This window comes from Hypanus sabinus, chromosome 4, assembly GCF_030144855.1.
Source record: "Hypanus sabinus isolate sHypSab1 chromosome 4, sHypSab1.hap1, whole genome shotgun sequence".
Lineage (NCBI taxonomy): Eukaryota > Metazoa > Chordata > Chondrichthyes > Myliobatiformes > Dasyatidae > Hypanus > Hypanus sabinus.
Genome location: NC_082709.1, coordinates 118,348,593 through 118,470,488, shown reverse-complemented (window position 1 = coordinate 118,470,488; position 121,896 = coordinate 118,348,593). Strand labels below are relative to the sequence as shown.

Below are 121,896 nucleotides of genomic sequence, written 5' to 3'. Positions count from 1 at the left end.
AACCAAATTTGCCAGAAAGTCCGAGGAATGGAAAAGGAAATTAACTGAGAAGATGTTGGGACGTGAAGATGCATTTTCTACTGACAAGTCTGATGTTGCCACACTATTAGAGCGACCAAGGACATCCCTTTCTGAGAGAGGTCTCACCGGTTAGCACCAGTGGAGGGTGAAGATGTTCAGCAGGGTCTGCTTAAACTGATGGAAACTCAGTTCAGTCATGAAGCAGAGGGACCTGAGCCATCGGAAGACAGGATTGATAGATGGGGGAGGGGCCCTCTGATGGATTGAAAGTGTCACAAGGGGTGGTTGAAGCTGGAGGAGATGAAGATGTGATAAGGAGGTCTCAAAGAGTCAGGACAACCCCTGATAAACTGGCCAATGATGTACCGGGGGAACAGAGTGTTGTGTCTATCCCCCTAGTAAGATACGTCTCTACCATTTACAAATGGATGGGAGGTATTGGCATTGCACAATTCCTTTAAAAACTGTTATTAATGATGAGTTGACAAGTTTCAAAGTCATAAAGACGCAACTATTTTTGGTGGAGGGGAGAGTGTAACGTGATGGTTAAGATTTTTACTTCTGTGCTGTGGGTATTTCTTTTTAGCAGTTCTGTAAGAGTAGTCCGTTCGGCTTTTAGCATGTTTGGGTTTGATTTGTTAGCCCCATGAATGGGAAGATTTGGTGACGGTTACCGGTCTGGTTCAAGGTCTTTTTGACGGGAGCTGGGGGGCGACAACAGGGAAGATGGCTGAGGATGCCATCCCTGTTGCTTAGTGCAGGTGAAGAGCTTCAAGGAGGAAAGACCAATAGTCCCATAGGGGAACCCATTTGTTCAACATGGATTTCAAGTGACATTTGAAACGTGGTGTGTGCTTTCACGCAGAATATGTGTAAGCATGTGAATTAAAGACAACGTCATGATGAGCTCCAATTCGTATGTACATTTGGACACAGTTAACTGTAAGGGGCCCTTTTTATTTTTGTTAATTTTTTTTCTAGTAACTTTTTGAAAAAACTGCAATTTATAAATATACTTCTCTTATAATTGTTTGCAGTATACGATCTGTTATTTCTTGCCGACGGCTAACCGCATGGGGCCAGTATTTACACAGTATTCACACAGATCGGTGTTCATCTGGTTGAGACATCCCAACTTCTCAGTTTTGATGGGACCCAAGTTATACCAACCATAGCTGTATGGAGTTTGACCAAGGTGATTATCTCACCTCTGAGTCCGGTGGCTATAAGCGAGGGGCTAATGAGCCACATCTCCAGAGACACCCAGTAAAAAAGGGGTTTCATTTATAAGACACAGAAGACCTCTCAGAAATTGTCAAGGATCATTGGCATAGAGTGAATGAGCAGCTCAGAGAAATTAACAAAGGCAAAAAGGTTTTAGACAAAATAAGGTGATAAATTCTCAGAAGCTGATGAACTGTGCCCTTGGGTTTTGAAAAATGTCACTAAAGAGATTATGGATGTCTGATTATCATGCTCAAAAACGTCACAGATTCCAGAGCAGTCCTGACAAACTGTAAGGTATTGAATGTAAGCATACTATTTAAAAAAAGAGGGAGAAAGAAAACAGAGGCCTACTGACCAATTTGCATGATGTCAGCAGTAAGGAAAATGCTGTAATCTATTATTAAGGAAGTGATTACAGGCCACTTAGAAAATAATGATAAGATTGAACAAAGTCAACAAAAGGAAATTATGTCCAGTAAATTTAACAGAGTAGGCTAGAGTGAACTTGTAGATGTGCTGTATTTTCACTTCAAAGGACCATCATTAAGGTGCCATGCAAGAAAGAAGAACACATGTATTTGGGATGGTATGTTTGCATGGATTGAGGGATGTTTATAGATTCAGAGAGGCATAGCATGGAATCAAAACCCTTCAGCCCAACTTGTCTATACCAACCAAAATGCTTATATAGCTAGTCCCATATGCCCACATCTGATTGAGATGTCTGGTTAATCACAATTGGTTCAATACATGGAATTATGATATCGTAGCGATTAGTTAGAATTGGTTGAAGGAGGAACAGGACTGGCAGCTCAGTATTCCGGGGTTCCGTTGGTTTAGGCGTGACAGAGCAGGAGGGATTAAAGGGGAAGGGGTGACATTATCATGCAAGGAAAATGTCACAACAGTTCTCAGTCAGGACTGGCTGGAAGACTCATCTAGTGAGGCATAATGGGAGGAACTGAGGACTAGGAAAGAAATGATCACATTCATGGGGCTATGTTACAAACCACTCAACAGTCCACATATTGACTGGGACTCCCATAATGTAAAAGGACCAGATGGGATAGAGTTTGTCAAGTGTCTTCAGGAAAATTTCCTTAATCCAAACGTAGAAGTCCCAACGAGTGTGTGATACTTGATCTGCTATTGGGAAATGAAACAAGGCAGGTGACAGAAGTTTGTGTAGGGGAAAACTTTGCATATACTGATCAAAATGGCATTTGCTTCAAAGTAAATATGGAGAAAAAGATAAGTCTGGTTCACTGGATGAGATTCTAAATTGGAGAAAAGCCAATTTCAATGATATCAGAAACGATCTGGCAAGTGTGGATTGGAACAGGCTATTTTCTGGCAAAGGTGTGCCTGGTAAGTTGGTGGCCCTCAAATGTGAAATTTTGAGAGGACAAAGCTCGTGTGTGCCTCAGAATAAAGGGTAAAGATAACAGCTTTAGGGAACCTTGGTTTTCAAGAGATATTGAGGCACAGGTTAGGAAAAGGAGGGGCATGGTAGATATAGGTAGGTAGGAACAAATGAGGTACTTGAGGTGTACAAGAAATGCAAGAGAACACTTAAGAAAGAAATCAGAAGGGCTAAAAGAAGCCATCAGGTCACCCTAACAGACAAGGTGAAGGAAAACCCCAAGGGATTCTACAGATATGTTAATACCAAAAGGATTGCAAGGGGCTAACTGGACCTCTGGGAAGACCAGAATGGTAAACCATGTGTGAAACCAAAAGAAATGGAGGAGATCTTAAATGGATTTTTTGCAACTGCATTTTCTCAGGAGATGGACACAGTGACTATAGAAGTGAGGCAAAGCAGTATCGGTTTCATGCACCTTACACTGATTACAAAGGAGAAGGTGTTTACCGTCCTGAGGCAAATTAGGATGGATAATCTCCAGATCCTGACAAGGTGTTCCCTCAGGCCCTATGGGAGGCAAGTGCAGAAATTGCAGGGGACCTACAGGAAATGTTTAAACCACCCTTAGCATCAGGTGAAGTACCAGAGGGTTGGAGGATATCTAATGTTATCAGGCTGTGCAAGAAAGGTCTAAAAATAAACCAGGAAATTATCGGCTAGTTAGTCTGACATCAGAAGAGGGAAAGTTATTGGAATGTTTTCTAAGCAACTGGATATATGAGTATTTGGATCAGCATGACTTTGTGCATGGTAGGTCTTGTTTAACCAATCTTATAGAGTTTTTCTTTTTTTTTGTAATTTGTTTTTTTATTGAAGTTCATCATCAAACAAACATTTCCATAAGATGTATTTCAGACATTGTACATACGTCATATAATCATATATGTCACAAATCTCCACAAAGTATTTATCTGAGGTATACACTCATAGAAAAGAGTGGAGAGAAAAAACAAGCAAAAGGAAAAAATTATGTACAAGTAGGGAGTGATTTTTTTTACAACATATTCATTGATTTGTGAGAATAAAATCAGACCTATGAGGCATTATGTAGTTAAACCATTTTTCCCAGTATGAATCAAATTGTTCCAGCTTATGATTAACAGATACTCTTATCTTCTCCATTTTGTAAATGTTCATTGTAATTTCGATCCATGCATTTCAAGTTCGGCTCGATAGTAACCTCCCTGTTTGCTGGAGAAATTGTGGAAATCAAAATGCAAATCATTATCATATTTTTTGGGACTGCCCTGTTATCAAAGACTATTGGAGGGGGATACACAATGCCCTACAAGACATCTTTAAATGTGATATACCCTTAGAGAGTAAGACCATATATTTTGGAAATATACCTCAAGAATGGTTGAAAAGATAAATATTTAATGAATATACTGTTGGTGGCTGGTAAAAAGACTCTTACTCATAGAGTTTTTCAAAGATGTTACCAGGAAAGTTGATGAAGGAAAGGCATTGGTGTCTACATGGCCAAGCATTTGACAAGGCCCTGTATGGGTGGTTGCTTAAGAAGGTTCAGTTTCTTGGCATCCAGGATGAGGTAGACATTGGTTTTGTGAGAGAGGTCAGAAGGCAGTAGTAGATGGTTGCCTTTCTAAATGGAGACCTATAACAAGAGGAGTGCCACAGGGATCAGTGCTAGGTCCGCTGTTGTTTGTCATCTATATCAATGATCAGCAGATTTGTAGATGACACCAAGACTGGGTATGGAATGAACATAGAGAAAGACCATCAGAGCTTCCAGTAGAATCTGGACAAACTGGAAAAATGGGCTGGAAAATGGCAGATGAAATTTAATACAGAAAAGTGTGAGGTGTTGCACTTCAGTAGGTGCACCCAAGGTAGGTCTAACACAGTGAACAATAGAACATTGAGGAGCTGTAGAAGAAATGGATCTGGGAATACAGGTCCATAATTCATTGAAAGTGACATCACTGGTAGATAAAGGTCATAAATAGAGCTTTTGGCGCATTGGCCTTCATAAATCAAAGTACTGAGTACAGGAGATGTTATGTTGAAGTTGTATAAGATATTGGTGAGACCTAATTTGAAGTTTTGTGTGCAGTTTTGGTCTGGAAAGATGTAAATAAATCTGAAAGAATACGGAGAAGATTTACAAGGATGTTATTGGGACTGGAGGACCTGAGTTAATAAGGAAAGGTTGAATAGGTTAGGACTTTACTCCTTGACTGTGCAAGATTGAGGGGAGTTTTGACAGACATATACAAAATTATAAGGGGCATAGATAGGGTAAATACAAGTAGGTTTTTTTCGCTAAAGTTGGGTGGGTCTACAACTAGAGGTCATAGGTGAAGGGTAAAAGTTGAAAAGTTAAGGAGAACATGAGGGGAAACTTCAGAGAATTGTGAAAGTGTGGAATGAACTACCAGCACAAATGGTACATGTGAGCTCAATTTCAACATTTAAGCAAAGTTTGGCTGTGTACATGGACGGTAAGGGTATGGAGAGCTCTGGTCCCGCTACAGGTCAATGGTAGTTGGCAGTTCAAGTGGTTTGGCACAGACTACATGGGCTGAGTGACCCGTTTCTGTGCTGTACATTTCTATGACTGTGACTCTAAAGGATAAAAATATAGTGAGTAGGGATAAATGGGCCATTTATGAATGAGGGGTCATAACAGGTTGAATCCCTGTGCAGGTTTTCAGTCTATATCAACAATTTAGATGAGTGGATCAGGTATAATGCATCCAAGCTAGCTGATATTACAAAATGGCAAGATAATTTGGGCTGTGAGAAGTAAGCAATGATACCTTAGGGAGGCATTTTGGTTGGAAAGGTACTAACATACTCAGAGTCAGCCATCTGGAGCTCTGCACTTGTCATTCAGAAAAGTTATGAGAAGAGATTTCTTGACCCAGTGAATGGTGAATCTTTGAGATTCTTTACTCAAGAAGACTGTGTATGCCCAGTCCCTGAGCATATTCAAGACATAATGATAGATTTTAGTATTTTTGTAGAAGTACATTGTGATGGACTGAGGTTAAAGGTCAGCTGTGACCCTGTTGAATGGCAGAGAAGGCATAGAGGGGTCAATGGCCTATACTTGCTTATATTTTGAAGCTACTCCTGAAGGACCTGCAAGAGCATTCCTGTTTGACCAATACCTGCATCTACCTCCCGTAGTCATGCAAATTATTTCCATTCAGATATCTAGCATTCAATTCAACTACAATGTAAGTTAATTTGTGATTATATTGGACAACAAAGGTTTTGCTTCCTGAATATTTTTGGGTGTATTATATGGATTTGGGCTGCTGATCATGAAAATTACCATGAAATTTCCCTATCATGCAGGACATTGTGGTCATGGAGAAACTGGACCAGAGCAACTGGAATCCATCAATGCTGGCTGATTATTGTTGAACGCACAAGCAAGAAGCCTCAGACACTGAGTACAAGTGAAAACCATCAACAAAACATCTTTAGCTTAGTTGAACTATTGCAAAGAATCAGCACCGTGATGCAATTAAACACATTATATTCGATGAAAGTTAATTTCTTGTTTCTTCAAATCCCTAAATCATACAACTAGTAGAAACATAGAAACATAGAAAACCTACAGCACAACACAGGCCCTTTGGCCCACAAAGTAGGGAACATTTCCCTACCTTAGAAAGTACTAGGGTTACCCATAGCCCTCTATTTTTCTAAGCTCCATTTACCTATCCAAAAGTCTCTTAAAAGACCCTATCGTATCCACCTCCACCACTGTTGCCAGCAGCCCATTTCACGCACTCATCACTATCTGTGTAAAAAACTTACCCCTGACATCTCCTCTGTACCTACTCCCCAGCACCTTAAAACTGTGCCCTCCTGTGGCAGCCATTTCAGCCCTGGGAAAAAGCCTCTGACTATCCACATGATCAATGCCTCTCATCATCTTAAACACCTCTATCAGGTCACCTCTCATCCTCCGTTGCTCCAAGGAGAAAAGGCTCAGTTCACTAAATCTGTTTTCATAAAGCATGCTCCCAATCCAGGCAACACACTTGGAAACCTCCTCTGCACCCTTCTATGGCTTCCACATCCTTCCTGTAGTGAGGCAATCAGAAATGAGCACAGTACTCAAAGTGGGGTCTGACCAGGGTCCTATATAGCTGCAACATTACCTCTCGGCTCCTAAATTCAATTCCACGATTGATGAAGGCCAATACACCGTATGCCTTCTAAACCATAGGGTCAACTTGCTCAGCTGCTTTGAGCGTCCTATGGAATCAGACACCAAGATCCCTCTGATCCTTCACACTGCCAAGTGTCTTGCCGTTAATACTATATTCTGCCATCATATTTGACCTACCAAAATGAACCACTTCACACTTATCTGGGTTGAACTCCACCTGCCACTTCTCAGCCCAGTTTTGCATCCTATCAATGTCCCGCTGTAACCTCTGACAACCCTCCAGACTATCCACAACACCCCCAACCTTTCTGTCATCAGCATATTTACTAACCCACCCCTCCACTTCCTCATCCAGGTCATTTATAAAAATCACGGAGTAGGGGTCCCGGAACAGATCTCTAAGGCACACCACTGGTCACTGACCTCCATGCAGAATATGACCCATCTACAACCACTCTTTGCCTACTGTGGGCAAGCCAGTTCTGGATCCACAAAGAAATGTCCCTTGGATCCCATGCCTCCTTACTTTCTCAATAAGCCTTACATGGGGTACCTTATCAAAAGCCTTGCTGAAATCCATATACACTACATCTACTGCTCTTCCTTCATCAATGTGTTCCATCACATCCCAAATGCTCATAAATCCTGCTTCTCAGGATCTTCTCCATCAACTTCCCAACCACTGAAGTAACTGGTCTATAATTTCCTGTGCTATCTCTACTCCCTTCCTTGAATAAGGGACCAACATCCGCAACCTTCCATTCCTCCAGAACCTCTCCAGTCCCCATTGATGATGCAAAGATCATTGCCAGAAGCTCAGCAATCTCCTCCCTCACCTCACACAGTAGTCTAGGGTACATTTTATCCTCCGCAGTGACTTATCCAACTTAATGCTTTCCAAAAGATCCAGCACATCCTCTTTCTTAATATCTACATGCTCTATCTTTTCAGTCTGCTGAAAGTCATCACTACAATCACCAAGATCCTTTTCCATAGTGAATTCTGAAGTAAAGTATTCATTAAGTACTTCTGCTATTTCTTCCGGTTCCATACACACTTTCCCACTGTCACACTTGATAGGTCCTATTCTTTCATGTCTTATCCTCTTGCTCTTCACGTACTTGTAGAAGGCCTTGGGGTTTTCCTTAATCCTGTCTGCCAAGCCCTTCAGATAGCCCCTTCTGACTCTCATAATTTCCTTCTTAAGCTCCTTCCCATTAGCCTTATAGTCTTCTAGATCCCTAACATTACCTAGCTCTGTGAAACTTTTATAAGCTTTTCTTTTCTTCTTGACTAGATTTACTACAGCCTTGGTACACCATGGTTCCTGTACCATAACTTCCCTGTCTCATTGTAACGTACCTATGCAGAACTCCACACAAATATCCCCTGAACCTTTGTCACATTTCTTCCGTACCTTTCCCTGAGAACATCTGTTCCCAATTTAAGCTTCCAAGTTCCTGCCTGATATCCTCATAATTCCCCTTACTCCAATGAAACACTTTTCTAACTTGTCTGTTCCCATCTCTCTCCAATGCTAGTGTAAAGGAGATAGAATTATGATAACTATCTCCAAAATGCGCTCTCACTGAGAGACCTGACACCTGACCAGGTTCATTTCCCAATACCAAATCAGGTACAGTCTCTCCTCTTGTAGGCTTACCTACATATTGCGCCAAGAAACCTTTCTGAACACACCTAACAAACTGCACCCCATCTAAACCCCTTGCTCTAGGGAGATGCTAATCCATATTTGGGAAATTAAAATCTCCCACCACGACGATTCTGTTATTATTTCACCTTTCCAGGTTCTGTTTCCCTGTCTGCTCCTTGATATCCCTGTTACTATTGGGCGGCCTATAAAAAAACACCTAGTAAAGTTATTGACCCCTTCCTGTTCCTAAGCTTCACCCAGAGACGTCTGTGTGACGTCCACCTTTTCTGCAGCCGTGACAGTATCTCTGATCAACAGTGTTGTGTCCCCACCTCTTTCGCCTACCTCCCTATCCTTTCTGAAACATCTAAAACTCAGCACTTGAAGTAACCATTCCTGTCCCTGAGCCATCCAAGTCTCTGTGATGGCCACAACATCATATCTCCAAGTACTGATCCATGCTCTAAGCTCATCCACTTAGTTCACAATACTCCTTTCATTAAAATAGACACATCTCAAACCGTCGGTCAGAGTACGTCCCTTCTCTATCACCTGTCAAACCTCCTTCACGTTCTGTCTCCAAGCTTCCTCTATTTGTGAGCCTACCGCCTCTTCCCCAGTCTCTTCAGTTTCGTTCCCATCCCCCAACAATTCTAGTTTATACTCTCCTTAGTAGCCTTAGCAAAGCTCCCCACCAGGACATTGGTCCCCTTGGGATGCAAGTGCAGCCTGTCCTTTTTGTACAGGTCACACCTGCCCCAAAAGAGGTCCCAATGTTACAAAAATCTGAATCCATCAGCCATGCATTTATCCTCCACCTCATTCTATTCCTATACTCTCTGTCACATCCCAAGATTACTACCTTTTCGGTATTGCTTCTCAACTTCCTTCCTGACTCCCTGTAGTCTTTTTTCAGGACCTCTTCCCTTTTCCTGCCTATGTCATTGCTACCACAACTTCTGCTTGTTCTCCCCCCCCCCCCCACCCCACTGCAGGATATCATGGACATGATCAGAAACATCCCGGGCCCTGGCACCTGGGAGGCAAACTACCATCCGAGTTTTTTTCCTGCGTCCACAGAATCGCCTGTTTGACCCCCTAACTATAGAGTCCCCTATCACTACTGCCTTCCTCTTCCCTTCCCTAACCTTCTGAGTCACAGGGCCAGACTCAGTGCCAGAGGCACGGCCACTGTTGCTTCCCCCAGACAGGCCATCCCCCCCCCCCAACAGTACTCAAACAGGAGTACTTATTGTTCATGGGGACAGCCACAAGGGTACTCTCTAGTACCTGACTCCTCCCCTTCCCTCTCTTGACTGTTACCCACTTGTCTGACTCTTGTGGTCCCAGTGTGACCACCTGGCCAATAACTACTTTCTATCACCTCCTCACTCTCCCTGACCAGATGAAGGTCTTTGTGCTGCAACTCCAGATCCGTAACACATTCCCTTAGGAGCTGCAGCTCAACACACCGAATGCAGATATGGCCGTCTGGGAGGCTGGGAGACTCCAAGACCTCCCACATCTGACACTGAGCACAGAACACTAGCTTCACACACATACTTCCTTTCTGCAACTAACACAGGTAAACCTACCTCAACTCATTACCGCCTAAGCCCGTTGAGCCAAAGCCCTCTCATTCTACTATCCTCTCACTCTGCCACCTCTCAATCCACTACCCCAGGGGTCAGCAACGTTTACCACTGAAAGAGCCACTTGGACCCGTTTCCCACAGAAAAGAAAACACTGGGAGCCGCAAAACCCGTTTGACATTTAAAATGAAATAACACTGCATACAACGTTTTGTTTTGCCTTTATGCTATGTATAAACAAACTATAATGTGTTGAATTTATGAAATTGATGAACTCCTGCAGAGAAAACGAAATTACATTTCTGCATGCAACAAAAACATTTTGAACTCCGAAAAAAAGACGTTGGGTTGAAGGTTACTTTGAAGTAAAATACTCAACGTCTATTTGAGTCCTTCTTGTATTTATGAAAAACGCCAAACTTAAATTTGCCGCCAGCAGCAAACCAAAAATATCGTCAGCCAGCTGTCAACCTGAAAAATAAAAGGACTATTTCACTGAACAATGAAAACATATGAATATACGTAAAATAATAGGCAATTAAAATATTTATCATACTTGTTCAGGTTGACTCACACCTGACAATGCAGTCGTATTCAGTAGGGATGGATCGATGCTTAGGGGAGTGACCGGGAAGGATAATGTGTTTTTTTCCTCTCTGAACTCACAGAAGCGTTTCCCAAACGATGTTTGCATTGCGATGATTGCAGAATGTAAATACTCCGAATTTATCATGTCGTGACCTTGTTTGAACTCTCTCAAATTGGGGAAGTGAGACAATGTGCCTTTCTGTAAATCTCTGGCAAACACTGTCAACTTGCGCTCGAATGCCAAAACATCCTCCAACATGTGCAGGGCTGTACGTCCTTTCCCCTGAAGAGCTGTGTTCAGCGTGTTCAGGTGCGCTGTCATGTCTACCATGAAGTGTAGCTTTTCCAGCCACTCTGGCTGTTCCAGCTCAGGAAAGTTGAGCCCTTTGCTGCCCAGGAAAGTTTTCACTTCTTCCAGACACGCGACAAAACGTTTCAGCACCTCCCCTCTGGACAGCCAGTGATAAAAACACGTTGTAGCGGTTGCTACACGCAGTCAGTAAACTGCAGTCAAAGACAGCTTTATTCGAACTAAACAGCCTTGCTTTTAAGCCTCCCTCAACCCGCCCCCCATGGGCGCGGATGCTGCAAAAGACACGTACTCACAAACCCCTGTAGACTATCTCCCTTAGCCTGAACGCTGGCTAATTGTGAGCCGGTTCGGATGTGTCAGGAAATGGGTCGCCACAACGTCTTATTTAGATTGTACAAGATCACCATAATCTTCAAATTTAGATTTACATTTCAAAAACTAACAAACTAACATAAAATACATTTTAATTAAATACTGACCATGTAGCGGTGTGCTACACGCAGCGCTAAAATTACGACACGGAGTCGGTAACTGCAGTCGAAGGAAAAAACTTTATTCGAAATCTTCAGCCTCACTTTTAAGCCTCCCTCAACCTGCCCCCCCCCCCCCCCCATGGCGCAGAGGCTCCAAAGCTCTGTGCTCGCAAACCCCCGTAGGCTATCTAATTGTGAGTCGGTTCGGATGTGCCAGGAAAAGGGTCGCCACAACCAATTATTTCCCAAAGCAACAGGGAGCCGCAGCACAGATGTAAAAGAGCCACATGTGGCTCCGGAGCCGCGGGTTGCCGACCCCCGCACTACCCTCTCATCAGCTGCCCACTGGATGTGGCGATTTTCTTTTTAAACTTTTCCTGCTCTTCTGGCTGATGTCATGCACCTGCGCCATCTTGCCTCTCTTTATCCCAAGTGGTAAAATGGTAAAATGCCTTCACTCCGGAAATCCTTAGCCATTCCACTCACAGCCTTCTTGCTTCAAATCTGAAAGTGTGTTTGTGTTCAGCTTCAAGTAATCTATTGTAAACTTAAAAAAATTCTGAGGAAGCAACGATTACGAAAAAAATTGTTGTCCAGTGTCATTAAACTTGATATAGTTTCTCAATTTCTTGATATATCAGTTTTTCTAAGCTGACACATTCATCTGGAGAGTCATAGAGTATTACATCAGGGAGACAGGCCTTTCAACCCACTGAGTTCTAACTAACCATGAAAACATCATCTGCACTAACCCTGCACTGCATTCTGCACTGTATTTCATACACCAAGAATACTTACATACCTCACTATTATTTTGATTTTCATACTCTTCTCATCAGATTCCAACAGTATTCATCCTTCAAAGCTCCCAGGGCCAGGATTTTCTTCAAGCACAGAATATACCTGCAATAATCCCTGCAGTAATCTTTCCATCACTTTCAGCAATTGGTTACATGCGAAACAGCCCTTGTGCAGATGGTAGAAAGCCGAAACTGAAAGGCTTAAAATACCCAGCGGGTTAGGCAGAATTCTGGCAAGAAAAAACCGAGCTAATGTTGGAACAGTACAGTGGATTATCTAGCAGAGTCACTGCCCGACGACTCCAGCAACCTGGATTCAATCCCAATTTACATTGCTTCTTCACACATTTGCCCTGAGACTATTTTGGATTCATTCGGGTGCTGCAGTTCCCTCTCACAATGCAAAAAGTGGGCAAGCTGCTAGGTTCATTGCCACCGTAATTTGCCCATAATGTGTAGGAGTGTGGTAGACTTTGGAGTTAATTGATAGGAATATGGAGAGAATAAAAAGAATGAGAGTAAGATTGGTGTATTATGGCGTGCTTGATGGTTAGCACAGTGGTTCAAAGGCTTGCTTTTGTGCTGTATTACTTTAGGTCTCTATCTTTCAGTCCTGCCCTTCTGGCAATGAGTCTCAGATCTGAAACATGAACTCTATTTTGTTTTCACCAGAGGCTCTCTGAAGCATTAGGAATTCCATTATTTTCTGCATAGGAGCCACGTATCTGTTCTCTATTTGCTTTGTATTCTGTGCTGCATGTTTACTACAGTAACTAGTTATGAGTAGGACATGGTAAAAGCGGAGGGAATAAGTAACATATTTACGTTTATTTCATGGCAGTTTCTAGCTCGAGGCCGACAGAGGTCTAATCTTTGCAGTCCACTTAATAGAGCTGAATAATGCTTAGCGTACACTTGGGTATGCTTAAGTTCATTGCTTCAAGATTATGTTTGTGATTTGCTGATAAAAGGTCAAAATAAAGTATTTAACTATGGAACTATCACTTCATTGGAGCTGAGGGAGTGACAAGGAAGTATAAAAATCACTATCCTCGTTTAATTTTTAAAGAACTCTTCATACAGCAACAACCTGATCAATTTCGCTTAGAGCTCGCTAAAGCACCTGTGAAGGACTATTGGGAATTCGCTAAAATGGCTGATAGTCTGAGGGAATGTTAAGGAGTAGCTCCATTAAGCTGGATTCAATTCACAGATGGTGTTGGAGGTCAGTCCATGATGCTTTTGATTGTCAACATCCACAAAGGCTTAATATAAACAGAATGTAGTGGCAATACTAATCCAAACTCAAAACCAAGCAAATACCCCTAGACTGTGACCACCACTGTCCTCACATTTGTTAAGGTCCAGCTCATTGATCAATATTGAAGCAAAGTATTCATTTAGGACAGCCCCTACCTCCTCTGTCTACAGGCATGTTTCCTCTTTTCTGATCAGTCATACTTTTACACTAGACATCCTCCTGTTCTTCATGCACATGTAGAATGCCTTGGGGATTTCCTTATCCTATTCACCAAAGCCTTCTCATGTCCTCTTCTAGCTCCCGTTGGTCCTTTCTTAAGCTACTTCCTGGATACCTTGTAACTATCTAGAGTGCTGTCTGATCATTGCTTTCACAACCTTAAGTATGCTTCCTTCTTTCTGTTGATTAGATGTTCCCTTTCTCTTGTCACCCTTGGTTCCTTTCCCTGCCACAATGGGACAAAGTTATCTAGAACCCCATGCAAGTCCTCCCTAAACCACTACACATTTCCATTGTGCATTTCCCTAGGTACATCTGTTTCTAATTTAAGCTCCTCAGTTCCTACCTAATATCCTCATAATTCACCCTCCTCCAATTAAATACTTTTCTATACCATCTGCTCCTATCCTAGCTGCTCTAAGGCTATGGTAAAGGCCAGGGAGTTGATGCCATGTCTCCAAAATGCTCACCCACAGGGAACTCTGACATTTGACCTGGTTGATAGTTTATTACCCCTCTAGTTGGTCTGTCCACATATCGTATCAGGAATCTTTCCTTGACATACCTAACACATTCTGCCTCATCTAAACCTTTAGCACTAAGAAGGTGCCAATCAATATTATGGAAGTTGAAGTCACCCATGACAAGAACCCTCATAGGGTAACGAAATTGGTGGAAATGTATGTAATTCACAAGCACTGACAGGTGAGTCCTCTAGAAACCCAACTGAACATGATAAATATCGACATCTGAAAACTCACCTTTTACAGACTTTGGGACAATTGGAGTCTGAGCACACCAAATCATTGCTCTCCTTGCCCAGCCTCAGCGATGATAAGTGATCGAGACTAATAGACTACATGCTGTCTCACCTGGGAAATCATTGTCCTTGTTTTAATTTTAAAGAACTCTTCATACAGCAACTGTTGGAGCAAGTTCGCTTAGAGCTCACTAAAGCACCCATGAAGGACTATAGAGAACTTGCTAAAATGGCTGATAGTCTGCACTTGACCAGACAGGTGCATAGTTCCTCTCTTTTCCCTCCTCAACAAGCCTGATCAGCAAGGCCACCAACTTAAGGATACCCGTGGCTGAGAAACAGACAACGCCGGCTTGTGTTTTTACCATGCTTGTTTTGGCATGAATGGTAGGAAGGGCTGACTGCTTTGCAACTTCAATAGTGGCAATGCATCAGATCATTAGAGGTCTGTAAACACTGTGGACTGAGCTGCCCGAGTCATCTACTGTTCATCCCGGACACCCTTTCAGGGCAACACTTCTTATGTGACATGGGTGCTCAAGTGAGTGTGGTGCCAGCATCGTCTATTGACGAGAAGGCAAAGAGCAACGAAACCGCACTGGAGGCTGCCAATGGAAGCAGGATCCAGATTTACGGGACATGACGGGCAACACTGTGCTTCAGAGAGCGATGTTACACATGGGATTTCGTCCTAGGTAAAGTGGCTAGACCTCTGCTTGGTGCAGATTTCTTGGATTATTAGCTGATCGTCAGAACTGCCAGTTTGTGGCTGTTAAGGACTTTGGGTTGTTACCCTGCTTCCCCAGTAAGTTCCCACAAGGACTCTGTTGAGCATATGCACCACTGCATGTGAGTTTACTCGACTGCTGGGAGAATTCCCGGGTGCAGTTTATTGTCCGAAGGTGTCCGCCGAAAAAACACTGCACCCACTCAACAGTGCTGTCAGCGGAGCTGCCACTGAGGTGAAATTCCCAATGAATTTTCTGTGAAAGTTGGAAAATCCCAGGAATCATTGGACTCATTTCATACTGGATGGTTGTGGCCAGTCTCTGACTGCCTGTGACCTAGTAGGATCCATCCTGAGATTGTCATTAGAGTTGATAAAACCCAAAAATGAAATGGTTGTTACGTGAAATACATATTTTTCCAGATTGACATAAAGTCCATGATCGAAAAGCCTCTTTAAGACATCTCTGCCGTGAATGACACACTCCTCCATCGAATTCAAGAAGATTAGGATATCATCCAAGTAGACAAAGTGTACTTATGGAGAGCATCTGGAGCACAAAGCTGATAAAGTCCTGGAAATTTGCTGGTGTGTTCATGAGGCCAAAGAACAGGACCAGGCACTCATAGTGCCCTGTCAGTGTGTTGAATACAGTCTTCCACTCGTCACTCTCCTTTATGCAGACCAGGTTGTATGCATTCCACGTCTAGCTTTAAAAATACTCTTGCCCCTTGGAAAATCTCAAAGTCAGTGTTCATGAGTGGAAAGTGGTAATGATTTCATGATTGGAAAGAGGCAATTCAGCTCTCTATGATCAATGCATGGCTACAAGCACCCAGCCGTTTTCTGTACAAAGAAATCTATGCCAGCTGGTGAGGTGGAGGGCTAAATGAATCCCATGGCAGGAGCCTCCTTTATGTACATCAAGCAGTAGTAAATCAAGGCAACTGGGCTTGCTGTGTTGTCTAGAAGACGTTTCACCATCATCCGAGAGGCTTATCACTTCTGATCCATTGTGGGTAGTTTTCGGCTTATAAACTCTGTGACACACACACACAAAATGCTGGAGTAGCTGAGCAGGCCAGGCAGCAACTATGGAAAAGAATACTCTCCTTCATCAATCCTCATCCTCTTTTCCCTCTGTTGCCTGACCATCACTTCCTTCTGGACCTCCTCCCCCTTTCCTTTCTTCAATGGCCTTCTGTCCTCTCCTATTAGATTCACCCTTCTTCAGCCCTGAATCTCTTTCACCAATCAAACTCCCAACTCTTTACTTCACCCCTCTCCCTCCCGGTTTCACCTATTACCTTGTGTTTCTCCCTCCTCTCCCCCTACCTTTTAACTCTACTTTTATTCTCCAATCCTGCTGAAGGATTTCAGCCTGAAACGTCGGCTGTACTCTTTTCCATAGATGCTGCCTGGCCTGCTGAGTTCCTCCAGCATTTTGTGTGTCTTGCTTGGACTTCCAACATCTGCAGATTTTCTCTTGTTTATAAACTCTGTGAGTTGTAAAAAGGCATAACAATTACATAAAGGTTGTTCAGAGTCGTAAAGGGGTCGGTCATCTTATCTTTGCATGAATGGAGGTGTGAACTGTTGTGGAGATGCCAGGGGAGAGATGTTAAGACCGTACTGTAAGTGGCTGATAGATGATGTCACACCTCAACCTCTCTGTTCAGGAAACAGTTTTCCAGTTTGACCAAGATACTTTCTTTAACCCCTCTTTCAAACCACCGGTCTTCCCTGTCCAAAATGTTCTCATTGTTATCAACAAATAGTGTCCTTTGCCCTTTAGGTGTAGATATACAGCTGAGTCTTGACCTGAGCAGTTAAACCTCCTATGTTAGGCCATCCGTTTGTGAAGTAGTTGTTTTGTCTTGCCAATATACAGATATCTTACTGAAAAACACCAAATCCCTGTATTTTACAAACCTACAAACACACTCAGAATGAAACTTGTCCACCTCTAAGATCCTACACCCAAACACAAACAGAGCACCTGAACTGAAGTTCGGTGCTCAGCTGTCAGCTTAACTTTGGATTCTTGTCTCGCTTCTAGTTGAGAACCTTGTCTACTGGTAGCGGGGATGATAAGGCAAACCTCAGGGTCTCCTTCATAGGTTCACTAGATTCTTTAGCTGAAATGGAGATCAAATTGGCATCTAAATCCTCACCCATATCCTCAGACAATGGCAACAAGGGACGACAAATAGTCTTTGTGATCCTGGGTCTATATCCAGGAACCGTCCCTTCAGACGGGCCCTGGAGACTGCATCCCTTAGGCTTGGCTGCTAGAGCTCCAGACTGCTTGAGTTGTTCCTGAACTAGAGACCCCCTCTCTCTAGTTCCAGCATACCCCTGACTAGACAGGGTTTGGACTGGCATGGTTCTGTTGGCTGGAGCTGGCTTGTCTACCTTTGGAGCCACGACTGGGTCTCCCAAAGGTTCCAGGTTACCCCAAACAAAAATCTTCTTTCTCTCCGGCCACTGGTCTTGGGAGAGTCTGGGGGTCAGAACACCAAGCCAAAAACGTACCCTTTTGCAATGACTGGGCTTTGCAATGATCTCTCCTTCCTTCTAGTTCATGGAAGAATTATGCTGCAACAGCCAAGGGTGCCTAGGGATCAGGAGTATGTGGGGAGAATGGTTGATATTGAAGCAAATGTCATCCGCATGTTTCTCTATCCTCATCTGCAAAACTGATCCCTGCTGCAGCATCTGCCTGGAATCAACAGGGCAGCTGTTCAGGGCTATTGCGGTCATGGGCTGTCTCAACTCCAGCAGAGATATGTTGAGCCAGTAGGCAGTCTCCAAGTCCAGAAAATTCCATCTGCCCCAGAGTCCAGAAAGGCATTTACCTCTCAATGGTTCTTACCCCAGGAGATCTCCACCTTCAGAATCTGCAAAAACAAAAGTGTTTTACTTAACCGTTTTGGACCTCCCTGAGGTCGCAGCTGGTTTTGTTGGTTAGAACAACCCTGGCACATGTCCCAGTAAGTAGGATGCTGAGATTGCCTCAGGAAACTCTGTGACTGATGGGACCAGAAGGGCATGTATTAATGACTGAAACAGACGCCTCTACCAATCCCAATTAAAATTGCCACGGGATAGCATTATTGAGGTGTAGTTTAGTAAATAGACTGCTTTCACTTCCCTTTAGCTCTATGTAATTATTAATTTATTTATTTATAGATACAGCGTAGAACAGCTCATTCCAGCTCAGTGAGCCACTCCGCCCATCTATTTAACCTTAGCTTAATTGCAGGACAACTTACAATGACTGAACAACTCGAATAACCAGTCCATCTTTGGACTGTGGGGAATAAAAAACAGAGCACCCAGTGGAAACCCACAAACTCACAGGAAGCACGGACAAATGTGCTTTCAGACGGCGCCATAGTTAAACTCCGAACTCCAGCACCCTAAGCTGTAGAGGTATCATGCTAACCGTTGCACCACAGTGGTGCCATAGCTACCTGCTCCAGTTTCCCCTGAGCAGGTGAAGTTAAAACACTTGCTGAAGTGTTGTGAATCTTTCTGTACTCATGAAGTGTTTTTAATCCTGGTAACTCATTTCAGGTTTTGCACATTACAATTTTTCTTCAGTGCTGAGATTGCAGAGTATAATAAAGATTAAGCAGGATTTAAAAGGGCTCTCTTGAGGGATTTGAATAAAAAAGAGGAAACAGTTTCCATCTGGGAGCCTACAAGTGGCCATGAATTTACAATAATTTACTGAAAATTGAAGGGGAGATTTTATTATTAGTGCTCTTAAAGTCATAGAATAATACAGCCGGGAAACAGGCCTTTCAGCCCATTTCATCCGTGCCGTCCAAGGCACTCACTTACACTAGTCCCATTTAGTAATTGAATGGCAGAGCAGGCTCGACAGGCCAGATTCCCTACACCTGCTCCTATTTCTTATGTTTTCACTTTGACACGAGAGAATCTTTTTCTGTTGATCAGTGTCCAAAAAAGCCAAATTAAATCCACTGTGATTCAATGGTGTAAGACATGAAAACTTCCGGGGGGTGGGGGGGTGTGAATACTTTTTATAGGCACAATATACCACCGGAATAGACATGCCCAGGCATCAAACCTGAGGAAGATGGCAGAGTTTGTTATCGAAACATTGGTTAAAATCAACACCTGTTTCTATCTGGAAGCCCAAGAGAGTTTATTGGTCAAAGACCATGTATTTATGTCATGATTTTGTGTTTCTCTACATGGTCACCTCCAACGTCTCCTTAGCCACAAGAGCTGGATCTTAGGGCTTGCTTGTGAATTTCACTTAACAGAATGAGGCAAGTTTGCTCATTGTTACATAGCTGATAAGGTAATTAACAACAGCCAATAAAAAATGTAGGGTCACACTGAATGATCATTGTGAAAATGGACCATTATAGAAGTAGGAAGCTGAGACTTCAGGAGGCTTCTGCTTGAAAAGGCTGAGTAAATGGCCCAGGCAATGGTAGTGAAAGCAGATCTTCAAAAAGGGGGCTTTGATGGGCAGACACAGGAAGAACAAGTAAAGATTTTATTTTATTGTTAGTCCTTAGTACTTGATTCACTGTAGACAGGATTGCAGTTTAGGCAGTGGAATGTTCCTTCTGCAAGATGTGGGAAGTCAAGGTATCTGTCAGTCTCTGACTACACCCTGGTGCAGGTCAAAGAACTGAACCTGGAGCTGAATGTACTCAGGATCATCTCAGAAGCTGAGGTCTTCCTTGATGAAGATCTCTACAGATGCGGTCACACCCAAGCTATTGGCTTCAAGTAGATGGGTAACGGTTAGGAAAGGTAAAGGGCGTAGCAGTTGTAACACGCTGTAAGGTTTCACTGCTAATATAATGGCTTCTCTGTAATGTTCCTCTGCTGAGGTAATGGTTTCTCTGTCACAGCAGTTTGGGTTATGACTAGAGATAACGGGGCATGTTAGCCAATGAGTGGAATGTTCTTTCTTGTGTATCTGGGAGCTAGGAATTTGAGGTCTTTTGCCGGGGAGAGATGAGGAAAAAAGATGCGAATGAAGAGAGTTGGTAGATCGTCGGACAGAGTGGACTTGGAGCGAGGGTCCAAAGGTCAGCGATGATTGGAGGAGGTTGATTGTAGATGAACGGCCTTATCAGTGAGCTCCAATGTTGCGCATTAGACTCTTTCATGAGAATGGACCTTTTTCTTTCTTTTGTTTTCTTTACTAACCATATAGTCAAATTAAGAATTATAAAGCTCAATCGTTTGATCTCAGAAGTTTGGCTGGGCTGGGGGACTAACATCCCCTATATTACACCGCTAGCTGAAGCAAGAGTTCCACAGTCAACACGGGATTTCCTTCCCCCACCCCCACTGACTATTCCCGTCACTCTTTGGATACTGTTGAACAGCTTTCTGAGTGATTGCATTACATTGTGTATAGAGCTTCCAATGCACAAGATTACGAGAGACTGCAGAGGGTTGTTGACATGAAAAGGTCCTCCCTACCATAGAAAATATCTTCAAAAGGCGATGCCTCAAGGATTGTGCAGTCTTCATTAAAAGCCCTCATCATCTAGAACATACTTCATTCACTTCACTACCACTGGGGAGGAGGTACGGGAGTTTGAAAGCCCAAACTTAATGTTTTAAGGACATTCAATGTTCAATCCTGTTCAATCCCAAACTTCAATCCTGTCTACAGTGAATCAGGTACCAAGGACTTCACCTCTGCCATCAGATTTCTGAATGGTCCATGAATGCCAACTCACTATTTGCCTTTTGCACTAGTTGTTTAATTTTGTAACTTGTAGTAATTTTGATGTCAAACACCGTGTTGCTGCTGCAAAACAACAGATTTCATGACTTGTGCCAGTACCAATAAACCATATTTTGCCCAGTAGCCCAGTGACAGTCAGGGAGCAAAAGAGGATGGTGGTAGAAAGTGGAGGGTAACAGCTGAAGACAGTTTCTTGGAATAGAAACCTGTGACTAGTGGTGAGACTCTTCATATTTATATACAGTAAGTGATTTGGATGTGAATGCACAGGGCTTGATTGAGAGTTTACAGGTGACACAAAATTAGGAGGTGTTGATACTGAAGAAGGTTATTCTGGACACAAGCTGGGGTCTGATCAGCCCCAGCTGGGTCACTTGGAGGAGGATGTATGATGTTGAAAGACCCAAAACACCCGATGATTCCAGGAACATCACTGATGATGTGTCCAGAAGCATCAGTAGATGTATGCACACAGCACGGATTAAGAGGAATATTTAGGGAAGTGAGCCAAAGAGTGGCAAACAGATTTCTATATAGATGCGTGGTGATGCATTTTTCCACATCAACTACCATAACTACTTACACTATGAGTGTTAGGGTACCATGGTGTGCAATGGAACAGAGGGACCTCTGAGTACAAGAACATAGTTCATTGAGACCAGCCTCACAGAGAAACAGGATAGTGAAAATGGCATTTAACAGTCATGATGTTGAGTGTGGGAGTTGGGACATTATGATACAATTGTATAAGTCATTGGTGAGGCCTACATGGAGTATTGTGTACAGTTCTGATCACCCTGTTACTGTAAAGATGTGGTTAAACGAGAAAGAGTGCTGATAGAATTTGAGGAAGTTGACAAGACTAGAGAATCTGAGTTATAAGGAGTGGATGGCTGGGGTTGGTCTCTATTCCTTGAAGTGTAGAAGAATGAGGGGTGACTTTGTAGAGCTATACAAAATCATGAGAGACACAGATGAAATGGATGGTAACAGCCCTTTTCTCCAAATTAGGGGAGTCCAGAACTAGGGGGCATAGATCTAGGTTGAGAGGGGATTTAACAGGGACCTGAGGGGCAGTTTTTTTTTTCATCCAGAGAGTGCTAAACATATAGAATGAGCTGCCAAAGTAGTTAAGGCAAGTACAATAATATCATTTAAGAAGCCCCTGGACAGGGTACATCCTGGAGCAGAACTTGGAGGAATATGGGTTGTTCATGGAAATCAGGACTAAATGAATGGGTACTATGCTCAATATGGGATCATTGGGTCAAAAGGATTGTATCTGTGGCAGTCATGCTCTACCACTCTGACCCTGAATAAAGCTCTCATCCGCCCAGCCTCTCCCTGTAACTCAGGCCCTCAGGTCCTGTCACCATTTTCATAAAGCAGCACCCACAAAACGCTGGAGGGCTGTCCTGATGAAGGGTCTTGGCCCGAAAGGTCGACTGTTTACTCTTTACCACAGATGCTGCCTGGCCTGCTGAGTTCCTCCAGCATGTTATGTGTGTTGCTTTGGATTTCCTGCATCTGCAGATTTTCTAGTGATGAGTTTTCTCATAAATCTTCTTTGCACTCTTTCTAGTTTAATAATGTATTTCTTATAACAGGGTGACTAAAACTGTATACAATAACAAGTACAATTGATTACAACAATCTTTAATGCACTGTGGTGATGACAGATTTTTTGCAGCTAGGGGCTAGAGAATGGCACTAATTGTATGCAATACTTAATTTTCCAACAAATCTCAGTGATGAACTCTCTTCCCTCTATGCTAGCAAATGCTGGTGAAGGAATGGGAAGAGTACAGGCAGTGCAGAGCACACAAAATTATAGCAAGTTCCTCAGAAAGGGTTCCATTAGCTATAAATGATGCAAAACTGGGCCAGTGGCAGAAAGCAGAAAATAATAGTAGCTGGGCTTGTTCTGATTGTAACATTGTTTCCATTGAGGTTGGACTGAGATCTGCACTCAGTTTGTTTTTGTTTTGGTAGTAGCTAGCAATGATTTGAGACTCAAAAGCAAGAGCCATAGGTAATACATTTACAGATTGTAAAATAAAAAGGACCTGTGTATGATCATGAGGAAAACTTCAGGAAGCTTTCAATCGACTGGTCAAGCAAGGAGTAACATGGTCAAAGAAATTTAATATGCGGAAGTGAGACTGAATCTGGTGAGAAAAAGGATGAGAATTAAACAGGAGGATACTGAGAAGTGCTTTTGAAAACCTTCAGACAGTTGATTCACAATTCTGTGAAGTTAGCAAGACAGCTGACGCACGTAACAAGACAAAGTATGCTTTCACTTATTAGTGATGTAATAGAAGATCTGAGAAAGGGCTTAGAACTGTAGAAAACACTAACTAGAGCAGTGAGTACAGTCCTACTCACTGTATTATAGAAACAGTGAGGAACAAGTGAGAAATCTCTGGAGAGAGATTTTAATTATAAATGAAAGCTGTTTGAATGGTTTTCTTTACAAAGTTGAATTTGTGGGCTGATCTGATTGAAGTGTACAGAATTATGAAGTGCCTAATTCAGAATAATCTGTTTCACTTAATGAAAAGTGATGAACCATAGGGCCAGGTGTCTCATAATTGATTTTACTCTTACATAGTCAAGTAGATAGAAGTAGCATGTATGAATTCATGGAGGAACAACGGGAACATAGAGTGGAGACAGGACATGTTTAAATGAAGAGGGCTGGAAATGAAAGGAAAGGCCATTTGAAACTTTGTGCCTGTTCCATCATTCAGCAGGGTCGTGGCCGATCAATATGACTCTTCTGCACCAACCCTTTATCTCTTTATTCCCTTAATAAATAAAAAAATGAATCAAACTCTGTCTCAGTGATTCAGCCTCCACAGAGAAGAGAATTCAAATGCTTGTCAGTGTTGGTGAGGAAATTTTTTCTTGTGTTAGTCCAGAATGATTGATGCATGTGGCCGTTGCCAACAATAATAAAATTTGGATGCAAAGGAAAGCATTATCTATTGCAGATAAAGTAATATCAAAGGGATCTTGCGGATAAGAACCCTGGGCAGCAATTAATTGAGATCCATGAAGTAATTGGGTACAAGAACAAGTCAACTAAGGCTAAAAGCTTGATTCATTTTCGAGGGGGATAAAGGAAATAGAAATGTCCCAAACATGTAAAAGTAAAAATTGCAATCTTTTGCATGCTTGGAAAAATATATTTGAAAACTAAAGAAATATATTAATGCTGGAAAATAAATCCCCACAAATAGGCAAATTCAACCAAAATATACATTGTAACATTCTTCAAAAGAGAAATTCAACTAAGTATTCTCTAAATCCAAATCAAAATATTAATGTAAAATACACTGTCTTTCATCAAAGTTATATTTTTAAGATTGGTCAGAAAGATCACCACATAGTCTGAACTGTTATGAACCCCGTAACTGGGTGTCTTACCAGCAAAGATAGAAGTGTCCGTTGGATTCTGGTGATAATATTTTCAACAGTATTTATTAGTAAAAATACACAAAAATAATATCAATGCAAATGTACAGATAATATACATCATCAATACTAAACCTAAAAGTACAGGTAGAATAATAATCAATAAGAAATAAGCTCTATTGTTGTCTAGGGGATAATGAATTGTCTGATGGAAATATAAAGTTCAGTTCAGTTCATGCAGGCTGCGGTAGTTGTTGGTCGCGGTGTTTCAATTGTTGGAGAGAGAGAGAGAACAGTAACAGCTATTGACTTGCCAACTTTCCTTTACGATCTTGATCTGTCGATGTGTTGTTGCTGTGGCCATTCACATATGACCCCTCCGTCCTTCAGCTAGACCGTTCTTCCGTGGTCGACTCATCACCCAGGCAAGGGTGGACACACACACAAGCCCCCACCGGTCTCGTAGCGTCTCTCCTGGTGCGTCTGAGGGATGTTCCCCAGACCTCACTTTTATCCTCACTCACGGGGTCTCAGGTGTCAATCAGGTTGGGGTGATGCAACCCATCAAACCAGCCCACTCTGGTTGCCCCCTCAGGGGTTTCAATGAATAGAACAGTACTCAATAAAAAATCCTTCTCCAAGAGACAATAACAGTAATCAATGGTTCCGTCCCTTGTTTGTTAGGAGGAGACGTTCCACCTTAGCTGTGCCTCTCTCTCATTAATTTTCATGAGCTGTTATCAATAACAACTGCCCTGGCAGAGTCCTGTGTCTCTCTCACTTCCTTGATAACAGCATCGGAATAGTAGTAATTTGCGATTCTCCAAAAGGGGGGGGGGGGCATTGGCGATTTTGTACCCTTCTGCCCATCAGAGTTGTTCATACTTTGTAACAGAACAAAATCACTTCATTGTGAAGATGGAGACATAAGATCCTGCAGATGCTGGAATCTGGAGCCAAACATGGAGCAGCTGGTGGAATTCATTAAGTGGGGCAGCATCTGTGGAGAAAGAAGTATAGTTGATGTTTCAGGTTGAAGACCTTCATCTGGACAAGTCTTCCAATCAGTGTTCCTCGAGCAGCTTTTACTTTTACACTGGGAAAGTAACAGGGCAACAACCTACTGGGGCAGATCTTTTCTGGACCCTCAAAACAATTTTGAGTGGTATACCCCTTTGGATACTACTGGATGGGGACGGGATGATCTATCAGGGCACAGCAGCAGCATCCAGGCCAGTGGCACTGTGCCTAGCTCTGAGGATCAGCCGGGAAGGGTAAGGTTCGGCAGAGTGATAATGATTGAAGACTCAGTAGTTCGAGGGATGGACAGGAGAGTCTGTGTCCAAGAAAAAGACACCAAGATAGTGTACTGCCTCCCAGGTGCGAGGGTCCAGGATATCTCAGAGTGGCTGCAGAGTATTCTCAAGGGAGAGATTGAGTAGTCAGAGGTCATGCTGTATATTGGCACCAATAAAATAGGTAGAAAGGAAAGGAGGTCAAATGCAGAGAATATAGAGGGTTAGAAAAGAGGCTGATGAGTAGGACTTCCAATGTAGTAATCTCCAGATTAATCCCAGTGACACATGCTAGTCAGGGCAGGAATAGGATGATAGAACAGATGAATAAGTGGTTGAGGACAGGTGCAGGGGTCAGGGTTTCAGGTACCTGGATCTTTGGAACCTCTTCTGAGGTGTGGGTGACCTGTACAAGAGGGAAGGTCTGCACTGAAACCGGAGGGAAACAAATATCATGGTTGGTTCGTTAGTGCTACTTGGGAAGGTTTAAAATCATTTGGCAAAGGAACGGTAACCAGAGCACATGTCAGAAAGTGGAGGGATACCAAAAAAGGTAGATGTCAGGGCCAGTAAAACCAGGCAGGAATGAATTAATAGATATGATAGGATGGATAGTTTGAGGTGTGTGCATTTTTATGCCAGGAGTATTATGAGTAAAGGTGACGAACTTAAGAGCATGGATCAGTACATGGAACTATGATGCCGTGGCTTTTACAAAGACCTGGTTATGAGAGGGATAGCAATGGGTGCTTAATGTCCCAGGGTTTTGACATTGTAAAAAAGATAGAGAGGGAGGTAAAAAGGAGGGGGTGGACTTGCACTACTAATCAGGGACAATATCACAGCTGCACTAAAAGGGGACAAAATGGAAGTCTTGCTAATACTGAATCTATATGAGTAGAACTCAAAAATAGGAAGGGTGCAAATGCTCTAATGGGGTTGTACTACAGATCCCCCAATAGCCACCGAGACATTGAGGGACAGAGATGCAGGCAGATTAGGGAAAGGTGTAAAATAATAATAGGGCTATTCTCATGAGGGACCTCATACTTCCCTAATATAAACTGGGATCTTCTTAGTTCAAGTGGATTAGATGGGGCAGAATTTGTTAGGTGCATCCAAGAGGTTTCTTAAATCAATATGTAGATAGCCCAACAAGAGGAGGGACTATAGTGGATCTGATACTTGGTCACGAGCCTAGCCAGTGACTGAATTTTCAGTGAGTGAGCGATTAGGAAACAGTGGCCACAACTCTTTAAGTTCTAACATAGCTTTAGATAAGGATATATATAGACCTTTTCAGGAGAATATTACTAGAAAAGGGCTAATTATGAGAGCATTAGGCAGGAACTAGGGAGAGTGAATTGAGAACGGCTTTTTTGGGCAAGTCAACGTCTAACATGTGGAGGGAGTTTAAAGACCAACTGAGCAGAGCACAGGGCAGGTATGTTCCGGTCAGAAGGAAGAACAGGGATGGCAGGTAAGAGAACCTTGGATGTCGAGGGAGTGAAGAATTCAGTCAAGAAGAAAAAGCAAAAGTTCATAAAGCTTAGGAAGCTAGAATCAAACAGCCCCCTCAGGATTACAAAGCCATAAAAAAAAACTCAAAAAGGGAATTAAGAAAGCCAGAAGAGGCCATGAAATCTTTGACAAGTAGAACTAAAAAGAATCCCAAGTCATTCTAGATATACACCAGGAGCAAAAGGATAACTAGGAACCATTTGATGATAAACAGGGAAATATTTGCTTGAATGTGAAGGATATGGTGAGGTCTTTAATGAGAACTTTACATCAGTATTTATCGAGGAGAAAGACATGAAGGACAGGGAAATCAGCGCAGAATGTATTGCTATGCTATTTTGACAGAAAGGAGGAGATAGTGTTGGGTCTCTTAAAGAGCATTAAAGTGAGATAAGTATCCAGGGCCTGACAGGATATGCCCAGGTTATTGGGAGAGGCAAAAGAAGAGATTGCTGAGGCCTTGACCAATATTTTGTATCCTCTCTAACCACAGGTGAAGTCTCCGAGGAATGGCAAGTAGCTAATATTGTTCCATTGTTTAAGGGAACCAGAGACAATCATGGAAGCTATAGATCGCTGAGTCTCATGTCAGTGGTAGGGAAGTTACTGAAGAGAATTCATAGGGGTAGGATTTATGAGCATTTGGAAGACCATAGCCAAATTATGGAGAGCCTGCATGGCTTTGTACAGGGCAAGCTGTATCATATTAACTTGATAGAGTTTTTTGAATAGGTATCGAGGGTGACGGGCGAAGGTAGAGCTGTGGACATTGTCTACATTGATTTTAGTAAGGTATTTGGCAAGAGCCCTCATGGGAAGCTCATCCAGAAGATTAAGACCCATGGAATCCATGATGAATTGGCCATTTGGAATTAGAATTGGCTTGCCCACAGAAGTCCGAGGATAGTGGTCAAAGGGAGGTCTGTGATTATCGGTGTTCCACAGGGATCTGTACTGGCACCTCTGCTGTTCACGAAATACTGTATACCAGTGACCTGATAGTAAACTTCCCGTGCCTCCTCTCTTATGGTAGTAATAAAAAAAAGAGTTGAGTGATAGGGGTCCTTAATGGTGGATGTCTTTTGAAGATGTTCTCGATGCTGGGGAAGCTAGTGCCCATGATGGAGCTGACCAAGTTTGCAACCCTCAGCAACCTCTTCTGATCCAGTGCAGTCGCCACTCCATATCATGTGCTTACGCAGCCAGCTGGAGTACTCTTTACAGTGCATCTGTAGAAATTTGTCGGAGTCTTTGGCGACATACCAAATCTCTTCAAACTCCTAATGAAATATAGCTGCTCGCATTCCACTGCTAACACCTCAAGGAGAACAGGTGAGTGTTCCTTTCATTTCCCCTTCCTGGACTCCACAATAATTTCCAAAGTCTTACTGATGTTGAGTGCAATGTTGCTGTTGTAACACCACTCAACCAGCTGATCTGTCTCACTCCTGTATGCCTCCTCATCACCATTTGAGATTCTGCCAACAGTTACATCAACAGCAAAGTTTTAGATGGTGTTTGTGCTGTGCCTAGCCACATGGTAGTGGGTGTAGAGAGAATAGAGCAGCAGTTTAAGCTCACATCCTTGAGGTACACCAGTGTTGATTGTCAGTGAGGAGGAGATGTCATTTCTGATCCATGCTGACTGTAGTCTCCCGACAAGGCAGCCAAAATCCAGTTGCAAAGAGTGGTATGGAGACCTAGGTTTTGAGCTTGTTGGTTAGTACAGAGGGTATGATGAAGTTGAATGAAGAGCTGTAATCAATAAACAGCAGCCTGTTATAGGTATTGCTGTTATCCAGGAGGTCCAAGTCCAAGTGGACAGCCTGTGAGGTTTCATCTGCTGTGGACCTATTGTGGTGGTAGGCAAATTGCAGTGGGTCCAGATCCTTGCATAGCTAGGAGTTAATTCTAGCCATGACCGACCTCTCCAAGCACTTCATCACAGGAGATGTGAGTGCAACTGGGAAACACCCATTGGGACCTCTCACCTTGTGCTTCTTGGACACTAGTATGATTGATGCCCTTTTGAAGCTCCGACTTCAGCAGTGAGCACTTGAAGATGACTGAAGATTGCAGAATCTGTGCTGACAGTGTCAGAGGTCAGGATAGAAACCAGCTCAATAGAACTGTCAGGCAGCTGCTTTACTAACTGTGCCTTTGGTAAGTTAAAGATTTACTGGATGTCTATTAGTTTAACAACATATGGCTTACAACAATGGAGACTCTATTCCATTTTTGAAAAACCATGATTACATCTAAAGTAAACAACACTTAAAGAGGTGGCTGTCACTTCAAAGCAGTATTGTTCCAATATCAAGCAACACACACAAAATGCTGGTGGAACACAGCAGGCCAGGTAGCATCTATAGGAAGAAGCACTGTCGATGTTTCGGGCTGAGACCCTTCGTCAGGGCTAACTGAAAGAAAAGGTAGTAAGAGATTTGAAAGCAGGAGGGGGAGGGGGATGGATGAAGCCAAGAGCTGGAAAGGTGATTGGCAAAAGGGATACAGAGCTGGAGAAAAGAAAGGATCATGGGACAAGAAGGTGAAGGGGAGCACCAGAGAGATGGAGAACAGACAAAGAGTGATTGTGAGAGGGGCAGAGAGAGAAAAAAAAGAGGGAAAAAAGGGCCGAATAAATAAATAAAGAAAGAAAGGGGGGGAATGCGGTAAGAAGGGGAGGAGGAGCATTAACAGAAGTTAGAGAAATCGATGTCCATGCCATCAGGTTGGAGGCTACCCAACCGGTATATAAGGTGTTGTTCCTCTAACCTGAGTGTGGCTTCATCTTGACAGTAGAGGAGGCCATGGATAGACATATCAGAATGGGAATGGGACGTGGAATTAAAATGTGTGGCCACTGGGAGATCCTGCTTTTTCTGGTGGACCGAACGTAGGTGTTCCGCGAAACGGTCTCCCAGTCTGCGTCGGGTCTCACCAATATATAAAAGGCCACACCGGGAGCACTGGACGCAGTATACCACACCAGCCGACTCACAGGTGAAGTGTCGCCTCACCTGGAAGGACTGTCTGGGGCCCTGAATGGTGGTGAGGGAGGAAGTGTAAGGGCAGGTGTAGCACTTGTTCTGCTTACAGGATAAGTGCCAGGAGGGAGATCGGTGGGAAGGGACGGGGGGGATGAATGGACAAGGGAGTCACGTAGGGAGCGATCCCTGCGGAAAGCAGATGGGAGGAGAGGGAAAGATCCAGCACCATCAATGCGGATGAATTCACTTTTGTTCCAATATCAACTATTCAGCAAATACCTTTTCTCTTTTTGCTTGTCACTAGTTCTAAAGAAATATTATCAACCACAAGTGCATTCTTCCATCACTCTGTGGAATATATCATGGAAAAATGTCAGGTCATCTACTTTGGTAGATGAATCACACAGCATAGTGTTATTTTAATGGAGAGAGATTCAAACGTGTTTTTGTCAGAGAAATCTGGGTGTCTCTGTCCACCAGTCACTGAGGGTCAGTGTGTAGGTTAATCAAGCAATTACAAAGACTGACTGTACATTGTCCTTTGTGAGTGCAAGGAAAGGGAGATCTTGCTCCACTATGTGAATTCATTTGGAGATCAACTGCATAGATGCAGAGTGAGTATTTCCCCCTACAGAGGCACGTACAAATGGATTGTTTTTTCCAAAGAGTGTTAGAGTGATTCAGTCATCTCATTGCAAAGTTTAACAAATGTCAGATATTAAATGAATTAAAATCTTGTCTTAAATTTGTGTTCCTTAGCTACTGCCCATTCTGTCCTTTTATAAAAACGTATCACATTTTTGCACATGCCTACTTAATTAAAGTACTCCACTCTGGCTCCTCTGAATATCCTCAGAGTCACATAATAATATACTATTATTGATAATATTATTGATACCCTGATAACATACTATTACGTTTCCTCTGTTTGACCTCAAAGACCCTTTTAACTGGTAGCGGTGCAGAAATGGATACGATAACACATGCAAAAAATTACCAATGAAAAATCATACAAATCCAAAACAAAACACACACAAAATGTTGGAGGAGCTCAGCAGGCCAGCCAGCATCTGTGGCTGAGAGTAAAAGGTTGACACTTCAGGCTAAGACCCTTCATCGGGACTGGAAAGAGAGATGAGACATCAGAGTAAGATGGTGGGAGGAGGGGAGGAAGGAGTACAGGGTGGTGGGTGATCGGTGAAACTGGGAGAGGGGGAGGGGTGAAGTAAAGAGCTGTGAAACTGATTAGTGAGAGAGATAAAGGGCTGGGGAAGGGGGAATCTGATAGGAGAAGATAGGAGACCATGGAAGAAAGGTAAGGAAGAGATGAAGTGACAGAGGGAAACAGGAATGGGAAATGGTGAAGGAGAGGGGAGGGGCAATTACCAAAAATTTGAGAAATCGATATTCATGCCATCAGGTTGGAGACTACTCAGATTGATTAGAAAGTGTTGCTCCTCCAACCTGAATGTGGCCTCATCTTGGCAGTAGACGAGGCAATGGACTCACATGTTGGAGTGGAAAGTAGAATTGATAGGGGCAGTTAGTGGGAGATCCCACTTTTTCTGACAGATGGAGCATAGGTGCTCGGTGAAGCAGCCTCCCAATCTATGTCCAGTCTCACTGACATACACGAGACCATATACCCACTCACTATACAGGAGGCAGACAAACCCAGTCAACTCCACCTCTTCTCGCATGCTGGTCCCGCCACCCCAGAGATCAAGCTGATTAACCTTTGTTGCATTACTTCCAAAAGAATGAGCCAATTGCTTCTCTTGTATCTCCCAATTATAGTCCCAAAGCCGGCAAGAAGGTAACATGCACATTCCAAAAACCTTACAAAGCAGGTGTCATCTGCACATTGGTAAATGCTTTGTGATGTGTTCAAATTGTCAGCAAGCAGAATACAGTGCATTATATAATTTCTGTAATTATTCCTCAAAATATATATTAAATAATGCCAAAAATCCTAGAAGAATGAGAGGTCTTATAAAAACATAGAATTCTGAAAGGGATAGATAAGGAAGAGGCAGGGAAGTTATTTCCATTGGTAGGTGAGACTAGAACTAGGGGACGTAGCCCCAAGATCCGGGGGAGTAGATTTAGGACAGAGATGAGAAGGAACTGCTTTTCTCAGAGAGTGGTAAATCTGTGGAATTCTCTGCCCAGTGAAGCAGTGAAGGCTACATCAGTAAACATATTTAAGACAAGATTGGATAGAGTTTTGCATAGTAGGGGAATTAAGGGTTATGGGGAAAAGGCAGGTAGGTGGAGATGAGTCCATGGCCAGATCAGCCGTGATCTTATTGAAAGGTGGAGCAGTCTCAATGGGCCAGATGGCCGGCTTCTGCTCCTATTTCTTACGTTCTCATGAACCCCTTGGTTTCCTTGGCTGTGTAAGTTTGGGGAAATCACTCTCCAGTCCCGCCAAACTCGGATGGCCCTCCCACCCCAAACCCTGGTTTGTGTGGATGCTGTGCAATTTTCTACCCTGTTTCAAATTAGTACCATGAAATAACAGACAGTACACTGCATACGATTAAAGGAATTATACGTATGAATCTTAAGTTAACTAAAGGGTTAATAAGAAAACCGAAAAGAAAAGGGTCCATTTTAATTAAACAGTCATTGGATCTCACCTTGAACTTCTCTGTCACTCATGCACTGTGCCCTCGGTCTACGTGAAAGCTCACACCACCTTTCGAATCAACAAATGGGTCTCCCACTGGATCATGTGCTACAATCGGTTCTCCCCAGTGTCTTCTCTCTCCATCTCCCGCCAAGCAAAAACCCAAGACCAACCTTATATTGTCCCTCACCAAGTAAACCTCCCCCTAATTGGATGACACACATTCCACATCATCCTTTATCTCCAAGCAGGCTGATTGCAGAACAGACTGCTCTTACAGAGCTGCTAAATGAAATACCTACAGCGTAACAGTAAAGATGTGAACCTGGACATTACACTTACGTAAGACAAGATGCTGCAGATGCTGGAAAATTGGAATAAAAAAGAAGTGGCCATGCTGGCATTTTGTGTTTCATTGGGCCAGATTGCACTGATCCCAGGTTACACGTCATGGATGGCAGCCATGTTAATTCCATGCCTGAGGCTCAATGCGCCAGGACAACAAGGCCTCAGGTGGTGGAAATTTAAACCTTGCTCATAGTCCAACCAGACAATCTCCCAGAATCTCACGCCGATAACCGAAAATTTTTGAAGACTGCTGAAAATGGAGGGCAGATCTTAGGGTGATGGCGCCTAACGGCAACTCCCTTGCTCACATCTTCAGAAACAGCTCTATTTCTATCTTTAAAATCTCTTTTTTGCCTTTTCAGGCATCCTTTGAAGACACTGGCCTGGACTTACACGCGGACTTCAGTTTTTGTTGCAATGGGACACGCTCTCAAGGTCTCATGACCAGCCATTTTTTGATATTCTAAGGATGTGGACTAGAAGACTAGTGTGCCTTCAGGGTGCCAAATGTTTGTGGCTCTGGAGAAAGGTGGATTTGAGGTTGGTGCCAGTGCAGAAAACTGATGTGTCATGGGAGCACACAGAAGATCAAAGGCTGCTGGCTGTGTGCCCAGAGACCCAAGATCTTTGGACACAGAGCTTGGAAAAGGCAGCACAACAGACACCATAAATTGGCAAGTTGTTTTGTTATGTCTCCCCCCCCCTCGTTGTGAAATGGGGGCACCTCTTTTTACTTTATTAGGGGGAGAGAGGGAGCCTGTAGTATGGCGAATTACTGGGTGAAGGAGTAGTCTTTGGGGTACTGCAAGTCCGTGTCTTTATTGATGCATTCCTGCATGCTTGAGTGCTCGGTGGGGGAGGGGGGTTGTCGCTTTGCTTTTGCTTATGTGTGGGAAGGTGGAACTGAGGGGGATTTTGGGGTTCTAACATTTAACTGTCATTTATTCTTTGGGGCACTCCCCTGTTTTCATGAATGTTTGCGAAGAAAAAGAATTTCAGGATGTATATTGTACACATTTCTCTGGCACTGAATTGAAACTATTGAATATTTTAAGAAAGTTAATAACTATTACAAGTTTATATTTTAAAATGTATGAAACCGTAAGCAATGAATTAAAGCATAAGTGAATGCTACAATAAGGAAAAATAAACCAATAGTTACCCAAGTTTACCTTGTAAATGAAGGTCATAATTCCATTCAAAAGATAGCACACTTCTAGATTTAATATGATGAGCAAAAGAATGAAAGAGAGGAAAAGAAATCAGCACTGTGCTCATGTGATATAAGATGCAGTGCCTGAAAGAGTTGTGAAAACAGATACAATAGAAATAACTTTCAAAAGGAAATTGAATAAATATTTAATCAGTTGAGTGGATATTATTCAATGGTTTTTGTAAATGCAGGAAAAATGTTGCCATATAAAGCACCTGTAGTCAGCTGAAGCCCTGTGTGTGAATAATGGCATGAAAATAAGGGTTACACTGTCAGTACTCACAATTATTAAACAGCAAATCAAACAGCATTATCGTGCATTCACACCAAAATTTGCTGAGTTCCTATTTGTCCACAAGTAACTCATTTGGCATTCATATATATGCAATTTTATGGAAATTAGCCTCCTTACTAATTAGATAGCCAAGAAACTGATGCGAATAAAATTCAGGTTTGTCCATTCAGCTATAAAAGAATTTTTCATGGTGCGCTAAATTCTTAATTACTATGAATCCACCTCATAAGCTCTGAAAATAACTATTTCAAGGGAGTGTTTTGGTCTTCTTATTTTTAATTTTTGGTGGAATTTCTTAAAGGTAGTCATCAATTCTTTATTAATATCGCTATTTAAATATAGGTGTATATACTAAAAGGTGCCGAGCTGCAAGCATAATTTAGTATTTCATGGGTTTACAATCTGTTGATTGTCTAGCTAGGCGCTATTATTTTAGTTGTTATCCTCAACAAATGAATACAACCATACAATCATGACTTATATTATGTACTCTACTTTCAAACAATAAATCAAATTACATTTCCAGGTCCGTAAACACGTTCTTTTAATGATTTACTTAAATTGTTATTAATTGCTCTTTTTATTTACCACAAAAGCTTTATGGTATTAACAATCCTTTAAAATAATTTTCACTTGTCACTTTCTGTTATTCAAATGATGTAAATATATCAAATGCATTGCAGTCCCTCTCAAGACTTGTTCCATAATGCTTCCATAACTTATCTGGATACAGGGTTACTGATGCACCATCAATAACTCACTCTGAGCCGTAAAGGCGAGATATCGGCTTTTATTGACTGGAAGAAGGAACAAGCAGTGGTTGACCACCATACTACATCCTGGAGACAGAGAGGCCGGACTCAGGCCTCAATTGCCTTTATACAGGGGTCTGTGGGAGGAGCCACAGGAGCAGTCAGCAGGGGGCGTGTCCAGACAGGTATATGTAGTTCACCACAGTTACACCATTCGCTCAATCATCATTCCATGAGTTCTTGATTTATTAAGTTACTCCAGTATCTGAGAACTGGGATTGAGATTTCACTTGAATTTATAATTTCATTTTATAACATGTTATTGATGTTTTAATCTGGAAGTACATTCAGTTCTTGAGAACTTGAAACCACCACTTGATTGAAGGAAGTATTAATAAGCAACAAACAGACATGATTCATTGTTCAATGAGTCATGTTCCAATAATCCTTAATGAGCAGGGCCTTCTTAAGAATATATCACAAAAGTGTGTGATAGGAAAAGAATAAAGAAGAAGGATCAGTATAAAACTTTCTGCGTGTTCAATTCAAGCTAAAAATATCATTCAACCAGCATTACATAATTGCGTCTCACATTTCTTCTTGATTTCAGTGGAACCTTTCAGAATTTTGACAATAACATAATATTTATAAAAATGAGCTTTGGAGTTTTGCAATGGAATGGGAAGCGAACACTGAAAACTTATTGTTCAAGAAATAATGCATCATTTAAGGTAAGAAAATAAGACTTAGAATTATTCATTGAAAATAGCACTTGCACAGCTTTCTTGCTGCTTAGACCCTCGGGGTTCTATCTTTAAACTTGTGCTGGCCATGTATTTCTCAAGCCCATCTATGTCCTTAAGAAGGCCTCTCATCTTCTCAGCAGAGTTCGCTGCTAAGTTCAGAGCTGCAAATGAAGAGTGTAAAATGGCATTGCTCTATTACTTGAATGAAAATGATGCTTTTATAAGAGAGCTGCATTGAAAATTTAATATTTTTTGCATGTTCCGATATTCATTTAAGGTTGGTCCATGCAGTTCAGTTTTTAATCACTGCCCTGTTCATCCTTATAACAAAATAGACCTCAGCTGTGGGAAGATAATTACTGTGCCAAAACACTATAGCTTTCTCATCCAATGAACTTTAAATTCTCTACACATTAATCATTATGTCTGATGTCGAATTCAAGCAAAGCGACAGACAAATCACAATTTTGAAATCATTTTCCACCAGTTCATCTAAAACTTGGAAATTAGTTTTGAGTCAAAATGTACATCTGCCATCCCAAGCATACTGAGTGAAAATAGCAATTATTTTAATATTCACAGGAGCTTGTTAGTTTTGAAATATGATGATTTACGACTAATACATTTAGGTATAGAGAATATCTTTTCAATATTATTCTTCAGCGGACTTAGCAGAGGTCCTGAGGCTATTGATTCAATGAAAAATAATGGCAAAAAAAAGAAAAAGATATATCAACTGAATTAGGAGGAGAGGTAGGCCATGTGACTCCTCAAGACTGCTACAGCATTTGTTCTCTCTGGGTAATTGTTGAGCAGCTACCTGCTTAACAATTACATAATTATGTTCTGGATGCAGAACATAATATCTGTTGATACAGAACTCCAGATGAACCAAAGTAGACTAGATTAATTCCAGTACAAAAGTATTATTTAAAAGAAAAAACAATGAACCAGGTTGTTCCTGTGCTCTCTGAAGTTTAGTAGATCAAGAGGTGATTTTACAGAAAGTATTAGATCCTGGAGGGTTTGAACAAGGTAGGTGTTGAGAAAATGTTTTCCCTGATAGAGGAATCTAGAACTACAGGCTTAGTGTCTGTAGGAGAAGTTTTTAAATTATGAAGAAAAATATCTTCACTCTAAAACTTGAGACTCTTCTCAATTTCTACCCTATGGAAGCATGGGGACAGGAGGGTAATTAAATATGTTCAAAGCTGAGACATATTTTTATGCTTCACAGAATACTATTGTTATGGGGAGTGAACAGAAAGGAGGAGCCATGTTGTTGTTGAATAGTAGCAGGCTCGAGGGGGGGAATGGACTACTTGTGTTCCAATTCCTGATAACATTAAACGTATGATCTTGTAGCCAAAAGAGTAAGTGCTACCACAAGGTACTTCTCTATCATTCAGTAAAAATAATCGCTCATTGAATAGTGAAGTCTGTTTTACTATCTTCTTTCTCCAAAGGTAAGCAAGCATAAATCAACTCAGAGAAAACATTGTTCAAAGCTATGGTCAATATATATTCTATTGACTAAACACTCCTTTGACCAAGTTAAATATTTTAATCCTGTTGATATAAGTAAATTTTGCTATGCTTGACAGGAGTTTGAATGGACTGACAAGCAAGACAAAGCAGAGAGAGTGACTTTTCTACTTCCGGTAAATGCAATGTGCTCATTAGGATGCTTAGTGGGTATAACCTGAAATGATTTAACTAAATGTCAGCAGAAAACAGATCTGCTTGACGTGCGTCACTATGCTTACCAATCTTTTCAATAAACATATGTTGAATTAATGTCACTACTTAGTCTCAGGCAGATGGAGAAAGTCTGAAAGCATTTAATCATAAGGTACACAGACTGCTAGAGCACCCCATTACTTCATAAACACCACTGCATTCCAAGCAGATCTAGTCATTTTCTTCAATGCTATCTCATCTAACAGCACAGGCACAGCATCCTTAGCAATTGTCATAATCCTGCATGCATATGATATCAAAAAATGAACACGTGAAAAATATCTCTCAGAACAGAATCCTGCAAGCTCTATTTAACATGATACCACGGCTAGTATCCATTCTTAATCCATGCTATTCTTTCAGCATGAGCATCGTCCCTGAGGGGTTGAGGCGGGGTGATAGTGAAGGTCATAGAAACAGAGAGAGACACAGCATTGAAACAGGCCCTTCTGCCCACTGAGTCTGCACACGCTATTCAGAGGAAAACTGCCAAGAGATGGGACAAAAATAGGATCATACTACTTGGAAATTTCAATTTCCCGAATGTTTACTGCAGTTGCCTTAAATTACACTAAACGTACAATTTTGTAGTCAAAGAAGTGGGTGCTACCACAAGGTATTTCTCTATCATTCATTAAAAATAATTGCTCATTGAATAGTGAAGTCTGTTTCACTATCTTCTTTCTCCACAGGTAAACAAGCATAAATCAACTCACAGAAAACGTTGTTCAAAGCTATGGTCAATATATATTCCATTGACTAAACACTCCTTTGACCAAGTTAAATATTTTAATCCTCTTAATATAAATAAATTTTGCTATGCTTGACAGGAGTTTGAATGGATTGGGAATGGGGGATTGTTGGTGCAATTTTTGAGGTGTATCCAGGAAAGCTTATTGACACTGTATACAGATAGAGCAACAATGGAAGGAGCATTACTGCACCTCACCCTGGGGAATGTAGCTGATCCAGTGGAGGGACTGGCAGTAAACTTGTCAAGTGGAATGAGTGCCGGTGCTTCCATCTTCTACCCAGATACTTACCCAGCTGTGCATAAGTCTCTTTGCACTGATAGAGAAGTTATCAATAAACAGTAAGAATGAATAAACACATACACATTCAGCCAACTATCCAATGGTTATAAATGCTTTATGAGCTCTCCTGCTGGGATTTCTCGTTGTGCTCCATTGTAATATCTTTTACTGGATCTAAGTTGGTGGGGATGTTTTATATGAAGCCTATGCTCCGAATCTTGCTTCATAAAATTATGGACTTCTAACAACAGGGGGCACTATGATAGCATGATGCCATTACAGCCTGGGATGCTGGAGTTCGGAGTTCAGTTCCGACAGTGTCTGTAAGAAGTTTGTCCGTTCTTCCAGTGAGCATGTGGGTTTCCTCCAGATGCTCCAGTTCCCTCCCACAATCCAAAGATGTACTGCTCAGTAGATTAATTGGTCATTGTATATTGTACTTTGATTAGGCAGTTATAAAGGTGAGTTGCCAGGCAACGTGGCTCATTGAGCCAGAAGGGTCATTTCTGTACTGTATCTCTAAATAAAGAGTGATAACTTGAAATCTCTGCACTATGTAAGGGCTACAAAGAGTTGTGGACACAAGTGAGTCCATCACACGCACAATCTGTCAAGAGGGGCTCCGGAATGGATCAAAACCCGGAACGCGGGCACAATCGTTCTTAAGGAGGTTCTATCTCAAGAAGGTGGAATCAATCACCAAGGATCTCCAGTGTCAGGTGATACACTCTTCTCATCAGGCAGGAGTCATAGAGCCTGAAGTCTCACACCTTCAGGAATGGCTACTTCCCTACAACCATCAGATTCTTGAAGTGACCTACAGAAACCTCACCCCACTTCAGCAATGGAACACTACCGACCTTCTCTTGAACTACCTTGGACTTCTGTCTTATTGTAGTTTTGTTGGTTGCACTTCGGTCTTGTATTTACACACTCTTTTACTCTCCCTTTTCACTGTTTCATATAACTTATTTATATTCTGTATGTTGTCTGTATCTATCTGCTTATGAGGCTGCTGCAAGCAAGCTTTTCATTGCATATAAGTGCCTGTGATAATAAACAACCTGCCTAGACTTGACTTGCACATCAAACTTCTGCCCATGCAGTTCACATTGCCTAGACTGGAAAATTGCAGCTAATGGGAAAGATAGGATTTTTAATGTTTTTTTATCAAATAAAGGGAGCCAAGGAGACGCTTGCCTGGATGAAATTACAAGAAGTCTGGATAGAATAGACACAAGGAACAGATTCGTTCAGCAGCAGCATCAAAAATCAAGGGCAAGTATTTCTTTGTCCTCTCAGGGGAAACTTAACAATTTGGGTCTGCACTCTTTGGTATTTAGAAGAATGAGTGGTGATCTTATTGAAGCATTTAAGATTCTAAGAGGAATGAGGAATGGCTGGGTAGATGTCAAAATGCTTTCACTACTGGGAAAATCTTGAACAAGAGAGCAAGGCTTTTAAATAAAAGACATTTCAAACCAGGGTATTTAGAAACATTTCCTCACATAGAGGGTGGGGAATCTCTGGAATTCTCTGTCCTAGACAACTCTCTCCCCTTCCTTGATCTCTTGACACTTGACATCTTGACACATCTTGGACAAGTCCACTGACTTCCACAGTTACCTTGACTACACTTCTTCTTGCCCTGTCCTGTTCAGTGCTTCCAGTAAGATGACGGCATGCACAGTTGTAGCAGCTCCTCTGAGCCCAAACAAAGGAATGGTTGTTCATCCTTTGTGCCTTTTGTGCGATCGCAAGACATGGCAGGATATTGAGAACATCATTGGCGGGTTGCTCAACGGCAGTGAAGTTGGACTTGTTCCACATCGTATTGCCGGCAGCTACAGCCACCCTGAGAGGAAGGTGTCAGAGGCAACACATGTAGCCAGGGCACACTCTAACAAACGGTGCAAACTATTATCTTGGAATTTTTTATTGTGATCGCAAGACTTTGTTGGACATTGTTAATGTAGGATACTGCAAGTTCGCTTCACTGGGACATTGAAAAGACCGATAACAGGGAGCTGCATGGCCTCACTTCTTGCACGGACCAGTCCCTTGTGTTGCAGGGTCACCGGATGACACTGCTCAGGGAATGTGATAACTGAGCTGGTATGGGAAAGAGCTGGAGTTTGTTCCTGGTTGGGTACTGCACTGCAGTGTTCACTCAGTGGAAGATGAGTTGGATTGTATTTTTCAGCAGGTGCATGAGCACGTAATGAGGACTGATGCACCATCAGTCTTCAGGCAATGACACTCAGAGACCTGGGCTATATATGAGAGGTGATTGATAAGTTTGTGGCCTAAGGGAGAAGGGGTCAACTTTAGAAAACCTAGCACATTTATTTTTTAACTTAGTTCCCTCCTACCTTTACACACTTAGTCTAACAGTCATGGAGCATATGGATCTTGGACCTCCAATGTCCACAGATGAGTGATTGATAAGTTCATGGCCTAAGGTAGAAGGAGGTGAGTTATACTTTTTGAGTGATTATGCAGAAAGTTTGAAGTTAATAACTCATCTCCTTAGGCCACAAACTTATCAGTCACCCCTCGTATGTATCTGTGTATATCTTCTCTGCCTGTGTGTTTACGGCCATCGTAACTACAGTACCTGCACAAGTATTCAGACCCTCAACACTTTGTTCACATAAATGAGTATTACAACCAGGGAGTTTGATCAATTTAACTGAGAATTTTTATTTATGAATCACATACTCCATTTTTTCGTAAAAACAAGGAAAATTGCAAAGCATGAAAAACCAAAAATTCAAAAACTTAAGTATCAGCAGTTCAAAAGTATTAGTTTCCCTTTGCTCAGAACTTAGTTCCACTCCTTGCATTTTTTTTTGGATATGTCTCTATTAGCTTTGCACAAAGTGATGGAATAATATTTGCCTATTCCTCTTTGCAAAATTGCTCAAGCATTACCAGGTAAGTTGGCAAGTGGTGGTGGACAGCAATCTTGAGGTCTTGCCAGAGATGTTCGATGGGGTTAAGGTCAGGGCCCTGACTGGCCACTCAGGGATATCAATTCTCTTCATTTGAAGCCACCCCATGGTTGCTCTGGCAGTGTGCTTTGGGTCAGTGTCTGGCTGAAAGACAAACTTTCTGGCAGAGGCTAATAGGTTTTTATCCAGGATCTCTCTGTATGTAGCAGCATTCATCCACCTATCAATCCTGATCACAAATCCAGTCCCTGCTGTTGAAAAGCATCCCCATAGCATAGTGCTACCTCCTCCATACTTTACAGTGGGGATGGTGTTACCTGGCTGATGCACAGTATTAGATTTACACCACACATACTGCTTAGTGTTAAGGCCAAAATATTCCACTTCAGTCTCATCAGACCACAAGATTTTCTTCCAAATCTTTACAGTATCTTCTGAGATACTGCAATGTTTTTATGGGCAAGGATATTCTTTTTTTTTTAGCCAGTGCTTCTTCCTTGACACTCTTCTAAAATACCTGTTTTGTACAAGGCCTTACAGCCATGGACTCCATTTCCAATTACAGACACTGACTTCTGCTGCTCACTCAGTGTGACTGTTGGTGTCACAGTAGCCTCTCTTACAAGTGTCATTCTTCTCTGTTGACTAAGTTTAGAGGGGTGGCTTGACCCAGGCAGTGTGGCTGTGGTTTCATATTTTTTCTACTTTTTCACAATGGACCTGAGCTCCAGGTTATGTTCAGTGCCTTTGAGGTGGTCCTGTCCACTTGGGCTTCTCCCCTGACTTGTCTTGAATGCTTTTTCGTCTTCATTTTAGTTTGATCTGTTGAAAATCAACCATACTATTGGACCTTACTGAAAGAGGGTTATTTATTCTTATGAATTCATTAAAAACTGGTGATCCTCCGTTTTTCTACATCAACAAATTGGGTAAGTTGGTTAGGTAATATTGCAGCTGAAGAAAGTTAGCATAGTAATTACAAAGAGGACAAATATTTGTCAACTTCACAATTTTGTTTTTAATTTTTATAAATTGTTGACAGGGTTTGGAATTTTTATTTTGATTTGACATGATACAAAATGTTTTGTAGATTAGCCCTACTTTAATATATATTAAATTTAGAAAAAGTGACTGTAAAATGTGAAAATAGTTGTGGAAGCTGAATACTTTTTGAAGGCCTTGTACTTGTGCTGCGAGTGAGTGTTGGCACTACGTTTTCCACATTGGCCCCGGAGGAACATTATTTCATTTGGCTGTATTCATGTGTATGGTTGATTGACAATTAAACTAGAACTTGAATATTTAAGGATACAACACGCACAAAATGCTGAAGGAAATCAGCAGGGCAGGCAGTATCTATGGAAAAGAGTACATTTGACGCTTCCAGCCAAAACCCTTCAGAATGACTTGGCCTGAAACATTAACTATACTCTTTTCTATACATGCTACCAGGCCTGCTGAGTTTCTCCAGCATTTTGTGTGTGTTGCTTGAATTTCCAGCATCTGCAAACTCTCTCTTGGATGCAATTTATTTCACTCAGTTTCTCTGTCTCTGCCACATATGCTATCCTATAGAGGCATTCCATTCCAAGATAGTCCCTTTTTTTCAGGAAGTTAAGATCCCCCAATCACTCCAACTGTGCTACCGAAACAGATCTCCTTTATTTCTCTCACTCCATTTCTGCCCCAGACAGGAGTAGAGTTCCCTCATCCTCCTCACCTGTGATGCAACAAGCCTACACATCCAGCATATCAGGTTTTGGAACTTTCACCATCTTCAATAGGATATCACCAGTAGGCTTATCTTCCACCTTACTTTCTGTGGGGTTCACTCTCTCCACTCCCTAATCCACTCCTTTCTCTGTGCTTATTGCACTCCAGGCACTTATCCCTGCGACCACACCAAGTGCTACACTTGCCCCTATAGCTCCTTCCTCTCCCCCACTCCTTTCAGCTGAGGTAGCACTTCACATGCAGATCCATCAGTTTAATTTGTTGCAAAGAAAGTTTCTGGCGTGGCCTCTTCTGTCTCTGAGAGACCTGAGGAATCACTTCATTGAGCTCTTTCATTCTGTCCACTGTGCAGATGGGAATTCCCTGTGGCTATCCATTTTAACTCTGCTTCCCATTCCCACATTGACACGTCTGTGCACAGTCTCCTCTACTGCCAAATAGAGTCTCGAAACAGATAGAGGAGATTAGATTTCTGCCTTGGTAGTCTCTAGCCCAATGGCATAAATATTGACCTTTAACTTCTGGTAACCAGTCCCCTCTTTTCCGTTTTTTTTCACCCCTTTCTTTTCCCTTCCCCATCACTCCCCTCTGTCATCACCCACACGTTCTCCCTCCAGTTCCCTTCTCACCTCCTTCCCTTTATTCCATAGTCCCATATCCTCTCCTATTAGATGCCATCTTCTTCAGCCCTTTAAACCATAAACCCATTAGATCATAAACCATGTTTCCACCAATCATATCCCAGCTCCCTATTTCATTCCCACTCTCACCTTCCTTACCTCTCTAGCATCTCCCTCCTCCTGGATCATCTATCACCCAAAAGCTCTTGGTCCATCCCCTTCCCACTACCTGTTTATAGTGGCCAGTTTCTTTCCAGTCCAGATTAGGGACCCTGATCTAAAATATCTATTTCTATCAATAGATGCTGCCTGATCTGCTGAGTTCCTCCAGCATTTTGTATGTGTTGCTCAAGAGTACTGACACCATTGTGCATTACTCCAATTAACTGAATGTAAGAGGTCATGTATTTATTTGTTTGTTTACAGTATTTATTTAGCACATGCAAAATACCAAGTGATTTCTCCCAGTGTACCATCTTTAAGGTCACACACCCAACTAGCAGCCAGTCTGCAAGCACCATAACAGGGCTGCTGGATCATAACAAGGAATGGTGTTCAAATCAAACGCTAGTAATACCCCAGATCTCCATCTGGTGTGAGGCAGCCGCATTGCAGCAATTGGATCATTTTGCCAAATGGACTTAATGAGGCCATAATCAGAAATAGATTTAGATTTATTATCATTGCCATATATCCATATGACCTTAAGACACAGGGGAGAATTAGGCCATTTGGCTCATTGAGTCTGTTCTGCCATTCCATCACGGCTGATTATTATCTCTCTCTATCCTGTTCTTGCCATAATGTTTGATGACCTTACTAATCAAGAACCTATCAACCTCCACTCAATAACTTGGCCTCCACAGCTGTCTGTGGAAATGAGTTCCACAGGTTCACCACCTGGCTAAAGAAATTCCTCTTCACCTCGGTTCTAAAGGGCCATCCTTCTGTTCTGAGGTTGGTCCCAGACTCTCCCATTATAGGAAGTATCTTCTTCATATTCACTCTATTTAGGCTTTTCGATATTTGATAGGTTTCAATGAGATCCCTCCTTATTCTTCTAAACTCCAGTGAGGACAGGCCCAGAGCCATCAAATACTCCTCATACATTAACCCTTTTATTTCTGAGATCATTCTTGTGAACCTTCTCTGGACCTTCTCCAATGCCAGCACATCTTTTCTTAGAAAAGAGGCCCAAAACTGCACACAATTCTCCAAGTATGATCTGACTAATGCCTATGAAGCCTCAGTATTGCAGTACATTCTTGCTTTTGGACTGGAAGATTGCAAATGTCACTCCTCTATTTAACAAGGGGGCAAGGAAGCAAAAAGAAAATTATAGACCTGTTAGCTTGACATCGGTGGTTGGGAAGTTGTTGGAGTTGATTGTCAAGGATGAGGTTACGGAGTACCTGAACACATATGACAAGATAGGCAGAACTCAGCATGGTTTCCTTAAAGGAAAATCCTGCCTGACAAACCTATCGCAATTTTTTGAGGAAATTACATGTAGGCTAGACAAGGGAGATGCAGTGGATGTTGTGTATTTGGATTTTCAGAAAGCCTTTGACAAGGTGCCGCACAAGAGGCTGCTAAACAAGATAAGAGCCCATGGAGTTATGGGAAAGTTACATATGTGGATAGAGTGTTGGTTGATTGGCAGGAAACAGAGAGTGGGAATAAAGGGATCCCATTCTGGTTGGCTGCCGGTTACCAGTGGTGTTCCACAGGGGTCTGTTTTGGGGCCGCTTCTTTTTACGTTGTATATCAACGATTTGGATTATGGAATAGATGGCTTTGTGGCTAAGTTTGCTGATGATACAAAGATAGTTGGAGGGGCCGGTAGTGCTGAAGAAACAGAGAGCCTGCAGAGAGACTTGGATAGATTGTGTTATGGGCAAAGAAGTGGCAAATTAATTACAATGTCAGAAAGTGTACAGTCATGCACTTTGGTAGACAAAATAAATGGGCAGACTATTATTTAAATGAGGAGAGAATTCAAAGTTCTGAGATGCAACGGGACTTGGGAGTCCTCGTGCAATATACCCTTAAGGTTAACCTCCAAGTTGAGTTGGTGGTGAAGAAGGCGAATGCAATATTGCCATTCATTTCTAGAGGAATAGTGTGATGTTGAGGCTCTATAAGGCACTGGTAAGACCTCACTTGGAATACTGTGTGCAGTTTTGAGCTCCTTATTTAAGAAAGGATGAGCTGACATTGGAGAGGGTTCAGAGAAGATTCACTAGAATGATTCCGGGAATGAGAGGGTTAACATATGAAGAACGTTTGACCACTCTTGGACTGTACTCCTTGGAGTTTAGAAGAATGAGGGGGGACCTCATAGAAACATTTCGAATGTTGAAAGGCATGGACAGAGTGGATGTGGCAAAGCTGTTTCCCATGGTGGGGGAGTCTAGTACGAGAGGACATGACTTGAGGATTGCAGGGCGCCCATTCAGAACAGAGATGCGAAAAAAAATTTTCAGTCAGAGGGTAGTTAATCTATGGAATTTGATGCCACGGACGGCAGTGGAGGCCAAGTCATTGGGTGTATTTAAGGGAGAGATTGATAGGTATCTGCGTAGTCAGGGCATCAAAGTTTATGGTGAGAAGGTGGGGGAGTGGGATTAAAGGGGAGATTGGATCAGCTCATTTTAAAATGGCAGAGCAGACTCAATGGGCTGAATGGCTGACTTCTGCGCCTTTGTCTTATGGTGTTATGGTCTTTTCTTTGATATTCTAATCCTCTTGAAAAGAATGCTAACATTGCATTTGTCTTCCTCACCGCTGACTCAATCTGCAAGTTAACTTTTAGGGACTCCTACACAAGGACTTCCAAGTCCCATTGCATATCTGATTTAATGAATTTTTTTCCCTGTTTAGAAAATAAACTATGCCTTTATTCTTTCTTCTAAAGTGCATAACCATACACTTCCCTACCCTAATTTTCATCTGCTACTTCTTTGCTCATTCTCCCAATCTGTCCAAATCCTTCTGCAGACTCCCTGCTTCCTCAATACTACATGCACCTGCACCCATCTTTGTACCGTCTACAAACTTGGCCACAAAACCATCAATTCCATCATCCAAATATTGGTCATATAACATGAAAAATAGCAACCCTAACATTGACCTCTGTGGAACACCCACTAGTCACTGGTAGCCAACCAGAAAGGCCTAATGCCCTTATTCCCACTCTTTGCTCCTGCAAAGGGACTCATAAAATTTCTTGTTTCGTGACAGCAATAGTGTGCAATATACAGAATATTACTATAAGTTACAATAAGAAATATAACAACAAAGAGTGCAAAAGGAGAGCAAAGTAATGTTCATGGGTTCATGGACCATTCAGAAATCCAATGATGAAGGAGCAGAAGCAGTTCCTAAAACACAGAGTGTGTATCCTTGGCTCCTATCCCTTCTCCCAGACGGTACTATCGAGAAGAGGACATGTTCTGGGTACTGATGGTCCTTCATGATAGATACCACCTTCTTGAGGCACTGCCTGTTGAAGTGCCCTGTCCTCAATGGTAGGAAGGTGAGTTACCCTGATCACCAACTGCACTGTCTATTGTTTGATGTCATTCGTGGCTTGGCTTCGCGAACAAAGATTTAGGAAGGGGGCTGCCCACGTCTGCTGCAGGCTCGCTGGTGGCTGACGAGGCTAATACGGGACAGGCAGACCTGGCCGCAGTGACTGCAAGGAAAAATCTGTTCTAGGTTCGGTGCTGCAGTGTCATGGTTCCTCCTCCTTCTCCTTTTGTCCTCAAGGCCAGCCCTGCGAGTGTTCTCGAATGAGGAGACAGACTGATGAATGGTGTGTCTCCAGATCTCATGATCGGAGGCTAGAGTAGACCACTGGCGATGGTCAATGTGACAGGCACTAAGGGACTTCCTCAGAGAGTCCTTGTACCTTTTCTTCGGTGTCCCCCCGTTACGGTGGCCATACCGCACAATCTTGGGCAGGTGATGATCCTCCATCCTGGAGACGTGCTCTGCCCAGCACAACTGTGTCTTCAACAACCTGGCCTCGATGCTGGTGACCTCCGCCTGCTCGAGGACTTCAGTGTTGGTGATGAAGTCACTCCAGTGGATGTTAAGGATGGTGCGGAGGCAGTGATGGTGAAAACGCTCGAGGAGTCGTTGGTGGTGACGGTAGGTGACCCATGACTCGGAGCCATACAGGAGGGTGGTCAGTACAACCACTCTGTACATTCTGATCTTTGTGCCTTTCTTCAGATGCTTGTTGTTCCAGACTCTCTTGTACAGCCTGCTGAATGCGCTGTTTGCCTTTGCCAGTCTGTTGTCAATCTCTTTGACGAGATGGTGCACCCCAGGTAGCTGAACTAGCAGAAGAGCACCTCCCAGAGAGCCAGTGTGGCTTCAGAGCCAACAGGAGCACCACCGACATGGTATTTGTTCTCAGGTAGCTCCAGAAGAAAAGTAGGAAACAGAACAAGAGTCTGTACGTGACGTTTGTCGACCTTACCAAAGCGTTCAACACCGTGAGCAGGGAAGGTCTGTGGCAAATCATGGAACGACTGGGATGCCCCCCAAAGTTCCTCAACATGGTCATCCAGCTACATGAAGATCAGCGTGGCCAAGTCAGACACAACGACGACCTCTCAGAGCCCTTCCCAATAGGCAATGGTGTAAAGCAAGGCTATGTCCTCGTGCCGACTCTCTTCACCATCTTCTTCAGCAAGTTTGATGTATGCCTTTGTAAAATAGGTTATGTCTGGAAAGTCAACTCTTCCCTCTCTCACACGCTGCTTCTCAAGATCAACCTCGCCCTTGAATTTTCCCAGTACATTGCTAGCCAGAGCAAAGTTAGGCTTTCCAGTCTGCTGGCATGAATTGGACACAGCATGTCAGGGTGTTAGTTTGAGGATAGCAGTTTGCCTGCTCTATCGAGTAAGATTTTCAGTGCCTTGAAAGACTACTGGCTATCTTACAAGAGTAAAACACAAGAAATCAGGAGCAGGAGTAGGTTACATGATCTTGGCTGAACGAAGCGAGCCTAATCTCTTCATCTGTGCAGGTTTCCTGTAGCCTGGAGTCTCCAGATCTATCAAACATTTATCTGTCCTCTCTTTAAATACTAGCCTCTTCAATTCTTAGCAAAGAATTCCGCAGATTCACCACCCTGAGTGAGAAGAATGTCTCTGCACCTTGGTTTTAACTGACAGGTCTCTTACTTTGAAACCAACACCTTTCATTCAAGATTATCCCTGATGTGTTGAGCAGCAGGAATGGCATTAGATAAATAAAATCAAGAATAGATAAAAGCAATATAATAGCTATCTTTTTAAATATATTATTGCAACCTGTGTTTGATCCTGACTACTGGTATTGCCTGTATGGAGTTTGCATGTTCTTCCAATCACTGAATAGGTTCCTTCTGGATATTCCAATTACTTCTCAGCATGCTGGTGTTCAGGTTAATTGGATGTTGTAAGTTACCCCTCATATTGCTGTATGAATCAAGATTGATGTAATGGATTATGAGAGAGAATAGTTATTGGAAAAGTAGTGGGGAATTGGATTGATGAGATTTAACTGAAGACTAGTATTAACTCAAATATTCTTAATCAGGAAAAAATAAAAGATATGAGAACTTGTCATATAGACAATGCTCACATGTCTGCTCAAAACCCAAAAAGAAAATGAAAAGTGAATTAACAAGTTAGATTGAAATACTTTAAAGCTGATTTTTCTGTGCTCATTGTTAAAATATCCTCTGGAGAAAAAGGAAATTTCTTGCTCCAACTTGGCACTTGAACATCTTCCATAATTTTCCAATCTGTGAGAGTTCTGTACTGACGACTGTCACAGATCACTGCACTCAAACTTCTATTCAAGAATAAGCAGGTGGAAGTATAAAACGATTTGGTAAATGATGTGCAGGTACCCCGAGGTTCACCTGCTCTTTGGAGTACAGTCGAACTTTACACCTTCTGTGGGAGGAAGTGATTGGTTTACCTTCCTCTCTTCCTTTTTGAAACATGGGCTACTTGGAGATGGGGGAGGAAAAGGAAGTAAAAGACACAACGAATGTGCAGTTGGGGGAGCTCAATAAATTGAGCAACATCTGTGGGAGAAAATGAATTTTTGAGTAAAAGCTTGCATTAACATTGACAATTCCTTTCCTCCTACAGATGCTCCTTGACAGATTGTTTGGTGCTTTAGGTTCTAGCATCAGCAGTCTCCTGTGTCTTTGGACAACCCATACACCTTTTTCACTTTGGTTTTTCTTCCTGAATGTAGAAAAGTAATATGTAATGCAAGAGAAACACATTTGCAATGAAAACACATCTTGTTATTATTAGACCTCTCATAAGACATCTTGAGGCCCCGTTGAAATCTACCTGTATTTCCCTTTTGCTTTATTTTCTCCACACAGTGCAAGAGTCCCTTTCCTGTTCGTATAACTATCCCATGCCTGATTAAGATGTGAGATACCAACACGCAAGATAGCACAGTGTTCTCGAGCTTCCCTCCAAAAGTCATCTGTTAGATTGACATCTATCTCATCACTTATTTTATGAAGGTGAATCAGGCACACAGTTATCTCATTCACTATTATTAGATTCAAACAGTTTGCCAGAGGTTTGTGCAGCACTCAAAATTGCTAAGAATTCCGGAGAATTGGGCTCTAAATGATTTACTCAGTCACAAAAGATTCATTCCACACCAACACCACTGGCCAAGTGAATGGGAAATACAACTCTGAGAGTGGAATTTGAATCATTCTTTTTTTTTTATCACCATGAGGCACAAATTTTGACTTTATCCAAAGGAAACTTCATGGAAGACCATTACTGGATGAATTGCACCAAATGCATCTCTCTATGCCATTGCCACATTCTGGCAAAGAGCAAAACACTCCCATTATACAAAAAATATCATTTTCTGTCGAAGCCAAGAAAACTTGCAGCAGAAAGTTTGAAAAATAGCTGTTGTGTAATACTCGATCCAATTTAGGCTCTGCATGATTCCTTCAGTGGTAAACATTCATCCCACAACACTCGCAGAAGAACCAAGTTCAAGTTTAGTGTCATTCAACCATACATATGTATATAACTAACCAAAATATAATTCCTCTGGGGCCAAGATGAAAAACACTGTACATGCAGTATAGTCACACACAGCAGATCTAATTACAACCCAGTGCATACAGAGGTGAATCTGTGGAATTCTTAGCCCCAGGCAGCTGAGGAGGAGTCCAAGACTTTAGGTATATTTAAGGCAGAGTGTGATAGATTCTTGATTGGTCAGGGGATGAAGGGATATAGGGAGATTGGGATGGAGAGGGAAAATGTATCAGCCATGATTAAATTACAGAACAGACTTGATGGGCCAAATGGCCTCATTCTGCTATATTTTATATTAGCACAAGTCCCTGAGTGGCATAGCCTGAAGATTGACAGATTAACATAACATGTGAGGTACATATTTATGTAAGACAATATGATATTACCAACACTATTATAAGCAAGCAATTGCTTGTATAAATAAGTGAAACAGCAGCAATAAAGGATGGAAAGTGACCAGTCTAGGATGAGAGTGTGTCTGTGAGTTGAAATGGGAGAGGGGGTGAGTACCGCATATGTTTGTGTTCTGGGAGGCAGCAAGGTGTTAAGGAGTCTAACAGTCTGCGGGCAAAAGCTGCTTCCCAGTCTGCGGCTCCTTCTGCCTGATGGCAGGAGCTCACAAAGGTTGTGGGAAGGATGGGAGGTGTCAGTGGCAATACTGGAGGCGCCACATATGCAGCACTTGACAGGTGGGGGGGAGAGGTTTTCAGCAGTCCCCAATATCTGTTGCAGAATCCTTTGATCAGATGCATTGCAATTCCCAAACCTGCTGGTGATGCAGCGGGCCAGGGCGCCCTGCTAGACTGTGGTAAGAATAGGGGGTAAAGCCTTGTTTGCTTCAGTCTCCTTGGGAAGTGGAGATGCTGCTACACTCTCTTGGCTAAACAACTAAAGTTGAGGAACCAGGTGAGATTGTCAGTAGTACGCACTGTAAGAGCCTTGGTATGTCTGACTCTCCATGGAGAAGCCAATGATATGCAGTCAGGGGTGGACATCCTGCACCTCGTTGAAGTCCACAACCATCTCTGTAGTCTTGTCCACATTGAGACTCAGTTTGTTGTGTTCACACCAGACCACAGCCCGCCCTATCTCCTCCCTGTATGCTAATTTGTTGTTGTTGCTGATGGGACCAACCACTGTTGTGTCATCAGCAAACTTAATGATATGGTTAGAACTGGATTTGGCGGTACAGTTGTGTGTTAACAGTGTAAACACCAGCGAGCTAAGCACAGAGCCCTGGGAATAGGGTGGAGCTCATCGTGATGGAGCTAGAGATGTTTCTGCCAATACAGACTGACTGTGGTCTTTTTGTCAAGTCCAAGATCCAGTTATAGAGAGAGGTGTTGAGAACCGACATGGACCCCAAGCCAGCAACGTATTGCAATAGTCCTGATGAAGGGTCTCGGCCCGAAATGCTGACAGTGCTTCTCCTTATAGATGCTGCCTGGTCTGCTGTGTTCCACCAGCATTTTGTGTGTGTTATTGCAATAGTTTGTTCCTTTGTTTGCTTACGTGCAGGATCACTTGCTGAAATCAAGAGATATGACTAGGCACGACTAACAAGGAGGGTTATCCTCAGTGGTTACCTGTTGCAAACACACTCAGGTAATGGGTGAAAGTCAAAGTTGAATTTATCTTCGTATGTAAAAGGAGATGTGTGCACAAAAGCAATGAAAAGCAGCATCACAGGCACCCAGCAACAGAGATACAACATTTACAAGAAAATCAGAAACTAAACAAAGCTTCAAAGTACATTTATTATTGAAGTATGTAAGCAGTATACAACTCTGAGATTCATCTTTCTACAGACAAGTATGAAACTAAGAAACAGCATGGAACCCATTCGAAGGAAACATCAAACATGCAACACGCAAAAAACAAGAACAAATCACACAAATGGCAAAAAAGAGAGAAAAACAGAATATAAAACATGAATTATACAAAATTATACAAGAAGGATCACATTTAGAATAAAAATGTCTATTGTAGTGCAAAGTGGTCACAGTGCTGCTTTACTGAGTAGTGATGAGGGTTGTGCAGGTTGGTTCAAGAATCAAATGGCTGACGGGATGAGGTTGGTGGTGCCAATGAATTTATTTCCAGATTGAATCAGTAACCAGAGGGAACAAGGCCAAAACATGACCATCAGCAAAGAAATACCAAAATAAATCTACACAAGCCAGTATATAAAAATGCACCAAGTTATACCTGAATACTGAGGGCCATGGGGTAAAGTTCTGAGAGTCGTGTTAGAAAATTGAAACAAAGGAATATCTCTACTCCGAACTGAGGAGAGAAGGCAGGTGGGGTGAGCTCAGAACCACCAACACTGAATGCTTCAACTGAATAAATAACGATCTGCTCCATTTTCATGATTCACCACAACATATCTTCTCTTTTTCTGATGAGTGATGCATCATATAGATAATTCAGATCTCAACAAGATGTTATTCTCTGTGTGGATATGCACTCTACAGATCATCCAGATGTGTCTTACAAAGACATCAGATTTCCTTCAACATTGCTCCATTTTGATGGGGATTCTCATTCTTGGAAGTAATAATAGCAGCCGCTTCCTCTTGGGCTTAACTTGGATTGATAAGTCTTCAGGCCATTAAAACACCCCCCTCTCCAATGCTGGGGATGAAGTGTGGCAAGTTCAGGAGGAAAATTAGGCAGAGCTTAAAGAGGAGGTGAGGTGTAACTTAGAAAGGAGGTAAGGCACAGTTAAAGGAAAAGGGATGCTGTCATTTATGCAAGTGGTGAGGTTGTCATAGAGTGAACAGTTGGTGCACAGTAGAGTGGAGATGAGCCGCAATAGTAAGATTTAAAGCATAACATTGTGAGGAATCAGAATGAAGATTCAATTTTGAGTTGAAATTTATTGTCATTCAACCATATTACATATATACTGCCAAACAAAGCAACGTTCCTCTGGACCAAGGTGCAGAACACAATACATATAACACACACACAACAGAAAAAGTAATATTAACACAAATAACTTAACAAATAGTAAGGTGTACTTATGGCACAAATTACAAAGTAAACGGTATAACTTCTTCGGTTGTCCATCAAAATCCGATGATGACATCCACTCCTTTAACTGTGAGATCTTTGATGACTATACAGTCCTATCCTGGACCCACAAGCTCTATTGCAGGTGGGACATGTATATGTGGTAGTGATGGCAACCATGGCTGCATTTCTCCTGGCTCTCTTCTGCTGTCTTCTGGTTGTTCTTTCCATCTCCAGAATACGAACCCCGTCTCCAAGTGATACAGTCGCCAAGTGATACGGTCAGCAGCGACATCCTCCAGGTCCTCAGGTCTGATCTTGCACTTCCTTAAAGCATTCTCTTAATTAAGGAAATGGTATAACACTACTGGTGTGTCATATATGATGAGACCTGAGCGGTGGCAAGGAGTCTGGTAATCTCACAGCCTGGGGGACAAAGCTGTTTCCCATCCTAAAAGCCTTTTTTCTAATGCTGCGGTACCTCTTGCCTGATGGTAGGGGAGCAAAGGGATTGTTGGATGGACGAGAGGGGTCATTGACTAAGGGCCTTTCTGTTTAGGTTTAGGAGACATTGTGTGGAGCAAAAAATGAGGGAACTGCAGATGAAAGGTCTTGGCCCAAAACATCAAGCATCCATTTTCCTTCACAGATGCTGGCTGACCTGCAGAATCCCTCCAGCAGCTTGTTTCTGACTTCAGAGGAATCGAGGCATGTTGAAGGGACAGGGTAGGCGTGTCATAGTGAGAAAGTCAGCTATCACGCCAGGAAGAAGTGGAACACATTGTGGATGTGAGTTACAGCAGAGGGCACAAAGTGATAGGTCACAAAGTAGGGAGGTGGAGAGGCTTGACACAGGGATCATGTGGGGCAACTGGAAGAAAAGTTTGTGAAATCCCTTGGTTATGATGGTAAGGGGATGGTGGGGGTCAGTGCAGGGAGCTGTGCATCTTACCATGGGGAGAAAGTACATTTCACTGAAAGTCACATAGGGAGCTGGTGAGAATCACACTCATCAAGGGAGAAGTTATAAGACTTTAAGATATTGAAGCAGAATGAGGCCATTTGGCCCATCGAGTCTGCTCCACCATTTCATCATGGCTGATCCATTTTTCCTCTCAGCCCCAATCTCCTGCCTTCTCCCCATATCCCTTCACGTCTGACCAATGAAGAATCTATCAACCTGGGCTTCATGTGTATATACATAAAGACCTGGCCTCCACAGCTGCCTGTGGCAACGAATTCCACAGATTCAACACTCCCTGGCTAAGAAAAAACCTCCTCATCTCCATTCGAAAATGATGCCCCTCTATTCTAAGGCTGTGTCCTCTACACCATTGGAAACATTCTCTCCACATCCACTTTATCAAGGCCTTTCACCATTCGATAGGTTTCAATGAGGTCACCCTTCATTCTTCTAAATTTGAGTGAATACAGGCCCAGAGCCATCAAACCCTCTTCATATGACAAGCCATTTAATCCTGGAATCATTTTAGTGAATTTCCATTGAAACTTCTCCAGTTTCAGCACATCCTGAGTCCCAAAGCTGCCCACAATACTCCGTGTGAAATTTCACCAGTGCTTTTATATTCTAGTCCTCTTGAAATGAATGCTAACATCGCATTTGCTTTCCTCACCACAGACTCAACCTGCAAATTAACCTTTAGGGAATCCTGCACAAGGACTGTCAAGCACCTTTGCGCCATAGTTTTTTTGTATTTTTTTCCCCACTTAGAAAATAGTCAACCCTTTCATTTCTTCTATCAAAGTGCATGACCATACATTTCCCCATTTTGTATTCTATCTGCTATTTCTTTACACTTTCTCCTAATCTGTCCAAGTCCTTCTGTGGCCTCTCTACTTCTTCAAAACTACCTGTCCCTCCACCTATCTTCGCTTTGTCTGCAAACTTTGTAACAAAGCCATCAATTCTATCATCCAAATCATTGAGATATGATGTAAAAAGAAGTAGTCCCAAAACTGACCGCTGTGAAACACCACTAGTTACTGGCAGTCAATAAAGGCTCCCCTTATTCCCACTCTGCCTCCTGCCAATCAGCCATTGCTTTATCCATGCTAGAATCTTTCCTGCAATACCATCGGGCTCCTAACCTGTTAAAGTAACTTGTTATGTTAAAGAGAGGGATCAGTAAGCACTGTGGTAATAGAAGAAGATTATTGCCATCAATAATATACAAAAAGAAGTGAATTATAGATGGTTACACCATTTTACAACTCATGGTTCACAGAGAATACATTGCAACAGTACAATAGTAGTGTGTGAACAGGGATGCAGGAATTATGTATGTCAGTTTTCTCATCGATCTTATGTGAAAGAATGGAATTCTTTTGATAAGAACTCTTGACAATTTTTTTTAACTTTAGTTTCATAAAGTTTGCTGTATGCCATAAAGTACAATTTGGTGATGGTTGATGAAGAAGTGTAGAAATTTCAATTACTTTATGTTGTGTCAGTTTTAAAGTTAGCCTGCAAATCTGTAGGAATTGAACAACTTTGATAAGAGTGGCTGTCTGTAGTTAGGCTATACAAACTGCAGACTAACCAGTGAAATACACATTGTGGCCAGCACTCTGTCATCATTTGCCAGCATTGTTCTTGGGATATTTATTAAAGTACAAAAAGGTGCAAATGGTGTATATATATATATATATAAAATCATTGCAGGAAACGCTGGAAATATCCAGCAAGTTAGGCAGCATTTTTGGAGAGAGTCTAACTTGATGTTTCATGTTTCAGGGTGATCATGTTTTGTAAGAATTGGGTAACGTTAACTTTTCTCAAATGTCGCCCAGTTCTTGTGTAAGGTCATAGATCTGAAACGTTATCTCCTTTTCATCACCATTATCACCTAACATAAGTATTTTCTGCTTTTATTCCTGCATTTTATGTTAGTCACTGTTTATGTTCATTTGGCCACAGTCAACACTTAATCTCCTCCTATTGTATAGAAGCTGCTTTCTTTTTCAACTTCAGTCCTAGCAAGAGATTGATAAAGAGCCCAAAGAAAATCAAGACAAAGGCCTGGATGCAGAGACTCAAGGAAACAGCCTGACTAATGTGGGGGGCAGTTATAAAAAACACAGGAACTGTCAAGAAGCAAATTCCTAACAAAAGACTGGAATCTAAGGTTGGTTATTAAATTAAATACAGGTTGATGCAGAACATGAACTTATCTGATTTAATAGCCTAATGAAAAGAGGCACTAGTTGGGCATCTAAAGGCAACATAATAAATGAAGCAGTCTTTTGCTGGTACAATAAGTGTTCATACAAATTATACCTTAAGAAGTACTTCATTGCATTTGTCAAATATCCTACGGCTATTTCTGAGATGCACGTTATTGTGGTTAATATCATGAGAGATTAGTAATATAGGTCACTGAACAGTAAACTGCATCTTTGTTAAAATTTGATTTAACTATTTCCTTTGCAACAGCGTATCAGCTCAGGTCATAAAAGATACTTGCAGAAGTACAGTGCAAGAATTATTAAGCGATATGGGCCAAATACAGACATAAGTAACCAGCTTGCTGTATATAGCAATTTTGGTTAGTATGGACTAGTTGGGCCAAAAGGCCTTTATCCAGGCTCTATGAATTTATAACTCTACATCTCAAAATTGAAATGGAAATATTATACATTGGTGATAAATTAACAAGAGATAATGAAGGAGAAGTGCTACGACTGCAGGAGAGTGCATCTTTTATTCTGTCTTTTACAGCACTCTGAATAATTTAGGATTCCATGAAGGTTAATTATTACAATGTTATTATGACCAGAAATATATTATCTGAGAGAATGGTGGAGTGGATCCAACTGTACTTTGGAAAAGGAACTGGACTTAAAGAAGCAAAATTGCAGGTTATGGGGGAAGGTAGAAAATGGAAGTAATTGAAAAGCTCTTTCAAAGACAAGAAAGTCTAAATGGTTTCCTTCTGTTCTGTATTATTTTATGAATTTGTGACAGCCTCTTAACTCACAATTTTGAGTTGGATAAGAATAAATTCGGCTAAAGCAGCACATTCACCAGGATGGTGCATTTACTGGGTTCATATTCCCAAACCATTCACAATGCGCTGTATCTGTCAGCAATAGGTAAATGAGAAATCTTTCCAAGCCTGTTATAATTTTGACCTCTGAAACCTTGTACAGAGATCTCCAGAGCAAAAAAAATTCAGACTTTTCTGACGGACATAATATAAAGATCATGGATTTAAATGACTCATTGAGGAGAAAAGATTTCTCTTGCAAATGCAGAGGGAATATCTATCATTATTATATTGCAGCATTCTGGGTTCATTATCGAACACAGAGAGTGAGAAAATCCCACAGACTGCATTATGTACAAACTTTGTCACCCTCAGCAGGAGAATGCATTCCTCTCCAGGGACTGGGGCCTTTCTGCTGATATTTGGAAAAGATTCAGGATCTTATTCTTAGAGAACCAAACTGTTCAAAAAAAATAAGAGCTTATGGACAAGGAGGAACTTTAAATTTGTCTTGTGCAATGATTGGATTATTCAATTGAAATACAAAACATATATTGGGTTAAATATGCAGTCCTAGGAAGGGAAGGATTTGATGGATGACAATGAACGAGAATCAGGTTTTTTATTATTATTATTATTATTATATAATTTTTTGAAGATGTAACTGGTAGAGTGGATAGGGGAGAGCCAGTGGATGTGGTATATTTAGATTTTCAAAAGGCTTTTGACAAGGTCCCACACAGGAGATTAGTGTGCAAACTTAAAGCATACAGTATTGGGGGTATGGTATTGATGTGGATAGGGAATTGGTTGGCAGACAGGAAGCAAAGAGTGTGATTAAACGGGACCTTTTCAGAATGGCAGGCAGTCACTAGTGGGGTACCGCAAGGCTCAGTGCTGGGACCCCAGTTGTTTACAATATATATTAATGATGTGGACGAGGGTATTAAATGCAGCATCTCCAAGTTTGCGGATGACACGAAGCTGGGCAGTGGTGTTAGCTGTGAGGAGGATGCTAAGAGGATGCAGGGTGACTTGGATAGGTTAGGGGAGTGGGCAAATTCATGGCAGATACAATTTAATGTGGATAAGTGTGATGTTATCCACTTTGGTTGCAAGAACAGGAAAACAGATTATTATCTGAACGGTGGCCGATTAGGAAAAGGGGAGATGCAGCGAGACCTGGGGTGTCATTGTACACCAGTCATTGAAGGTGGGCATGCAGGTACAGCAGGTGGTGAAAAAGGTAAATGGTATGTTGGCATTCATAGCAAAAGGATTTGAGTACAGGAGCAGGGAGGTTCTACTGCAGTTGTACAAGGCCTTGGTGAGATTGCACCTAGAATATTGTGTGCAGTTTTGGTCCCCTAATCTGAGGAAAGACATTCTTGCCACAGAGGGAGTACAGAGAAATTTCACCAGATTGATTCCTGGGATGGCAGGACTTTCATATGAAGAAAGACTGGATCGACTAGGCTTATACTCACAGGAATTTAGAAGATTGAGGGGGGATCTTATTGAAACATATAAAATTCTAAAGGGATTGGACAGGCTAGATGCAGGAAGATTGTTTCTGATGTTGGGGAAGTCCAGAACGAGGGGTCACAGTTTAAGGATAAAGGGGAAGCCTTTTAGGACCAAGATGAGGAAAAACTTCTTCACAGAGAGTGGTGAATCTGTGGAATTCTCTGCCACAGGAAACAGTTGAGGCCGGTTCATTGGCTATATTTAAGAGGAAGTAAGATATGTCCCTTGTGGCTAAAGGGATCGGGGGTATGGAGAGAAAGCAGGTACAGGGTTCTGAGTTATACTGAATGGCGGTGCAGGCTCGAAGGGCCGAATGGCCTACTCCTGCACCTATTTTCTATGTTTCTATTACCAGTAAGTGTCATGAAATTTAACTTAACTGCAACAGTTCAAAGTAATGCATAATATAGAAGAAAAATAAATGAATCACTTACAGTATATGTATATTGAAAAAATTAAAGATTGTGCATAAACAGAAATAATATATATTTAAAATGAGAGGTAGTGTTCACGGGTTCAATATCCATTTAAGAATTGGATGGCAGAAGGGAAGAAGTTGTTCCTGAATTGCTGAGTCTATGTCTTCAGGCTTCTACGCCTCCTACACCTCCTACATGATGGTAGCAGTGAGAAAAGGGCCTGTGAATCTAACATTGGTAAACCAAAAATTGCGGTAATAGGATGAGGTTGTAAATCAATATTCAAAACCGCAGATATAATATCAAAAATATCTTTCCAATATTTCTCCAAAAATGAACACGACCAAAACATGTGAGTTAAAGACGCAATTTCAGAATGACATCTATCACAAATAGGACTTATATGAGAGTAAAAATGAGCTAATTTATCCTTGGACATATGGGCCCTATGTACAACCTTAAATTGTATTAGTGAATGTTTGGCACATAACGATGATGTATTAACTAATTGAAGAATTCTATCCCAATTCTCACTAGAAATACTAAAACTAAGCTCTCTTTCCCAATCCTGTTTAGTCTTATAAAGGGGCTCTGAACGTATCTTCATAATTATATTATAAAGTTTTGAAATAAGCCCTTTTTGAAAAGGGTCTAATTCAAATAAACTCTCCAAAGTATCTGAAGGCACAAAATTTGGAAACGTAGAGAGTACAGAACTTAAAAAATGTCTAATCTGTAAATATCTAAAAAAATGAAATCTCGGCAAGTTATATCTGTTGGATAATTGTTCAAAAGACATGAAACAATTATCTAAAAATAAATCAGAAAATCTTAGTAATCCCTTAGTTTTCCAAGCTGAATAAGCTTGATCTATAATGGAAGGGTGAAAAAAACAATTCAGCCCGTCGAATGATTGCATTTCTAACTTTGATGGCTAGAAGATCTATATTGTTGAATTGGAAAGAAATTGATCCTCCCACTGTATTTAATTGGTTCTCTCAAACTATGTTATGTTTAAATTTAGAAAAAATTAGAAGTGGTACTTTTGAGACTTCTATTAAATTTGAAAAGTTATGGAGACCATTTATTCAACATTTTCATATGATGTAATATGACCCTTTGCCAAGTACATTTGATTTCCCAGCTTTTAGCTTATGGATTTTGAGAGGACCGGAAGTGACGGCATTGATGAATACTTATTTTTGTGAGATATTATAAACAGCCCACTTTTTTTTTCCTTCTCTTTTGTTTGTTTTTTTTTTCTTTTATATTACTTATTAGCTATAGTTATTAGATTAGATTAGTTAGTTCTGCATTATATAAATTTTTTTTTGTTTTTTTTTCTTTCTTTTTTCTGTTTTTTTTATATTATACATTATGAAATATTTAGATTTACTATGTCCATACATATATCTTATGGCTTATGTCTTGGTAAACTCATTTATATTGTAACTATTATGTATGTTTTTTTTTCATATGTAATGGAATGTGTATGTTGGTAATTTCTTTATCAATATATCATCTGTATTTTGTCCATATTATTAATATTAATAAAAAGATTTAGAAAGAAAGAGAAAAGGGCCTGGGTGCTGGGGGGGTCATTACTAACGGACACTGGACAATGAGTTCAAACAGTTAAAAAAAGATTGTAAACACACATCATGTCCTGCTACACAATTTGAGGACTAATCTCCTGGGTTTATATGGGTCACTATAATCAGAAATTGTTGAACTACCCATTTACTCAGCTTTGACATAGTGACAAAACAATAAAAGTATTCTGACAGTGACTCTCCTCATTGTGTCCAACTTCAAAATCCCCAGGCACAAATTTCCAAAGCGGCTCCCCGGTCCTGATGACAGAGACCTGGATTTATCCCTCAATTGTTCCATAACCCTTCCCTCAGACCAAGGCAGCTGACCTCAGATATACAGTAAATCACATTGGAAATATTCAGCTGGTGATGCACCATCAATAACTCACACTGAGACGTAAGGCGAGATATCGGCTTTTATTGACTGGAAGAAGGAACCAGGAGTGAGTGTCCATCATACCACGTCCTGGAGACTGAGGCCGAGCGTCAGGCCTCAGATCGCCTTTATACAGGGGCCTGTGGGAGGAGCCATAGGAGCAGTCAGCAGGGGGCGTGTCCAGACAGGCACACGTAGTTCACCACAGCTGGTCAAGCAAGATTGGTGCAAAGAAAACAGAGTTAGTGTTCCAGGTTAAAGACCCTGCAGACTTCTTTGTTTTTACTTCAGATTTCCTGCATTTGCAGTTTTAATTTGATTTTCCAATAGATTATTTTGTTAGCTTTGGGTAAATCTGAGCATTTGAGAAAAGGCAATAAAATATTAAAGTAAGTAATTTAGAGCAGGCTTCATCAAGCAACCTTTCAAAGTGAATGAATGGCCACTTATTTCAGAAATTTTTATTTCATTTGCCATTCTGCTAGCTGTAAAATGCTGATGACTAGATGAGTTCAGTGAAGCCAATTTTAATAATGCTACAACTTCTTCCTCCTGGGGTAGAAATTGTGCATTCTTTATACACAATTTAATGAAAAAGAATTGTTTGTCTGCTGCTTTTATTAACTGGGATTAAACGTATAAAACAATTCTTCTTTACAATTGCCTATCACAACACGGTCATTTTCTGTTGAAAGCCTCACATTAGCGTGGAAGGTGCACCGATTCAAAACACTCTCAATTATGTATGCTGCCAGAAGATAAGTAAAAAAAGCATTTTTTTCTTGAAAGCAAACTAAATGAAAATGTTGAAGGTATTCTGCACCCCTGGTGAGGGAAACAACATTAACGCTTCAGATTCAACAATCTGCTGGAGGAGCTCCATGGTAGAGCAGTGTCTGTGGATGGGAAGAAGTTATTGATGTTTCGAGTCAAGACCCTGCATCAGGGCTGGGAGATTGTTTCAGATTGATGACCTCTCCTCAGAACTCTAAAAGGTAAAAATCAATGTGGTCTTATCTTAAGTTAAGGAGAAAGGGGTGGGATTTGTATCTGTGATTAGATGGAGACCAAGAGACACTATATGATACATATAGTGGTGATGAGATGATACATTTAGGCTGTGAACTTGCTTTAATCCACACGTCATTACTGTCCACTCTCTTTTACCATTTTGTTTTTATCTAACTCTTATTCTTGCTCCAGATGTAGATCTGCTCTTTAATAAATCCATCTAATCTCAGCACCACCCATCCCAGGTTGGAGTCACGTCATTCATTAACCTTCTATACAATTAGTCCAGAAGATTAACAAATACTAAAACAAGGTTGGTCTGGCTCTGAAGCCACTGGTGGGCCAGTAGTTATTTAATTACTATCATAATGACTACTCCTGACAATGTTCCCACATCGTGTGGTTGCTACAGAGCTGTATCAGTGCTTCTAGTGTTGGATAGAAGGGTTGTCACTATCTGGCTTAGTGAAATTCTGTCCACCCACCCCCACATTAACTCTCCCCACACTTTATTGTTAGTCTTGAGTTCCCGAAATGAGATAATACACAAATAAATGAAACTAGTTTTTAAATTGAGACCTTTCTTAATTGTCGTACCATCAAATATACCAGACCATTTATTCCATCTGTTATTGGTCTGAGGGTGATAATTTCTTTCACAGAAAAGATTGGTTTCTGCTGGGTAAAGCAAAAGATGCTCATAGTATTTCTTCACATTTCATCTGCTTGTCAGTTTCCAGTTGCTATCATGTAGTTTCACGGACATTTTATAGCAAGTCTATGCATTCAATGCTACAGGAGATGATTGATCACATTTGAATTGTTTTGCAGATATCTGCAAAAGATTCCTTCTATGAAAAGGAATGAAATAAAAATGCCACCATCAGGCTTACAATTGCAAAGGAACAAAAAACAAAATATTTCAAACAATATTAATCTAAAACAAAAACCGAAAATAGCAGAATCACCTGGCCGGTCAGATCAGGCAGTTTCTATAGAGACAATACCTACTATTTATCACATTCATCATCTTCGATCAACATGTCTCAAAATTCCATGAGCCCATAAGCCATAGGAGCAAAATTAGACCATTTAGCCCATCGAGTCTGCTCTGCAATTCCATCATGGCCGATTTACTAACCCTCTCACTCTCTCAACCCCATTCTCTTACTTTCTCTCCTTAATCTTTGATACCCTTAATTAGCTAGAGAATTGTAAATCTGTGGAATTCGTTGCCATAGTCAGCTGTGGAGGCCAAGAGTTTATGTATATTTAAGGCAGAGGCTGATGAATTCTTGATTGGTCAGGGCATGAAGGGATACGAGGAGAAGGCAGGAGATTGGGACTGAGAGGAAAAATGGATCAGTCATGATGAAATGGTAGAACAGACTTGATGGGACAAATGGCCTAATTCTGCTCCGATAGTTTATAGTCATATGGTCTTATGGTCTTACTAATCAAGAATCAATCAACCTTCATTTTAAATATACCCAATGATTTGTCCTCCAGAGCTGTCTGCAGCAATGAATTCCAGAGACTTACTACCCTCTGACGAAAGAAATGTCTTCTTTCTGTTCTAAAGGGACTGTCAATGATACACATATAACAGATTCATTCAAATGCAACCATATTTGTGGAGATGCATAGAACTGACAGCGGATATTCCTCATGCACTTATTGTTTACAACAGAGGACAAAGTAAACACAAAGTACACTGCAGATGCTGTGGTCAAAGCAACACGTAGAACAAGCTGGATGAACTCAACAGGTCGGGCAGCATCCATGGAAACGAGCAGTCAACGTTTCGGGCCGAGACCCTTCGTCAGGACTGAAGAAGGAGGGGGCAGGGGCCTATAAAGAAGGTAGGGGGAGGGTGGGAAGGAGAAGGCTGGTAGGTGCCAGGTGAAAAACCAATCAGAGGAAAGATCAAGGGGTGGGGGAGGGGAGGCAGGGAGGGGATAGGCAGGAAAGGTGAAGAAGGAATGTAAGGGGAAAACACTGTGTAGTAGAAGGCAGAATCATGAGAGAGGTGATAAGCAGCTGGAGGGGGCAGAGTGAAACTGAGATGGGGGAAGGGAGAGGGAGGGAATTACCAGAAGTTGGAGAATTCGATGTTCATGCCAAGGGGCTGGAGACTATCCAGACGGTATGTGTGTTGCTCCTCCAACCTGAGTTTGGCCTCATCATGGCAGTAGAGGAGGCCATGTATTGACATATCCGAAAGAGAATGCATTCGTGGCCTCCTCCTCTGCCATGATGAGGCCAAGCTCAGGTTGGAGGAACAACACCTCATATACTGTCTAGGTAGTCTCCAGCCCCTTGGCATGAACATTGAATTCTCCTACTTCTGGTAATTCCCTCCCTCTGTCGGCCTCCTCTTCCAGTTGCCTATCACCGCTCTCATGATTCTGCCTTCTTCTACTGCATAGTGTTTTCCCCTTACAATCCTTCTTCACCTCTCCGGCCTATCTCCTCCCTGCCTCCCATCCCCCACCCCTTGATCTTTCCTCTGATTGGTTTTTCACCTGGCACCTTCCCTCCTCCCCCCACCTTCTTTATAGGGCCCGACCCCTCCCTCTTCAGTCCTGACGAAGGGTCTCAGCCCAAAACATTGACTGCTCATTTCCACAGATGCTGTCTGACCTGCTGAGTTCATCCAGCTTCTTGTACGTGTTGCAGAGGACCAAACATCCCGCTTCCTGTCTGAGCTCTCACAGATATTGTAGGGCTCTCTGAGCAGCTCCTTTGCAAATGGAAACATGCTTTTTTCAAGCTTATTAAAGAAATTGCTCATTACGATCAATATAGTGTAGGAACAATCAGAACAGAGGCATAATTAAGTGAGAAATGTTCTATAAAAATATTTTAATTGCTCATCATAGGAATTTGTTTTCCATTTATGATTGATAGCTTCTGATATTTGTATGAATCTTAAGTTGCTTAACACCCAAACAGCTAACTGGAATTGACAATTACATGCTAAACCTTCATATAGTGAGGTTTGACCTTTTCCCTCAGCGTCACTTTCTTTCTTACTATTGTGCCTTGTTTGTTTGAACCATTATGTGTATTTCTCTTGATTAATGACCTATTGGTAGTCCTGATCATCCCATCATCTTGTGTCCTCTGTTTCTGAAGCACTGATAGTCATCACATTGTTAATGACAATCGATACTCCAACTGCTTTCAGGCTCAAGTCCTCTGGAACATACTGTGTAGAGGACCCTAATTCCAGTTTTTGTAGAAAATGAATACTATTTAATTTCTGTAATGTAACCAAGTCTTATCCAGTTTCATCACCTGATGATTAATCACTAATTTACTGCACTGTCGTTAGGATTGTTAGTAGGACTTGTATCTCTAACCTTCTTGAATGTGTGTCATCCTCCCATTTCCCATTCATGACATAACTATACCATTGCTCAGCTCTCCTGCTCTTTAACTTCATGAAAGGCTGAAAACAACTCTAAAATTTCATTTCTCAACACGTCTTTCCATTTCTCTCCATGCAGCATTTATTTCATTACCTGTTCCACAATGTTAAAAGTACATTCTTTGCAATTCTTTGCTTCCCTCTCTTTTGTTTTCCTGTATAACCCAATAGTGGTTGTGATTTAGCTTCTCAGGCCTGTGGTAAAACTGACTCTGAGCATAAGACTATGGGCTCCCACTATAGGGATGTGAGCCCGAAGTTTAAGCTGATGCCCGAGTGCTGCTCTCATCCTCAGAGCAGGTGCTGCTCTCATCCTCAGGTGCTGAATTGAGCTCCCTTTTGATCGCTTGGCTGAAAGTAAGATCCACAGACTCTTATTTCAGTGCAAAGGAAAAGTGGTTTCTCATGTGAGCAGGAAAATCTTAGTGGATTTGGCCCAGCATTATCACAGGTAAGCCCTCCCGACAACTGAGCACATCTACATGAAATGCTGTCATAGGAAAACTGCACCCATCATCAAAGATCCTCGCCACCCAGGCCAGGCTCTCTTCTCACTGCTGCCATCAGGTAGAAGGTACAAGAGCCTCAGGACTGACACCAGCATGTTCAGTAACAGTTACTACCCCTCAAGAATCATGCTCTTGAATGAAGAGGATAATTACACTCACTTGCCCATCCTTTGAGATGTTCCTACAACCAATAATTGCACTTTATGGAGTCTTTATCTTGTTATTTCATGTTCTCGTTGTTTATTTATACTTACATCTACACAGTTTGTTGTCTTCTGCACTTTAGCTGATCTTTCACTGATCCTGTTGTAGTTACTGTTCTTTGGTTGGATAAATGACTAAATAGAATTTTGTGTATTTCTTTCCAGGTAAGTGATCTTGAGACGGCTAAGGAGGAACAAATTACATTTTATGTTGCAATCTCATCAATGCCAATGCCTTGAGCACTGAAATACCTTAACTTTAGTTCCCAGATCTCCAAGGCTGCAGCTTTCAGCCCTAGATGTTTTAAAAGATCAAGGAGGTTTTCTTAAATGAAGATGTGTGAATCAGCATCAGAATCTGATATATTATCACTGACATATGGTGGAAGAGAAGAAGCTGTTCCTAAAGTATTGAGTGTGCATCTTTAGGCTCCTGTACCTCCTTCCTGACAGTAGCAATAAGATGAGGGCATGTCCCAGATGGCGAGGGTCCTTAATGATGGATGGCACCTTCTTGGGGCACCACATTTTGAAGATGTCTTTGCTAGTGGAGAGGGTTGTGCCCATGCTGGAGATGGCTGAGTCTACAACCCTCTGCAGCCTCCAGTGATCCTACGCATTGGAGGCTCCATACCAGGGAGTGATGCAGCCAGTCAGAATGTTCTCCACGGCAAGTCTGTAAGAATTTGCTCGAGCCTTTGGTGACATTCCAAATCTCATCAAGCCTCTAATAAAGCAGAGCTGCTATTCTGCCTTTTTTGTGATTGCATCAATATGTTGTAACCAGGACAAGTCCAGGAGCTTGAAGCATCTCACCCTCTCCACCACTGATCCTTTGATAGGACTGATGTGTGTTCTCCTGACATTCTGTTCCTGAAGTCCACAGTAACTTCCTTAGTCTTGCTGACACTGAGGGCGAGGTTTGTTGTTCCAACACCATTCAGTCAGCTGATCTATCTCACTCCTGTGTGCTTCCTCGTCCCCACTGTCAGAAACGTGGGGGCAAGGCTGCTGGGGGAGGACCCAAATGCAGGACACAAAACACTGTTTTGTGGGGTTAACTAAACAGAGTTTATTACCAGTTACAAGAAGAACTGTGATGCAAGGATAGGACAGAGAGAAATCAAGGAGAGCAAAGTGGAAATGGGAATAAGCATAATTGACAAGGAGTCAGGCCCTGGACTAAGCCGGGACTCAGGGTCTGGGCTAGGACTTGGAGCTTGGGGATCGGAGCCAGGATTCGGAGCTCAAGGATCGGAGCCTGGACTCAGAACAAGGACCTCGGAGTCAGGACTCGGAACACAGACCTCAGAGCCAGAACTTGATACTTGAACACCAGACTTGATACTGGAACCTCGGGGCCAGGACTTGATACTCCAACACAGGACATGGAACACTGAGCTGGGACTCCTCCTTTAACACAGGGCATGGAGCCAGGACTCTTCTTATTCATTGGACAGACTCAGACACAGGACATAAAACACTGAGCCAGGAATCCTCCTTAGACACAGGATGGTCTAGAGTTAGGACTCTTCTTGACACAGGATCGGGACCCTTCTAGGGTACAGGGCCGGGACCCCTTTTAAACACAGGACATGGATACGGAGACCACACAATGATAGACGGCACTATAACTGGGCACAAGTTTGCTCCAAGCAGCGGTGAGCTCCTGACTCACCCTGGCAGGTTACCCTTGCCGGACCCGCTCTGGCAAGGGAATGAGGCTTGCTGGCACTTGCTTCAGGAGGAGACTTGGCTTGCTCCGGCAAGAAGCTAAGCTGGCTCCGGCTAGATGACTTTGGCTCGCAGTAGCTTTGGTGACTCCGTTAACGCTCTCGCCCCGAACAGCTGAAGCCAGAGACTTATAAACTGCCGGTTTGGTCGAGAGTAAATTGCCTTTAATCTCCAAGCCCAAGGGACACAGGAAAACAGGGAATTAAAGGGAAACAAGGAGTCCACGGTCAAGGTAAATTTAAAGGGAACCGGATTCTGCCAAAAATAATGTCATTGGTCAATTCATAGATGGCATCGTGTGTGCCTAGTTACACAGCTATGTGTGCAGAGAGAGCAGAGCAGTTGGCTAAGCACACATTCTTTAGGTGCACCAGTATTAATTGTCAGTGATCACTGATCGCACTGACTTTGGTCTCCTAAAGAATCTTGTTGCCAAGTGAGGTACAAAGACCCAGGCTTTGAAGTTTGTTGAGTGGCATTGATTAACACAGAGGGGATGATGGTGCTTAATGCTGAGTTGTAATCAGTAAATTGGTATATGTACTTCTGTTGTCTTGGTGCTGCAAAGCCAAGTGGAAAGCCAGTGAGATTGTGTCCACTGTAGACTCGTTGCGGCAGTAAACAAATTGCAGTGGGTCCAGGTCATTACTGAGGCAGGAGTGACCTCAGCCCTGACTAACTTCTCAAAGCATTTCATCGCAGTATATGTGAGAAGTGAAATCTGGCAAGGTGAAATGATAAAAAGGATGTATAGTATAATCAGGTACTTGATGGTTGGCATAGACTTTGCAGGTTGCATGACACTATGACTTAGTGACCTAAAGCTGTTGAAAGCCAATGAAACTCAGTCATGTTGATCTCTCCTACGTTACTGCTACAGTACTGAGAATTCAACATTGGTTCCATCCTTATGCCTGTCCTACATAAACCGAGAAGTCTCAGAGTCATTCCATTGAATAAACAGAAAATGGTGAGAAATGATCAATCCTATTTCTTTCTCCTCTTCCATGGAGAGAGAGATGGGACCAATATGCTTCTGTTCCATCGGATGCTGTCATCCTTCATACACAATCCTGTTTCACCTCGAGCCTTCCCCCATGGCTCGGCACAACAGTGAAGGCTTGTTTCCAGCTTCATCTGAGGTAGATAGAATGGATACATGACCCATGACCCACTCCCACCAACCCAACCACGTCATAGCAACACAAGCATAACTGCAAGACGCAAATGCCAATTTGTAGCCATTACTCACATCACTAAATCTGGGTCATCAGAAGGTGCAGGACTATTGCTGTCAGAGGTTTAATCAATGTGAGTGGAACGAAATTATAGAACACATTGTTTAAGTGAGCTGAAGCTTCTCTTCCAACTGCTTGGCAGCACCTCTGGTCTTCTTTGCAGAGGGGTGTACCACCCAACAAAGCTGGCTGCTCAGTTTGATTATATAACCTAATATTTGTTGTGTTTGTAGTGTACTGTGCTGCTGCTGCTGCATAAAGCTAATTTTCATGGCAATTATGCCCTGTGTGTGTATGCCTATGACAAAACCTTGAAATTGAATTTGCAGAATAACTACAATTAGGTTATGTTAAAAGTTCAAAGAAAATTTATTATCTATGTCACCATGTAAAACCCTGTGATTCATTTTCTTGCAGATATGCTCAATAAATCGAGCATGGAATGAAAACCATAATAGCATCAGTGAAATACTGAACCAGCTCAGGTGTTCACCCACTACGCAAATACGAAAAGAATGAAATAATAAATAAATAAATAAATAAAATTATGAATGAATGAATGAGTAAATAAATAGATAGATAGATAGATAGATAGATAGATAGATAAATGAGCAATAAATACAAGAACACAAGATGAAGATTCATTGAAAGTGAGTCCATAGGTTGCGGGAACAGTTTAGTGATAGGATGAGTGAAGTTATCCTCTCTGGTTCAAGAGCCTGATGGTTGAGTGCTGATAACTGTTCTTGAACCTGACGGTGTGGGTCTAGAGGCTGCTATACCTTCTTCCTGATGGCAAAGACAGCATGGTCTGGATGGTGGGGGTCCCTTTTGATGGATGTTGCCTTCCTGCAACAATACTCTATGTAGGTGTGCTCAGTCGCAGGGTGGGCTTTAAAAGTGAAGGACTGGGCCATATTCACTACATTTTGCAGGGTTTTCCATTCAAGGGCATTGGTGTTGCAGCCAGTCAATATACTCTCCACCACACATCTGTAGAAGCCGGTCAAAGTTTTAGACATCATGCCGAGTCTTTGCAAACTCCTAAGGAAATAGAGGTGCTGCCATGCTTTCTTGATAATTGCACTTATGTGCTGGGCTCAAGACAGGTCCGCTGAAATGATAACACTAAGGTTCAGCAGAACCACCACTTTCTTAGAGTTGCTAGATTTTCCAGTATCTTCCCATGGCTACATGTTTCATGCCTGTTCTGGAAGTAATGGAGCTTAGAATTCTTTGCTGTAGTTCTACTAAATCCTTGCACAATGTTAATACTTCAGCATCTTATTCAAAATGGGGTTTGTACTGTTTTAAACATGGATCAGTGGGTGCGAATTGGATGTGGTCTAATAAGGAGTTCCGGTGAATGCTGACACTGTTCTGACTATTTAGAAGGTAGGAATCAGAGTATCAACTATGAAGATGTTGGCAGCACACACAGTGCTGGAGGAACTCAGCTGGTCAGACAGCATCTCTGGAAAAGAGGACAGACAACATTTCGGGCTAAGACCCTTCAGCCGAATTCAGCTCGAAACACTAACTGTACTCTTTTCCATAAATGCTGAGCTCCTCCAGCATTTTGTGTGTGTTACTTGGATTTCCAGCATCTGCAGATTTTCTCTTGTTTGTGATGAAGATATTGGTTCTGTTTGTTTGTCAGCTGAGTTACTTGACATCAGAACAAAAATACATCTAAGGCTGAGAGTAGTGTCAAAACTTATTAACGTTCAACATGGAGAAAAATTATAAAATAATAGTGTCTGAAGGTGCTAATTGAGTTGTTGAGCCATACAGCATGGAAACAGGCCATTCCGCTTACTATATCTACCCTGAGCAGTGGGCACGTATGCCTATTAACCCACATTCCAACACTTGGCCCATAGCCTTATTGGGCTGTACTCACATCTGTTCACCAGGTACAGATGTGAATGAATTCAACCTGACACAACTTCAGCAGTGAATGGGCCTCAATACAGTCCAGGAATCCCTGAATGCCTTTGGTAGGGAGCAAGTTTCTGGGTGGACCTTTTTCTCTATCAAAGTTGTCAATGCCTTGTTTTAAATGTTCCTGATATTAAAAGCTATTGATGGGTTTAAATGATCTTGTAATAAATTATTAAATCATTACAATAAGATTCATTAAAACATAAGTAAACATTTTCCAATTAATTCCCACATCAGGAAGCTCTGTTCCGACTGAGCAATAGGTCACAGGAAGATTTCCATACAGAAAGCCTCACAATCCCAACATGATTATGTTCCACTGTCAGTCTGCAGGGCACCGGATGTACTGGGTCTTCTCACCGTGTTTTGATGACATTTGTTCAAGTAATTTATGGAAATGCAATTGTCCTTAGGACACTGAACACAAAAATTGCAAAGTCTTGGTTGCATCGTTCATCTTTTTATTGATAACCCAAAATGGAGACATAGATTGTCTTATAACCTATCTAATTCAATTTTTTAAAAAGTCAGAATTGAATATCTAAATGAAAAACTGCCTCTTTTTGATAAAGATGCTTTCGCAAGTCAATCAATAACAATACCAAGATTTATGTCACTACTTGATTTTATAAAATTAACTCAATTAATCCACTGCATTTCATAAATGTGCTGTTCAATGTCCAACCCTACGTCCCTGTCATAAGACCTAGAAACTGGTAAGGATGGCCAACAGAGCTCTGGTGAAGCTGAATAGGACATCCCCCTGTCCAGTGGATACAATGGATTACAGAAACATTGATAACTCCAACCATACTAGTGAGCTGGTGAGAAGAGACTCATCATGGAGTGAATGCATGGTAAGTCATCAGGATCCTGCACAGCAGACAACTCTTTTGCCACTGAAGTCCAGATCTACTTTGGGTACCTGGAACTTGAGCTTCCATCAACCAGAGGCTAAGAAGGATCCTAAACATTGGACAAAGTAACCAACCAGGCGCTGCGGGAAAGCACCAACCTGGAATCAACCAAGTACAAATTCGAAGTCAGAATGGAGGTGGGTTGGCCACATCTTGAAGAAGCCAACCAACAACATCACCAGACAGATGTTAAAATGGAATCCCTGAGGAAAGAGGGAAAAGGGATGTTCATAGGGAAGAGAGACATCAAGGCCAAGATTAGAATATGGGGAACCTCCTGGTCCACCCTCGGGAAGCAATCTCAGAACAAAGGACAATGGATTTGGGAGGTCATCAATGGCCTGTGCTCTACTGGGTACCAAGGGATCAAGAAGAATTCTATAAATGTATTTATTCTGCACAGTTCTGTCTTAGAGGCAGATAGCACTCAGGAACCATCTCTAGGTGTGATCAGGTCTCTCCTATAAAATGCCATGTCATTTTTTTAAGACTGAAAGTAACTATGGAGCTATTTTTGGCAAATAATAATTCCTATCTAAAAATGGCCAGTCTCAAAGACTGAAAAGGAAACCGAAAGTTATTTAACTTGTTTCAACTTAGTGTAAAAGCATGCCAAGTTATAAAAATATTAGGAGAACAAAATGGAATTGTATGCTTTCTCAAATCTAAGTCCAGATATTTCATTGTAAGGAGCTTATTGGAAGGGGGGGGGTGATATTGCAGGAAGAAATGATGAGGAGTGGGGTTGGAAAATCTTCTACACCCAGTTTACACAGAGACCAGATGTGTGGAACCCATTGGTTAGGACTATCTCCTGCATGTCATTATGTGGCAGGTGTAGAATGGAGATAAACTGAGTGCAGCCAGATTTGAAGAGGATACTGCCTTGTTTCTTCCATATAAGGCTATAATGAGGTTAATGAAGCTCTCTGCAGTGGTTGATGGTGCGCTCTGTATTTTGTTTAAGAGTTGTTAAACAGCGAAGTTCATGACTATTGCTTCTCCATAATTCTGCATGGTACTTAAGGATGCTATTCTGCCCATTAAGTTCATTCCAGCCTGCAGTACAATCCCACACAGCCACCAGCCTTTCCCTGTAACTTGTTATCCCCACATTTCCATCAACTGTCCTCAGATTCTGTTACTTACTTACAGTGGCCAACTAACCAGTCAAGCTGCACATCTTTGGAATGTGAGAGGAAACCGATGTAGCTGTAGGAGACCCACATGGTCACAGGGAGAATAGGCTAACTCCACACAGCACCAGAGGTCAGGATGAAACACTAGTTGATGGCAGTGGAAGGCAGCAGGGCAGCCCATCTCTTGATTTTCTGTGGGAAGACAAAAGGGAAACCTTTCTGTGATTTACCCATCGGAGGATTTGCCTTCTTTCCCTAAAGAATGTCCCAAAGGATGCAGCCATGCCCTCCTCTTCTCAGATGTTGGAGACAAGTGGGAAAATTCCTGTCAGAAATTCTCCCCTGCAAAGATCTGAAACTTCAGGGATTCTAACTGCTCTAATGACACTACTGCCTTGCCTATTGTAGGACCAAGGTAGTGAGATTGGACAGGATAGTGTGTTGAGGATGGAGCGAAAAGCAATCAAGTCAAAGATTGAGGTTTCCCACAGAATTCCTCCCACTTTTACATTATTGGTATTGGTTTACTATTGTCAAGTACCAAGATGCACTGAAAAGTTTATCTTGTGTACTGTTCATACAGACCAAATCATTACACAGTGCACTGAGCTAGAACAAAGTAAAACAATAACAATGCAGTACAAGCATAAAAGCTACAGACCAAGTGCAGAGCACGTGCAAGCAATAAATTGCAAGAACATAACAAGGTAGACTGTGAGGTCAAGGGTCCATCTTATCATACGAGAGTCTGATAGCAGTGGGACAGAAGCTGTCCTTGAGCCTGGTTGAATGTGCTTTCAGGCTTTTGTATCTTCTGCCCGGTGAAGGAGGAAAGGAGGGAGAACCTCTTCATTCCATTTCCCCTCATGTCTTTAACAAGCTGCCTTACTGGTATCTAAGCATTTCTTCTCATCCACTCCCTGGGTCACATTCTAATCATTCTGAGTAAAGAGGCTTCTCCTGAACTCCTTTCTGGAAATAATTGCTCGATTGGCATCCGTCTATCTCAAAGGACAATGGGTGGTGATGGTCACCATCACAAGCCTGGGTGGAAGGTATGGAGATCCTGAGATGCCCAGTCATCAAGATCCCCCTCTCAGCCTCACCAGTGTTGTCCAAAGGAAAGCTTATGAAGCAAAATGTTTGGCACCAGCTTGGCTGCAGGAGCTTCCGGAAGGATGATTAATGACATTCAGCCACCTTAAGAGCTCCACTCCAGATTTGCTGTCTGGGTTTACTCCTGTAGCCTTTGTCTTTCCCAAGGCTGCTGACAAGGCAGTGGGGCTATTTGTCCAGAGCTGGGAATCTGGTTCACGAGCACCAGGGCATGTCCACACCCTGGTTGGTCTGCGCACAATGAGTACAGGAGCCAGACCTCCTCGCCATCCTCTGTAGTTCAGCCTGAGTCTGAAAGGAGTCCAGTTTCTGTGTTTCGCCAGCGAGGAGACACTATATGAGGCTTGCTGTTGGAGAGGCTATGTACTGGCAGGGACAGACTTTCACATTCAGCTCTCCTTTTCATAAGACTGCTAGCCAGTAGTAGAAGTTGAAAGTGAGAGCAACAAGCGCTGCTCACTACACCACCACACTAGACACATCACAACAAACATTTTGACACTGGAAATAAATACTGAGTATTTTATGTCCATGGGTGCCCCTTCCAGATTCTTCCACAAATAGAAATAGCTCCCTATTATCCCTGCCCAAACTCACTCAGGCATTGTTTTTAGATTTTAAAAAATCCCCAGCTGTAGAAATGCATTTATGTTTCACCATGAGAATGCATTAATGCAAGGATATCATTTTCCACTGCTCAAAGTGGAATCTCCTTTAATCATTAGGGATCTGGTTGAGGAGAGTGCTGCAATGACTTTCCCTGTGACATAACATTATATTGGTTTATTTGTTGACGAAGTGCAGTAAACAGTAGGAGTACTCTACAGGTAGTAAGTCCAGAAGCCTTAGGTCCCACATCACCAGGTGCAGGAACAATTATTACCCTGCAACCATCAGTCTCTTCAATTGTTGTGGATGGATTTTTGTAAAATTTACTGTCTTTTATGTTTTCCTGTAAGAAAATGAATTTCAGGGTAGTATATGATAACATATATGTACTTCGATAATAAATTTATTTGACTTTAAACATTTCTAATGGTGAGAATAAATTCCTCCAGTAAGTGCCCAGTCAGCAGCTAGATAGTTTGCACAATCGCACAGCATCCATCCATTCAGTGTGGCATTTTGCACTAACGTAGACAAAATGTCCTTGGTTGAATGATTCCTTCCTGTTCAGTTAAGGGCAGAATGGGAGATAGTTATCTGATGAGTGACAATGACTAAAAGGTCCATTTTCCATGAGGAAATACCATCAGCAAGATTTTGAGAAGCCCGGGTCAGTTCTGGACGTTAGTATTCCAGGCACAAAGCTTCCCTGCACTAACAAGCAGAAACTTGTACCAACCACAGTTCAGATCCAAAGCAAGTATTCCTACATGGCAGAATGCATATACAAGTATTTGTAGCTAAACCATTCAAAATCCTTCTCAGAGAAATGACTGCTGTGACAATGTGGTTAAGATGCAATAAGGAATGCAATGCATTCTCTTTTGTTAGCACTACATAAGGACGAGAGTTGTATCTTCCTTATCAAGAGAGGAGGTAAATGTGCACATCCGGAGATCTGAGCAGAAGCTGATCAGAAACAATATGTTACCCTTCAGAATGGCAGATTTCAGAAGGTATGAAAAGAAGTGTGAACCCTGGGAGACAGAAATGAGAAACTGCAAGGAGAGGAAAGAGGGAAAATGAGATGCTGCACTCAAAATGCCGGAGGAAATCAATGAGTCAGACAATACCTATAGTGAGAAATAGATAATTGGTGTTTTGTGGTGAGACCATTAATCTGATGAACCACTAACTTTCTACAACGTTAAATTTCATTCACAAGCTGCTAATGAGCAAAAATACTGTACTAAATTGCTGCTGGTTTCTTTCACTCGGTATTAAGTAGAAGTTAAATCCCATAATTCTGGTCAACACAGAGTTCAGTAGTTACTGTCAAGGTACGGATGTGAGATCCACACTGCAATTCATCAATACATTAGTGGAAATAGAGAGAGAAAAAAAAAACTCTCAGCATTTATCCTGGCTAATTACCAAAGGATCTTATAGGTTTCAATATGATTGCCCTCAATCAAGTAAACTTGAATATACAGAGTCCCACCCTGTTTAACTTTTTGTCATCAGATAGCTCCTCCCTACCTAGGATCACGTTAGCAAACCTTCTCTGAGTTGCTTCCATTGAAGTATGTGTTCATTACATAAGGAGAGAAAATTGTTCCTAATACTCCAGTGACTGGAGGGAGGCTCAGGAGGGCCACCAGAGGGAAGGCTGAAAGGACAGAAATGTTCTCCACGATACATCTATAGAAGTTTTTGAGTGCATTTGTTGACATACCAAACCTCTTCAAACTCTAAATGAAGTATAGTCACTGTCTCGCCTTCTTTATAACTATATTGATATGTTGGGACCAGGTTAGGTGCTCAGAGATCTTGATACCCAGGAACTTGAAGCTGCTCACTCTCTCCACTTCTGATCCCTCTATGAGGATTGGTCCTTCGTCTTATCCTTCCTGAAGTCCACAATCAGCTTTAATTTAGATCAATGTTTCCACTGGAAGGAGTTAAGGGAAGAATATTAGGCTGGAGAAAAGCTGATCAATCTTTTGCTATCATCTGAAATGGCACACTCACCTTCAGTTCGATATTCTAATCTATAGATGATTTTAGTAGCATCAGCTTTATGCCTTATCATGCCATGTGCAATTGACATCTCCAACTTAGAAGTTAAACCAGGCTTTTCTGACTTTATATAGTCTGTGTGCAAGGATTTCAAAAGCCTTCACGTACTCCTTTGACAAGGAAAGGTTTACAAAGGAAATCTCACCATTTAAGTTCACTATAAAATCAAATTCTAATTTTGTATTGTTTTATATATTTTCTGAATTTATTGACTGACAATATATTCAGGACAATAAGGTTGTAAAAGCTTCACAGCCTATCAGTAACAGCCGATCAAGCAGAATCAGCTAATGCTTCTTACACTGAGTTGGTTCAATTGCTAAGCTAAATGGCTGTTCTGGTACTTCTTATTGAGGAATATCATTACAGGTAATAAAGGACAGGAAGTGCTAAGTATGAAATAGCAAATCCATTTGAAGAATAGCTAAGTCTGGATTCATAAGGAAGAAGAATATTTTATTGGTATTGTATTTCCCAAAACATCCCAAAACCCAGGTCATCTTTTTGCAGGGAATTGACAAATGGCCAACTTGAGCATGGCAAGGTACTCCAAAATTCCAATGGGTTCTCTTCAGTGACGTTGAAATGTGATATGTTGGGATCACTCAGCTATTCAGCATTAGTGTTTCAGGTTGAAGGAAAGCATAGATTGGATTTGATTATAGAGCATTACAGCACAGAACCATGCCCTTTGGCACATCTAGTCCATGCCAAACTATTACACTACCTAGTACCTTCAACCTGCTTCTGGACCATAGCCCTCCATACACCTTTCATCCATCCACTTATCCAAACTTTGCTTGAATGTTGAGATTGAACCCGCATCCACCAATTGCACAGGGTCTCGTTCCACACTCTCACCACCCTCTGAGCAAAAACAATGTTCCCTCATATTCCTCTCAAACATTTCACCTTTCACCCTTAACCCATGACCTCTAGTTCTAGTCTCACCCAAGCTCCCTGGAAAAAGCCTGCTAGCGTTTACCCTATTTATACCCCTCATAATTTTGTATGTAATACTTGTGCTGACAGCTCTTTTCACACTCTCATGACCCTCCGAGTGAAGGATTTTCCCCTCATGTTCCCCTTAAACTTTCCACCTTTCAGCCTTAACCCATGATTTCTGGTTGCAATCTCATCCAACTCAAGTGGGAAATGCCTGTTTGTATTTACGCTATCCTTAACCCTCATAGTTTTGTATATCTCTATGAAATAAAATCTCCTCTCAGTCTTCTATATTCTAAAGAATAAATTCCCAACCTATTTAATCTTTCCTTATCTCTGGTCCTCCAGACCTGGCAACATCCTCTGCACTCTTTCAACCTATTTACATCTTTCCTGTAGGTAGATGACCAAAACTGCACACATGGCCACAAATTAGGCCTCTCCAATATCTTTGACTGTGTGATGCCAGGACTGCCATGGGATTAAGCTGTAGGTCATTGGGTTATGGAATTAAATGTAGTAGTTAACATAAACTTTTGTGTTCAATTCCAGTCACATCATTGTAGGGAGGATGTGGAAGCTACGGAGAGGGTGCAGAGGAGATTTACCAGGATGTTGCCTGGTTTGGAGAACAAGTCAAATGAAAGAAGGTTGGCAGAGCTGGGACTTTTCTCTTTGGAGTGTAGAAGAATGAGAGGGGGCTTGATAGAGTTCTACAAGATTATGAGAGGCATAGATAGGGTGGACAGTCAGTACCTGTTTCCCAGGGCACCAATACCAAACACCAGAGGGCATATGTACAAAATTAAGGGAGGGAAGTTTAGGGGAGACATCAGGGGTAAGTTTTTTACACAGAGGATTGTGAGTGCCTGGAATGACTTGCCAGGGATGGTGGTGGAGGCTAAAACATTAGGGGTATTTAAGAGCCTCTTGGACAGGCACATGGATGAAAGAAAAATGGAGGATTATGGGGTAGTGTGGGTTTAGTACATTTTTTTAAGGATTCTATGGGTCAGCACAACATGGAGGGCTGAAGGGTCTGTACTGTGCTGTAGTGTTCTATGGTTCTATACAAAGTAATATAATATCTACGGAGTAAAGTGAAAATGCAAGGGAAGTTAATGTTGCAAAAGCAGAGATATGGAATCTGTTCAGCAGGTCAGGCCATGGTAATGGAGACAGAAAAACTGAGCCAGTCTGACAGAAGGGATGACTGGGTCCAATACTGACAGAGAAAGTGTGCTACCTTAAGTTTAGAGCTCAGTATTAAGCCTGGAAGGCTATAACATGCCCCATCTATTAATGAATAAATTACTGTTTTGGCATCCAATGAATCACAAAACTAAATCAACCAGATGGTGGACTTGACACATGTAGCATAAGATAAATTTAAATTACATAATTTTTTTCCAATTAAATCTGTAAAGCTTAGCCACAATTTTGTTTTATGTGGTAAGCAATTTCACTACCTGCTTTCATTTGCCTTTGACATGGAACATTATTCACCAAGAGTTAGTGTTAGGATTTCTGGAAGTGACTGCCATTATTGAGCATTCGTGCATAATTTGATCCATGCAGTCACGATAAATATGGCAACTACAAACTGTATGCATCTTATTAAAGAATGAATCTACATTTAAGTTTATTGATCCTGACTTTCAGACATCCCCAAAGCGCCTTTCCTATCTTCTGAACATTCCAACATTCCTACGCTGCAATGAGAGTGGGAATTCAGTGGAGAGTGTTACGAACCCCGTAACTGGGTCACTTACTAGCAAAGATAGAGAGGTCCGTTGAAGTCTGATGGTACTATTTTTAACAGTATTTATTGATAAAGATACACAAAAATAATATCAATGCAAACATACAAATAATATACGTCGTCAATACTAAATCTAAAAGCACAGGGATAATAATAATCAATAAGAAATAGCTCTATCGTTGTCTAGGGGATAATGTATTGTCTGTTGGAAATATAAGAGTCACTGTTAGTTCGTTCAAGCTGCAACGTTTTGGTTTGAGAGAAAGACGGGTTAAACTTGCCCAGTTCTTTTATGATGCCAATCCTTTGAGAGTCTTTGGGAGTTGGTTTCCCCGTTGTTAGCTAAAAGCTGTTTCTCCATGGTAAAGGGCACCGGTTCCGGGGCAAATGGAACCGAACACACGTGGCCTCCCCACCAGCTTCTGCTATTACGGGATCGCTAGCGTTTCTTCTGGTGGGTCTGAAGGGGCTGTTCCCACAGACCCTCTTTTATCCTGACTTTGCTCCTCTAACGCTCCTCCCAGTCCCCAAAACCATTCCCACAAATCCAATAAAACACTGAAAAGCAACTAAATGGACTAAACATGGACTAAACTAAATGGAAAAGCAACTAAATTTCAACCTGAATGGAGATCACATCTTGAAACCACCTAAAGCTGAAGATCTCCCCCATAGTTGAAAGAATGGTGTTGAAAGAACATTGTGTAATGTTTGTTTAAGAACTGGCTGCAAAGATTGCAACCACTGGGCAACACCCTCACAACTGAGAGAATTTAAAGCACATCAACAGTCCAATTGACAATGTCAGTCTCAGCTGACTAAATAAGATATTGAAAGACTTCTGTTACGAACCCCGTAATTGGGTCACTTACCAGCAAAGATAGAGAGGTCCGTTGAAGTCTGATGGTACTATTTTAACAGTATTTATTGATAAAAATACACAAAATAATATCAATGCAAACATAGAGATAATATACGTCGTCAATACTAAATCTAAATGCGCGGGTATAATGATAATCAATAAGAAATAGCTCTATTGTTGTCTAGGGGATAATGTATTGGCCGATGGAAATATGAAAGTCACTGTTAGTTCGTTCAAGCTGCAGCATTTTGGGTTTGAGAGAAAGACGGGTTAAACTTGCCCAGTTCTTTTATGATGCCAATCCTTCGAGAGTCTTTGGGAGTTGGTTTCCCCGTTGTTAGCTAAAAGCCACTCTTCCGTGGTAAACGCCACTGGTTCTGGGGCAAATGGAACCGAACATACGTGGCCTCCTCCCATCGGCTTCCGCTATTACGGGATCGCTAGCGTTTCTTCTGGTGCGTCTGAAGGGGCTGTTCCCCAGACCCTCTTTTATCCTGACTCACAGGGTCTCAGATGTCAATCAGGTTGGGGTGAGGCAATCCCTCCCTCAACCAGCCCACTTTGCCTGAGGGCTTCCACGTAGCACAGCATTGTAATACACAAGTTCGTCTTCAAGAGACAATGGCCATTTCCCGTAGCTTTGCATCGCCGGGGGACCGAGACATTCCGCATGTCTCTCTCTCATTTCCTGGGTCTCCTGACCCAAATCAATAGTGATCTTGTGATTCTCACAAAGGAGGGGGCTACCCCACACCCTTCGGCCCCTCAGAGCTGTGGTACATTCATAACAAGAGAAGGACGAAGGGAGCTTTTTTTGCCCCTGGTACTTCAAGTAGTTGTGTAAATTTAAAGCAATAACTTCAGGAACTATAGTGTTTTAGCACTGTGACAGGGTGCTGGACTGGAGCTAGTGTACTAGCTTCTGAGATGTCCACTGATCCAATCAGAATCAGAATCAGGTTTAATATCACCGGCATGTGACATGAAATCTGTCAACTTAGCAACAGCACTTCAATGCATTACATAATCTAGCAGAGAGAGAAAAAAATAATAATAATAAATAAAATTAAAAATAACAAGTAAGAAGTAAATCAATTATGTATATTGAATAGATTTTTTTTTAACTGTGCAACAACAGATATACTGTATATATTTAAAATGTGAGGTTGTGTCCAAAGATTCAATGTCCATTTAGGAATCAGATGGCAGAGGGGTAGAAGCTGATCCTGAATCACGGAGTGTGTGCCTTCAGGCTTCTGTACCTCCTACCTGATGGTAACAGTGAGAAAAGGGCGTGCCCTGGGTGCTGGAGGTCCTTAATAATGGACGCGGTCTTTCTGAGACACCACTTCCTGAAGATGCCCTGGGTACTTTGTAGGCTAGTACCCAAGATGGAGCCGACTAGATTTACAACCTTCTACATCTTCTTTCGGTCCTGTGCAGCAGCCCGTCCAGACCAGACAGTAATTGTAGAAAGCAAAATCAGTGGAGGTTTAGGGATAACCAAGGTTACTCATGGAATAGACCCTGGGCATGGGCATCTCACCAGAGCTCAGATCAATGCGTACGAGATGGTGAACATTACAATTTGAGCAAAAGAATTTTGTTTGAGAAAAAGAAAACTCAACCTGACAGCTGAATGAGAAGGTTAAAAGATTTAAATTCTGTGCATTCCTACTAATCTTTTGCCTAACCTCACAATCGCCTTACTCAAAGCTAAGAAAGAGATGTGATTTAAATGTAGATTCCCTAAAAAATGAATCCCTTAAAAATTACATTACTCTTGACTTACAGACATTCAAATATGCTTTACAATCAATAAATTAGCTATGAAATGAGGTACCAAGTAATTTACACACAAGGAGATCTCAGAAACATAAAGTGAATGAACAAAATGTTCTTGCTGAGTTGGAAAGTGACAAATGTACAAGCTGTAGAAATAATTTGGGGTATAAAATATCTGACTCAAAATGTTAATTCTGGTTACCCAACCATAATACAGTATGTGCATGCTCATTATAGCAAAGCAATTTCTTGTTTCATAATGGAGTTGAATAAAGATGTACAAAATTTTATTTCTGGACTTAATATAAAAGCAGCAGCTCACTTAGTTCAGCACAGACTTGCAGAGAGTTCACTCCAGATGTTAGTACACTTGGAGTTGCCAACTCTGACCAGGTTGATGCAAAAAGTGGACTCAAACATTTTGGACTCATTAAATGCAACATCTTGTGCCAAGATGAGGCCATCCACAGGACTGAGGAGCAACATCTAATATTCTCCAACCTGTTGGCATGAATATCAATTTGTCCTTCCAGAGAACATATTCACCTCCCCTTTCCTTTATTCGCCACTCTGACCTTTTAATACTTAGCTGCCTATGACTTCCTCCTGGATCCCCTCCTGCTTACCTTTTTCCTATGGTCCACTTGCCTCTCCTATCAGATTCTTTCGTCTCCAGCCCTTGCCCTTACCCACCAACCTGGCTTTACCAATTACCTTCCAGCCAGCCTCCTTCCCCTCCCCTCATCTTTTTATTCTGGCATCTTCCCCCTTCCTTCTCAGTCCTGAAGAAGGGGCTCAGCCTGAAATGTTGACTGTTTATCCTTTTCCATAGATGTCACCTGACCTGCTGAGTTCCTCCAGCACTGTGTGTGTGTGTGTGTGTGTGTGTGTGTGTGTGTGTGTGTGTGTGTGTGTGTGTGTGTGTGTGTGTGTGTGTGTGTGTGTTGCTTTGGATCTCCAGCAGGCTTTCTTGTGTTTGTGTTGTATGTGCCAGGTTTGGAGTGGGTAAGGACAATACATCTTGGATTATTGATCCAAGATGGCAGTGCGACGCAGCTTGCAGCAGCCACTCCGGAACTGAGTATCTGTTATTTGTGAAGTGGGGTGCTGTGCACAATCATAGTCGATTGAAAACGGAATTGGAAGCACAGAGAAACATCGGGAAATCTCCAGGAAGACCTTCTTCATTGCTGCTGCTGCTGTGAGGTCCGGGACTCTGCTGGGAAGAACAGGCCCCCAGTCCTCGGGGTCGCGTTGCTGATGGCCGTTGATGGGGCCGGCTTAATATGCTCGGCAGATGATGGAGCTCGGAGAAGCTGTGCCGGAGGGGATGGTCATCGGCTCGGAGGTTCGACAGATTCAGGTCGCTTTCGGTGTGTGCTGCGTCAACGAGGCTGGTTTTGATGCAGCTTCCATTGTGTGATGCGTCTGTGAGGCTGAGTCGGGCGGCGCCTTGAAGTCCATAGCGGGGGTATTCCCTTCTGCCGCCGGCGTGGGATGACGAGTCTGTCGGGACCCTGGGGACTTGTGGAAACTGTGGTGATTTCTTTTGAACTTACAGTCCTTTAACATCTTGGACTATTTTTACTGTGCCTATGGTCTGTTTTTTTTTATCAATTATGCTATTGTTTGCACTGTTGTAACTATGTGTTGTAATTATGTGGTTTTGTGCAGATCTTGTAGCTTTAGTTTTTGGTCTTGTTTTTGTCTGGTGGATTTGGAGCTCCTTTCTGGGGAACACGCTAAGATGGTAGCGCGATATTAATACGCAGCAGCCTCTCCAGACTCTGGATGGGAGATTGCCAAATGTATGTGGATTTTCTGGTGTAGTCTGTTTTGTCATATGCTTTTGTGATATCATTCTGGGGGAATATTGTCTCATTTTTTAACTGCATTGCATTTGTGGTTTCTAAATGACAATAAACTGAATCTGAATCTGAATACCAATAGCAAATGATCCCCAAGCATCAATAAATTTGCACAGAATGCAGAATATGGCATTGATTTATCTGGCTGATTTACAACAGCATCACATAGTATAAAACAATATTAAAAATGTTACAAAAGCATTTTAAAAATGTGCAAGAAAGGGAATTTTTCATACCTTGATACATTGTAATTCTACGGTCACTGTATAGTCAGAGGTAGAGGTTAATCGACAAGACATGTCACTTACCATGTACCTGTGAAATCTTGATGAGGATAGAATGTACCAGGCTATCTGTAACGTCATTCCATATCAAGACTCTTCTCTCCATTATGACCATAATGTAAGCACCTATGTCGATGCAGAGAAAACAGGATCGTCATGCTTAAAAAATCATGATACCCTTCGGCCTGCGAGTTTATACAGCAGTGGAAATGGGGATACCACAACCTGAAAGGAGATCAGGAAGTCTCAAAATAGATATTAAACTAGAGTTATATCTGTTCATTAATTACCAGCATAACATCAAAATAATCATTCAATGAAGAACAGCTATAAGTCTACCGTAGAAACTCAGTCTTCCTGATCCCCTGCAGATTTCAGTGTTGAATCAATTTCTAGACTGTTTAATTCTTGAATTAAAGTTTAAGAAGTTTTTTTTTGTTTCTTATGTCAGGCATGCAAGGATCTGGTTCTTCATTTCCTCATGACTGTGCTGGATCTAACTTAGTCCCAGTGGTTGAGAGTTCACCATTTCACCTTGATTCATCAATGGTGGACATCAATTGATCTATGCAAATTCCAGACTTCATCCCCAACTGAAAACCACCACTACTTTTCCAACTCCCCTTGTCCTGTTTCAACATGTAAGGTGAGTTAGGGTCTTTAGCAATTATGATTTAGCATGAAACCGATGTTTTCACTCATCTCCATCTGTTTAATTCCAGAAACCAAATTAGGTTGAAGAAGCCTTCAAGCATGTCCCCAGTCTTCTCTTTGTCAAGAGTCCTGTGAATGTGGACAGAGTTGTCCTGTATTTCATTGGCCAAGCAATGCTTCATGCTGAAGTTTGAATATCCTTGGTCTGACTGACCTATCACCAGCCCTGTTTGAATATGATGTGAAGGAACAAGATAATGCCTGACATCATCCTGTTTCATAAAGATTGCAAATAAATCACCGGAAGATGCACATACAAACCTTAACTGATCTACAGTACATTACATTTTCTATCTGTTGAAGCTTAGGAAGCTATAGCAATGACTACAAAGAAAAAAATTCACAGCTTGTTCCTAGAACTTTTGCAACTGTTTATCAATAATTCAAGATCGCTGTCTGGAGAAGGCCAATGAACAAAGCTTCTTACAATTGCTATTCATTCCACCTCCGTCTCTGCCATCTCTGCTCTCAGGACAAGGCTTTTCATTCGAGAATGAAGGAGATTATCTCCTTTTCCAAAGAAACTGGCTTGCCTTCCTCCGCCATCAACGATGCCCTCAAACGCATCTCTTCCATTTCACGCACGTCTGCTCTCACCCCAACCTCCAGGTACCCTACCAGGGATGGGGTTCCTCTTGTCCTCATCTACCACCTCACCAGCCTCTGCTTCCAGCACATAATTCTCCAAAACTTCTGCCACCTCCAACAGAATCCCACCACCACACACTTCTTTCCTTACCCCCACCCCACTTCTTGCTTTCCACAGGAATCATTCCCTACACAACTCCCTTGTCTATTCATCCCTCTCCACTGATCTCCCTCATGGCATTCATCCTTGCAAGTGGAACAAGTGCTCCACCTGCCCCTACACCTCCTCCCTCACTACCATTCAGGGTCGCAAACAGTACTCCCAGGTGAGGCAATGCTTTACCAGTGAGTCTGTTGGGGACATTTACTGCATTTGGTGATCCTGCTGTGGCCTCCTGTACATCAGTGAGACCCGATATAGATTGGGAGACCACTTCGGTGATCATCTACACTCCATCTGCCAGAACAAGCAGGATGTCCCAGTGGCCATCCATTTTAATTCCACTTCCCATTCTCATTCTGATATGTCCATCCATGGCCTCCTCCACTGTTGTGATGAGGCCACGCCTAGGTTGGAGGAACAACATCTTATATTCCATTTGGGTAGCCTCCAACTTGATGGTATGAACATAGATTTCTCAAACTTTTGGTAACACCCCCTTTTCTCCATTTCTCATCCCCCTTTCCCTCTCTCACTTCATCTGCTTGCCCACCCATTGCCTCTCTCTGGTGCTCCCTCTGCCTTTTTCTTTCTTCCATGGCCAATCAACTTCCCAGCTCTCCAGTTCACCCCTCCCCCTCCAGGTTTCACCTAGCACCTGGTGGTTCTCTCTCCTCTCCCCCCACTTTTTTTTCCCAGTCCTGCCGAAGGGTTTCAGCCTGAAATGTTGACTGTACTTTCTTCATTTCATTTTTCAATCTTTTTATTGATTTTCAAATAAAGAATATACAAATCAGAGGAGGAGCTTAGCAAACAGATAATATAAAAGACATGTAAACAGCAATAAAAGAAACGGAAAATAGATAATGTCAAAACAGATAGGCAAAATGTTACGCTGTTATATATACAACGGGCAAAAAAAAACTAAAACTCCTCATAGCAATCATAAAAAAATTGGAAATGTTATTTAATAAAGGAAAAAAAAATCCCACTAACTAACTAAGACAAAAGAAAAGAGAAAAAAAAAAGAAAAAGAAAGATTGGGCAGTCCAATTGAGGATAAAATTTAAAAAAGAGAAAAAGGAAAAAAAACATCCTTCCAGTCACCTCGAAACCTTCACGGATAAGGATTTTCCGAAAAGAGTAAAGAAAAAAAATAAATAATAAATAACTTAAATCATGTAAAAATATTGAATAAAGGGTTGCCAGACTTGTTCAAAATCAAAAGGTGTATAAAATGCCCAGCTTCTAATTTTCTCCAAGCTTAGACATGACATGATGGAGGAGAGCCAGTAGAAAACAGTAGGTGGGTTAGATTCTTTCCAGTGTAGCAAAATAGCTGTCCTAGCCGGTGAAGTTGAAAAAGCTATCATATGTTGAGCGGAAGCAGACACTTTGCTTGCTTCCTCTGAAAAAATCCCAAAAATTGCTGTACTTTCTTTCCATTGATGCTGCCTGGTCTGCTGAGTTCCTCCAGCATTTAGTGTGTGTTTTCAGGTTGACTATTCCTGTGGTTCAGCCTAAAGTTCAACCATTTTCTTTGCACTTGAACAAGTCAATACTGGTACTCTGTACCACAACTTTATGCAACTCTAGCCATGCAACAAGTCATTGTGGTACTTATAGACCTGCTTTAGTTTCCCTCTTCTATTCAAATCAATTCCTGTCCACTTTTACTTCCAACGTTAAATCTCTTCTAAAGTGAGTTGTCAGTACTGACACCCTGCTTGGAACTTAATTGGATTGTTATTCTGCAATGATAAGATTACCCCTTTATATCCGTTATGCTACTATATAGCTAATATTTCTTATGAATGTTGAAATGAAAGCTATCTTCTTCTCTTGCCCACCTTCCATTACATCACATCAAAGCACCTACACTATAACTTGAAACAAGTCAATTCTAACTGCATACCTGATTCATCACATGTATCTTGTTATTTCTCGTTCCATATCCATTGTGTATTCTTTGTAAACAAACTCTTTGTATGAGTACCAGGTAAGATGAGGAAAAAAATTACATGAAATGCTGTACTATCCCTGGGAATAACCTCAGCTCAGAGGCATTTTCATGCTTTGACCATTGGTTAGGTTATTGCCTGCTGTGCCACTGGCATTTAAGGCAGCAATGAAGATCCTCCATCTCTGTCGGTCCTTGGCCATAAACCGTCACACACAGATATAGAAGGATTCTTCATTGCTGTTTCCATAACAATTTTGTTTTGATCAGTCAGGGTTGTTAGGTCTGAGCTGAACCCCCCAACCTGGAGGACCAGTGGACCACTCTTAGACTGGTTTCTAGCTTTTGACCTGTTTGACATGGGTGACCCTACCAAGAGGCAAAACATAAAACACTGACTCCTGCCAACATAGCTCTCTGGGTCATTGAGGTGTGAAAGCCTTCAAACCCTCTGATTAATTTGTGGATCTCTTGGAGGTTGACCATTGCTGATGGTGTCAATATCTCAGATTCTGCTAACTACTATTTAACAAATACTGTTGCATGCTAGAGAGCCATCACTAATTATTTAATTGTTAAGTGCTTAAGACCTTCGCCAGACCAAGATAGTTTCATGTTTTTGTGAAAGGGACACGCCTCAAGACTCTCCTGTCCAATAGATCAAAATTTGAATGCATGTACTGATGCCAATAGCATGTTAAACATGTTCATGCTTAAGGGAAGCATGAATAGCAGGTCAGCTGATGGGGGGAGCGGTACCATGGGTTCTGCAGGAAAATATTGTTTCTATCACAGCAAGTTTCATCCTGTTGGATCTGTGCTGTGGGCAAGAAATAATCACAGAGCATAAGCCAGATGTTTAAAAGAAATTGAAATTTTGTAGATAATTTCCTTCACAGATATGTTTGGTTGATTTGGAGACTAATTTAACCAGAACAATTTGCATGGAATGTAGTACTTACAGTGAAATTTGTACAAAGCAATGAATTCAAGCCATGAATTTGCTGCAAAATGAAAGATAGAAGAGAGGGGTCCAATGTCTGGAGCACACCCAAGGTGCTGCTACAGGCATTGCATGATCCATGTCCATCTGGCCCTGGTGCCTCATCATTCAATAACAATGGCCTGCAATTTGCAGTAATAGAAAGCAAAGCCAACTCTGCTCTCCCTTTGTTCAGCAATAAACTGGGTGGCAACTTCCACTACGTGGAAATCCATGATTAATGAAGGAAATCGGTAAGTTTCTGTCTGAGCTGCCGAGCTCATTCAGAAGCAGCAGCACACCACATAGAGAGAAACACACTAAAGTAGCTTTGAGTTGTAGCATCCAGTAAACCCTCAACAAACCTCTGAGACATCCCCTCCTGTACAAGTTGTGAGCTCAAGAACCACCAGCATGACCCCAGTGCAATCTTCCAGCTGGACCCTGGGTCCCTGTACTTCAGTGAGGCCCAGTGCAATCTAAATCCTGACGCACTGCAGAAAACTGGTTACAATGACAGAAGAACTTCGAGCCTTTGTCTTTTCTACACACAACTACCCTTCGAGATATGAGGATAGCTGATTAGAAAGAAAACATGAGAATGTTTCAACTTTGTGATGAAGGGTTAAGAATGATTTTCAGGCTCTCTTTGAAATGAAGCCTGTGGCACACAAGGATTTGCAGTCAGCCATCCAGTTTGAATTATGCCCAGATTTGAAGATATCTCTTGTAGAGCAGGGGGATGGGACAATGACAGTCTTGCTTACATATTGTACAAAATATTCCAGATGGACATTTTCCACTTCAGCCCATTATTTCTAGATTTAATTTTATAAGAAATGATTTTTAAAACAGTGCACATTAAAAAATCATATTTAAGTGACAAATAAATGTGAGTAATTCTTAAGTTTAGTAAGGTGCCTGGAGAGGAAAGCATGCAAGTAGGTAGCAAGCAAGGTTACATACCACCCTATCCTTCCAATGTCCTTGAAATTGTGAGAGGCAAGGGATAATGAAGGCCTTGAGAAGGTGCTGCCACATCCATCTTCAAAGATCCACCACCGCCTCCCAACCATCCAGGTCAAGCTCTCTTCTCTCTGCTGCCATCTGGAAGGATGTACTGGAGTCTTAGGTCTAACAACACCAGGTTTATTATACCCAAGGATGTAATGTTAGAAAGTTCCACCTGTAGAGGGTTGAAAACGAGTTTTACCAAATAAAAAAAAGGCTTGGGGGGGGGGGGGGGGGATAAAAAAGGCCACGCAAGAACGAGGCGTGGCTGACGCAGCGTAGGAAAGTGAAAGAAATGCAGTAAACTATTAGAAACTAAAGATCTAAACTGTTAAAAGTGGAATTAGTGATGAGTAAGTAACCTTACTTACTTGAAAACTTCAGCGTGAAACCCCTGGAGGAGTGATGAAAACGATAAAAGATCTATTGAAGTTATGGCTGTAACAAGCAGCAGCTGTAACGAAACAATTTCAGCAGAGATGAGTGTCCAAGATCTCTACCGTGTAACTGGGAATTAGTTCTATTTAATCACACCAGGGGATGTGATGAATTGAAACTTTTACTGTTCCAAGTGTATAATTTAGTGTATGAAATAAATTCAGAAGTGTTGTAACTGAGAAATGTTTGGAACTGACAATATGATATTAAGTTAAATTGAAATAGAAAATAGAATGTGTATAAAAACTTACGGGTTGTAATCCTGTTACTTATAGGTCAGTTTTTTTGTGTAATTGTTGTGAATTGACTTTCTGTGGATGATCAAATATTTCATCCAACAAAGTAAGAAACCAGATGACAAGCCACCCGAGCTGAAGAACCAGCGTGGGAACAAAGTGTTTCGTAGAGGATTTAATACGGTTGGATGTATAAGTTTATTTTTATTCGAAGGATCTGAATTTGATTTTCTGCAAAATCTAATTATTTTTGTAAAGACTTTGATAAGTAACTGAATGAGATTTACTTTGTTTAAAAGTTATGATGTTGGAGAGTTGTCATGAAAGGAGTTAAGCTGTATAGATAAAAGTTTTTGAATTTGAATGTCAAATTGTAGACATACTGAAGTTAACCAGAATACTTAAGAATAGGAATTCAATTTGTTTCCTAACCAGGAATAAATAAAAAGGGAAAGGTTAGTCTGTAAACCTTTAAATAGGGAATAACACTAGATCTAATTAAAGAAATTGGAGTAACAAAGGTTATTCTAATGAATCTAACTAAACGGGAATTTGTTTTTTGTTTAATATCTGAGATTTAGAACCTAAACAGAATGTTAGAATTTTGAATTGTTTGTACTCATGTAACTATTTTGTGTATCTTGTTTATATATATATATATATATGCATATAAACAAAACGTGCCTCCAGAAGTGTGTGTTTTCTATTCATTTCCTCCTTCAGCTATCTAGAGCTTCTGATGGCCTGCTAGCACCTAGTGTAGGACCATGTAGTTTCATTTTCTCATAAAGAGTGTGACAACTAGTCACATGAGATAAGACAAGCAATTCACAGGTGTTACATTTAGGAACAGTTATTACTCCTCAATCATCAAGCTCTTAAACCAGAGGGGGTAACTTCACTCACTCCGACACCGAACTGATCCCACAACCTATGAACATGCTTACAAGGACTCTACAACTCATATTCTCAATACATTATTTATCTATATTATTATGTCTGTTTTTTTTCCTTTTTTGTATTTGCTCAATGGGTTGTGTTTTACACATTGGTTGGTTGTCCATATTCGTTGTGTGCGGCTTTTCACTGATTCTGATGTGTTTCTTTATATTGTGAATGCCCGCAGGAAAATGAATCTCAGGGTTGTATATGGTGACATATATGTACTTTGAAAATAAATTTACCTTCAACTTTGAAATCTAAAACCAGAGACATAAGATGAACGATTTCACTAAGAAACTCACAAAAAGAATTCAGGAGAAACATGGTTTCCCACCGAAACTTGCTACCTTATGGAATAGATAAAGGTACTTACAGGGAAGTTCAGTGAGGGATACAAGCTGATATGGTCAGATAAGTTAGGGTAGGAGCAGCATAAAGCCCATTTCTCACCAAATAAACTGAAAGTATACTCCTTTGTCATAAATTATGTACATTGAAAATTATACAATTATTTGATATTTCTAATGCTTTAATTACTTTGGTTCCCTTATTCTGAATCTGAACATACCTTCATTTTAGCATTATTTTATACGGGGGAAATTGATAAGTTTGTGGTCGAAGACAGAAGGAGTCAGTTTTAGAAAACCTAGCACATTTATTTTTCATCATAGTCCCCTCCTACATTTACACACACAGTCCAGCGGTCGTGGAGCATACGGATCTTGAACATCCAGAAAGTGTCCACAGCAGGGGTGATTGATAAGTTTGTGGCCTAAGGTAGAAGGAGATGAGTTATACAGCTCTCATTACATGCGCATGCGGGTCAACTCTTTGAGTGATTATGCAGAAAGTTTGAAGTTAATAACTCATCGGGGTGATTGATAAGTTTGTGGCCTAAGGTAGACAGAGATGAGTTCTGCTGCCTTCAAGCCGATGTAATTGTGTGAGTGAAAATAAAACTGTTTGCATGCCTGCAACTAGAATCTTATGAATTATAAACTAGTAGAGCAAGTTAATTGAAGGGATTATTTTGATTAGCCAAGTGGGCGATTGTTTTATTGTTTGGCTGTGTAAATGGTGATCTCCCAAGAACTGCAGAATGGGAGAGCAAAGTGTGTGGACTACTGGGGAAACTAGACCAGAAACAGAACGAGGAGGTGTGACTAACCAGGCCAGGGAGCAGGTTAGCGGGAGAATTAGCATTGCCAACCTGTTCTCTCACATCATCCCCCACCTCTTTGGGATTGCACAAGGTGGGCAATTGGGAGAGAGAGTCTGCCATGACATTGTGCTGTCTTGCCTTATGACAGATGTTGAAATGGAACAGTTTTAGAGTCAGGTACCATCTCATGATGCGTGCCTGGTGGTCTTTCATGGAGCAGATCCAGGTGAGAGCTCTGTGGTCCATCGCCAGAACAAATTGTCTACCTAGCAGGCAATACTGGAGGGACAATTTTATGGCAAGAGCTTACTTCTCAACAGTGGAATAACTTGTCTCCTGTGGTAGCAGTTTCCGACTAAGGTGCAATATTGACTGTTCTTCTCTCTCTTTCCCCTGGGTCACTACTGCTCTAATCCCCACTTTTGAGGTGTCGACTTGGATGGTGAATGGTTTGAAGCCTGGGCTGATGAAGACTGGCCAGGAACATAAAGCCTCCTTCAGAGTCTCAAAGGCTTCCTCACATTCTTCACCGACCTCACCATCAGTTCTGTTAGTGGGAACTGCCAGGGTGGCAAACAATGACTGTTCCATCACACCCTTCAATCAACCTTTGTTATAGTACACATTTCATAGTTAAATGTGTGATTTTCATTAGCTGCAAATTTTAAGTAATTACAGTTTTTTATATGAAATATTAATTTTCACCATTAATATGCTCCGAGACACATCCAAGCTAGCAATTGAGATTGTGCCTAAATGGATAGTGAACAAAATCTAAGCAAATTAGGTGCAAAGATCTCACTCAGAATCAATAATGGAAGCATTTGAATGTAAACTCATATTGAACATTACCTCTTCAGTTATCTTGGACGTGCTCAGATTTAAACTGACAGTCGCTTCCCTTGCAAACTCAGTGCAAAGGTTAATCAAAATCAGTGACTGCCAACTTCGTTAGAAATTATTAGTTATCTTTCTACATGGACAGACAGAATTCATCCCATTTTAAGAGTCCAAAGACTGCAATCTGTGATCTTTTCAAAAAGATTTTTTGAAAACTAAACAACAAAAGTAGAACAGTGTTTAGGCCGTTGAGAAATAATATGGTTAACTCTCAGGTAATGATAAAAAATCTAAAAAAATTAAAAATAATTAGCTTGATATTTACCAAGGGACCATCAAAGTGAAAACTACCTGGACAAAATCGATACAAATGCAGCATTTTATTTTAAACCCTGCCTGAACATGTTGCAGAAATGGGGTTTGAAGATGACAGGTGGACCCTAGCTAATTTAAGTTGTCTTGCATATAACCCTAAACGAGATGCATGAGTTCCATTTAAATCTTTGTGTGACAGTGATGGAACATTTGGTCACTGCTTGCACTCACTGAATGAAATTATTCGGAAGCCTATAAACTTAATTACATTACAATTAGAAAGGTAAAGACTAGTTTAGAGACTGAAGCTCATCTGTAACTTTTTCACAATTTTAAAGTGAAGTGCAAAGCTGGCTGGTAACACAACCCACCTTTAAAAATGAGACAGAAGTTGGCCATGTTGGAGTTCATACAGAACCACCCTCAACACCATTCGAATCTAAAATTTTGACTCTATCCTAGACTTACTTGGGCTGTGGAGTGCCACAGGTCATATAACACCAGGGTCTCAATTCAATCCTGAAAATCCAAGTTTGCCTACTTGGAATTTGTATCATCTCTCCTGACCACAGAAGCTTCCTGCAGCTGCTTCCAAATCCCACAGATGTGTTGATAGATCAGCTAACCATTGTACTAGAGGTAGAAGGGCATGTGACAGAATATGTCACAATAAAGTAAGAGGGGGAATTGGTTTGCTGGCTCAATAGGCTAAATAGACTCTTTCTATGCCACAAGTGAAAAATGAGGAAAGAGCAATGGGAGAAATATATCATGATTCTCAGTGCATCTTTGGTTTCATAATGGCCTGAGGAAAGTAGCATAATCCTGGAGATAGAGAAGAAGCAAGAGATTATGTAAATGATTAGGCTGTAAATTCTTGTTCTTATTTGTTATTTTCTTTTCTGTTGTAAAGCAACTCACACTAACCAACTTCACACTTATCCATTTGTCTTACCCAGAGTGTATCATAATTTTTAATGGGAGTAATTGCACCTGAAATCCATAAATAATTCAGTACTGAAAAACAGAAAACTAAACAACAAAAGTAGAACAGTGTTTAGGCCGCTGAGAAATAATATGGTTAACTCTCAGCTAATGATAAAAAATCTAAAAAAATTAAAAATAATTAGCTTGATATTTACCAAGGGACCATCAAAGTGAAAACTACCTGGACAAAATGGATACAAAGACTTCAACGGTGCAAATTTCAGGACTATACCTTTATTTTTAGCACAGAAACAATGGTTCACTTCCATAATATTGTCTATTCATCGTGGTGTCACATCAAGTGACATCTTGATGAATGCATGTGGACTTGTACACTAACATCTTTGGTAAGCAGATTCCAGCATCAGTCAATGTACAAGGCTGATACATTTAGAGCTCAAAACTCCCACTCTGTGCCAGCTTTTAAACTTGCTAAGCCACACCTGCAGGACCACAGTGGTTCCCACCTGAAAAAGATCATTAACAAGTTGCCCATCAGTTGCTGATTGAGTTTTGCTGCAATCATTGAGTAATTGAGCACCTCTTTAGGGTTGTTAACACAATATCTCCTGGAGAATTAGCAGATAGCCTGTAAAATAAAAGACAGGGGGTAGGAGCAGGAGATAGAGCAAAGTCTCTCAGTATGCTACCCCACCATATCCATTCCGAATGTTCAGAGAATGATACCCATCTGTATCTGAAGTGAGGAATGATGCATTGTGATCTCTGCACTTCAGTGATTAGATTCTCACTAAGATCCATTTGTTCCAAATGTAGTTGCAAATTCTGAGCATTTAGCCATCCAAGCCCATGAAGTTTTATTACTATCTATTTAAAACTTTCCAAGCTAGAGCTGCAGATCTTTGCCACATCTTGTTCCCCGTGGTTGTACGATTTCCTTATGACACAAAGGAAGGCCATTTGACTGATTCCATGCCAGCTCTAAGAATAGGGGTGGCATACAGCGTAGCGGTTGGCACAATGCCTTAGAGTACCAGTGACCCGAGTTCACTTTCCACCTCTGCCTGTACGTTCTCCCTGCGACCTTGCGGTTTTCCTCCCACAGTCCAAAGATAAACCAGTTGGTGGGTTAACTGGTCATTATAAATTGCCCTGTGATCAGGCTAGGGTTAAATCAGGGGATTACCGGGCAGCGAGACTTAAAGGATGAAAGAGCCTATTCTGTATCTGAACAATAAATAAATAAACATATCCCCATCAGTCCCATTCCCTGGTCAATTTCTCTGCTGCCTAGTCTCTTCCGCATGCCCATCAACTCTCCTGCTACCTGTCAACATTAGGGACAGCTTACAGTGTCCAGTTAACCTACCAGTATGCCCTTAGAAGCTGGAGAAAGCCCAGACCACTGGGATTATACACACATGGACACAGGGAGAATGTGTATGATCCACACAGACTGCCATGAGGTCAGGATCAAACAGAAGTTGCTGGAGCAGGGAATTAGGGAATTCCCAATGGAATTAGTGTCAAAATGGCATACCAAAGTAACAATGCAAACCTACCTAAACCTGGAATCTGTTAGAAGGTAAAAAGCCAAATAAGCATGAGGAATATGATGAAGCGAGCAACTGCAGAGCTTAAACACCAGTTTCAAGTGGTGCCACACCATTTCACACTGAAACGTCACAGCAATGTCTCTTGTGAAGGAGGAAGGGGGCAGAGCAGATAAAAATAGGGACCAAAACAAAAACACAGGAACAATCTTCAAGTTGAGTTGAAATGGGAATATAGCATACAGTATAAATATAGAAAAGGCTATCACTGTGGAGAAATTTGGAAGGAGCCTGTCTCAGAATCATGCTTGTGATCTTCTTAAAGCACTGCATTTAACGATGGCTCAATCCTGCGAATATGGGCTTGCATAATTAGCACTTTCATATGCAAGCTATTGAAGCAGATGCAACTGAGCTGCATCTTGTGCAAAACAACAAAACTGCTGGAGGAACTTGGCAGGTTAGGCAGCATCTGCGGAGGTGGAGGGATAGTTAATGTTTTGGGTTGAGACCATACATAGGATTGGATCCTGTTCCTGCCCTTTCCCTGTCTCTACATGGATTTCGAGGGTAACTGAATAAACACTAGAGCGAAAGATAAACGCAGGCAAGGTTAGGCAGGAAAAGAAGGCTCAGGGGTGTGAATTGATTAATTGGGCTGAATGGTCTTTCTGTTGAGAACTGAGTGCTTCTGTCCAATGTTAAAGCAAAGATTACTGAACAGCAGTTGCTTTTTGTTCTGCCATGAGAAAGAACAGTTCAATGCAGTATTCCTAATAGGAATTGTAGTTAGCTTCTCAAAACAAAGCTGGCTACACAGCTTTATTGGGAAAGGCTGTCAGCTTCTGACACTAATGGACTTTTATGATTTGATTTCATGCAGCCTGCGCTATGATAAAAACTCAAACAGTTCTCAGTCACAAGAGTTGAATTTATGTACAGAGAGACCCAGCATCATAATCACTTCAAAATTTCTCATTAAAATAGTCAGATTCCCAGAATATCTTCTTTAGGCTATTATATATAAGGTTCATCAAATTAAAAAGTCCATTAAATGCAATATTCAAACAAATATACAATTGTGTCATAATGCGAAGCAGTGCCAATTTTTCTCTGGAAACCAACAGAGCTAACTGCAAACAATTCCGGATCTTCCTTGGCTATCAGCAATGCTCCAGAGAACATTGGTAATTCAAATTCTATTATTCATACATACATATATTTCAAAAATCACTTGCAATCCCATGGTGTCTGATCTTCAGGTCATCAATTTGTCTGGAGATGGTTTGAAAGGACGAAGAGTAAGTGTTTCTTTTTTCATAAGTTAACAAAAAAGGGACTGCAGGACAGAAGTTCAGCACCTGCAGATGATACAAAAAAAACTTGGAAATGTGGCCCACCCCAAACAGGCAGAAGGATATCGACAGACTTGCAGAATGGGAAGAGAAGCGGCAGACGAAGCTTAACACTGAAACATGAGGAACACATTTTGGCAGAAACAGTTAGAGGAAAGAGTCTAATTGGCTGTGTTCTAAATGGTGAAGCAAAGGGGATTGAAGGTTGCATATCATCACTGTGACCATTTGGATTTCTTCTTGCTACTTTAATTTCCTCCACATGCCTAAGACTTAAGGGTTGATAGATTAATTGAACACTGTAAGTTGCCATTTGTATGTAGGTGAGTGGCAGTATCGAGAGGGAGTTCATTGGAATGTGACGAGAATGGGATTGGTGTCCGAATAGTGGAAATGGTGATGGCCAAACTCAAGTGAACCAAAGGGACTGTTTTCACCATGATTTCATGAGTATAAGGGAGCAAGTCTTTGAATCTAGGTGGAAATGTTCAGAAAACAGTAACGCAAAACTTAACTTTCTCAGAGAGAATGGTAATGATCTGGTACTCACTGTGAGGGCAGTGGAACCGAAGTCAGCAAGCCTTCCAAAAGGAAATTAGACATGCACATGATGGAAGGTCATTTTTGGGTACATGGTGAAGAACCGGGACAGGGTGGTGGACTTGCTATACAGACAGTACTATTGATTCAATGGGCCCAAAGGCGTCCTTCTGTGTCATTCCTAATTTATTGCCAAGTAGCGCCTTGGAGAGACAGCATTTGTCAAGACAGATTACCTCTCATCCTAGGGTCACATACCTGCCCTTGGTCTCTAATTCCGAAGGCAGTTGACTTGAGCCCATTCCTCTGCAACATTCTGGGAAGAGCTGCAGCGATGGTTGACTGCAGTGGACAATTTGGGGCTGCCGGGTAACTTCAAGGCTCGAATATACCAGCATGGTATTCTCCCTCAGATGCTGTGGCCTCTGCTGGTCTGTGATGTCCCATTCTCAACAGTTGAGACCTTTGGGAGAAAAATCATCCAGCACCTACAGAGATAGCTGGGTCTGCCTTGGAGCCTAAGCAGCGATGCCTTATATGGAAAGAAAATCGGACTGATACTCTGCATCAGCTGAGTGAGCAAGGAGTTCACGGTCACCCGTGCGAGAGAAGTGTTGCAACACAGAGAGTCCAGTGACCTGAAGGTCTCACGCTGGCGCTGAAGTGAGGGTGGGCAGGAGGTGGGGGGGTGCAGGATACAGCTGAACAAGCTGAAGCACAGCTGCACCTTAGAGTGTTGGTGGGCTCACAGTGGCTTTGGGATGGGCCAGCTTGGGTTGCTTCCCAGCAACCCGTTAAAATGAGGTGCAAGGAAGAGCAAAGCGGCAGATGTTCCCGCATGAGTTACGAGTTGCTGCAGAGGAGCTACGTGCCAGCAAGGTTGCTGGCGTGCAGCAACATGGCACATGGGCAGGATGGGACCAGGTAATGGAGCACAACATCTCACGGGGGCACATTTAGCCCATCAAATTCCTGATCCAGTCAGTAGACAGTGTCTTGCCAAGCCCGGCCAACCTCTCCTGCTGGGGCAAGGCCGAAACACCAGCATGCTTCCTGTGCCCATCTTCAGCCGCTCCCCAATATCCCTGGGGGGAGGGCGTTATCAATGGCACCATACCACTCTCCTAGGAACAGCAGAAGACTGGCAATTGAGAGTCGACCCAGGGAAACAGCTCAGATTCCCTGAGCACATCTCCTCGGCAGTTCTTAGACCAGACATAGCGCTGCTGTCGGAGTGACCTAGACAGGTGGTCATGTTGTAGCTGACCATTCCCTGGGAAGACCAAATGGAGGAGGCCCAGGAAATGAACAAGAGTACCGAGGCTTGGTAGGGGAGTGCTGCAGCACGGGGTGGTGGGCACAATGTATGCCCATGGAGGGTTTGCTGCTCAATCCCTCTGCTGAGTCTGCAGTTGGATGGGCATCTCTGGAGCCCAGAAGAGGAAAGCCATCAGCAGCACCACAGAGGCGGCAGACTGGGCGTCGAGATGGCTGTGCATCAGGAGGATTGATCCATGGCAGAATGCTACTCAGACACAAGTCAACCCCGGCTGGGTCACCCGGGCGAGGGTGTTGGATGTTGAAAGACCCAAAACACCCCGTGACCCTGGGTTACATCACTGATGATACGTCTGAGTGTATAGCAAGATGTAGCCTTCTATCTATTACCTGATTCAGCAACAGGCATTCACATTCGTGTCTGCAAACAAAGGAGATGTTGTACTCATGATAAATCACAAGAAATCACTTTATCAGAGTTATATAAAACACACAATACAAAGGTGAAGTAGCAGTACAGAAAACAAACCAATAGTTACCATCCGCTAAACAAGTTGATCTGCAGGATGCTGACAAACATTCATGCAACCTTTTCTCACTCTCTCAACATTCTTGTTTGACCCTATCTTCAAGTTTAATGCTGGTCCTCAGAGAGGATTCTCCCCAACTTTGTTCTTTTCTCTCTCCCTTCTCTCAGAAAGGAATTGTCCCTTTTTATACACTTCAAACCCACTCACTCTCATACTTTCCCATGCATTCAATATCTATGCTTGCACAAAGATCTCACGTTTCCCTGACAAACACATTTTTCACCATTATCCACTACTATGGCCATTGATTTGCACTCCCTTAATTTTTTTCAAAACATTGCTGTGAACTGGTTCTTTTGTACTTTCTCAAAACAATCCAACTCCAAGCTAACACTGTTTTATTTTAACATATACCAAGGAGGAATCACAGCTAACACTTTACATCTCTGAAGTATGCAAATAATCCAGTTGTCATACATAGGAGTATATGAGTTCTCTGTGGTCAACGGTTACCTTTAAATCAACATTATTAAACAGATCATTAAGTCTTTAGAACTATGCTATATGTGAGAAATTGTTGCCAATTTAAGTACATTTCAATAATATCTACACTGTTGTTATTGACAGTAAACTTCTTTGCAAAGCCCTGAGTTAATCCTGACTGAATGAAGGTTGAGCATTTATTAATTTTATTGGAAGGCTGCTCCATCTTAAAAACACAAGTTAACTCTGCCACATCAAACACCACAGAGATAAAGATATGTGGTGACTGCAGTAATGATTATCCTCTGTTTGATTTCAGCATGTTTCATTCACAGAACCAAATGGTTCTTGAAGTCCTTTGAAGAAGAGCAGGATCAGTTTTAATCCAATTGATATAAATGGACGTTTGATGCTACCTTTGAAGGTGTGATTGGGGGGAAGTAATTCCAGGATTTGTTATCAGACTCTTGCCAGTGTTGACGCATGCATTAAGAAGCAGTCTCAGTAGAAAGGTCACTTCCCCTGTCGTGGTGCTAGTTAAAATGCAGGTTCAGTTTATCAGTAAGCATTTTAAGCATCAATTAAGCTTATTTTCTGGTGGTTAGAGGGAACTAATTAACCCAAGTCAAAAAACCCATTCTGAATTTTAAAATGTACTACCCCATTCCCATTCTAAATCATACTCACACTAAAAATTGTTGTAGTGGAATGCAGCAACATCATTTTGAACTGCACTTCTCCAACACTATTAGAAGAAAAGGTCTTGCCTCAAATTAATACAGGTCCTAAACATCCTTGGAAACAGAAGCAGTGAATCCCTGCTGCATCCCTGTGTGGCAAAAAAGAGCAGAGGACAAAAATTGTACACAGTAGTCAGGACAGTGTGCAATTTGGAGAGATCCAAGTGGGTAGTATCAAATATGCACTAAAGCCATAATATGTCCTTAAATATAGTAAACTAATGGGGTTGTAAATGCTATCAAAAGAAGATTGACACAGGCTAGACTCTAATTCAGCAGTACTATATCTTTAGACTTATAAGCCAAATGTCAAAAGTTATGCTTGTTGCATGGAACATAGAACACAGAAAATTACAGTACAGGAACAGGACCCTTCAGGTCAGTCTGTTGTGCTAAACCAGCTAAAAGTAAATCAACCCCCCCCCCCCATGAATCCCTTCTACCTACATGATGTCCATATTCCACCGTCTTCCTCATATTCATGTACCTATCTAAACATCTCTTAAAAACCCTCTCAACACACACAAATCGCTGGACGTCCTCATGAAGGGTCTTGGCCTAAAACATCGACTGTACTCTTTTCGCAGACACTGCCTGGCCTGCTGAGTTCCTCCAGCATTTTGTATGTGCTGCTTGGATCTGCAGACTTTCTCTTGTTTGCGGTAGGACTTAAAAACCTCGAGTGCATTCACTTCTACCACCATACCACAATTCATTGGAAATGCGTCAGTAGATGATACACTTTGTATACATTGCAGCTGCCAATACAGAAGAGGTAAGAAGTAATACCATTCCTGTGGAGATCTCTACGGCCATAATAGGCACTGGTTGCCAGCAGAAACTGCTTCTCTGGTGTGAATGGCCAAGTGAAATCAGACTGCAGATGGACTAACTTGACTTTGGAGAACTGCTGATGGAGTAAATTGGCCAGTTTCCTGCACACAAAGTGTGGAATTGTCAAAGAAAGGCAGGCAAGGAAATTATGCAAACAACGTGAGGCCACAAAAATTCTTCCTTGGAGTTTAGAAGAATGAGGGGGCACCTCATAGAAACATTTTGAATGTCAAAAGGCATGGACAGAGTGGATGTGACAAAGTTTTTTCCCATGGTGGGGAAGTCTAGTACGAGAGGACAGACTTGAGGATTGCAGGGCGCCCATTCAGAACAGAGATACAAAAAAAAAATTTTAGCCAGAAGGTGGTGAATGTATGGAATCTGCTGCCATGGGCGGCATTGGGTGCACTTAAGGCAGAGTTTGATAGGTATCTGAGTAGTCAGGGCATCAAAGGTTATGGGGCAGGGGAATGGGACTAAAGGGAGATTGGATCAGCTCATGATGAAATGGCAGAGCAGACTCGATGGGCCAAATGGCCAACTTCTGCTCCTTTATCTTATGGGCTTATGGAAATGTTGTGATAAAAAGGAACGTGGGAAGGGGGAGGGAGGTCTATGCCTTGCAAGCAATTAGCAAAGCTAATGGTCTGTTGGCTTTTAGTGCAAGGACCATGGAACATAAACATAAGAAGTTCTGCAAATGGTAGAAATCTAAAACAATGCACACAAAATGCTGGAGGAACTCTGCAGGTCAAGCAGCATCCATGGAAATGAACATAAAGTCGACGTTCTTCAGGACTGGAATGGAAAGGGGAAGACAGCAGAATAAAAAGCTTGGGGGAGGGGAAGGAGGATAGCTCAAAGGTGATAGTTGAACCCAGGTGGGTAGGAAAGGTGAAGTGTTGAACAGGAAGAAATCGGATAGCAGAGGAAAGTGGACCACAGGAGAAAGGAGGAGGAGGACCGGGGGGAGGTGAAAGGCATGTGAGGAGAGGAATCTAGAGTCAGGAACTGAAGAAGTGGAAAGGGGGAGGAAAACTTTTGAACTGGAAGGAGAAATTAATATTCATGCCATCAGGTTGGAGACTACCTAGAGATAATATGAAGTGTTGCTCCTTCACCTGAGGGTGGCCTCATCATGACACCAGAAGAGACTATGGACAGACATGTTGGAATGGCAATGGGAATTGGAGTTTAAATGTTTGGCCGTCAGAAAATTCCACTTTGGGTGGATGGAGCAGAGATGCTCAAAGAACAGTACCCCAATTTACAATGGTTCTCATCAATGTAGAGGAGGTCATATCAGGAGCACTAGATACATTAGGTGACCCCAACAGATTTGCAGGTGAAGTGTTGCCTCACCTGGAAGGACCTTTTAGATTCTTGAATGGAAGGGAAGAAGCGGGTGAATGGGTCAGGTGTAGGACTTTTGCTGCTTGCAGGGGAGCAATGCCTGTGGAAAGTGGTGAGTAGTGGGAGGTATATTTATATTTGGTGGCAGGATCCCTTTGGAGATGATAGAGAATGATGCGTTGCATGCAAAGCCTCATGGGGTGGTAGGCATGGACAAGAGGATCTCTATCCCTGTTCAGGCGGCAGAAAGGTGGGGTGAGCAAGGATATCTGGGAAATGAAGGGGATGCAGGTGAGGGCAGCATCAATGCTAGAGGAAGAGAAACCCCATTCTTTGAAGAAGGAGGACATCTCTGATGTTCTGGAAAGGAAAGCCTCATCCTAGGAACAGATCAGAAACAGAATCAGGTTTGCTGTAACTGGCATGTATCATGGAATTTGTTAACTTAGCAGCAGCAGCAGTTCATTGCAATACACAATATAGAAGAAGAGGAAAAATAATAATAAATAAATCAGTCAATTACAGTATAAGTATATTGAATAGATTAAAAATCATGCAAAAACAAATAATGCACAGGAATGCAGCAGAAATGAAGAAACTAAGAAAAGGGAATAAATAGAATGTTTACAAGAGACAGGGTGGGGTGGAAAGATGTATAACCAAAGATCACTGCTGTACCTATGCAACTACATATTGATTAAATAAAAGAACACAGGTGGGAGATGGGTATAACTGGTGTATTCACATTGCAACAAGAGAGAGAATAATATGCTTGCATAGACAACAGATCAATGCACATGTGCAGACATAGATCAATATGAATGAATTGATACATAGTGCTAAGGGGAGTCATTGCTCTAAAATAAATAGATCCATACATTACACTTCCTTCCCTTTTAGATTAATGCAAGTTAAAACTGTATATGTACAAAACATTCAATTTCCTTTTCATAAACCATATTCAGGTAAACATACTTTCACATTAATGGTCTATAACTAACTTCACTATACTAAATGTTTAGGCTTTTGCATGGCACTTTGTTTCTTTCAGGATAGCACCACTGGACCTGTGGAGTAGCATCAAGTTTGGTAGGTGTCTTGTCAATTATAATGTTCTCATAGCGCCTCTGGACCTGTGGAGTGGACTAGATTTGGTAGGTGTCTTGTCAAAGACCACGTTTTTGGTTTCCAGTGTCACGTTATTGTTAGTAACACGAATATCACTAACATGATCAACACTGAGACGTAAGGCCGGTGGCTGTAATGTGTCCATTTTGTTGGACGCAATTGATTCAAGTGTGTTCTTTGGCTGCTTTATCCAGTACCTGGTGCAGATGATGTCTCCGTGTCTGATCTCCAACATTGCTGTGTACATCAGTGGTCCAATTCCTGTAGCTATCCTATTGGGTGTCCACTTGTCCTCTCAGTAGTCATACACTAAGCTCCTTGCTGACTCGCTTGGCAACTGCTTGAACTGTCTATTATGGGTAAACATTTCAACTAACCCACTTGTTGCTGGATGGTGAGGAGCTGATTTGAGATGTTCGATGACGTCGTTTTTCTTCATGCTGATGTGTACTGTGGTCCATTGTCACTCACAATTTGTTCTTGGAAGCTGTTTCTGATGAAGGTAGTCCTCAGAGCAGAGACAGTCTCTGCTGAGGTGGTTGACTTCAGTGGTGTGCTCTCCAGGCACTTCAAATGAGCATCGACAGCAATCAGAAACGTGGAGTCCATGAATGAGCAGCAAACTCAATAGTTACTCTTTGCCATGGTAATGATGGCCACTCCCATGGTTGTAGCAGTGCCCGTTGGGGTGCATTTTGAACTTTTTGGCATCCTGAACAGCTCGGCCAAATTTTCAATCTGTTTATCTATTCCCAGCCACCAGATATAGCTCCATGCAAGACTCTTCATCTTGACTGTACCCAGGTGTCTTGCAGATTCTCTTACATTCTGGTAACACAGTTTAGAGGGAACAACAACAAGAGAGCTACACTTCAGCATTCTTTGACATACCAACAGTTGGTCACGTCTCACTAAGAAATCTGGAAACATAAGGGTGCCATGAGTTGGCCATCCTCGCATGGTGATGTCATAGACTTCTGACAACATTGAGTTGTTTCTTGTTTCTCTTTGTATTTCCAAATTTGTTACTGGCAACTGTTCCACCAATGCTGTGTGAAACACTCCTGCTGGGCCATAGTGTGAAGATGTTTCTTCTTCAGTTGCCAATAGTGGATGGAATGACAAGCCATCAGGGTTGCTGTGTTGTTTGGTACCCTTGAAGTGTATGTCAAAGAGCGGGCTCCTCGGAACAGAGCCCAACGTTGTCATCACAGTCATCACTGGAATTTCCTTCCTGGGATTGAAAATGGACACAAGAGGCTGGTGATTTGTCACTAGAGTAAACTTTTGTCTGTAGAGGTAGTGGTGGAACTTCTTTATTGCCCATACTAGATTGAGGGCCTCTCGGTAGATTTGCGTAGTTATGTTCTGCGCTTGACAATGATCTTGAAGCAAACACAATTGAATGTTCAGGTCCATCTTTCATAATGTGTGACAGAATAGCTCCAATGACATTGCATATCAGCCTGACGGGCAGCAATGTGTCATAATGGATGGCAGTTCATCTGATGTTATTAGTCTCTTTGCTCCCTTCGATGCACCTTCACATCTTTCTGACCTTTCTGGCACTTTGCTCCTGTCTGTAACAGTATGTTCAATGGGTGCAGCACTGTAGCAATGTTTGGGAGAAACCAGTGGCAGTAGTTTACAAGGCCCAAGCGTGACCTGAGCTGTGATACATTTTCTGGTTTGGGTGTCTTTGGCATTGCTTCCATCTTCTCCTGTTACTTATGTAAGCCATGCTTGTCAATGAAATGTCCATAATATGAAATTTCATTCTTGAAAAACTCAGATTTCTCTCTCTTTGCATACATACATTACTCACTCAGCCTGGTAAACACTTTACCAAGGTTCTGGAGGAGCTCTTCATCATTCTTGCCAGTCACGATGATGTCATCAAGGTAACATTGCGTTCCTGGGATAGCTTGGAGCACTTGGTCCATTGCTCTTTGCCAAGTTACCGGAGCTGATGCGACGTCAAGGATGTGATGATTGTACTGGAACAGTCCCTTGTGAATGTTGAGTATGTGGAACTTCTTGCTTGAGTCCTCAGTCTTCATTTGTAGATAGGTTTGTGACAAATCAATCTTTGAAAACCTCTCCCCACCTATCAAGGAAGCAAAAATGTCTTCTATTCATGGCAGGGGATACTGCACAGTATGCAACACTGAGTTGGTGCACACTCTGAAATCCCCACAAATGCAAATGGCTCTGGGCTTCCCTTTTTTGATCACTGGGACAATGGGCATGGCTCAATCACTTTACTCAACCTCAGAGAGAATCCAGATGCCTCCAAGCTCTCAAGTTCACTTTAGGATGTAGTGCATAAGGTACTGGGTGTGATGCTTCAGGGAATCTTAGCATTGCTGCTTCATTCAACTCAACTCTGGTCTTCATGCCTTTGAGTTTACCAACCACCTTCTCAAACATCTTCACATTAGCATTAGGCACCTGTGCCAGTCTTTGGTTAGTGCTAGCACTAGGCCACAGTTGCCTGTTGATGCCACATTGAGAGCTTTGATTGTGTGTCAGTCTGGTTGGATTTTTCTCAACCATTCACATCCAAAAGGTGCTGATCTTCCACTTTTCAACACATAAAACTCTAGCTGCTGTGCTTGGCCTCCATACATCACATTCACTTCTGATTTGCCTTTGGGAGAGGCCTTTTAACCTGTGTAATTCCTTACTGAGGTTTTCTCTAATGGTATTTTAGAAAACAGTCTTAAATTATAGACAATAATAATAGAATAGAATAACAATAGAAATTATAGACAAAGCTAACCCTGTATCAAGCTCCATTTTCAGTTTTACACCAGGTACATCCATTGTGATCCATATGTTTCAGTAATACTATGCAGTTCTAGGCATGACAGCTCACCTTTGTCAGACTCTGTATTGTCAGATTCTGTTTCATATTCAGTCACTTTATACATTTGCTTAGTTTGTGTTTGGAAATTTTCTTTCTGTGTAGTTTTTCTCTTTGGTTGTTATTTTTGTCTACCTTGCATGGTCTCTCTGTGTGACCTTGTCTCTGACACTTTCTATGATTTTTTTCTTTGAAACAACAGTCATTTGCATCATGGGAGGATTTGCCACATCGATAACATGGCTTTTTGCACCATTCCGGGACATTTTGTGCTTTTCACATTCTCTTTTTCTGTCGTTCTGCTGCATCCTTTGCTGCAGTCTCTAATAATATTGCAATGGTCAACGCCTTTTCTAAAGTTAGGTCTCTTTCAACAGGGGCCTCTTTTGAGTGCTTTGACAATCCATGCCACACACAAGCCTATCCCTAATGCATCAGAAAGTCCATATTTAAGGTCACAATACTAGGAAAGTTTGTGTAGTTCTACAATATTCTCAGAAATGCTTTCAATTGTTGACTGGTCCTTTTGCAAAATCTAAATCTCCCAGTAATTACCAGTGGTTTAAAGCTCAAATGATCTTGTAAAATTGGAATAATTTAATCGAACATCTTGTTTGCCATCTTTTCAGGGGTTACTAAGTGCATAAGAGACTGTACATCCTTGGAACCATTAAACAAAGAAGTGTGCGGGCTTTCTTTTGCTCCTTCACATTGTTCATGTTACAAAACATTTCCAACCTCTTGATATATGACTCCCTGCCTTCATTAGCACTATTAAGTTCTTCATCTTCCTCCACTGAAGCCATCACCATGTTATTTTCACTTTAAATTTGCTAGTTGTGTGTCTCTCATTGTGTACTATGCAGTGTCCTCACGAGTTCCTCTGTTAGGTCTGTAAAGGCCTTCTCTATACTGTTTAACTCTTTCCTCTCGTTATCTTGTCCCATAACTGTCAGTGCAGTTTGTGATATTTTCTGATATTCAGGTTCATAATCATCACCTTTTTTGTTGTGTCTGTGCAACTACTTACTGATTAAATAAAAGCACGCACGCGGGAGATGGCTTTAGCTGATGTATTCACATTGCAGCGGGAGAGAGCAATATGCAAGCATAGACAACCAATCATATGTAGTGCTATGGGGAATCATTGTTGTAAAAGAAATAGATCCATACCTTACAATACCCATGAGAATCAGTAGGTTTATAAAAGTTGTAGTTGACGACTGAAGAAAATAAAGAGATGGAGAGGCTGAGAAGGGGAGGGAGTTATCAGGAATGGACCTAGTGAATTTAAGGGCAGGGTGGAAGTTGAAGGCAAAGCTGATAAAAACAGTCAAGATCAGCAATGGTGCATGAAGCAGAGCCAATGCAGTAGTCAATGTAATGGAGGAAGAGTTGGAAAGCATTACCAGTCTGGGAAACAGAGGAGATGAGGGTGAGGGCAGCACTAGCTTCCTTCATCTCCAGCCCTTTACCTTTCCCACCCACCTAGAATCACCTTCTAGCTATCCTTCTTCTCCTCCACCCACATCTTTTTAGTCTGATGTCTTCCCCCTTCCTTTACACTGCTAAAGAAAAGCCATGGCCCAAACTGTCAACTTTCTCTTCATTTCCATAGATGCTGTCTGACCTGCCGAGTTCCTCCAGCATTTTGAATGTGCTGTTTTGGATTTCCAGTATCTGTAGAATTTCTTGTGCTTAATAATCTCTCCAATTTTGATTTGAAAGAACAATTGCCATGTTGTAGTAAAAATAATTATGATTTATAATGAATGTCTGCCAAAGATTGATTGTGGACTTCAGGAAGGGAATTCGAGGGAACACACACAAGTCCCATTCGAGAGATCAGAAGAGGAAACAGTAATCAGTTTCAAGTTCTGACACTTGAAACATCACTGTTTCCATTTCCTGGGTGTCAACATCTCTGAAGATCTATCCTAGGCTGAACATTTTGATGCATTTACAAAGGAAGCATGACAGTGTCTGTATTTCATTAGGAGTTTGAAGAGCCTTGGAATGTCATGAAAGACTCTCACAAATTTCTACAGATGTAATCTGGAGAGCATTCTAATTAGTTGCATTACTGTCAGGTACGGTGGGGCCTTTGCACAGGGATAGACAAAACTGCAGAAAATTATAAACCCGGCCAACTCCATCATGGGCACTAGCCCCCCCATCGTCCAGTACACCTTCAAAAGGCAATACCTCAAAAAGGCAGAATCCATCATTAAGGACTACTATCACCCAGGACATGCACTCTTCTCATTGCTATGTTCAAGGAGGAGGTACCAGAGCCTAATGACACACACTTAACGTTCCAGGAACCGCTTCTTCCCCTCTGCCATCAGATTTCTGATGGACAATTAACCCATAAACACTATCTCAGCATATTTTCCTCTCTTCTTGCACTACATATTTTTAATATATACTACTTAGTGCAATTTATATGTTTTTATTATTGTGTTGCACTGTACTGCTGCTGTAAAACAAGATATTTCATGTCATACTGTATGCAGTGACATTAAACCCGAGTGATAAAAAATATACAGACACAGAAATGTAAAAAGAACTGAAAGAGGTTTAATTAATATGGGCTATGGGCTCCGTACGTAATTGCAACCAACAAAACCCTAATCGTTAGAGTTTCACATTATGACCATTTTGATCATTTTGCTCTAAAACTTATTTTTTTGTTCTAATTGTGTTCTTCCTTTTAAAAACTGCATTTTATTAATGTTTCACTTATGCTGTTCTTGTGAACACTGATGATATGATGATAGTACCTGTGATGCTACTGCAGTTAAGTTTTTCATTACACCTGTGCATACCTGTGCTTGAGAATGTGACAATAAACTCGACGGTGACTTGGACTTTGATTTTGACTTCAGAAAACACTTGGTGATCTTGATCTGAAATGTAAAACATTGAAAAATTCTGGATTTTGATACGAGACCAGCATCTCAAATTTCATTATTACTGAAGCATGAGATGTTTAACATGAGGGACTTCCAATTTGTTTACTGTCAACATTTTAATAGCTGTAATGCTGAGAATAATCTAATTTCTGCACATCCCCAGAGCAGACTGTTACCTAGACCATTTCAGAAGGCATCTGTGATAACATCAGCTGGCACCTAGAGAGCCCCATACACTCTGGAGGACAAAGGTTCACTGGAGATACCTGCAAGTCATTGCTGAAGCCCTCTGTGTTCCTAATGTTGGTAGTAATTCAACCTCATGCCTCGTCCTATGTCAGTGATAGTCACTCCTGCCCTGTGCCTGGCACTCAACCTCACCACAGTCACTGAGCAAGAGTTGATTGAATTGGGCAGGGAAGTAGAGAAGAAAATTGTGACCCTGACAGAGGGTCTCGGCCTGAAACATCGACTATACTTCTTCCTATAGATGTTGCCTGACTTGCTGCATTCCACCAGCATTTTTTGTGTCTTGCCTGAATTTCCAGCATCTGCAGATTTCCTCATATTTGTGTTCATCTAACTCAGTCTAGTTGTTCTTAAATGTATCACTACTACTAGTCTGAGTTGTTCTTTTTGTCACTGAATTCTAATGTTTTTGCACCTCTGGTTCTCCGGAGTTCTCTGTTAGCCGGCAAAGTCACCTCATCTTCCCTTCCCTCATGACACTCCACAGCCTCTGCACTATCTGCAAGAGATTGTAGCATACTCTCCATTTTTCTTCTGGATGCTTGCAGCTCTGACAGTATTCAAGAAGATCAAAGCAGCCTGCTCCATTATCATAAGATGCTGGAAACATCTTAAGCATGTCAAGCAGCACCATTAAGTTTCAGATCTAGGACTCATCCTCAGAATTTAGTTCCAGATGAAGGGTCCTGTGCCCGAAATGTGAAGTTTCTGATTCCATAGATGCCTGGCCTGCTCAGGTTTTCCAGACTTTCTGTTTCATTTTACATTTCTAGCATGAATTTAGAGTTTATTTACTGCCTGATTATCACCCCATGTATTACCTTAAGCGTTCACTTCCTCCGCCACGGTTGTACCATGGGCGCATTAGGCACCAGCGGCAAAGCCTCACCAAGATTGAATCAATAGCACCTTGCAAGTTAATGCCATAGGATCCACCTGCAAGTTTCCTTCAACAGAAGTTATTCTTAATTGGAAATATACAGCATTCCTTCTCATTCCATATTAAATCTTGGAACTTCAGCATTCTGGTAGTACAGCTTTTACACCTGAATGATTACTGTTGTTAAATAGACAGGTTTACAGTGAACTTCTCAAAAGCAAGTAGAAGCTGACAAACCTCACAAATAAATGCATGAATTTTGAAAAGTTGCTTCAGTCAGTTCTACCTAAAACACAAATTTAGGATGATGTCAAAACAGCACAGGTTAATCAAACTCCAAACCACACAAGTTTGTCTCTTCCTATCTGGACTGTCATCAGAATAACAAGTTTAGTGTTGGCTCTTTTTTATGCATACAGTACCTTGAAATTATTCCGTAGCTCACGTACAGTGGGTTGTTATTTAGCGCATTGTGAAAAGATGAGCCCATTAAGATAAGTTAATCAGCTCCATCTTTTTTGTGTGTAATGATGTATTTCATCACATTTACTAAGTAGTAGTTCCAGTGAATATCAGGCCCGCTGAGCCAAACTCTCCTGAAAGCTTCAGCCTCCACTTTCAGAAGCACTTATATTGCATCAATAAGTCTATACTGTTGAAATATTTTGTAGTATACCTCAAAAATAAACAACAGCTTTAATGTAAAAATAGCTTGCAAGTCATCTGTTCATAATTTCTTCCTCCATTTCTACTCTCTTTCCCTGTGTTCTCTTTCTCTCTATTTGACTAATCCTCACGCCAACACATCAGATCTGGTTAAATTAAAAATACTTGTCTCTTCTTATTTCCCATGGTTCACTGCTCTTAACATCCTTTTCAGAGGTGGCACACATAATTGGAGAAAACTAGGAAACAATTGACTGGGCATTATATCCAGGGGCAGTTTCTCTGCCATGTAAGTGTCAAAACTTTAAATTGAGTGCATCACAATTGTGACTGATGCATGTCTAATATGTTTGAACAGACAAAAATACTCCTATAAAATTAATAGACTTCCCAATAGCGTTGATCGCTAAATGAGATAACTTCAAACATTCACAGTAGCTCATGGTTTCCTTTGTTTTAAGGATGCCCAGAATAAGAAATTCCATTTATATATCCAGCTTTGTACAAAACTATCAAACGTGGGAGATTGAAGTGCAAACCCCCAAATCCCCTTGTTTGTGTGGGTGCTGCGTGATTTGTTACTTGTTACAAATCAGTACCACGAAATAACAGACAGTAAACCGCATACAATTAAATGATTTAGTTTTATGATTCTTAATTTGACTAAAGGGTTAGTAAAGGAACAACAAACTAAAAGAAAAGGACCCATTTTAACGAAACAGTCTAACGTGCACAACTTGGAGCTCACAGTTTCCCCATTGCCGATCCTTCTTCGATCCCCCAAGACTTCGCTTGAATCACGGCCCCACTCCAGGTCGAATCTTACAACCACTTCTCTCTTCTCCCCCAAAAAAGATAGATATCTCACCAGATATTAACCCTTTAAAAGATTTTGAAACAATAAAAGTACAGTATTTAGTTGGTGCCATCAACAATTCACTTACAAGAAAAATAACATAGTGGCAAAAAATGTTTGGAGTTTATATTTCAATGTATCCCTCCTTCTTAACTCAAGACCAAAGTTTTGAGTCAATACTGTTCCTATGTCAGCTGGCCTTTAGGTTAATGAATGTCACCCAGCTTTACTGTCATACGAATTATCTGCACCGCACCTGATTTGACAGTAGCCCTGCATTGGAGCAATTAAATCAGCACAGATTAAACTAATCTTGGAATGAGTCTAAGCCACTAAGTAGCTCCTGCACACCAATATTTCCAATACCCTGACAAGACTGCCAAGTTACTTTGCAGATGCATTTGATAAACTACATTTGCAAAACAATTAAGAAAACAAATCCCAGAGAGCAACACCACGATTTGATTAACTTTGGTTTGCACTCAATGACTGACTAAAAAGTAATTGAAATGTTCTTACTCGATACCTTAAATTCAGTTTATTAGATTAATTTCAGTTAAGGTCCTATCTCTTTTGCACAAAGCCCAGGTTTTGAGAGGGGAGAGCGGGGTACAGGGATATGGTCTCACCTCAGCCTCTGAAGGGTTCTCCCTCGACTTCTGCTGATCTGACCTGTGACATCAGCATCAATGCAGAAAGGAGCGAAGAACAGTGATAGAGCAGGCAACACATTCGTGAGACCGATAGAGAGGTGATGATAACAAGAAGGAGAAATACTCATTGAATGATCTGTACTGAATCTTAGGTGAATGAAGACACTCACATAAATGGAGTGGACTTCTTCTTCTTCTTAAGGATTACTATGGGGTCAAGGATGATCGATTTATGGATTTTGAAATGTCAGATCCATGGACCCGACTACCAAGATGAGATGAGTGGGGGCAGTAGTTGGTGAAGGGGTGTCTGCAGGTAGTGTTTGATAGAATGGGAGTATGTATAGTTTATAATACTGGGCACCCTGTTTGTAGCACATGAACAGCTCCTCACACTCTTGTCATAGACACTAGCCGTTCCATTTTGAATCAACATGGGCCTGGGCTTTACATGTGTTGTTGAAAATTTTTGTGTTTTTATTAAGAATATCTTTGAATCATCTGCTTTTTTTTTGCTCTTGGTTTTCTCTCACTGTGACAGAGGACAGTTCCTGTTCTGGGTCTCTGGTGTCAACCATGTGAAAAATGTGAGCCTGCCACTTGGAGCTGGCCAAGGGTAATTAAAGCCTCTGTTACGTTGCTCTGAGAGAAGACAGCAACATTGGTTCACTTACCCTTCCAACTGTGATACATTCCCACCGTTTTGAGGTACCTGCTGTACTGTTCCATGTTTCAGAAGCATTCAAAGTGGTAGAAATCACTGCTGTCTGTTAGACCCTGAGTATTGTGCTGGATTTGAGATATTGGACTTCAAACAATCTTTTCTGCAGATGGCAAAGGATGTTCTGGTGCACTAAGGCAGTCGGGGAGCTTGATATCAATACCTACCTTCTCTCAGGCATGATTCCCATCATATGAAAAGTGATTCCAAGATCCCATCAATGACACTTATTGTTAGGGATGGTAGTATGTGATGGGAGCATGTTGGAAGAAGACCTTATTTTACAGATGTTTAGTTGTTGATTCTCTTGTATACTTCAGTGAAAAAATCAATAAATCCTTGGAGAACTGAGTGTGCACGTGTGCAAACATTCTTTGTAGCTCAACAACTGTGGTTGGACAGACCATAGTTATGGAATGGAGGTGACAAAGTTTGAATAATCCAGTCCTACGGTTTAGCCTTGCTCCTTTATCTTGCCAAAGGAAGGCAGGGAAATAGATGTGGTAATTGACTAATGATTAACCTCTGATATTCCAAAAATTGGTCTAATCGTCAATACAGAGAGGAGGTGAAACAGAAGTTATTATAAGCAGTATAAACTTAATGAAACAAGAAATTAATGTGCAACTGCAAGCCAATCTTTTTTTTCTACTAAGTGTTTAAAATAGACTGATTTTCAGCATATTTTTCTGTCAAATGTCAAAGCGCCAACCTGTCACAGTAATTAAACCCGAAGATGCTAATTCAGTGATAGACGTTTAAAATACTAGTTTGGACTTTCCGAAGGATTTCAACAAGGCTGGATGTATGAGGCTAGTGTGCAGAATTAATGCAAATGGGACTGGGGCTGGAGAAATGCTTTGTGGCATGGTGACCTGGTTGGCAGACAAGAAACAAAGAGTAAGAGGAGATGGGTCCTTTTCTAGGCAACAGACAATGACATGTAGTTCTGGAGGGATTAGTGCTGAACACCACCTATTCACAATATATATGTGATGATTCTAATGAATGAAATTATGCAATATCTCCAAATTTGTAGATTACAAAGAGCCGAGTAGGAAAACAAACTGTGAGGAAGATGCAGAGAGGATCAAAGATGATTTAGACAAATTCAGTGAGTGGGTAAGTGTAAGGTAGATGCAGTGCAACGTGTATAAATGGGAGGCTCTGTCAAAGCAGGAAGGTAGATTAATATCTGAATGATGAGAGAGGTTCATCAAAGCTTGGTTGTCCTTGTACTCCAGTCAATTAAACAATGCATAAGGTGCAGCAGGTGCAAGGGCATATCTACGGAAAATAGCACCTTTGGCAAGCACTGAAATTATGCCCCTGTCCAAACATCTGATACCCATCTCTTAGATAACTTACCATAATATCAACTCAAAAATACAAGTCAAGCTCGTTAATCTTTTAACTAACAAGTTATGGCACGACATGAAAATTATAACTGCACCTTCCTTGCTTTCACTGATGCAAATTGGTCTATGATGTGATCAAAGTCAGTTTTGTCAGTTTCTTTTCTTTCTACACTCAGCAGAGCAAGATCACAAAGTCTGCCTTGACCCATGGAGGCTCTCAAATATGAAAGTATTAGTTTTAAAGTGCTGAGAGATCTCTCACAGCTGGCAATGGAAACTGTGATGGTTAGCATTATCTGAATAACAATATGAAGATTGGGGAAGATGCCCTCATCTCCATACTGAACAATAAATTCAAGAAGCTCTTCAGGTCTTGATATTTTCATGTTGACCCACCTTGATAGCAACATTCTGCAATCCAAAATTTCTTCATATAGTTGCTGTATAATTTGGAGCTGTATAATTTGCCCACATTTTCACACTTCTTCAGGTCGTTACTGTTGGCACCATAACACAATCGCTTGACATCAAGGAACCCAAACTTGGCATTAGTGTCCTGCAAACAAGCAAACCTTTGGTCCATTTCTCTGTGAAGACGGTCAGGTGTTCCCTTCGTGACTCTTTCCATTTCTTCCTTAGCTGTTAACCCAGCGTCTCTTGAGTTCTCATCAGCCATTTGTTTCTTTCATCTCTGACGTCTTTCAACTTCAATATTCCATTCTTGACAGAGACCGACTCCTTCTTTGAGTGACTCACTGACCAACACTTCTCTTTCATCATAAAAATTATCTTGGAGGGCTTTCAAATCCAGGGCATCATCGTGGAAGTTCATGCTAGGATCCTGCACCTCTATTGAGTACAGTCAATGTGAGTGAGTACTTTGTTCCAAAATCCTAGCAAAATCAGCAAATCGTAACTCAACATGTGATTATGCAGCTGCCTTGCATCACTTCTTGTTTCACTGTCTCATTTTCATTGTCCATCATGTCCTAGAGAACTTGAAGTATCTCCTCAATGTACTTGTTGACAGGCTTCACTGCTTCTGTCCTTGCATTCCACCTGGTTTCAGACTCCAACTTAACAACCACAGGCATAGCGTTTTTGAGTTTTTCTCGGCGCTGCGTTGAACGAGAGAAAAACAGGTAGAGAGCTTCGATGGTTCCAAAAAACATGACCATCATTGTATCCTGCTTGGCTGCATGTACACCCACCAAGTTGAGTGAGTGATTGTCGCAATTCACAAACACTGCCAGGTTGTTTTTCTCATTTATTCTTTGATGAGCACCACTTCTGTGTCTAGCCATCACAGCAGCGTTGTCATAGCACTGTGACCGATAATCTTGTAGCTCCATTTCATCCTTCTCTAGCTGTTTCAAGATGTCTTCAACCAAGCTCTCAGCATCCTTTTGGCTTATCTGGATAAAACCAAGGAAGGACTCTCTAACACGGACTGTTTTCCTCTCAAAATCAGCTTCCACATACCTCACTACTTCTGACATCTGCTCATGGTGTGCCTGATCAGGAGTCGAGTCAAACATGAGACCATAGTACTTGGCTTTACCAATGCTTCTCAGTAAACTCTGGTGAGCAGTGGATGTCATCATGTGGATGAATTCATTCTGGACACCCGGCGAAAGGTAAAACGTGGATCCAGGGTGACTTTCCAAATGAGTGAGGTGTTCTTTTATGACAGGGTCAAAGATGGCCAGTAGTTTCAGTAAGCCAAGGAAATTTCCCACATTGGAGTCATCGTCTAGCTGAAGTGACTCCCTGTGTCCTTGCAAAGCCAGGTTCTGAGTTGCAAGGAATTATATGCAGTGAAGAATTCTCGTCAAGATATCACACCACCTCTGCTTTTCCTTCTCAATCTGTGACTGAAATACCATGTCAATAACTCCTCTGTTTCCAGCTAAATTTCTTTCCATTTCTGTGTGAAGCACTACAGATGATTCTTGGCATTTCCATGAACACTAATCCTTTCAGGTGCTTTCCACTGGTTGAATCCACTTTCCTGCTCCAATGAGGATTGATGGTCTGACCAGGAACAGAGAAGACAACAGAAACAAAATACAGACTTTTTAGAAGGGGAATAGACCAGCCATGACTGAGTCACTTCCTCACCACGACCATTTCTCAATTTCTTCTTGAACCAAGTTTTGTTCATTGAGTGGTTATTTATTGGTATCAAAGGCCCCTCACTGTTCTGGAAAGACTTTGAACTCAACTTTATTATTTCTGTTCTCAATGTGTCAGGCAGAATTGCTTTTCCAGTATCCTTGTTGAATTTTTGAAGCCCAATGTCATGCTTTTCAATCACCTTTGGTATGACAGTTCGAGGCTCTTTGACACCATCCAGTTACTAGGTTCAATGTCGTCAGGTTCAATCTTGTCGGGTAAAATCTTATCAATAAGTTCAACATCACTACCACCGCCTTCATCTTCCTCTCCAGTCATGTCCACGTTCTCTGTGGCAGCCTCACTCTTAATCTCGTCATACTCGAACTTATCTGACCTGACTCCCTCCTCAGCTTGTGACACATTTGTACTTGATCCACCTTCAGATTCTAACAAACTTGCTGCAGGTGCAGGCCACTCCATGGAACATGTCAAACTACTTGTTCCGGGCTTTTCAAAGAAGGGCATGAAGAACTTGCTTGACTTCTTGCCTACCTCCGCCTCCAACTTTTGTCTCTTCCGTCCTTCAGCTCCACTTTACTTCTTCTTTGTGAAGAAACGTTTAATGGTCTTCTTACACAATACTCTTGAATAAGGCCATCCTAGAGCTTCTCACCCATGATAATCAAAGACAGATCATACATCTGAATAAAATTCTTTTTTCACTATCCAAGGATGGCTTGTCTGACTTTAATAGAAACTGCTCAGTGGCTTCCCCCTTCAAGTGGCACCCAGGGCACGTGCCATACCTGCCGTGCCTTAAATATGCCACTGAGCAGGTGGCTCAGCAGAAGAACAGTATAGCAAGAGGAATTGAGCACAGCAGTAGGGATACATTATGACAATTACATGGGGCCTAGGTGAATATAGTACACATGTATAGTATTCTTAACTGAGGAAGGATGTCATTGCTTTGGTAGGAGTGTAGTGAAGCATCACTGGATTCAGTCTTGTTACTCCCGAAGTGATGTATCAAGAGAGATTGGGTTGATGGGTTTAGTTTTGCTAAAAATTAGATGAAAGCAGGCATCACCAAAACATTTGAAATTATGATAGGACTGGACCGAGAAGTTGCAGGAAGGATATCTGCTTGATGGGGAAGTCCACAGTCTCAGGATTTGACATAGGGTATGTTGGACTGTGATGAAGAACATGTGGCAAACCTGTGAAATTTTCTACCAACAGAAAGCAACTATATTCAGGAAGATATCATCCCAGTCACTGAACAGTTCAAGGAAGCCAAGGAGAAGTAAGAAAGAATACCAAATTTGGATGATCAATCATTATTATATTGAACAGCAGAGCAAGACTGAAGAGACAATTGATCTATTCCTGCTGTTGTCTATACTTCTGTTTCTATATTCAAAATGTTTCTAGGAGATCAGCTCAAGAAAGCAGGATTCTGGAAAATTGATTTTCTATTCTCCCTTGTAAATTCAATGATATGAATATTTAGAGAATCATTCAAGAATGAGAAATAAAAAGATGCTTGCAATAAGAGATTGGCAAGTTGACCTGGTGTAATAAGATGGAAAAAGAGCATTTGATCGAATATAAATGAAGGAATTTTAATGCCATGTGCTGCAGCTTTCAGTCCATGCATGAACAGAGAATAATGGATATTTATGGAAAGCATTTACTGAGGCAAGAGACCTCAGCAGAGGGTATGGAACCTGAATCAGGACACTCAGAACTCTGAGATACCATCTCAGTATGATATTTCTTCTATGCGTTGTTTTCTCTGCTTGAGATTTTTCCAACTCATGATTTGAGTTGTACTGGGAAGGACTCGAGAGGCTGGAGCAGATGAGATGCAATGCACTTACCCATGGGTGGGGGATCTGAAAGATGCTTAGCTAAGGGACTGATACCAGTGTCTTCCCATTGCAGGCCACAGAAATCTTTGCATTAGTAAGGCACAGTCTCATTTTGGGGAGCTTTGAGGGCAAACAGGAATTGCCACACATCCTAACTCACAAAGTAGAAAGTTCATTTATTCCCCAGGGCCTTCCTTCTGTTGCCAGGTTTGGCAAGGTCTGTGAAGTGTGGCTACTTACTGTAAAAGCTAGGAAGTAGGTGAATCAGAGTGCATCAGACTCAGTAAAGATATTGAAGATGCCATCCTGGTTGCAGGGGGCTGATGGCCTAGTAGCCCTTCCTTAAGGATCCGATACAAATGATTGGAGATGGTTTCATATATATCTGGTATAACCCTGATTTAACTCCTTCAAACACATCTAATTTCATCACTCACCTGTGCTAGTCTTCCTCCAGTTGTCACTAGAAAAGGCTAAGGCCCAAGTGCTGGTAAATAGGATTAATATAGATAGGTATGTGATGGTTGGCATGGACAGGGCCTGTTTCTGTACTGTATAAACCTAAAAGTGACAAGCTTCTGAAAAGCTGATTTCTTCAGGAATGCCAATCCCTATTTTGCTCTTTTTTAACACTGTTGTGGTAAAATAGCTTGTGAATTTTTAAGGTATCCTTGACTGAGTGGGATGTACACTGGGGATTTCCTGACAGTGATCAGCATGTGACAGAGGATGGCTATAACATCTTAAATATCACCTTGCTGTGAATCAATTCACCAAGCAGAAATAAAATAAAATAAAATAAAACTGAAAAGCCTCAAATTAAAGCTGAACACATAAGAAAGTTCAGCTTCCATTTTTTGCTTTTGCTGAGATCACTAAATTCATTTTCTGTTTTGTGTCAGACAATTTATCTCCGTTT

The 121,896-nt window shown here is 41.6% G+C and overlaps 1 long non-coding RNA gene across 2 annotated transcripts; it reads right to left on the bottom strand.

Moving 5' to 3' along the window:
- Nucleotides 1–9,846: 9,846 nt before the first annotated feature.
- Nucleotides 9,847–91,300, bottom strand: LOC132392333 (uncharacterized). 2 transcript variants are annotated; one of them, XR_009511495.1, is made up of 3 exons: nucleotides 91,102–91,300; nucleotides 85,756–85,857; nucleotides 9,847–10,544 (listed from the first exon to the last, which is right to left on the bottom strand). It is a non-coding gene; the product is annotated as an uncharacterized LOC132392333 (long non-coding RNA). The 2 variants fall into 2 exon arrangements; XR_009511496.1 differs by lacking the exon at nucleotides 9,847–10,544 and adding an exon at nucleotides 25,322–25,386.
- Nucleotides 91,301–121,896: the final 30,596 nt, after the last annotated feature.